This window comes from Heloderma suspectum, chromosome 7 (assembly GCF_057233095.1).
Source record: "Heloderma suspectum isolate Gila_16-S chromosome 7, 16-S_ref, whole genome shotgun sequence".
NCBI classification, from domain to species: domain Eukaryota; kingdom Metazoa; phylum Chordata; class Lepidosauria; order Squamata; family Helodermatidae; genus Heloderma; species Heloderma suspectum.
The window spans coordinates 11,944,098-12,088,276 of record NC_139464.1 but is presented as its reverse complement, the minus strand read 5'-3'; the positions used below and the strand labels follow the sequence as shown (position 1 = coordinate 12,088,276).

General features: G+C 46.0%; 1 long non-coding RNA gene across 1 annotated transcript; it reads left to right on the top strand.

The window, feature by feature from the left end:
• Window positions 1-43,788: 43,788 nt before the first annotated feature.
• LOC146339338 (uncharacterized) lies at window positions 43,789-129,833 on the top strand. The gene is made up of 6 exons (XR_014784554.1): window positions 43,789-43,823; window positions 44,050-44,171; window positions 98,127-98,175; window positions 110,840-110,953; window positions 120,175-120,300; window positions 128,270-129,833. It is a non-coding gene; the product is annotated as an uncharacterized LOC146339338 (long non-coding RNA).
• The last annotated feature ends 14,346 nt before the right edge of the window (window positions 129,834-144,179 follow it).

Sequence of the window (144,179 nt, the reverse complement as noted above, 5' to 3'; positions counted from 1 at the left end):
AACAATCCACACTCAACCACTAAGTGTGGGTTAGTGTGTTGTGCAAACCCAGTCAATGCCTGCTCATTGTTCTCCAGGATTTTAGGGATGGTGGAGAATTTCTCCACGAATCTCGGGGAGGCTGAATGCCAATGCATTCGGCCTCCCGAAATTGGCAGTGAAACTCTCCGCCACCCCCCCGCCACCCCCCCGGGATGGGACTTACCTCCCTCGAATGTCCCTCTCAGTGGCGGGTCCTGGCGGCAGTTCAGCGGGGGCGGGGACGGCGACCAGTCTTCCGACCATCTGCCGCCGCCGCCATTACAAAGTAAATGTAAAAACACACACACACCCGTGATAGGCTACGTAACAATTTACGTAGCCTATCACAGCCAGATTTCCAAAGTCAGCTGTGATAGGCTACGTAAATCGTTACGTAGCCTATCACAGCTGACTTTGGGGAAAAAAAAGTGCGTACGCAAATGGCGGCGCCCTTATTTTTGCCGTAGTCTACGTAAATCTTTACGTAGACTACCCAGGCCCAAATAAGGAACGCAAATGGCGGCGTCCATGGGCGCTGCCGCCATTTGCATACGCGCTTTTTTTTTTCCAAAGTCACCCGTGATAGGCTACGTAACGATTTACGTAGCCTATCATAGCTGACTTTGGAAATCTAGCCATGATAGGCTACGTAAATCGTTACGTAGCCTATCACAGGTGTGTGTGTGTGTTTTTTACATTTACTTTTTTATTTCGCGGCCGGGGAGACAGGGCGCTTCTCCCCAGCCTGAATTTCGGCTGGGTGAGGCGGGACACCTCCCCCCCCGGCCTGAATTTCAGCCGGGCGAGGCGGGGTGCCTCCCCCCCAGCCTGAACTTCGGTGGGAGAACCGAAGCGCCTCCCCCCCACCACGAAGCAAGCTGCGAGACCAGGTAAGGGACTTTCGTCCATCCTTACAGGATTTCAGAATGTGATCTCCTCCAGCCCTACTTAGATATGCCTGGGATCAAACCTGGGATCTTTTGTGTGCAAGACATGAGCTCTACTACTGAGCAACAGCACTCTGACAGTAATGCAGCTAAAATTCAGTAGGGCTGACTTGAAATGAGGACCCTATCTCATGAAACAGGTTGCCCTCTACAGAAAGGTAAGACGACCCTGTGTCCTAGTATCATAGAATCATAGAATAGTAGGGTTGGAAGGGGCCTACAAGGCCAATGAGTCCAACACCCTGCTCAATGCAGGAATCCAAGTCAAAACATCCCTGACAGGTGGCTGTCCAGCCTCGTCTTGAATGCCTCCAGTGTGGGAGAGCCCACCACCTCCCTAGGTCATTGGTTCCATTGCCGTATTGTTCTAACAGTCAGGATGTTTTTCCTGATGTTCTGCCAGAATCTGGCTTCCTGTAACTTGATCCCCTTATTCCATGTCCTGCACTCTGGGATGATCGAGAAGAGATCCTCGTCTTCCTCTTTGTTGGAAGAAGGGCAACATCATCTTTGTTGCCCTCGTCTGAATCCTCTCCAATTTGGCTGCATCCTTCTTAAAGTGTGGTACCCAGAACTGGACACAATACTCCAGATGAGGCCTAACCAGTGGTGAGTAGAGGAGAACTAGTACTTCCCAGGATTTGGAAGCTATGCTTCTATTAATGCAGCCCAAAATAGCAGTAGGGTTGTCAGAGAATTCCGTCATGGATCTTGGTGAGGCTGAATACCAGTGCACTCGGTTCCCCAAAATCTGTGGTGGAACGAAGCCCCCCGCCCCCCCACCCCATGAAAGGCATGTGAAATGGAACACTTACCTGCTGCTTTCCGCGCTGACTTGCGAATGGCAGCTGCCCTGAGGCCGCCATTCACTTCTTTATCATAACCGTGATATGATTCTTCATCATAGCCGTGATAGGCTACATAAGTGTAAGCCAAAAAAACAAAAAAAACAGCATACGCAAATGGCGGTAGCTACGGCATAGCGTAGTGGGCACCATTTGCGTTCCTTTTTTTCCCCACCGTTTTAGAAAGGGATGTACGAAACCCCCCTTACCTGGCTCCGCCGGGTTCCACTGGGGGGGGAGCCGCTCCATCCCTCCCACCGGAATCCTGACCAGCCAGCTCCACTCCGTGGGGATTCCGCGGAGCCGCCGGCCGGCTCCGCCAGCAGCCGGACATCCGGCCGCTGGCTAGCAGGGACGCAAATGGAGGCAGCCGTAGCCGCCGCCATTTGCGTCCCTCTATTCAGCCGTGATAGGCTACATAAAGACTTACATAGCCTATCATGTCTGGGTTAAAAAAAACACAAAGAAAACTGCGTACGCAAATGGCGGCGGCTACGGCCGCCACCCTTTGCGTTCCCTATTTTTGGTTATCTTAGTCTACGTAAATATTTACGTAGACTAAGACGGCGAAACTAAGGGGGAACGCAAATAGCGTAGTGGATGCTATTTGTGTTCCCCTTTATTTTCACCGTCGTAGTCTACGTAAAGATTTACATAGACTAAGATGGCCAAAAATAAGGAATGCAAATGGCGGTGGCCATAGCCGCCACCATTTGCGTATGCGTGTTTTTTTTGTGCTTTTTAAGCCAGACGTGATAGGCTATGTAAGTCTTTACATAGCCTATCACTGCTGACTACAGGGACGCAGACGGTGGGGGCTACGGCCACCGCCATTTGCGTCCCTGCTAGCCGGCGGCCGGATGTCCGGCTGCTGGCGGAGCCGGCCGGCGGCTTCGCGGAATCCCCGCAGAGCGGAGCAGGTCGGCCAGGATTCTGGGGGGGAGGTGCAGAGCGCCTCCCCCCTGGTGAAGATTCTGGGTGAAGGGACAGAGCACCTACCACCCCCAGTGGAACCCGGCGGAGCTAGGTAAGGGGACTTTCGTACATCCCTAGTTCCTTTATTACTCTAGGATGCAGTTCATCTGGCCCTGGAGATTTGAACTCATTCAAAGGAGGGATGTACGAAAGTCACTTACCTTTTCGACGGGGTGATTCACGGTGGGGGGGAGGCGCTCCGTCCCTCCCCCCGAAATTCTGGCCAGCCGGCTCTGCTCTGCAGGGATTCTGCGGAGCCGCCAGCCGGCTCAGCCAGCGGCCGGACATCCGGCCGCTGGCTAGCAGGGACACAAATGGTGGTGGCCGTAGCCACCATGGTTTGCGTCCCTGCAGTCAGCCTTGATAGGTTATGCAAATGTTTACATAGCCTATCACAGCTGATGTAAAAGAAAAAAAATGTCCGTATGCAAATGGCGGCGCAAATACTTAGACTAAGACGGTGAAAATAAGGGAAATGCAAATAGCGTAGACACTACGCTATTTGAGTTCCCCTTATTTTCGCCATCTTAGTCTACATAAATGTTTACGTAGACTAAGACGTGCCAAAATAAGGAACACAAATGGCGGCGCCCATGGGCGCCGCCATTTGCGTAAGTGCGTTTTTTTTTCTTCTTTTAAATCAGCCGTGTTAGGCTACGTAAAGATTTACGTAGCCTATCATGGTGTTTTTTAAAAATCTAGCCATGATAGGCTACGTAAATCTTTACGTAGCCTATCACTTTTTTTGTTTTTTGTTTTTTTAACTGGAAATGGCGGTGGCAGCGACCGGTCGGAAGACCGGCCGCCACCGCCGAACCGCCGCCACAGCCGCCGCCGGCAGGAAGATCTGCCCAAGGTAAGTCCCATCCCAAGGGGGGACGGGGGGGTGCCAGACCGTTCCGCCACCAATTTTGGGGGGCCGAATGCACTGACATTCGGCCTCCCTGAGATTCGTGGTGGAATTCTCTGACATCCCTAATTCAAAGTAATGAGGTGTTCCTTGACCATATGCCTATCAATCTCAAGCTGCAATCCTGCCCCTTCAGCCTGTACTTCGTCTTTGCCAGGGGGTCATAGACCTTCTTTTGGGAGAAGACTGAGCCAAAGTAGGAATTGAGCACCTCTCCCTTTTCCTTGTCATCTGTTATCATTTTGCCATCCTTATTTAATAGCTGAACCACCATTTCTTTCCTCTGTCTTTTACTATGCATGTATCTGAAGAAAGCCTTTTTGTTGCTTTTCGCATCCCTCACTAACCTCAGCTTGTTCTCAGCTTTAGCTTTCCTTCACAACATCTAGCCAGGTCAAGAATGCTCTTGCAGAGGTAGGCATGTACCTACAGTCAAGAGATGGCTTTATGGATGTAAATACCGAGGCTTCACAACAAGGTGCAAACCACTGGTAATGCTCCAGAACTGAAAGGCCAGATTAGCCTTTGCCAGCAAACACCTAAAAAGGCCTGCCCAGTTCTGGAATAAGATTCTTTGGACTGATAAAGCCAAGATTAACTTGTACCAGAATGATGGGAAGAGAAAAGTATGGAGAAGGAAAGGAACAACTCATGATCCAAAGCATACCACATCATCTGTCAAACATGGTAGAGGCAGTGTTATGGCATGGGCATGTATGGCTGCCAATGGAACTGGGTCACTGGTGTTTATTGATGACCTGACTGCTGAGAAAAGCAACAGGATGAATTCTGAAGTGTATAGGGCTAGACTTTCTGCTCAGATTCAGCCGAATGCTGCCAAACTGATAGGACACCGCTTCATATTGCCGATGGATAATGACCCAAAACGTACAGCAAAAGCTACCCAAGAGTTTCTTAAGGCAAAGAAGTGGGATGTTATTCAATGGCCAAGTCAGTCACCTGATCGCAACCCAATAGAGCATGCTTTTCACTTACTGAAGGCAAGACTGAAGGCAGAATGACCCACAAACAAGCAGCAGCTGAAGGCAGCTGCAGCAAAGGCCTGGCAAAGCATCTCAAGGGAGGAAACTCAGCATTGGGTCATGTCCATGGGTTCCAGACTTCAAGCAGTCATTGACTGCAAAGGATTTTCGCCCAGGTATTAAAGGCGATCCTTAAGTGTGAAATGATGTTGGTTGGTTCCATTACTTATGAGCCAACAATGATGGGTGTGTGTGTATGCCACTGGCTGTCCTTCCGGAATGGTTAGTGCCCTACTTTTGTCAAACCCCTTGAATTACAGCTGACAGTCCAGACTTCGCTCCCAGCTGGGTGTGTTTCCTTTCAACTTCGATGTGGTGGTATACAGAGGCCAACTGCCAAAACAGTTATCCTTGTTCCAATATTTCTGGCCCTGACTGTATATGAAAATGCAAAACTTATGCAAATGTGTATCCATTTTTGTCCTCTTCTTTGGTGAGGCATAAGTGGCCACCCTACAGAAAAGGCTGCCTAGAGATAATAGGATATTCCTCATTCCATTCCTCTGTTCATCTCAGTGACTCAGCCTCACATCCCACTCCTGGTTTGACTAGGAGGATAATTTCTAAAATAAATTCCAGGATTGGAGGATACACGTTTGACTGCAGTTTGCAGTTCTTTGAGTTCTTACCAATGCATGCATGTGTACTGGCAAAACATGGCCCAAGTGACCACAACAAAACCATATCACCATCGTGTTGCGTAGGACTAAATGTAACCTCTAGGATCAGAGCCAATTTATATCTGAATGCCAGAGTTTGGATACACACCTCACAGGGACATCGTTTGTGCCCTCAGTGCAGGTTTCCCAGAAGCACTCTGAGAAATAGTATGCTGGATTGTATGGACCTTTGTTTTGATCTAGCAGGGGTCTTCTGTTCACACATAGCAGAGTTCTGACAGGAGGCCCCTTTTAAGAATCTGAGAAGCCCAGATGCTGAGGGCTAGGGTTGGCGGAGAATTTCTCCCCGAAACGTCCGGGGGCCGAGCGCCAACGTGTTCGGCCCCCCGAAGAAGTTTTGGGAAAAATTCTCCACACCCCCCCGCCCCCCACACCCTCCCCGGGACGGGACCTACCTTTCCCGAATGTCCCTCCCGGCGGCGGGTCCCGGCGGCGGTTCGTCGGGTCTTCGTCAGGGGCGGGGGCGGCAGCCGATCTTTCGACCGGCTGCCGCCACCGCCATTCCAATAAAACTAAAAAAAAAACAAAACACCCCTGATATAGGCTACGTGACGATTAACGTAGCCTATCACGGCTAGATTTGCAAAGTCAGCCGTGATAGGCTATGTAAATCGTCACGTAACCTATCACGGGTGACTTTAAAAAAAAAAAAAAGCGCGTACGGCTAATGGCAGCCCCCATAGGGAGCCGCCATTCACGTTCCTTATTTGGTCGCTGTAGTCTACGTAAAGATTTACGTAGACTACAGCCACCAAATAAGGGACGCGAATGGCGGCTCCCTATGGGGGCCGCCATTTACGCATGCGCTTTTTTTTTTTTAAGTCACCTGTGATAGGCTACGTGATGATTTACATAGCCTATCACGGCTGACTTTGCAGAGCTAGCCATGATAGGCTACGTAAATCGTCACGTAGCCTACCACAGGGGGGGGGTTGTTTTTTTTAACTTTTTTTCGCGGCCGAGCGAGGCGAGGCACCTCCCCCCCGGCCTGAATTTCGGCCAGGAGAGGTGGGAAGCCTCCCCCCCCCGGCCTGAACTTCGGGGGGAGAGCAGCGAAGCGCCTCCCCCCACCGCGAAAAGCTGCGAGACCAGGTAAGTGACTTTCGTGCACCCCTACTGAGGGCTCTATTCCATCTCATTGCACCTGTATCTAATGTTTGCCAATATTAATGTGGCCCCTTCTATGAGTAATACTTGGACAGCCTATCCCTACCCTTCTGGTTAGATTTGGTTTGTTTTTTGGTGGTGGTGGTGGTGGTGGTGTGTTTGTTTTTAAAGAGCTTTCCTAACCAGGCTGTAAACATCATTCTGAATAGGCAAATCAGGTCTAGAAGGGTTTGTGGAATGTTGATGACCCCATTTTATCGAGTTTGTCTCTTTCTTTCAGATGTTTTGAGAATTCCTCACGTTCTGAACTCGCAATCTGAAAGGTAAAACTGGAAAATCCAGACAATCTCAAATATTTGCAAATGTAAGCTAGGGATGGAAGAACCAGTGATTTTCGAGCTTGCCTAAATTCTCCAAAAATCACTTTGAAGTTTATTTTGGCTCCCTCCCATTTTTTTTCACCAGTTTTTCAGCTGGCTCAAACAGGAAGTGTGCATTTCTGTGTGTATCTTTCAAAAATGCACCCTTTCTCCGCATGGGCTCAACTGAAAATATGTATTGGGGGGGGGGACAAAGTGCATTTCAAAGTGTGCAGTTTTGAATATTATCTCAAATTTGGGAATTTGGGAACATTTCAAGAACAAAGGTGCCTCTGCTTGTGTTTGTGTTTGGTATTGCAAATGGGACATGTTCACATGACCCATAGCCTGAGCAGTCACCTTCAAAGACAAGGAGAGAGGCTTTAAGGAGGAAAGAACAGAAGTTACACTTATCTGCCACTCAAGCATACAGCCACATCCTTCTGCTCCTCAGGAAGCTGTGCAGATGTACGAACCCCTCACTGTCCTGTCTGGGGGCAGGGGGGTCTGCTACTGGGCAATTTGGGCTGCTTGGGGCACTGAGGAGTCCTCCAGAGCCCTGCCTTGCCCACCAGAGTTGGCAGAGTGGCTCTTTGGCTTTCTAAAAAATGCAATACACTAATGGCAGCTGCCATTAACCTATTGCAGGAAAATTACAGCTGTAAACAGATTTTTATGCCATTTGTAGCCATTAAGCACTTACTTTTACCTAAATTGCAGCTGTTTACAGTTGTATTTAGGTAAAAGTAAGTGCTTTATGGCCGCAAATGGCATACAATACGCCATTTACAGCTGTAACATTCCTACGATAAGCTAATGGCTAGGGATGTTGCAGGTGCCTGACTGGGTCCGGGAATCCATCGGGCCCCCTCCGCCTGCAACCCCCAGACTGTGCCCACTGAGATGCTTCCCCTACTCACCCCCCGCTCGCTCCCAGACTAACCGTGATCCCATCCGGTGAGCACCTGCCTTATATAAGGGTATAATCCCTCTAATAGTGCACTTATTAAGCTCTCCCAGGCCCAAACTGCACATCTTTAAATACACACATTTTTAAACGTCCTTTTTTATGTAGAAATCAAAGGTGGGAAATGGCGGGCACTCACCAGACGGGATCACGGTGAGCCCAGGCAACTCGCCGAGCTCATGGGCGGCCCGAGCATGGGTCCGGTGGGGGTGCGAGTGGGGGCTCTGCTTCAGCAGGAACCCAGAGAAGCCAAGCTGAGGTGAGTTCTCACATCCCCACTAATGGCAGCTTCCATTAGCATACCACATTTTTTAGGAAACGCCCCGCAGGAACTTCTCTGAACCCGGAGGTAAGTGCAGCTGGTCTGTCACGGACTCCGGAGGTCAGATTCTTCGGAATCTGACCTCATTTGAGTCGGTGGCGGATTTCTCCAGCATCCTTAGTGCAGACTGCCTTTTTATAGGTAATTTCAAGGCCCTGCCTCCTACCATGGTCAGAAGATGAGTCAGGATCCCCTGTTCTCTCATCTCCTATGGGGTAAACACAGGGCCCCAGCTTGGCAACCAGTTGCATACTTGCTCCAAAGGGAATATTCATTTTGAATCAAATAAGGGACAGCCCTACGTTTCTCATTCATTTTCTCTCAGGGATTCATACACACACACAGCAAGGTGTTATGTTGCATTAGATTGGCTGGTGTATTGCCTTGTCCTAGTTTTGCAGTTATTTTATGATGCAGAAGGCTTCACTTCTTTTGACATGCAGCCATCATATGTTTCAGGCACACACACACAAAAGTCAGAACACTTTCTCTCTCACCAGGGGGATACATTTTATAGTTGGTATTGCCCCTGATGCGCCTCTCTCCTATGTTTTAGATAGCATCAGAACAGTTAAAAAAAACAAACAAACACAACAACAATAATAAAAAAAAATGTTTTATTCACCAACAGGGAAAATTCCATCCCAGACCAAAAGACAACCGAGTGTTTTATTTGCTGTCAGTTATCAAGTCCCTAGAGCACAAGGAATGTCAAACTAGCAGCATTATCCCATAAAACAACAAATAGAACCAAACATTCTCAAAACACTATTGATGCCAGTGAGATGCCAAGCCCTATTTTAAGTGCCATGAAGTACGCTTGTTAGTTTAGAATGAATAGCGACAAGCCAAATATGTGCAGCCAGCTAAAACCCTTGCCCATAATTTTCATAGTTTGCTAAACTAAGGGCAATTTTAACTGAGATTTTTTTTCTTTCTGGTTTGTTGGTTTTGTTTTACAAAAAATGTAGGGGGAACATTCCAAAATTCAATCACCCGCTTCCCCTCTGAAATAATTATGTATTGTTCTTTTTACCCCACACTTCCCCACCCCCCCAAAGGGTCCCAGAACATTTTGCAATGATCAGAAATAAAACAGCCCCTATTCTCACGCTAACAATTTAAAGGACACAACACCGGAGGAAAAGGGATTGGGAGGGAAAAGGAAAATGCAAAGTCAGAGACCAGTTGTTAGTAGGGATGTACGAAAGTCACTTACCTTTTCGAAGGGTGACATTCATGGTGAGGGGGAGGCACTCCGTCCCTCCCCCTGAAATTCTGTCTGGGGGGGAGGCGCCCCAACCCTCTGGCCGCGAAACCTCCTCTCCCGCCAGGACGCAAATGGAGGTGGCCATAGCCGCCGCCGTTTGCGTCCCTGCAGTCAGCCATGACAGGCTACATAAATGTTTATGTAGCCTATCATGGCTGACTTTGGAAAAAAAAAAAGCGCGTACGCAAATGGCGGTGCCCATGGGCGCTGCCATTTGCGTTCCTTATTTTGGCACGTGTAGTCTACGTAAACATTTACATAGACTACGGCAAAAATAAGGGGAACGCTATTTGCTTTTTTTTTTTTCAAAGTCAGCCGTGAGTGTGATAGGCTACGTAAACATTTACATAGCCTATCATGGTGTTTTTTAAAAATCTAGCCGTGATAGGCTACATAAATCTTTACGTAGCCTATCACGTTTGTTTGTTTTTTGTGTGTTTTTTACTTGGAAATGGCGGCGGCGGCAGCCGGTAGGAAGACTGGCCGCTGCCGCCACCGCCGAACTGCCCCCAAACCGCCGCCGAACCACTGCCGAACTGCCACCGAACCGCCGCTGGAGCTGCCGCCGCCACCAGGGACACTCGAACAAGGTAAGTCCCATCCTGGGGTTGGTGGGGGGGTGGCAGACCATTTCTCCACCAATTTCAGGGGGCCGAATGCGCTGGCATTCAGCCTCCCCAAAATTTGTGGAGAAATTCTCTGACATCCCTAAATTAATCAGCTGGAATGGGAAACCCAAATGCCTTGGCCTCTCAGCTGAGCCAATGGAGTGCCCCACGTCTCTTCCTTGCTGTGCCTGATGCAATGGCTGGTGACCGCTGATGGAGGGCGGAGTCTGATGAAACTGGCTTCTCATCAGATCTGATAGTGGTGCTATCTGACATTCCCGCTTTGGGTTCCACCTTTCACCAGCCTCCTCCTCTGAAACTGAGAACCAAGCCCCTCAGGAACACTGGCTTCCACTGTGGGACAGCTGTACCCACTGTCCCACAAGCTTCAGCCCTTTTATTCTCTCTTAGGGATGTTGGAGAAATCCTCCATGGACCTCAGTGAGGCGAGATTGAATCCGGCCCCCCAAAGTCCATGGAGGATCAGATCTCCTACCTTTTCTTCCAGTGCGAAGACCTTGCCGGTGGATCCTCCCTGCCGTCAGCTCCAAAGACCCAGCGATATGGCCACCATGGCTGCATCGCCGGACTGCAGACGCAAATGGCGTCCACTATGCCATTTGCATCCCTGCTGTCTAATGTGATAGGCTAAATAAATCTTTACGTAGCCTGTCATGGTAAAGTGCAGGGACGCAAATGGCATCCCCTATGCCGGACACCATTTGCGGAAGTAGACCGGCCACAGCCGGGCTCCATGGACTCGCCATGGAACGAAGCTGGCCGGGGAGGATTCCAGGGGAGGACTGGATTGCTTCCCCCACTGCGGACCCCCCAGCAGACCCAGGTAAGTGTGGCTCATACACCACTACTCTGGGTTCCAGAGACTAGGGATGTATGAAAGTCACTTACCTTTCCGCAGATTCTGTTCATGGTGGGGGGGGATGCGTTCCGTCCCTCCCCCCGGAATCCTCGACGGGGGGGAGGGGATCCGGTCCTCCCCCCCAGAATCCTTGATGGCCAGCTGTGCTCTGCGGCGGCTCTGCAGAGCAGCCAGCCAGGCCAGGGCCATCCGCAGCCAGATTTCCGGCCACGGTGGCTGCTGGGTAAAATAACAAACAAACGGCGTACGCAAATGGCGGTGGCTACAGCCACCACCATTTGCATTCCTTATTTTTCACCGTCTTAGTCTACGTAAATATTTACGTAGATTATTATGGCAAAAATAAAGGGGAATGCAGATAGCATAGTGGGCGTTATTTGCGTCCCTTTTTGATTCGCCGTTTTAGCCTACGTAAATATTTATTTGGATTTCCAGCCATGGTGGCTTCTGGGTAAACAAAAAACAAAAAAAAGGCATACGCAAATGGCAGCGCCTACGGCCGCCGCCATTTGCATTCCTTATTTTTCGCCGTCTTAGTCTACATAAATATTTACATAGGCTAAAACGGCAAATCAAAAAGGGACGCAAATAGCGCCCACTACGCTATTTGTGTTCCCCTTTTTTTTCACTGTAATAGTCTACATAAATATTTACATAGACTAAGACGGCAAAAATAAGGAACACAAATGGCGGCGGCCATAGCCGCCACCATTTCCGTACGCCATTTTTTTTTTTTACCAGGATGTTATAGGCTACATAAGTCTTTATATAGCCTATCACATCTCTGTAAAAAAAAAAAAAAAAACACCCACAAATGCCAGACAGCAAATGGCGGCGGCGGCAGCCCCAGGTTAGTCTCGTCCTGGGGGGAATCTGCTGGGGGGCGGGGGGGCAGTCCATTCCGCCACAGATTTCAGGGGGCCAAATGCACTGGCATTCAGCCTCACTGAGATCCGTGGCGGAATTCTCTGACATCCCTAAGAGAAACTAGGGATGTACGAAAGGGAATTACCTGGTCCTGCAGCTTGCTTTGCGGTGGGGGGGAGGTGCTTCAGTTCTCCCCCCGAAGTTCAGGCTGGGGGCGGAGGTGCCCCACCTCGCCCGGCCGAAATTCAGGCCGGGGAGAAGCACCCCGTCTCCCCAGCCGCGAAATACAAAGTGAAAAAAAAAAACGTGATAGGCTACGTAATGATTTACGCAGCCTATCATGGCTAGATTTTCAAAGTCAGCCATGATAGGATACATAAATCTTTACGTAGCCTATCACGGCTGGCTTTGGGGAAAAAAATGCGTACGCAAATGGGTAAAATAACAAACGTACGCATTTGCATTCCGTATTTGGGCATGGGTAGTCTACGTAAAGATTTACGTAGACTACGGCAAAAATAAGGGCAACGCTATTTGCGTTGCCCTTATTTTCGCCGTAGTCTACATAAATCTTTACATAGACTACTGGGACTAAATAAGGAATGCAAATGGCGGTGTCCATGGGGCGCCGCCATTTGAGTACACGCTTTTTTTTTTAACGATTAACGTAGCCTATCATGGCTGACTTTGGAAATCTAGCCGTGATAGACTACGTTAATCGTTACGTAGCCTATCATGGGGTTTCGTTTTGTTTTTTACTTTATTTTGTAATGGCGGCAGCAGCAGCCGGTCGGAAGACCGGCCACCGCCCCCGCCCCCGCCGAAACGCCGCCGGGACCCGCCACCAGGAGGGACATTCGCAGGAGGTAAGTCCCATCCCGGGGGGTCGGGGGGTGGCGGAGAATTTCACCAACAATTTTGGGGGGCCGAATGCGTTGGCATTCGGCCTCCCGGAGATTCGGGGAGAAATTCTCCACCATCCCTAAGAGAAACTCAGTATGCTCAATTGGTTCTCTCAACCCACTACAGCAGAAGTAACCAGGAAAGAGATATAGTAAAGGTAGCGTAAAATCAAACAACACATGGGAATTTGGATTTTTAAAAAGAGAGGAAGATTTATTTAAAACATGAACAGTTATAAGTTATTACTACTGATCAATGCTTGTTCCTAACTTCCGTACTTGCTCTACCCCTCCCTCACACAAACCCCACTACCCAGATGTTGCTTCTTCAATCCCTTAACCCTATCTATTTCCTAACTGTCAGTTCACTCTTTATATAAGCTTAGAATCCAATTCTCACACACACACACACACACACACACACACTCAGGCCCATCCCACCTTTCACTCACTCACCCTATCTTACCTGGGTCAGATTTAACAATATAAAAATACTAGGGATGTCCCTGTATTTTGCCGTGATAGGCTACATAAATATTTATGTAGCCTATCACGGCAAAACAAACAAACAGTGAACGCAAATGGCGGCGGCTATGGTGGACGCCATTTGCATTCCCTTTTTTTTGCCATTTTAGCCTACGTAAATATTTACATAGGCTATTATGGCAACAAAACAAAAAAAAGGAACTCAAATGGCATAGTGGCTGCCATTTGCGTTCCCTTAGTTTTGCCATGATAGGCTATGTAAATACTTACGCAACCTATCACGGCTTCTGCAGGGATGCAAATGGCGTCCCTGCATTAGCCATGATAGGCTACATAAGTAGTTACATAGCCTATCACAGCTACATGGAAGAAGCGAATGACATTCACAAGTCAGCGTGGATGGCAGCAAGTAGGTGCTCCATTCCGGGCCCATTTCACGGGGTGGGGGGGCAGGGGGGTGGGGGGCTTCGTTCCGCCATGTATTTTGGGGTGCCGAATGCACTGGCATTTGGCCGCACCGAGATCTGTGGTGGAAATCTCTGACATCCCTAAAAAATACATACATAGCAAATCAGGCAGATGTTACACGCTGTTCTTTAGGGATTGTGCTGCCACAAAATATGACTATGGTCAATGGCTTATTAGGGATGGCGGAGAATTTATCCACGAATCTCAGGGAGGCTGAATGCCAACGCATTCGGCCCCCCGAAATTGGCGATGAAATTCTCTGCCCCCCCAGGATGGGACTTACCTCCCTCAAATGTCCCTCTCAGTGGCGGGTCCTGGCAGCAGTTCAGCTATTTGCGTTGCCCTTATTTTCACCGTAGTCTACATAAATCTTTAAGTAGACTACAGGGACCAAATAAGGAATGCAAATGGCAGCGCCCTATGGGGGCCGCCATTTGCGTACGTGCTTTTTTTTTTTTCAAAGTCACCCGTGATAGGCTACGTGACGATTTACGTAGCCTATCATGGCTGACTTTGGAGATCTAGCTGTGATAAGCTACGTTAATCGTTACGTAGCTTATCACGGGGGTGTTTTTTTCTATTTCACTTGTAATGGCGGCAGCAGCAGCCGGTCGAAAGACCGGCCGCTGCCCCCGCCCCTGACGAAAACCCGCCGAACCGCCGCCGGGACCCGCCGCTGGGAGGGACATTCGTCAAAGGTAAGTCCCATCCCGGGGGGGGGCAGGGGGGCGGAGAATTTCACCGCCGATTTCAAAGGAGAATTTCACCACCGTAGGGATGGGGGAGAAATTCTCCCCCATCCCTACCTCCAATTTCCTGAACATTTTCTCCTGCCATTACAGAGGCATCCATTGTTCTACCTCATTCAGGATGTTTTATAATGTATGTTTGTGGTATTTTTGAGCATACCTAATCACAGCGAGCCTCCTAGGTTGCTTCCACATCCTGATCTGAAAAAGCCCCATGGGAGGAATTACCTCATGGTGCCTTAAACTGGGCTTTAATTGAAGTGTAGGAAGGTGAGGAGGTTACAGGCTGCCAGAGAGATGACTGTACAATGAAAAACAGGACACTCGTGTTCACTACTCAACCACCTCCTAAGCCCAGCCAAGAAACCCAACCCCAACCCATAAGAATTTCTCTGAAATTTATTCACCATTGGATGTTTCAATTTTTCAAATTTTCAGCACAGCACTAATTTCAGCCTTTTAGAATGGGGGAAAACCCATGCAAAAGCCAGGAAACTACCAAATTATCAGACATCAGAGAAAGTGGTACGACCATCTGGAGAAACATGGAGGGCCACAGAGGGACTTCAGGTGGCCCAGATTTGGCCCACAGTCTTGAGGTTCCACACCCCTACTCTAGACTGTGAACCTGATCCTCGAGGAGGAGTGTGACCCCATTCAGAACACATAACACCCTTTTGCAAAACATTTGTTGTTGTGTTCAGTCGTTCAGTCGTGTCCGACTCTTCGTGACCCCATGGACCATAGCACGCCAGGCCTTCCTGTCCTGTGCTCTCTCCCGGAGTGTGCTCAAGTTCATATTCATTGCATCGGTGATGCTATCTAGCCATCTCATCCTCTGCCGTCCCCTTCTCCTTTTGCCTTCAATCTTTACCAGCATCAGGGTCTTTTCCAGAGTGTTTTCTCTTCGCATTAGGTGGCCAAAATATTTGAGCTTCAGCTTCAGTATCTGTCCTTCCAATGAGCACTCAGGGTTGATTTCCTTTAGGATGGACTGATTTGACCTCCTTGCAGTCCAGGGCCCTCGTAAGAGTCTTCTCCAGCACCACAGTTCGAAAGCATTGATTCTTCAGCGCTCAGCCTTCCTTATAGTCCAGCTCTCACAGCCATACGTTGCTACTGGGAAAACCATAGCTTTGATTATACGAACCTTTGTCGGCAAGGTGGTGTCTCTGCTTCTTATTATGCTGTCTAGGTTTGCCATAGCTTTCCTCCCAAGGAGCAAGCATCTTTTAATTTCATGGCTACAGTCACCGTCTGCGGTGATCTTGGAGCCCAAGAAAATAAAATCTGTCACTGCTTCCATTTCTTCCCCTTCTATATGCCAGGAAGTGATGGGGCCAGATGCCATGATCTTCGTTTTTTTAATGTTGAGTTTCAAACCAGCTTTTGTACTCTCCGCTTTCACCCTCAACAAGAGGCTCTTTAGATCCTCTTTGCTTTCTGCCATTAGAGTGGTATCATCTGCGTATCCGAGGTTTTTGATAATTCTCCCAGCAATCTTAATTCCGACCTGTGATTCATCCAACCCGGCATTTCTCATGATGTACTCTGCATATAAATTAAATAAGCATGGTGACAATATACAGCCTTGTCATACTCCTTTCCCAATTTTGAACCAATTGGTTGTTCCATGTACGGTTCTTACTGTTGCTTCTTGACCCTCGTGCAGGTTTCTCAGGAGACAGGTAAGGTGGTCTGGTACCCCCATCACTTTAAGGATTTGCCACAATTTGTTGTGATCCACACAATCAAAGGCTTTAGCGTAGTCAATGAAGCAGAAATAGACGTTTTTCTGGAATTCTCTTTCTTTCTCCATGATTCAGAGAATGTTGGCGATTAAATCTCTAGTTCATCTGGCTCTTCGAAACCCCGCTTGTACTTCTGGTAGTTCTCAGTTCACATACTGCTGAAGCCTAGCTCTCTAGGATGTTCGGCTCAAGTTCAGTGACCGCACTGTCATGGCTATCAGGGACATTCAGATCTTTCCTGTATCGTTCTTCTGTGTATTCTTGCCACCTCTTCTTAATCTCATCTGCTTCTGTTAGGTCCCTGCCTTCTTTGTCTGTTATCATGCCTGTCTTTGCACAAAATATTCCCTTGATATCTCTGATTTTCTTGAAGAGATCGCTAGTTTTTCCCATTCTGTTGTTTTCCTTGATTTCTTTGCATTGTTCATTTAAGAATGCCTTCTTGTCTCTCCTTGCTATTCTCTGGAACTCTGCATTCAGTTGGCTATATCTTCCCCTTTCTCCCTTGCTTTTTGCTTCCCTTCTTTCCTCAGCTACTGGTAAAGCCTCATCAGACAGCCACTTGGCTTTCTTGCATTTCTTTTTCTTTGGGATGGATTGAGTTGCTGCCTCCTGAACAATGTTACGGACCTCCGTCCATAGTTCCTCAGGCACTCTGTCTATCAGGTCTAATCCCTGAAATCTATTCCTCACCTCCACTAAGCGATATGATTTAGGTCATACCTGAATGGTTTAGTGGTTTTCGTTTCCCTACGTTCTTCAATTTACGCCGAAATTTTGCAACAAGAAGCTCATGATCTGAGCCACAGTCAGCTCCAGGTCATGTTTTGACTGACTGTATAGAGCTTCTCCATCTTTGGCTGCAAAGTACAGAATCAATCTGATTTCGATATTGACCATCTGGTGATGTCCATGTGTAGAGTCACCTCTTGTGCTGTTGGAAAAGAGTGTTTGCTATGATGAGCGTATTCTCATGGTAAAAGGGATTCTTTGTCCTGCTTCATTTTGTACACCAAGGCCATTCTTGCCTGTTATCCCGGTTATGTCTTGACTTCCTACTTTAGCATTCCAATCCCCTATGATGAAGAGGACATCTTTTTTTGGTGTTAGTTCTAGAGGGTGTTGTAGGTCTTCATAGAACCGATCAACCTCAGCTAGCTTCTTCGGCATCAGTGGTTGGGGCATAGACTTGAATTACTGTGATGTTGAATGGTTTGCCTTGGATTCGTACTGGGATCATTCTATCGTTTTTGAGATGGTACCCCAGTACTGCTTTTCCCACCCTTTTGTTGACTATGAATGCTACTCCATTTCTTCTAAGAGATTCTTGCCCACAGTAGTAGATATAATGGTCACCTGAATTAAACTCGCCCATGCTTGTCCATTTTAGTTTGCTGATTCCCAAGATGTCGATGTTCAATCTTGCCATCTCATGTTTGACCCCCTCCAGCTTACCTTGATTCATTAATCTGACATTCCAGGTTCCTAAACAATATTGTTCTTTACAGCATCGGACTTTCTTTTCACCACCAGACACATCCACAGCTGAATGTCCTTTCGGCTTTGGCCCAGCCGCTTCACTCTTTCTGGCACTACATGGAAATTCCCTTTGCTCTTCCCCAGTATATTGGACACCTTCCAACCTGAGGGGCTCATCTTCCGGCGTCATATCTTTTAGCCTTGTGATACGTTCCATGGGGTTTTCTTGGCAAGAATACTGGAGTGGGTTGCCATTTCCTTCTCCAGTGGACCACATTTTGTCAGAACTCTCCGCCATGAGATGTCCATCTTGGGTGGCCCGGCACGGCATAGCTTATGGCTTCACTGAGTTATGTAAGCCCCTTCACCACAACAAGGCAGTGATCCATGATGGGGTTGCAAAACATAGCCCAATTTAATTCATCATCACCATTATCACCATCACTGCTACCACCATAATCTTATTCTTTAATATACTCAAGTAAATTCTGTGTTGCCTCAGGGGCTAGTAGTCTGTGAATGATTGGATTAAAATATGTTTGTCTTTTTCCTTTGCAACTGGAACAACTTTATTATTTCTTGAACCTTGTGGTCAACAACACATGATATAAGATTTTTCCCTCTCTTGTCCCTCTGGTGTCCCTTCAGTTCTTTCTGCTCGGTTTCTCTTCCTCCTCCTCTGTCACCAGCTGACTTTTCTTCAGCCTCTTTCCCAAATCCTATGCCTGTCCTTTCATTGGCCCAGCACTCGAAGACTTCATAGAAGTAAGCCTTATTACACATGCATACATACACTGTGCCACATGTTACATTACATGCACAGTGTGGGGCATAGGCATTAATCTGTCCTTTGCCTCATCCCTCTCCCTTCTGAGCTGCCCAAAGCTTGAGTTTTGAACTTTTTTCAAAGTTTCCAAATTTTCTGCATGTGTACACTGCTCAAGCTTCAGTTTAAAAAGAAAATCAGCAAAATTGGTCTGGTAGATCTCTAGTAATAAGCTTTACACTATTGTATTCTTATATAAGATTTTTATCCCAACAAAAAGGCTATGCCTATGCCCGTCCTATTAGTCTTGCAACAACCTTGTCAGGTATTAAGCTGATAGATAGGAAATGGTCCAAGGTCACCCAGTTGATTTCATGTCAGAGTCAGGCTTTGAACCCCAGTCTCCTAGCCCAATGCTCTAACCACCACTACACCCCATTGGCTCATAACAATAGCCAATCAGAGCACAGAGCTTTCAGGTTAGTTATTCTGAGGAATAATGACATGCCCTCTGAAATATTGGGCAGGGAGGCAACACCCTCCTTAAATGCTACCCCATCATGCAGAAGGTTTACACAGTGCAACTTAGACTTTTAACAAGCAGGAAAAGCCGAAAGCAAAGCAAATCCTTCATACTTAAACCAGACATTTAATACCATGGGGAGCTAGAGAAAAGTGCCTAAATTGCCCAGCTATGAGGGAAATTACCAAGCTGAGGATTTAGAGGAATGGCTTCTGAAATCTAATGATGAACATGGTGCTGCAATTATGCCAGCCATCATATTTCTTTCTGCAGTTGTGGTGCACAGTTAAATTAACTACATGAATTGAGCAGGAAAAGAGAGATGTATATTTTCTGAAGGCTGTTAAAACACTCCAATTGCTAAAAAAACATTAACTTAATTATCTGCATATTATACTTGGAAGAAAATCATTAGCTTCCTGTTTACGGGAAGCAACAGTGGAGAACCTACTTGGTTTGAGAAAACAGCACATAAAGAAAAATAAATGAAATGAACTTTCATTGAGGGGGAAATAATAAGAACCCAGGCTGAATGCAGGCATGGCTGGCTTTATATGCCTTTAGAAACCTCTGCATAACACTACAAGAGAAAGGAGAGAACTGATCCTGAGGCTGTCACCAACATTTTAAATAACAAAATATTCAGGTTGAATCTTTGGCTGTTTTTTTTTTTTTTAAATAGTTATTTATTTACTAAATTATATTTCTGAGTCACTTATTTAAAAGCTTTTGCATGTGAGGCATTTATTGTGTACTCATTGTTCTCTATTCATGGTTGTTTACAGGTTCTTTAGATGATGTCATGACCCTCCAGTTTCATTTCTGTTTTTAAACAGTACTTCCAGTGAGGTTTTTTGTTTGTTTGTTTTGTTTTTTGAGAGCAGGGAAAATGTGGCATTATTCATGAAAGTGAAAGAAAATGCTTTTTCCACATGTGTAATTGTGCTATGCCACTATACCACAGTGTCACCTAGAGGTGATGCTTGAGAAAACCAGGGAAGGAAACACTCTTCATGTAATGCTCAGATCTCAATTCTGCAGTGAAACCAAAAGGAGATACAGCGGATTAACAGCCTTGTGTAGAAAAGCTCTAATGAAAGAAAAATTCTAAGCAATGTTCAGGAACAGGTCTTCATGCAGTGGACAACATTACCCTCCTGGGAATACCTGCTGGAACTTGGAAAAGGGTATGTTATCAATAGGTGTCACAAACTCAGACAGGTTGACACCTGCCTAATCTGCAGTGGTATGGAATTCCTGTTGCAGACAGTGGTAGGGTTGTTGTGAATGTTGAAAATGGGGAGGGTCTGTAGCTCAATGGTAGAGCACATGTTTTGTATGTAGAAGATCCCTGGCTTCTCCAGGTTGGGCTTGCAAAGAATCCTGCATGAAGGCTGGGGGATGTTGACCTGGTGTTGAATGGGGTACGGCTACCCTTGAAAGACCAGGTCCGCAGCCTGGGGGTCATTTTGGACTCCCAGCTGTCCATGGAGGCTCAGGTATCAGCTGTGAGCCAGACAGAGCTGTATCAACTCCATCTGATATGGCGGCTGCGCCCCTTCCTTCCCGGCCATCTGCTCCCATCGGTAGTACATGCCCTGGTCTCCTCTCATTTAGACTACTGTAATGTGCTCTACGTGGGGTTACCCTTGAAGATGGTTCAGAAGCTGCAGCTGGTACAGAACGCGGCAGCTCGCCTGATTAAAAGCAGCCGCCGGCGAGATCACATCACTCCAGTGCTGAAGGAGTTGCACTGGTTACCAGTTGTTTTCCGGGCCAAATTCAAGGTGTTGGTTTTGACCTTTAAAACCCTATATGGTTCCGGCCCAGCCTATCTTAAGGAGCGCCTCCACCAGCAGCACCAGACAGGTCGCTTAACAAGATCAGCCTCTGATGGCCTTCTCTCTGTCCCATCAGCCAGGAGAGCTAGACTGGTGGGGACGAGGGAGAGGGCCTTTTCTGTGGTGGCCCCCACTCTGTGGAACTCCCTCCCTAGGGAACTCCGCCATGCCTCCTCTTTAATGAGCTTCCATCGTGCATTAAAAACGTGGTTGTTCAGGCAGGCATTTGGGGTGGGTTAGGGTATTTTAGAACATGTTTTTATTGTAGAATTTTATTGTTTTAAACTGTTTTATTGTATGTTGTACATCACCCAGAGTGGCTGGGTGACCAGCCAGCAGATGGGCGATTAATAAATTTAATAATAATAATAACAACAACAACAACCCTGGAGAGCCTCTGCTGCCAGTCAGTGTCGACTATACTGGGCTAGACGGACCAAGCATCTGCCTAAGTATAAGGCAGCTTCCTATGTTCCTGTCCTAAGCAACCTGTTTTTCTTAGAACTATTTCACATCTAACATAAAGTAATATTGTTGTTCATTGTAGACCTACAAATGTAACTGGTGAATGAGACAAAGACAAGTTCCAGTTCTTCCAAAATACATGCATCTTAGGCAGTGTGGAAAGTAGTGGTTAGAGTGTTGAACTGGGACCTGGAAGAACCAGTTTCAAGTCCTCACTCTTCCATGAAGCTCATTGTGTGACCTTGGGCCAATCACTGACTCTCAGCCTAACCTACCTCACAGGACTGTTTTGAGGATAAAATGGAGAGGAGGAGGAGGATTATGTAAGCCACTTTGGATTCCTTGCAGGAAAAAATGGTGGGATATAAATATAATTAATAAATAAAATAAGTGGTATATTTGTCAGAGAATTCAAAACATCTGCATAGCCCTGACTTGAACCAAGTGAAAGAGCAAGATGTGCTCCCTCCAGTACCAGAGGCAGTGAGCCTATGTATACCAGTTGCTGGGGAACATGGATGGGAGGGTGCTGTTGCACCCACGTCCCACTTGTGGGTTCCTGGTTGACAGCTGGTTGGCCAACGTGTGAACAGAATGCTGGGCTAGATGGACCCTTGGTCTGATTCAGCATGGCCCTTCTTATGTTCTTATGTTCTCATATCATATCACATCAACCTGGCATATAATAATTGCCCTCACTCATCTACAGCAAATGCCAAGCTTCAAAATATTCTGTCCCCAAGTTTTCTGTAACTGAGTTAGGGGTAGACGAAAGTCACTTACCTTTTCTCGCAGCTTGTTCGCGGTGGGGGGGAGCACTTCGCTGCTCCCCCCGCGAAGTTCAGGCCGGGGGGGGAGGCTTCCCGCCTCGCCTGGCTGAAATTCAGGCCGGGGTGGAGGCTTCCCGCCTCGCCCGGCCGAAATTCAGGCCGGGGAGGAGGCTTGCCGCCTCGCCCGGCCGCGAACGCGGAAGTTAAAAAAAAAACAACAACGCCCCCTGATAGGCTACGTGACGATTCACGTAGCCTATCATGGCTAGATCTGCAAAGTCAGCCGTGATAGGCTACGTCAAATGTCACGTAGCCTATCACGGGTGACTTTTTTTAAAAAAAAGCACGTACGCGAATGGCGGCCCCCATAGGGAGCCGCCATTCGCGTTCCTTATTTAGTTGCTGTAGTCTACGTAAATGTTTATGTAGACTACGGCGAAAATAAGGGCAATGCAAATAGCGTTGCCCTTATTTTTGCCATAGTCTACGTAAACATTTACGTAGACTACAGCGACCAAATAAGGAACGCGAATGGCGGCTCCCTATGTGGGCCGCCATTATCCGTACACACATTTTTTTTTTTTAAGTCACCCGTGATAGGCTACGTGACGATTTACGTAGCCTATCACGGCTGACTTTGCAAATCTAGCCGTGATAGGCTACGTGAATCGTCACGTAGCCTATCAGGGAACGTTTTTGGTTTTTTTTTCTTTTATTGCAATGGCGGCGGCGGCAGCCGGTCGAAAGACCGGCTGCCGCTCCCGCCCCGCTTGAACACCCGACGAACCGCCAGCCGGACCCGCCGCCGGGAGGGACATTCAGGGAAGGTAAGTCCCGTCCCGGGGGGGGGTGCGGGGTGCGGGGGGTGCGGAGGATTTCTCCCCAAAACTTGTTCGGGGGGCCAAACATGTTGGTGCTCGGCCCCCCGAAGTTTCGGGGAGAAATTCTCCGTCATCCCTAATTACTGAGTGCCACATTGGCTACAATGCCCTTTGATTCATTTTCATGACATTTTTAAATTATAAGTTTTCAACAAAAGAAGGAAGAAAGGAAGGAAGGAAGGAAGGAAGGAAGGAAGGAAGGAAGGAAGGAAGGAAGGGACCTATGATTCATGTCAGAGTAGGGATGGATGAGCACCCTCCTGTCCAGGTTCTCTGGGAGCCCATGCAGCCCCTGCCCCGGCTCGCTGGGCCTCTGGGCTGCACTCAAGCCCCCCACCGTGCTTGGTAAGCAGCCCACTACTTACCTGGGCCAGTTAGTCTCTGTCCCGATTGCCATGTTTTTAAAAAACACGGTGATCAGGAGCCCGTGCCCATAGACTTATGAACAACATAGCACTGTGAAACTAGAGTATATGGGAGATTCACAGTGCTTTTTGCGTATAGGTCTATGTGCCGTATGTTTTTTTTAAAAAAACATGGCGATCAGGACAGAGACAAATGGGCCCAGGTAAGTAGCAGGCTGCTCATCGAGCGTGAGAGTGTGGTCTGGGGACTGGCAAGCGGGGGAGAGGGGTTGGTGGGCGCAGCTCGGCAGGCACCAGCGTCGGCAGTCTGGCAGATTTGCGGACTGAAACAGGCGCCCACGACATCCCTATGTCAGAGCAACTGAAGCAAGGGGAAGGCAAAACGTTTTGCTTTAAGACTTTCGTACAGGGTTAGGATAGAACCTCTTTCCGGAAGGACAGAGAAGCTCTTTGCTTTTAGGGGAGAACGGACAACCTCTTTGCTTTATGAACCTCTTTGCTTTAAGGGGAGGATGGAGAACCTCTTTGCTTTAAGACTTTAGTACAGGGTTAGGATAGAACCTCTTTCCGCATGAGGACCGATTCCATTCAGAAAAGCTCTTGGGGGCTGCATTCCAGTGGTGGACAGGACTAAAAGCGAGGAGGTCAGACCAAATGCAAAATGAGATGGGGCCAAAAATGTGCAAAATACCAGCATATTTTAGCTTAAAGCTCTTACTGCCAGGAATAATGTCTCAGGAGAGGCATGTCAACCTTTTTAGAATGGGGTTGGGCGTACGCCCAAGGAAGCCACCACATGATTGGTGGGCAAGGAAAGGGGGCAGGGCTATTGGAAGGGCTGGGGGCCCTCTGAGGAACACAGGAGTGCCAGATTTAACCCCCCCCCCAGGCCTGAGGGTAACACCTCTGCTTTAATATTTCTTTTATGTTAATCACTGTGTATGGTTTTAATGATAATCCATTGAATGATCACTGCATCGCTCTGTGAGCCAGAATATATATATATATATATATATATATATATATATATATATATATGTGTATGTATATTCTGAACTGTTGTTTGGTGCTTTAAAAATCACATAGATAGATATTTCCAACAGCTCGAACTATCATTGCTTCAAAATTCCCAGGCCTTATTAACATTTACCTCAGTGGTTATGATTCATTGCATGCGCTTGGCTCCCTTCATTGCTTTGTGTCCCAGCTTGTAAATCCTGCCCCATGAATGGGTTCTTCCCCACCCCTCGCCACGCATAAAATGGCTCCTTCTCCATGCAGAGTGTTTAGGGAGCCATTATTGGCTATTAGGGACCTCGGTACTTATGTATGTGTTCCTTGCGCATTGCACTTCCCAGACTGCCGAATGTTTATGATATTGTGGTGTGCGTTGCCATGGTGAAGATTGTTCAATGAGAAATGTGCCGCAAGTACACGCGTTCTACAGCCTAAGTGAGGCAAAGAAAACCCAACAATAAGATCTTCGCAGCTACTTAGGAACAATTTCTCCTGTATTTTTGACAATACAATACTTCTTTTTGCTTCAACATTACAATTACCATTGCTATTAGTGTCGTGAACTGAGGAGAAAGTACTTTGGTCGAGATGAGGTTTTAGTTTTCTCTCAAAACAGGAAGCACAGAACACTTTCCATTCAGCACCACACAAAACGTTTATTTGATACCCAGGAATTGATTTCTGCTCTGCCTCCATAAAATGCAGCAGGTGCCAAGACACTGAGAATATAAGATGTTAAGAACTGCCTTTCTGGATTGGACTGAACGTGACATCTAGCAGCCAGACAGATGTTTCTGGAATCTCACAAGCAGGGTGTGAAGGCCATGGACCACTCTGGTTGTTTGTCCTCTCAGCATCTGCCCTACAAAGATAAACTGCTTCTACACACAGAGGTTCAATTTATACCAGCTTTTCTGAAAGGCCTCCCTCATAAAGGCCCCTACTCACCCATTACCACCAGCAGTCATTCCAGTAGGCTGTATATGGAGTGAGAGGAGAGGGAGAGCCAGCCCTGCTGAAAGAATGAGGTCCCCCCCTTCCCTCCCCATTCCTTTTTCCTTGTGTGTCATATCTGCTTAGGTTGTAAGCCTATGGGCAGGGACTGCCATGTTTAAGTGATTATATCTAAGCCACTCAGGCAGCCTTTTTGGCTGAGGACTAGCATAAAAATACTTCCATTAATAAATGAATAATGGAGCACCTCTTCCGACATGATCTTACGCATACACTTTGTTCAACATCTTAGGCCCTCCTCCAAGTGCCTCCTCTGAGGGAGGTTTGGAAGGTGGCAACAAGGGAGAGGGCCTCTGTATTGGCCCCAGGAGTAAAGCCAAGTCATATAGAGTGTTAGAGGGGCCTAGAGATCCATAATGCTTGCTTAAGTTCATTATTGGTGCAATTCCCATGCTAGTAAGCCTCTGAGCATGTGCAGGTGAGTCAGAAGGCTGATAACAGCCTTCTTGGTGCATTCCTTGCTAATGAGGGGAGTCTTTATCTCTGATGTGCCTGAGAAGCCGAGGTTGTTTACCCTAAAGCTGCAGGTGGCTGGGCTTGAGAACCAAGTGCTGTTAGTTTATGCTGAGAATGAATGCTAGGGGCTATGCTGCTGTTATGCTGCTTATTGCTAACCTGTATTGTATAAAACCCATTGTGCCCAATGGCTCGGGGTTCAGAGAAGCTGTCTGATCCAGCCATTGGGTACGCCTATGTTCTGTAAGTTACCCAATAAAGTTTCCTTGTAAGCAAACCTTTGAGTCTGATTTATCCCCATCTTGGCACTTCTAACCTAAGATTTCAACGCCTATGCCCAGGGTGGCACAGCCTCCTCAGTGGTGGCCCCCCAATTGTTCAATGATTCCCTGATAAGGCCCACTTAGTGCCAGCTAGGGATGGATGGGCTCACCTCTTGTCTGGTTTCACCGGGCGCTCACCAGGCCACCACTTCCACCCATGGCACAGGAACACCCAACAAGTGCCCAGCAAGTGTGGTGGGGCCTCCCATCCTCTTAGAGAGCTGCCATTTTGCATAGAAATGACATCTTGGGGTTTTCCAGATATGTATGTAAGTGGCGGTCGTAAAAGGGTCATTTATGCAACATTGCAATCACTCATTGCCGTCAGACTCCACTCCCTTCTCGGACTCCCGTAACATCCCTACCACCAGCATTGTAATCCTTTTCCTTTAAGGCCTCTCTCTTCTCTAAGTCATTGGCAGCTTATGATGACTTTTTAATCAGGTCCTGGATTTACCTTATGGTTGATGTTTAAAAATTGTTTCTGGTATATGTTGCTTTTGTATGTGCCGCCTGTTTATATGTTTTCATGTCAATAGTTTTACACTTTGCATAATGTATTTTAATGGTTTTTCCATTTTTGTAAATGGAACATTTTATTTATTTATTTATTTATTTCAATTATCTGTATGCCGCCTTTCAGGATACAAATCCTACCAAGGTGGCTTACATGTAACAGAAAAATAACATGACAAACAATATAAAATACATTTTTTAAAAAAAATCATCAGGATCCTTCTCACAGGGCAGTTGGGAAAAGATGGCCAGGGGGGCAGGTAAAGTCCAGCTGGAAAAGGCGTGTGATGTTTTCCTCAGCTCCCTCCCTCTCCTGAAATTCTTCAAAGGCAGTCGATGGTAGTTGGCTGAGAGGGGAGGGGAGTCCAGCTGGAGCAGGATCTGAGGTCTTTTTTGCTTGCCTCTGTCCCTCTCACCCCTAGAACTCTTCTGACACAGCAGTTGATGGTAGATGGCCCTTGGGTGGGGCACTGGGCAGAGTCCACAGGGGTGGTCTTCACCTGCCTCTCTCCCTCTCCTTTATGATGCATGTTTCAGTGTCATCAGAGCTGGGCTTTGATGTAGCAGAGGATCCTGCAGAGAGCTTTGGCTATGTGGCCATATAGCTATGTAATAAATACATGAATGAATGAATGAATGAATGAGCATGAGATTACAAACATCCCAGAGCAGAACTCCAGACAACCTTCAACACAAACCCACATTCTATTATTTTTGTATTAAATAGAAAGAACAGAAGAAGGAGGAAGAAGAAAGAACAAAAATGATAGTAAGCCTACTTTCAAATGTACAGGACTGAGCTTGCTTGTTTGTTTGTTTGTTTGATTGATTGATTTCTATTGCACCTTTAACACAAAAAAAATAGCATCCAGAAAGACCATAGGAAAATCATGGGTCTGAGAGAAATAGAATGTACAAAGCTGCTGTTTTTATCCAGAAATGGCAGTTTGGATGGGGGACAAGAAACAACAAGTAGTGCCTAGGTGAGGACTTGGAGGCACCTTTAAGGTATGCAGAAATTCCGAGATCCATCACTGTCGCTGGAGGCCCAAGTGGCCATGGCGGCTTGGAGTGCCTTTTACCAGCTTCAGCTGGTTCTCCAGCTACAGCCTCTCCTGGACAGGGATAGCTTGGCCACAGCAGTACATGCACTAGTAACCTCAAGACTAGATTACTGCAATGGGCTCTATGTGGGGATGCCCTTGAGACTGGTCCAGAAGCTGGAGCTAGTGCAGAACACAGCAGCTCAGCTGTTGTCGGGAGCTGCCCGTTTTCAGCATGCAACTCCTTTGCCGAGGGAACTGCGTTGGCTGCCTATTTGCTACCGGGCCACGTTTAAGGTTTTAATACAAGTGTGCAAAGCCCTAAACAGCTTGGGAGCAGGATACCTGAGAGAGCACCTTCTCACTTACCAACCTGCCCAGTCACTGAGGTCATCAGAGGGCTTGCTCCTGGTGGTTCCACAAGGACTTATGGCCTGGTTGGAGTCCACCAGGAGAAGAGTCTTCAGCATGGCTGCCCCCTTTCTTTGGAATTCCCTGCCCCTGGAGGTCAGGCAGGCACCAATACTGCATTGTTTCCAGTGCCTCCTGAAAACAGCACTGTTCCAGGAGGCAATCCTTAATTGACCAGTCATGGTTTCTATTGGCATTCTGTTTGTTGTTTTTTAATGCATGATTTTAAGATGGTGTTTTAAACTTATTCTTTTACTGTTTTATCTTTTGTGTCCACTGCTCTGAAATCTGTTGTAGATATGGAGCAGTTTACAAATATTGTAAATAAATAAATAAATAAAATTCAGACAGTGGAGGCTGGTGGCTCCAGTGGAGTTGGGGCATAAATCTGCTCTGGGTTTCAGTCAGGACTCTAAAGAAGGTATCCAAAGTGCTGAATCCTACCCCCAAATGGGTTCAGAACCTTGGATAGCTCCTTTAGAGTTCTGACTGAAACCCAAAGCAGATCCAACACCCCCACTGACATAGGAGCCCCCAGCCTCCACTGATTCTAGAGATGTGCCATTTAGGGCTGTGGGACCCAGGGGGCAGAGAATGGGTCCCCTTTGGGGCCAACCTGTTTCATCTAACCATAACCATGGTGCCTGGGTGGGGTGTGGACTTTTGATTAATGAAGGCTTCCTTCAACAGATGAATAGACAGTTACATTTCAGTAAACATACTTAGGATAAGAGTGTTGTAAACCCAACCAAGCCATGTTTACTTGAGAGTAAGTCCCCAATGAGTACAGTGGAATCCACTTCCGAGTAAGTGTTCCTATGACTGAGCTTATGAGTTCCAGTGGTGTGAGTGCTGATGGGTTCTGGCAAGGCCATGAGTATTGGAGTTCCCAGAAATCCTGCCATTAGCACTTTTGGAGACAGGGTGAAGAGGGCCTTGCTGTCACATATCCCTTGCCCCCCCTCTCTCCTTAAGCACTCTCACACACACACATAGAAAGGCTTCAATCTCAGGTCTTCAATTCATTCTTCACTAGGAATGTCAGAGAATTCCGCCACGGATCTCCATGAGGCCGAATACCAGTGCATTTGGCCCCCCGAAATCCATGGTGGAATGAAGCCCCCCACCCCACCACCCCGCGAAAGGTGCACAAAACAGAGCACTTACCTGGTGCCATTCACGCTGCTTTGCGAATGGCGTCTGCATCTGCGGCCGCCATTCGCTTCCCCATTTAGGCTGTGATAGGCTACATAAATACTTACGTAGCCTATCATGGCTAATGCAGGGACACCATTTGCATCCCTGCGGAGGCTGTGATAGGCTAAGTAAATATTTACATAGCCTATCATGGCAAACAAACAGGGGCGCAAATGGCATAGCGGCCGCCATTTGCTCCCCTGTCTTTCGCCGTGATAGGCTACGTAAATATTTACGTAGCCTATCACGGCCAAAAACAGGAACGTAAATGGTGGCCGCCGTAGCCGCCATTTGCGTCTGCAGGCTTCACACGCCTGCGAATGTACCCGGCTGGGTTAGGATTTCGGGGGGAGGTGCGGAGTGCCTCCCCCCCACTGCAAATCACCCCTGAGAAAAGGTAAGTGACTTTCGTACATTCCTATTTTTCACAGGTTCATTACAGATGCAAATCCTTGAAGACTCTCTGGCTACAAAGGAGTGCCTCCAGGGGATTCAAATGGGATCACCAAAAGTTGCCCGCAGACCACAGTTTGAAAGGGAGGCTGTCTGGCTAGGCTAGCTTAGGGAGGGAGGTCCCGCCCCTCGCGTGGTACTTCTCTGCATAGCCTCTCACACATCGCTAACTGGTTCGACCATCTGAGCTCCGCCCCTGAAGTTTCCCTCTTAGCTCTGCACTGCCACCTCACATCTCTTAGGTCACAGTCCTCAATCCCCTCCTCCTCCTGCCTGCTACTTCTCACAGAGGGGGGTAGAGAGGAAGCTTCATGCCCAGCCATCTGGGAGTTGGTAACCTGAGAAGCACACCGACCCATATCTGACCTGGCTTGTGAAAGTGCCTCCCCCAGTTCTGGCTGCTCCTTTTCCGAATCTGAGCTGCTAACTATCTCCCTGTGCCTCAAAAATCAATCCTGACAAAGTCATCTTGCCCTAGAATCAAGCACATTCGAGTAGGGATGTCAGAGAATTCTGCCACGGATCTTGGTGAGGCCAAATGCCAGTGCATTCGGCCCCCTGAAATCTGTGGTGGAACAGCCTGCCACCCCACCCCGCAGATCCCCCCCGGGACGAGATTTACCTGGGGCGGATGTTCCAGGCAGCGGCGGCTCCAGCAGCTGGTCTTCCGACCGGCTGCTGCCACCGCTGCCATTTGCAGTCTGGCGTTTGTTTGTTTGTTTGTTTTTTACAGAGACGTGATAGGCTACGTGAAGACTTCCATAGTCTATCACATCCCGGTAAAAAAAAAAAAAAAAAAACGCATACGCAAATGGCAGCGGCTATGGCCACCACCATTTGCGTACACCGTTTTTTGTTTTTGTTTTTACCCAGCAGCCACCGTGGCCGGAAATCTGGCTGCAGACAGCCCTGGCCTGGCCGGCTGCTCCGCGGAGCCGCCGCAGAGCACAGCCGGCTGTCGAGGATTCGGGGGGGGGGAGGACCGGATCACCTCCCCCCCATCGAGGATTCCGGGGGGAGGAACGCCTCCCTCCCCATGAACAGAATCCGTGGAAAGGTAAGTGACTTTCATACATCCCTAAATTGGAGTCCCCTGCAAGTGTAAGCATTTCACATTTTGTTGTAGTACTCATACAATGATGGTCCTAGTTTACCCAATACTCTTGTGTCTCATCTTGGCATTCCAGTGCATGCATGCTATTAACATGGATTGTGTTGGAGGCAGCAATCCTATAGGCACTTACCTGAGGAGAAATCCCATAGATCTCAGCAGGATTTCCTGCCAACTAAACACATATAGGGTCAGGCTGTAAGGATCTGTTCAACATTAGGCCAGAACTAGAGATGTCATCTTGGGAATTTTGTGCAATACAAAATTGGATAAGGGTAAGCTACCTAATGGGTTGGACTCATTGCCCATCTCCATCAAGACTGAATACTTTGACAGTGGCTCTCAGGAAGAGATCTTGATCTCCTCTCTTTCTTTCTTTCTTTCTTTCTTTTTTTCTTTCTTTCTTTCCTTAAACTGAAGATGTACGTAAAGGATGTGTTCCATCACTGAGCTATGATCCTTCACTGGGCAACCATAGTGTTGCCAACCACAATGGACTCCTCACCCTTTCCCTATCATGTAGTTATGGAAACAACCTATCATCATTAGGGATCCTGGAGAAATTCAAGATAGACTAAAATGAGCTCGGATTTCTAAGAATCCAACCTGTAGAATCCACTGCAGGGTGACCTCCTCAGGCCATGCAGAGTCCGTGGACTTTTTGGATTTTTTTTTTTTTACTTTCCCAAAATGTATGCATATGTATTCATAGTTTCTGCTGAGGAAAAGTTGAATGGAATGGGGGGAAGGGAGGAAAGGAAAGGTTCCTCCTGTGCAAGCACCGGGTCATTACTGACCCCTAGAGGGACGCCGCTTACGCTGGCATTTTGATGGCAGACTATAGCGGGGTAGTTTGCCATTGTCTTCCCCAGTCATGACTACCTTTCCTCCCAGCAAGCTGGGTACTCATTTTACCAACCTTGGAAGGATGGAGGGCTGAGTCGACCTGAGCCGGCTACCCAAGACCCAGCTGAGATCGAACTCAGGTCGTGGGGAGAGTTTCAGTTGCAATGCTGCCGCCTACCACTCTGCACCACACGAGACTCGATGGAATGGGGGACAATACACTAAATGTTATGTGCTAAGGTAAATTGGCTGCTAGTCTTGATGGCTATGGGCGGCCTCCAGTAGCAGAGGCAGTGAGCCTACATACACCAGTTGCTGGGGAACATGGGTGGGAGGGTAATCTTGCACTCATCTCCTGCTTGTGGGTCTCCCGTCAACAGCTGGTTGGCCACTGTGTGAACAGAATGCTGGACTAGGTAGACCCTTAATCTGATCCAGCAGGGCTGTTCTTATGTTCTTAAATTATATACATTGTTATGAAACCTCTTATGTAATTATTTACGGATTTTTCCGCATGATGGAAAAAAGAAATATTTGCCTCGATCTGTGAGAGGATGACAGAACAAAAAGTGCTTGACAATCTGCAAAACACAGATGGAGCAGATTTTACGCAGTCTGTACATCCCTAGTTATAATGGTATGCATTTCTCAGATCCTCTATGGCAACCAGGAATGGGAAGCAGGGGTGGAGAAATGCACCATGGGATGATGCCACATGATGCATCTCCATAACTAAGTGTTGTGGGGAGTCCAAGGCTTGGGAGGCCAAATCCAGCCCTCCTGGGATCCCAATCTAGCCTGCCTGGATTCTTCAGTTGGGCACACCCCCTTTCTCTGGCTCCACCCCTTTCCCCCAAAACCTCTGCTCTTTTGGTGATTCACGACCTTTCATGCATTTTTCTCCCATTCTGAAAAGTTGAACTGCCTCTCCTATGGCTTAGTAAGTGGTATAGACTAGTGCCGTGTCGAAAATTTCTCCCACATGTGTTTTGACCATTCTCATTCAATTTGATAGAAGAGAAATTGCTTCTGAAAAGAAATTCAATGGTGAATAAACTTCAGAGAAATTCTCATGGGTTGGGTTTGGGGTTCTTGTGCTTACCTGACTTATGAGGTGGCCGAGGAGCGAGCACACGTGTCCCGTCTTTCATTGTACAGTCATCTCTCTGGCAGCCTGTAGCCTCCTCAGCTTCCTACATTTCAATTAAAAAAACCAGTGAAGGCAACTTGAGGTAATTACTCCCACAGGGCTTTTTTCAGCTGAGGCAGCCTGGCAGGCTAGCTGTGACTAGGAAAGGTTAAAAACACCACAAAAATAAATTATAAAACACCCTGAGAATGAGGCAGAACAATGGAAGCCCTTTTCCTGAGAGAAGAATACTTTCTGGAAGTTGGAGGATAGATTTTGGCAAAGCACAACTCCACCTCATCCCCAGAGCTTGACACAACACTCCCCCCACACATACACACACATACCCCTGCATTGCAGGGGATGCAAAATAGGGTAGGGATGTACGAAAGCCACTTACCGTTTCACAGATCTGCTTCGCGGTGGGGGGGAGGCGCTCCGTCCCTCCCCCCAGAATCCTGCCTGGCCTGCTCCGCTCCGTGGGGATTCCGGGGAGCCGCCGGCCAGCTCCGCCCGCAGCCAGACATCCGGCCGCTGGGCAGCAGGGACGCAAATGGCGGCGGCCATAGCCACCGCCGTTTTCATCCCTGTACACAACCGTGATAGGCTACATAAATATATACGCAGCCTATCACAGCAAAGTAAAAAAAAAACGCGTACGCAAATGGCAGCAGCTACGGAGGCCGCCATTTGCATTCACTATTTTCACCATTCTAGCCTATGTAAATATTTAAGTAGGCTAGAACGGCTAAAAATAGCAAACGCAAATGGTGGCCGCCGTAGCCGCCGCCATTTGCCTACGCTGCGCCCAGCTGCAGCCAGCCAGGAGACCAGCCACTGCCACCACCCCCGCCGCCCCCATCCCTGCCCTCAGCGCTGCTGCCGCACCACCGCTGCGCTGTCACCACATCCGCCGCTGCATCTGCCGCATCCGCCCCAGGTAAGTGCTGTCCAGGGGGGTTCCGTGGGGCGGGCGGGGGGGCAGGAGGCCATTCCGCCACGGATTCTGGGGGGCCAAATGCCAGTGCATTCTGTGGCAGAATTCTCCGCCATCCCTAAAATAGCGGCCAGCCTTTCCCTGGAGAAATTCAGTGAAATTTCTCCCAAATTTATCTGCACACAAATAAGGTGGAAAATGTTGAGAAGCCATCTATGCACATAGGCTGGGGTTGTTGTTGTTTTCCATATTTTTGGCCCTACCCCTTTTGCCTTTCCCTTCATCCCCACTCACCACTGGAATGCGGCCCCTGACAGCTTCTCCAAAATGGAATTCAGCCCTGGGGCTGAAAGAGGTTCAACACCCCCACTTTAATCCATGGTGGAAATCTCCCCCCCCCCCCACACACACACAGCATGGTTTTGTTCTGGGAAGGAATAGGGTGGCCAAAAAATGTAGTAACCAGGAAGCGAACTGAGGGGGACAGAATGAGAGAATAGCATCTGAGGCAAGGAAATGTATGTGGAGTGTGGAGAGCAGGTATTTGACTGACTGTAAATTATGCAGTGTAATCCTATGCATGTCTACTCAGACATCATTCCATTGAATTAAAGTGTGCGTAAGATTGCAGTTTTCAGATAGCTTGAAGGGACTGAGGAAAAGGATGGAGCTCTGGGCTAGGGCTGTGCATCAAACTAAAAAAAATGCCACATTCTGGGCCAAACACAAAACTGAATGTATGCATGTGCTTATATTTTCATTTGGTGGTTTCCCAGCCTTTGTAATATTTTTTCCCCATTCTAACATGTTGAAATGCCTCTCCCAGTGCTTAGTTACTGCCACTAAAAGGTTTAATCTAAAATATGCTGGTATATTTTGGTTTGGTTTTGTTTTTACCCTGTTCATTTTGCCTTCAGCCCTGCCCACCACTGGAACCCAGCCCCTGACAGCTTCTCCAAAATGGAATTCAGCCCTCGTGCTGAAAGAGGTTTAATTTATATATTAATTTATTTTTATTTAAATCCTTTCTTGGTCATTTTCAGGGAAGAAGCCCTCCCAGGGCAGCTTACAACATTAAAATACATAAAAACAGTTCACATATTCAAAGTGATAAAAAAACATAAAAACAATAAAAGCCAACAATAAAACCAGCAACAATGTTAACAGCAGTAACAGCAACAATAGCAGTCATATCCAGAGAAGGCCACAGTAAAATAATATGTTTTCAAAGTTTGCAATGACAGAGCATTGTGGACCTCCGATGGCCACTTGTTCCAAAGGTTCAACACCCCTGCGATACACAGAGAAGGCCATGGGTTCCATGCCTGGCATTTCCCACTAGGAAGACTTCTCTATATCCAAAGCTCTGGACAGCCTCTCCTACTGGGCAAGATGGACCAAAATAGGCCATCCATCCTCTCCATCACCAGCAGGAGGTCTTTTTGTGAACTGCCCAGAGAGCTATAGCTATTGGGCAGTATAGAAATGAAATACATACATACATACATACATTGTTCAGTCGTTAAGTTGTGTACGACTCTTCATGACCCCATGGACCACAGCATGCCAGGCCTTCCTGTCCTTCACTCTCTCCTGGAATGTGCTCAAGTTCATATTCATTGCATCGGTGATGCTATCTAGCCATCTCATCCTCTGCCGTCCCCTTCTCCTTTTGCCTTCAATCCTTCCCAGCATCAGGGTCTTTTCCAGTGAGTTTTCTCTTCACATTAGGTGGCCAAAATATTGGAGCTTCAGCTTCAGCATCTGTCCTTCCAATGAGCACTCAGGGTTGATTTCCTTTAGGACTGACTGATTTGACCTCCTTGAAGTCCAGGGGACTCGTAAGAGTCTTCTCCAGCACCACAGTTCGAAAGCATCAATTCTTCGGCGCTCAGCCTTCCTTATAGTCCAGCTCTCACAGCCATATGTTGCTACTGGGAAAACCATAGCTTTGATTATGCGGACCTTTGTCAGCAAGGTGATGTCTCTGCTTCTGACTATGCTTTCTAGGTGTGCCATAGCTTTCCTCCCAAGGAGCAAGCGTCTTTTAATTTCATGGCTACAGTCACCATCTGTGGTGATCTTGGAGCCCAAGAAAATAAAATCTGTCACTGCTTCCATTTCTTCCCCTTACATACATACATACATTTCAGATTTCACAGTGGACACGAGCTGCCATGGGGCCACAGTAATTGGGCCTCCACTGAAAGTGTTCCATGGATACAAGAGAAGGAGTGGTGTTGATATGCCAGTATTCCTTTTGCATTTTGAGCCTCAACCCCTTTTGCCTTTGGCTCCACCCACTTGCCTTTGGCCCCACCCACCACTGGAATGCAGCCCCTGAGAGCTTCTCCAAAAGTGAATTCAGCCCTTGGGCTGAATGCATTCCCCATTCCTGTGTTATGGGGAGCAACCCTGCATTCAACAACTGACCACAGTTTCCCCCTGACCACAAATCATTTGGTGGTTGGTTTCCCAATTCCCCCCCTTTTTCTTTTCCCATTCCAAAAGTTTGAAAGGCCTTTTCAAAATACCAAAAAATGCCACCATATTTTAGCTTAAAGCTCTTATTGCCAATAGCTTTACAACTAGTGCTGTGTCGAAAATTTATCCCACATTTTTTTCAACCACTCTCGTTCAATTTGATATAAAAGAAATTGCTTTGGAAAAGAAATTCAAAGGAGGAGAAATGTAGGAGAAATTCTCATGGGTTGGGTTTGGGTTTCTTGGGCTTACCTTACTTAGGAGGTGGCTGCGGAGTGAGCACAAGTGTCCTGTTTTTCAATGTACAGTCATCTCTCTGGCATAGGGGTGTATGAAACCCCGCTTACCTGGCTCCGCTGGGGTCTGCAGGTGGGGGGAGGTGATCTGTTCCTCCCCCCGGAATCCTCAATGGGGGAGGGAGGCGATCCGTTCCTCCCCCTCAGAATCCTGCCCAGCTGGCTCCGCTCCATGACCAGTCCGTGGAGCCGCCAGCCAGGCCAACCCGCAGAGGGGCCACCAGCCGCTGCCGGGCTGCTGCGGACACAAATGGTGTCCTGCGTAGGGGATGCCATTTGCGTCCCTATGTCGGCCCGTGATAGGCTACGCATATATTTTAGGGGTGTACGAAAGTCACTTACATTTAACAAAATTTGATTTGCGGTGGGGGGGAGGCGCTCCGTCCCTCCACCCCCGAATCCTGGCTGGCCGGGCCCGCAAATGCCGGCAGCTGTAGCCACCGCTGTTTGCCTCCCTGCAGTCAGCCGTGATAGGCTACATAAATGTTTACGTAGCCTATCACGGCTGAGTTAAAAAAAAAAAAGTGGATACACAAATGGCAGTGCCCATGGGCACCGCCATTTGCATTCCTTATTTTGGCACGTCTAGTCTACGTAAACATTTATGTAGACTACGGAGAAAATAAGGGGAACGCAAATAGCGTAGCGTCTACGCTATTTGCGTTCCCCTTATTTTTGCTGTAGTCTATGTAAATGTTTACGTAGACTAGACGTGCCAAAATAAGGAACGCAAATGGCGGCGCCCATGGGCGCTGCCATTTGCATACGCGCGGTTTTTGTTTTGTTTTTTTACTCAGCCGTGATAGGCTACGTAAACATTTACATAGCCTATCACGGTATTTTTTAAAAATCTAGCCATGATAGGCTACATAAATCTTTACATAGCCTATCACATTTTTTGTTGTTGTTGTCTTTTTACTGGAAATGGCGGCAGTGGCAGCCGGTCGGAAGGCCGGCCGCTGCAGCCGCCACTGCCGAAACGCTGCCGAAATGCCGCCGCAGCTGCCGCCGCTGCCAGGAGGATTCGCCGAAGGTAAGTCTCGTCCCAGGGGGGGTGGAGGGGGCAGACCATTTTGCCACCAATTTCAGGGGGCCGAATGTGCTGGCATTCAGCCTCCCCAAGATTCGTGGAGAAATTCTCTGACATCCCTAAGTAGCCTATCACGGCTAAAGCAGGGACGCAAATGGCGGGCCAGCGTAGGGACGCAAATGGCAACTGCTATGACAGCTGCTATTTGCGGCTGCAGCAGCCCGGCAGCGGCCAGAGCCGCCGCCGTCGCTTCCACCGCCACTTCATCTGCCGCCAGAGCCACTGCCAGAGCCGCCACTGCAGCCAGGTAGGCTTCATTTCGCGGGGCTTTCGTGGGGTAGTGGGAAGGGTTGCTCCGTTCTGCCACAGATTCCAGGGGGCCGAATTCACTGGAATTTGGCTCCCTGGGATCCATGGAAGAATTGTGTAACATCCCTACTCTGGCGGCCTGTAACCTTGCCAGCTTCCTACACTTCAACCAACACGCAGGGGAAGGGATCATGAAGTAATTCTTCACATAGAATCTTTTCACTCTGAAAGTGCAGGCAGCCTGGAAGGCTAGCAATGATTAGGTGAGCTCAAAAAAACCACAAAAATCAATTATAAGACACCCCCCTGAAAGAGGTAGGACAATGGCAGCCTCTTTCATGGGTGAAGAAAACTTCAAGGAGCTAGACACAACATTGCCCCCCTCATGCCTGCATTGTGATAGATGCAAAATGGGGATTGGCCTACCAACACAGTTGATGTTGTTTCAGCACCAAGAGAGAGAGAGAGAGAGAGAGAGAGAGAGAGAACCTTATGGAAAAGGACAGCAACTGTGCAACAACCCCTGCCAATGGGGAGTCCTACCTGTGGGGAATTGTGGAGAATTTCTCCTCCCCCTGGAGAAATTTAGTGAAATTCCCTCCCCCCCAAATTTCTCTGCCCACATATAGGCTGGAGAATTTTGAGAGGCCATTTGTGCACAGCTCTAATTTCAAACTTTTAAAATATCAGCCTTTTTAGAATGGTGGGGGGAGGACTGCACAAAATCCAAGAAACCACCAGTGATTGGGAAAAGGGGTGTGGCCATCTGGGGAACCACAGAGGGCAGGATTTGGCCACCAGGCCTAAAGTTATGCACCCTGTTCTATGGAGTGTGTGTGTGCATGCCTGCGTGCGTGCGTGCATGTGTGTGCACATGAGGGAGGGGTTACTGCCTTGCATGTGGAAATGGCTAGTCACCTCATGATTTGCCTTGCTTGTTTGGACTCAACATTTACAGCACATTCCTATGCACGTTTGCTTAGAAATGGGGATGGGAGAAGCAAGGATGTACGAGCTTGTTGAAATTCTCTGAACTTTACTTCAAAGCTCATCTTGGCACACCCCCAGTTCTCATTTGCAACCTGTTTTCCGGTTCCTTCAAACAGAGAAAGTGCACATGCTTAAAGGTGTGCATTTTTGAAGATGTGCATTCTTCTAAGGTTGTTGCACATTTTTAAAAGTACACATTTTATGAACGTAATTGCAAGTCTGGGAATTTGCGAATATTTTAGGACAACCTGACCTCCTGCTCATGTTCAGGGTTGCGAATGGGGCATTTTCAAGTGATTTGCAAACTGAAATGAAATTGCTCCTTGGAAAGAAGTCTCATTGAGATTCATAGAGCTTGGTCTCAAAGACATGTGGATAAGATTCCATCCATATTCTCCCAAGGGGACTAGGCAACTGGCCCCTGGGATTTATAATATCATCCTTGTTGAACTTAACAACAACAAATGCATTCCAGAACTCTTATGTTAATGGAAGGATATGGTTATTCAGCCACAAAGGGTCTTTCATGTAGCAAATAATAACATCTCCTACAAAATTATGGATTTCCAACTTGATCAAATTTTCATATGGTCCTGCCCAATGAATTCAGGAGGATATGATTCTTTCCATTTAAAGTAATAACTGAATTTTATGAAGTGTTCTGTGACATGGGGAGGGGGGATCATTGCACATTGTTTAGTAAACCTATTGCAACAGCTCCCTCTATGTACAATGAAATGGATTCTAAATACTTATTCCTTGGACAGGCACACCAAAGACAAATATTGCTGGGGTGGGTGGGAACTAACTAACTAACTAACAACTCAAAATGTAGGTGTTTACAAAATATTCATTGGATTCTATTTGTGTGTCTGAAGTAGCAAGTTGTGTGGAGATGAAATTTCCCCACCAAGCTGTTTTAGATTATGGGTATATTGACTGGGTCCTTTTTCTTTTTTTCTTTTAATAATCTGATTTCAGGATATCCTGGATATCTTGATCCTTTGTTTCACCTGGGAGCTGCTGCTATTTCCTCCTTCCTCAATGAGTCTCATGTGCAATGATGACATCCAATCAAGGACCAACCGGAAGCTGTTACAACACAAGGTCTGAGCTGGTTCTATCTTTCGATATCAGTAAATAAAACTGTGAGACCTGACACAAGCAAACCCAGATGTTTAAGAACTAAGTACTCAAAGCCCAAGGCCTGGATGGATAAATCTGGCACTTTTGGTGTCACCCACATTCAGTTTATTCTAGATCTCACATCCTTTTTGTCTCAAACATGGAGAGCTTACTTTTCATCAATTCTAATTTAAACCTGGACCATCTTGGGTAGCGCCAGGTTTCTCTCTGAAGCAACCTGTTTCCTGGGGACATCTTGCTCCAGACGTTCAAGCACATCCCCTGAGGATGATCTCTCCAGTGGAGGCATGGCACTATGGCAACCTGGGGAACTTCTGAACCTTGCGTCCGCTCCAGTGCTAAACTTCTTCTGAGTGTTGTATGACCTTCTGGAACAGAATGAGATATGGCGTGGATAGATGGAGTAGTTAGGTTGTTTTGTGTAAGTAGAAATGCTTTGTGCTAAGGCAAAGCCACCACTGGATATCACTCAATTAGTACAGTATGCATTTTATGTAAATGTATGCAAATCATTCATGCACACACTATAAGCAACACCTTTTCTGTAGAGCAAAATGTGGCTTCTTGTTCTTTATCATAGTCTGAACTGTTTCCCTGAGAGTCTTTCTTCTTCCATTCACTTTCCCGCCCAAGCAACCCCCCTTTCTCCCCCCTCCCCAACCTGGCCTTGATGCCTCTTCCTCTCCAAACCTGGCATCAAGGTCAGTCTTTTTTATTTGATAAATTAAAAAGCTTTCAGACCAGCTAGCATTGACTTGCTTTGGCGTTCAACTCTACAGACGTGCCTCATGAAGAGCTGCAATCAAGCTGACAACACAGACAATCAAGGGCTGACCTGTAAGCAGTTGCCTAGACAACGCACACCGCAGCCACACGAACAGGCTCTAATAAAACATATGAGGAATTTAGTGTGGTTTAATTTTCAAGATTTGTTTTTCTCCTGTACTTTTCTGTTTAAAAAAAGAAAACAAAAAAACAGGATGGTGAAAGAGTTACACAACACCAGTGAAATAATGCACTTCCTGGACTCAAAATGGTAGCTTTCTGTCCCCCTCTAGTGGCCAGTTAGCATCCTGACAATGTAATTGAACTTCCTATTGGTTTGGACTTTAACTCCCAAGATCTACATCTCTGACACCATTTCTCTCAATATTTTGCAGTTGTTCTAATGTTTGAAGCATATATATATATACACACACACACACACACACACACTATACATAGTGTGCGTGTGTGTTTATGTGTGTGTGTGTGTGTGTGTGTGTGCGTGTGTGTGTATGTGTGTGTATGACATACTTCCTTTGCAAATCCCCAGTTCTATATTGGTTTGTCCATAATTTCTGTTCCTCAGCACTAAACACAGCATGCTACAACCCAAATAGCCTCTGAAAAACAAGTGTGTTTAACTTTCCACCCCTCCAATTAAAATGTGCCCTCAATGACAAATCAAGTTTGCCGATTAATGTACCAATTAAACTGATGAAACCTTGCAGCACTATTAATTTTATCATCTGACTCCTTCAATTTTTTCTGCCTATTAAAGCCAGTTTATTGTCAGGGTACAAAGTACCAAACATATTTAAATCAACAACAGATATTGTGTTCATTATTGTTCAGAACTGAAACAAGTGAAAGCAGGAAATTGACAAAATTAAATGGCAGGGAAAACTCCTCATCCCCATCATCTATACACAGGCAGATAAAAAAGCTATAATACCAGGAATTGTGCACCATTACAATGAGAAATGCTTTAATTATGTTGTAAAGGTCTGATATTCCAGTGAAATGTCATTTCAAAATAAACTTCTAACAGTTAATTATCAGTGATATTTAACTTGTGAGGAAAATTAAATATCACCACATACCTCTGTGATCATTTTATTGCTTTTATAGACATTTCAATATTTTAATGGTTTCCAAGTAACAATGGGGAAAAAAAGACTTGCCATTAAAGCAGTTGGAACTGAACTACTTAACCTGTCCTTCAGCCTTTAGAGTGATTCTAAAGAACATTCTACCATTCATTCTTAGATACTTGGAAAATATATTGCCAAATAACAAAACAGAACATCTTCAGGTGTGGAAGCAGATTAAATGCAACAGTGCATGAAATGCCCAGATTACATTTAGGTTTACCACCCAAACTAGATAAAAAGCAAAGGTAGCCATATCGATCCATGGGGGGGGGGGGCAACCTTCACCATTAAGCAATGCCTGGATCAGACCGAACCAAAATGTCACAAAGTGGTGGTCAAGCTTCTGAGTTCTCCAGAACTCTTCATCAGACAGGGTGGTCCACAAAGCAAGAGGTGGGAAAAAGAGGGGAAAAGAAGGAATAAGAAAGCGCAACATCGACTGTTGATGCTATACCAGTAAGTTCTGAATTTAGACCCAATCTCAAAATGGAGACTGCAGATTGAGTGAATTAATCTCTGCTAGGTGATGTAGGTATCAGGTTGCATCTAGGATTCTGTAACAAAGAACCAATGGCTGTCCCCCATTTTTCTTTTTAATTAAAACATTGTCGCCAGATCTGTCTCAACCAAAATAGAAATTTGCAGTGGGTTTTGTGTTCTGCGAGCCATGGTGAACTGGACTCAGGGTTCACAGTGACACAGTACTAGTACTTTTTGATTAGCAAGAATGATCTCTCTATATACCACCACTCACCCCACCCCCACCCCTGCCCCAGACTTTATCTCTGAGCTCAGCTGTAATCCTCACAGTAGCTGAAGAACAATGGATTTTCTCAGCAACAATATATTTTCTCCTGTTGTAATGCAAAGTATTTTGGTGTGGGGTGGTCTTGAACAGAAGAATTCAGACCCATTTGCTGAACAAAAGACCTGCTCCAAGAGATGAAAAGTGCTAGATGTGGATAGTTGATATTTTTTTCCAATCTTAAATTCAGTTCATTCCAAATGTTGAGAAAAGATTGCATGAAAATTCATATAAATTCTTATGTATCTTTCTCCTACTACATGTATTGTGTACATGATTTTGTCCAGCATACACACTTTGCAAGTAATTTCCATAATATTACAACACGTTTTTACTTATACTTGCATGAATATAATGCTGTTTTATAAGCATGTTCCCTACTATACAAATTATTGTATACATTTCTTTGTTTGGAGAACCCCATAGCAAAATTTGGACAACTGTGGGTTTTGGAGGATAATTGAGTTTTGGTTTGAAAATGTGAAACTGGGTAGGGATATATGAAGTCATCCCTGTCTGGGTTCTCCAGACACCAGCCCAGGTCCTGCCCCTGCTCACCAGTCCCCGGACCATGCTCGAGCCCTGCCATGCTCAGCGAGCAGCCCACACTCACCCCAGCAGCCTCGTCGAGTTTGAAAAATAAAATGGCGATTGCAAAAATGTGCATTTTGCAAATGTGCATATTCACATGTGCAAAAAGTGCACATTTTTGCTAACATGCATATTTGTGTGCATGCAAAATGAGCATTTTTGCTCATACGGAAATATGTGCATTGGCAAAAAAGCACATTTTGTGCATGCGCAAATATGCGCATTTTTGGCATCGCCATTTTATTTCTTAAAAAATGGTGACCGTGAAGCTCGACGAGGCTGCCGGGGTGAGTGCAGGCCATTCACTGAGCATGGGCAGGGGGTGAGCAGGGGCAGGGGCTTGGCGAGTAGGGCTCAGGAGTGAGGGAAGGGGCAGTTCCACTGGATTCCCAGACTGAATCGGGCAGCCCACGCCATCCCTAAAATTAGATAATTTCACATTGAAATACAGACCAAACTGATTCCTCCTCCAAACCTATCTCCCAGAAATGTAACAAACAATGAAACGATTTTCCTTTCACATGCACATTCCTCTTTCTCACCATAGAAGACACTGGTTAGTCTTACCCTATCTTTGTTGGTGCTTTCTGCTGCCTTCTATCCTACTGTCTTCTGCAAGGCGAATTATCTTTCTCTTAATTAATAGTTCTCCTATAAGGTTAATTGATGGTGGAAGTGCTATATTAGTGAGGTTGGCAGCTAGTCATCAAAAAGTTATTATTGGGAGAACTAAATGAAGGCCTTGAGTTATAAGGAGTGTTCGGCTTTTTGTTTGTTCGTAGTTTGTGTTAGCCGGCCAGCCAGGATTCCTGGGGCGAGGCGCAGAGCGCCTCCCCCCCTGGCAAGGATTCCGGGAGAAGGGACGGAATGCCTTCCCCCCACCATCAACATAATCTGCGAACAGGTAAGTGACTTTCGTACATCCCTACTTTTTTCCAATGGTAACTGACAGGCACTTGCATTGCAAACGTAACTTATTAAAAACGATCTAGAAAGTTAAAAAGACAGAGAGAGAGAGAGAGAGAGAGAGGCAACGAGAGAGAGAGAGACAGCGAGAGAGAGAGAGAGAGAGAGAGAGAGAGAGAGAGAGATCAATATCTTTAAAATCTATTTTCCGAAGTACACTTTGAATGATGAAAGAGAAAACAATTTCTAAATTGGCAGCCATTGCAACACAAAGGAGGGGAAAAATCAGTTGCATACACACACCTGCTCATGTGCATGTGCACACACACACACACACTGAACACATTTTGGACACAATGCGGTCTTAGAAAAGTTCCATAATATTGATGCTTACATGTAGGCTTAAACCTGAACTTTGAAATGTTATCAAAAGAGCAATCAGATGTTTGGAATTCATTCATAAAAGTATGGCATGCATGAATGTTACTTCTAAAGGCCAGAAACTTCTGGGAAGTGTAGGCTCACTGCCTTCTAGCATTCCACAGGTCCTAGGGATTACAAATAGGTAGGGATGGCAGAGAATTCCGCCACAGATTTCAGTGAGGCCGAATGCACTGGCATTCGGCCCCCCGAAATCCATGGCAGAATGGCCTGCCACCCCCCACCTGCCAACGGATTCCCCCCGGGACGAAGCTTACCTGGGGCAGATGTTCCGGATGGCGGCGGCGGCGGCGGCAGCAGCTGGTCTTTCGACCAGCTGCTGCGACCGCCATTTGCATCCTGGTCTTTGCCGTGATAGGCTACGTATGTATTTACGTAGCCTATCATGGCTGGGGGGGGGGGAAAGGCGTATGCAAATGGCGGCTACGGCGGCCGCCATTTGCATTCCCTATTTTTCGCCGTTTTATCCTACATAAATATTTACATAGTCTATTGCAGTGGGAAAAAAGGGGGAATGCAAATAGCGTAGAGGGAGCCATTTGCATTCCTTTTCTTTTCGCCGTTTTAGCCTACGTAAATATTTACATAGGCTAAAACGGCGAAAAATAGGGAATGCAAATGGCGGTCGCCGCAGCCGCCTCCATTTGCATATGCTGTTTGTTTGTTTGTTTTTTGCCCAGCCGTGATAGGCTACGTAAATACTTATGTAGCCTATCATGGCAGCCTGGCTGGATGCAAATGGTGGCCGCTATGGCAGCCGCCATTTGTGTCCGCAGCAACCCGTCCGTGGCCGGAACTCTGGCTGCGGATGGGCCTGGCCGGCTGCTCCGTGGAGCCACCACGGAGCGGAGCTGGCCAGGCAGGATTCCGGGGGGGAGGACCGAATCGCCTCCCCCCCATCGAGGATTCCAGGGGGAGGGACGGAGCGCCTCCCCCCCCACCGCAAATCAATTCCACGAAAAGGTAAGTGACTTTTGTACATCCCTACAAACAGGAAGGTCCCCTTCAAACATCCCATTCAGGGAATTGGGCCCTTCAAACATTCAATTCAAATGTTCCAAAAACAGTTGAGGGCCAACTTCCTCCACTGCCCTTATATATTTATTTATGATATTCAGGGTTGTCCATCACTGGGAAGTCCTGTTCGTTTTTGGCTCCCCGGATCCCTGCAGTGCCCTTGACCCAGTGTGCATTTGTGAGCTGACTGGAGGGCCAGTTCCCAAAACTCATGAACTTTGCTGCACTGGTTTTTCTTTATCTGAGTCGTCGTGACATGTACAAAATCGTGTGTGCAAGTATTTAAGGAAATCCCAATCACAAAAATAAGGAACGCAAAAAATAAGGAACGCAAATGGCGGCGTACGTGGGTTTTGCTTTTTTTTAAACCCACCCAGCCATGATAGGCTACATAAAGATTTACATAGCCTATCACATTGTGTGTGTTTTTTTAAAAAACCTAGTCATGATAGGCTATGTAAATCTTTACGTAGCCTATCATGTCTTTTTTTTTTTTTTTAACAAGACTGGAAATGGCAGCGGCAGCAGCCGGTCGGAAGACCAGCCACCGCAGCCGCTGCAGCCACCGCTGGAGCCGCCGCCGCCTGGAAGATCCACCCCAGGTAAGTCTCATCCCGGGGGGGATCCGCGGGGAGGCGGGGGGGTGGCAGGCCGTTCCGCCATGGAGTTTGGGGGCCGAATGCACTGGCATTTGGCCTCACCGAGATCCGTTGGGGAATTCTCTGTCATCCCTAAGCTGGCCTGCCTCATCATGCTGGAGTCTGGGAGGCCAAGCTGGCGAAAACTCATTGAACTCTCCCCCCAAAATGGATTCCTCCTAGGGAGGTGGTGGGCTCTCCCACACCGGAGGCATTCAAGATGAGGCTGGACAGCCACCTTTCAAGAATGCTTTGACTTCGATTCCTGCACTGAGAAGGGGTTTGGACTCAATGGTTGTATAGGCCCCTTCCAGCCCTACTATTCTATGATTCTATGATTCTGTGGCATCCCTAATTGTATTTTTATCAATGGTGCAGCTAAGGGTGAAGTTGGGGCTGAACTGTGCTGTGTAGAAAATTTATCCCACATTTTTTTCAATGATTCTCCTTCAATTTGATAGAAAAGGCATTCAAAGGAGAAGAAATTTCTGAGAAATTATTGTGGGCTGCATTTGGAGTTCTTACTTTTCTTATGAGGTAGCCATGGAGTGTGTGTGAAGTCAGGACCTTGCAGTTTTGAGAGTGTGCAAATGACCACCCAGGGAGTGAAAGCTGATGTGTGTAGCAGCTAATAGGCCCTGCATCACCACCTGGGCAAACAAGCATGACACTGGTCACCGCAGCATCCTTTGGTCCTCGTTTTTACAGCATTTCATAGCCAAAGGGCTGCTGGTGGGGCATGAACATGGCTACAGATGTTCATTTTTATTATTTTTATATTATCCTTTTTATGACAAAATGTGCTTACTCCAGTCCCAAGCCAATGCGTTTATCATCAGGGCAGTAGAATCAGAGTCCCTTTTATTCCTGTAGTCACGATGGTGGTATGATTCAAGTGAGTTTAAAAGGTGGAAATGCACATGCTCAGAGTATTATTCTTTTTTAAATCAGGGCTTGAAAAATGGTTTCCCCTCCTCCTCCTCCTCCTCCTCATCACATGCTAGAAATGTAGACGTAATTGTAAAGCATGGGATGGTGCTGGTGTGGGGGTGAGGGGAAGAAGAGAAACAGTGTGCAGAATTCAATATATGCATGGCAGTCTAAAGATTACATGTTTCAGCAGGGCTGGTGCTCCACCTCTCATCTTCTGCTCTGCCTCTCATCTCTTTCAGCACAGCCTGCAGGAGGGGCCGCTGGTGCTGACAGTAGATGGAGGAGAAGCCTTCCTTGGGGAGCTCTTTCAGCAAGGCATGTGGAATGGCCCCCAAAATGCTTCCCCCTCTCACCTCCTTCTTGATTCTGACCCCGTCCCTAAGGAAAATACCTTGGTGACAAGAATGGGGTAGCAAGCAGCGAAGGCTGCTCCCTTGATGATAGGAGAGACTCCTGCTTCTCCTGCTTCCCTGGTGGCCATTTGCATTTTCTCCTGGGGATCATTTTTCACACCCTGAGGGGGAAAAAATGCAGGATTTTGCCTTGAAAATGGCAGAATATAGAGGATTCTGGATGTTGCAGAATTTTGTTTGAATGTTCTCCGCCATCACCACTGTTGTTGTTGTTGTTAGTATGGCTGTGCAGGGACTCCCTGATCTGACTTGGAAGCTGCTTTCTGGCTTCAGAGGTGGGCCCAATTAGGCTCAGGCGGAATATGGGAGGAACCTGACCCAACTTGGCCCTGAAGCTGAAGCAGGATTCGGATGGCTGGATCCTGCTTTGAGCCCCCCGATACCCCTGCGCAAACCCCCAGCTCCTTACTTTGCTTTGCCGCCACCACCACCTTCTCTGCCTCCCCCTCCCCCTCTGCCTCCACCTCCTCTGACTTCTTCTCCTCCTCCGCCACCACCTCCCCCTCCCTCTGCAGCTGCCTTCTCCTCCTCTGTTATAGCCACCACCTCCTCCACTGCTGTAATCACCAGGACCAGCTCCTGAGGCCTGGACACACACCAGCTCTTATCACAGGGAGTCCCAATTTCAAAAATGCCATTTTTGAAATGGCGAGTCTCTGCAATAAGATACCAGCATGCATCCAGGCCTCAGGAGCTGGCAGCAGCGATGACAGCAGCAGCGATAGTGGCAGTGTGGCGGCGGCAGCAATGGAGGTAGAGCCAGGAGTGGTGACAGTGGAGGTGGAAGTGGCAGTGGCGGTGATAGGCGGCTCAGGTAAGGACCTGGAGGCACCGACGCAGCTGGGCCAGGGGTGCTGAATCTCCAAAGCACACTGAGGTGCCTCGCCTTGGAAGGGGCTCGAAGTGACCTGAAGCAGCCCACTTCGACTCCGGCTTCGGGCCTCAGGCCAAAGAGGTGCACAGCCATTATTACAATTGTCATTGTTGTCTCTGGTGGCCTCCATTTCCCCCCACAATGTCATGGAATGATTCTAGGTCCAGGGTATTGCGGAGGGTACAAAATGGTGGCGAGTCCATCAACATGATGGCTACAGTACAAACAAAATGAAAATGAACACAATTGTAGGGAAAGAAAAAGCAAGAAGCTGGACTGCTGCTTCTGCAAAGGGTGGGCTCCACCTCAAGAAACAGCCAGAGACATTCTCATCCCCCTGGAGAAAAGTCCCTGTTTATGAGGATAACTTTGAGAGGCCATTTTTGCACAGCTGTAGCTAGAACAGAGAAATCACATGGGGGAGCCCAATGATGTGCTTATTGCCTCCTATGCCTGCATTGCTTCCTCAAGGGGATACTCCCCTGCTATTTTCAAGTGATGATGTGGATTGGGAAAGGTCCAATTTTGGCCCTATTATGGAGGCTTCATGACAGCCATGGAGTACACAATGGGTTCAAAATGTCCAAAAAGCCTCTAGGCTGTTTGACTCATCAGACGCATGCTGAAGCCCAAAGCTGGGTTATCCAGCATGGTCACCGTGGTCACCACTATCCCTGCAGATACTTCTGTTGGTGCCCACCAGGCTCCCTGTGCTTCCTGACTGTATAAATTTATGAAATTCCTGGGTTTTTTTTATATAAATGTATAGTATTCATTAAAAAACAAACAAACTTGGAGGCTGCCATACTACAGCCTCCCTTGCTATCTCCATGTCCACAGGCATGCACTCCAGAAGCATCCTTAGAAAATCAAAATGGAAGGTGGCTGCTCAAAAAACAGAGAAGCAAACAAAGAGAAACAGGTTGGAGGACCACAGAATCTTCCTAAAATGCTGCAACTTTAGATATGCCTAGTACAACCCCTCCTGGAATGATCTGTCTGAAATTCAGCAGGATTCATTCCCTCAGGAGGGCAGGGTGACCATCTCCCAAAAGAGTTACAGGTGTGCTGTGCTCTTCCTGTTTCATGCAATGGGAAACACCAATGAAGCTTCATTGACAAAAATGGGGTGGTCCTATGGAAAGGGAATGAAATGAAGCAACTGATGCTCACAAAGCAATCAAATGAAGCACCTTCCCAAACAAAGCAGCAAACATGAACCAATCTGCAGACTGCCCTCAGTTTAACATTTTTTGGAAAGGTTGTTTTGTTTTTTTATCGGTGCACCTTGCCCATTTGTGTTCTGTTTTCCCATCATTAATTTGACAGGACACATTGTTTTCTGATGCTGGTTCAGTATGCAAATAAGAGGTAATGAGCATATCACAGTTTAAAGGCAAGTGGGGGGACGAGAAAGGGAGGGCATGAGGCTAGTGTCTTTGAAAGGTAACATGGACTCCCTTCCTAACCCTGCCATCACTGCCTTTTATGCTGAAAGTATTTCTGTTTTCTGCGGACTGAGGCTGGCTGAATTCTCTAATGATGAAGTTTTACGTCCATGATTAATGAACAAATTGCTATTTTCACAAGGGCTCGTAAGGCAGGATGCGTGGGCCCTCCCTAGTTATATAGGAGGCCCTGATGGCTTTCTTTGGGGACCTCATTATTTTCTATATGGTTTCAAAAAGAAATAAAAAAGAACCCTAAAGGACATTTATGTATACATAAAGCAGAATAAGTTATCCCCCCTCAAGGACTGCAGAGGCTCCAGAGTAATAACCAGCAAAAATTCATGTGAAATCCTTAATATTCCAGAACTGTAAAACAGTGAAGGCACCTTCCTTGAATATTAATGATGTACCAATATTAATTACACGTGGGTAATTCTATTCCTGCTTTAAAATGTCAGGGTTAGAAGTATGCTGCTGGCCAACATATTTATTTTTAATCACTAGACTTATTTTAAAAGGGGGGGGAGAATGATAAAGATTAGATCCTCAGCTGGTGAAAATGAGGGATTTGTTTAAAAGATCTTGCTGTGGTGTAATATCTGAGAGTGAGAGAGAGAGAGAGAGAGAGAGAGAGGCCTTCCATATATTGTTGGACTGCAACCTCCAACAGCCCTAGCTAGCATAGCCAATGATGAAGGATGATAGGAGTTGTAGTCCAACAACATCCAGACAACCGCACATCCCCCTTTCGTGCTTTAAACCTACTGCTGAACATTAGTTTAATGCAATAATTTCAGGTAGTGCTGTGTAGAAAATTTATCCCACATTTTTTTCAACGATTCTCCTTCAATTTGATAGAAAAGGCATTCAAAGGAGAAGAAATTTCTGAGAAATTATCATGGGCTGCATTTGGAGTTCTTACTTTTCTTATGAGGTAGCCATGGAGTGTGTGTGATTGTCCTGTCTTTCATTGTACAATAGTCTCTATGGCAGCCTGTAGCCTCCTCAGCTTCCCACACTTCATTTAAAGCTATCATGAGGAGGACATCATGAGGCAATTCCTCCTATGATAGCCTTTTCAGTTCAGGAAGCGCAGGCGGCTTGGGAGGCTGCAGAGCAATGGAAAGATGGGTAATAGAGACAGAAAGCACACACAGTACCCTTGGCCACCTCACAGTGATTAGGTAAACTCAAAACCCAAAAGAAATTCAAAATTCTGCCTCAGAAAAGAGGAAGCCTCAATGTAGCTGATGCTGTTGCCACTTGCAGGAGCAGTGCAATAAACCCAAAAACCTTAGGAAAAAAGAAGGAACCTGTGCTACAACCCCTGCCAGTAGTAGTGAGCCCAATCTGTGAGAAACTGTTGGAGAATTTCTCCTCCCCTAGGAGAATTTAGCTGAAATTGTCCCCCCAAATTCTCTGCCCACAAATAGGCTGGAGAATTTTGAGAGGCCATTTGCACACAGCTCTAATGTGAAGTATCAATGTACCAGACTAGAAGCGCAGGTTAGAGGACTTGATTGAGAAGTGCTATTCTACATACAGTTGCCATACACTTGCCACCTTTCCCCCTTCTCCTGCCAGTTTGGCAAGAATTAGGGTCGATCTGCAAGTTTGTTGTTGGTGGTGGTGGTGGTATCATCATTCCCTCTGCCATTATCCCTCCTCTCCATCATATAATCAACCTTCCTCTCTCCTCTGGCTCCTTTAGGAATTGAAGAATCTGTCAAGTTTCATTTTGGTCATATTCTCATTTTTTTTCTGAAGTGAAGAGTATTCTTTCCCGTTTCCACATCAGTTTGCACAACCTCAGTCCCTGCTTTGGCAGTGTTAGAGCCCTTCTCCTTCTCCTCCTTTGCATCCAATACATTTCATGAACTGAAGTGATTAGGGGTGACAGGGAGGGATCCAGGGAATGCCACAAAAGGCCCTAACTTCCTGATTCACTCTGGACCCAATCTCCAGGCCGGATCAATTTTTGTAGTGTCTGGGAAATTAATCTGGTTACTCAGGATTAATTCTGGAGAAGAATTGGGCAGGCCTGTCTATTACTATTCAAATGTCTTCTATTACACCAAATTGCTACAGGACGAGATAGCCACAAATCAGTCTTGATTACATCTCCTGATTACAGTGTTGCTATGCCTTGCTTTGTTTCCTTCCATCTGTTCTCAGTTACCCTGAATGTGAATGAAGTTCAGGAGAATGGATTGTAGGCATTTGCCACAGGCAGTGTCTGAATGGCAATTGGCTTGCTGGATTTGGAGCATTTCCTGGAAATAGGGAATGGGTCATCTTCTGAAGGATCCTGCTGCTGAAAGGGAAGAGCAGGTGTGTTGGCCACTGTCCTCCCAAATGAAGACTAGTTGGGCTTATTGGCAAGGGCTAGCATAGAACATGTTGTAAATCAAATGTCTTTTGATTCCCATGGAGAAAACAGGAAAGAGGGCTCTCTGGTTGAATCTATACATTGCACAAGGCTTGATTTGAAACCATGAAATGCTTCCACGCACAAGAAGTTCAATTATAATAATTTTAGTTGCTGTGCAGCTGGAAGCTTGTGGGCTTTTCTCTGGCACCTTTGGTGGAAAGTAGAGAATATCAATGGCCAAATTACTAAGAGGAAATTGGTCCCTCAATCTCCCTCCTTTGCAATTTGAGAAAACAGTGAACATGAGGTTCATTTCTAGCCTGGACTTCAGCTGTAGCAGAGCAAGGTCCATCTAGTCCAGCCATCAGTTTCCAACAGTGACCAACTTGATGCCCTCACAAGGAAGACATGAAAGTATTAATGGCTTATCCCATCTTTAGTATACATGTTCTCTTTCTGATGGTCAGTGATGGTTAGTGATGGTTAGTGATGTTCCACTGATGTTCCTCAAATAGTTGAAGTGCTTACTGAATAGCTACCTTGGACCTCAATCTGATCCAGCAAGTCAGTTCTCAAGTTCTTAGGAATTGAAGACAATGGCACAACTTTTGGCCATTGTCCCTTGTAGCACAGCACTTATTTAGTTGCTTGGGAAAACAAAATATCTCTGCTCCACTCAACCAGAACTGGATGTCTCTTTAGCTACTACAGGACGATTTTCTACTGCTTCTCCCATGACAGTGAAAGCTGATCCCTAGGACTGAGCTGCCCACACTTCCCTGAGAAGATGTTTATGATCGCTACCTGCATAGTGTTGTTGAGCAATTATATAAATTCTAAAAGCCATAATGATGTTAGGCTGAAGGAAGACATGGGTAGAAAATACCAGCTTATTATGCCAATCAATTTTATTCACCCAACTTGAATGCTGCATTCAGATTTGATAATTTCATCTTCAAAAATATAAGCATCCGGCATAGAAAAGGTCCTGTGAAGGGCACTGAGAAATGATTGCCAGCATGAGGTGGCTTCCATCAACGGGAGATTAAATACACTATGATTGATTATTTAACTTGAACAGAAGACTAACAAGAGAGATGATAGCCAAAGGTATATCCAGTAATTAATAGTGCAGGGAACATTATCTTCATACTTGGTTGTTCACTGTCCCTTGTTCCTATTCTTGTTCATAAGATTTTTCAATAGAAGAGGGTGTGGGAACTGAAGCTAGGGTTATATAAGTTACTCTGTGGCTTTCATATAACTTAGTTGAGTGCACAAATTAGTATGTGGTGCAACTGTAGCCCATTTTATGCAATGCTACCCAAACACTCATCATTATAGTGGCTGGGGGGTATGGAGAAAATGTTTGATTAAGAACATTAGAAGAGCCCTGCTGGATCAGACCAAGGGTCCATCTAGCCCAGCATTCTGTTCACACAGTGGCCAACCAGCTGTCAACCAGGTGGGGATGTACGGTGTGTGTAAAATCTGCTCCGTGTGTGTTTCACGGATTGTCAGGTGCATTTTGTTCTGTCGGCTGCCCACAGATGGATGTGAATATATATACATATATATCCGTCGTGTGAAAAAATATGTGAATAATTACGTAAGTATTTACATAATTATTTACATAATTTTCCCTTGTACATAACATTTAGTGTATTGTCCTCCCAGTCCATTCAGTGTTTCCTCAGTAGAAACTTATATATTTTCCTATGAATTTATATGGGTAAATTTCAGGAAAGTAAAAAAAAAAAAATCATCCGAAAGTCCATGGAGTTTTTGCATGGCTTGAGGGGATCACCCTGAAGCAGATTCTGCAGGTCAGATTCTCAGAAATCTGAGCTCATTTTAGTCCATCCTGAATTCTCCAGCATCCCTATGACCAAGAACCCACAAGCAGGGTATGAGCGCAACAGCACCCTCCCACCCATATTCCCCAGCAACTGGTGTGCATAGGCACATTGCCTCTGGTCCTGGAGGTAGCATTTACCATCAGGACTAGTAGCCATTGATAGCCTTCTCCTCTAGGAATTTGTCCAACCCTCTTTTAAAGTCATCCAAATTGGTGGCCATCAGTACATCCTGTGGTAGCGAATTCCAGAGTTTAACTATGGTTAAACAGGGTATTGTCTTGATAACATCTTAGCCCCAGTGGTATGATCCCCAAACCCCACAAAAACAAGGAAAAGAACAAAGCACAGAGTTGGGAACACAAGGAAGGGAAAGAAGAGCATTGTCTGGGTACAATGGAAGTTCCCCAAGGATGCAAAGCTGCCTGCAGGCACCACATTGAGTAAGGGTGCCACAGAACATGTCAGATGAAATTTGGGGTGTCACTATACTTCACAGGCCTGCAATTCCAGAAATCAGTGGGCGTGCAAGGGAAGGCCTCCTCTGCTTTCAGCAGAGAGCAATCACCATTCTCTTGTACTCTGGAGGCTTTGAAATTGGGCTGTCCAACATGGTGCCTGTGGATACCAACGTACCCATACACACCTTTCTTGGCACCCACCAGGATCCCTGCCGATCCTGATTCTTTTCTTTCCAAAAAATTTCGAATTGATTATTTTTAATGGGAAGGTTGGCATTGTGCAAAGTGAGGTTCTGCCTTCCGACACCGTCTTTATTTGGGTTCCAAAGGGTGGTACTGTGTTTTGAAGCTCAAACCTCACCTCTGCCTAGGTTCTTGGGCAAGTTAGTTTCCTTTTAGTCTCACCGGTTTGCCTTCTGGAAAATGAGTGTTTTGTGACCAGTCAGGCCCACCATAGTAACCATTTTATGATTGGGCAAGCCCCCCCTGCAGCCATTTTGTGAAAGCACCCACAACACACAATCAACATTCCAAATGTACCCACTGGCCCAAAAAGTTTGGGGACCCCTACTTAAGAGGAGACCAGGGAATCTCTGGCATCATCTTGTTTCCTCCAAGGTCTATTAGGGTGGGCACTTGCACATCACCCCCCAAAAGAGGAAATGCAACACCTAACAAAGAGGAGCAAAGGAGGATGCAAGCCGCGTAAAACTGGCATAGGCCAATTTACATCTATAGCTACGACTTTAGAAATAATTGCTAGAAATGCTAGTACATCTCAGCTAAGTTGGGATTGGGAAGACCTGTGTACCTGCTCATTCTGCTTCTGTCCAGATGCTAACCGCTGAAGAGCAACATCAAGGCCCTTGTAGGGATGGCGGAGAATTTCTCCCCGAAACTTCGGGGGGCCGAGTGCCAACGTGTTCAGCCCCCCGAACAAGTTTCGGGGAGAAATTCTCCGCACCCCCCCTGCCCCCCGCACCCCCCGCACCCCGCACCCCCCCCCCGGGACGGGACTTACCTTTGCCGAATGTCCCTCCCGGCGGCGGGTCCAGCCGGCGGTTCGGCGGGTGTTCGTCCGGGGCGGGAGTGGCAGCCGGTCTTTCGACCGGCTGCCGCCGCCGCCATTCCAATCAAAGAAAAAAAATATATGCCCCCGTGATAGGCTACGTGACGATTAACGTAGCCTATCACGGCTGACTTTGCAGATCTAGCCATGATAGGCTACGTTAATCGTCACGTAGCCTATCACGGGGGCGTTTATTTTTTTAAAAAAAAACTTTTGAGTTTGCGGCCGGGCGAGGCGAGGCGCCTCCTCCCCGGCCTGAATTTCGGCCGGGCGAGGCGGGAAGCCTCCCCCCCCGGCCTGAATTTCGGCTGGGCGAGGCGGGAAGCCTCCCCCCCCGCCTGAACTTCGCAGGGGGAGCAGCGAAGCGCCTCCCCCCCACCGCGAAAAACTTCGAGGACAGGTAAGTGAGTTTCGTCCACCCCTAGGCCCTTGCCTACTCTCCCTTCTTATGGCTTTTAAAAAAAATCTTTAAACCAGACTTGGACTAGACAGCCCTTCAAATACCATCCTCTGAGACCTCTTCAAATAGTGGCCTGCCCTCTGTTAAGTAGGACACATGGCCATTTTAAGGCCTCTAGCATGGCGAAATAAGTGTGATGACACCATCCCCATGCTGTGAGACAAGAAGCCTGGAAGTACATGCCCATTTATGATACACTTTCAGCTCATCCCTGGAGCAGATTTTGACATCTATTATGGACGTCACAACCCACTCCAGAACCTGAGCAGAGCAGAATGTAATAATTCAGCTCTCAGCTAAAACACTGGGGGTTTTACTTATCCCTAGGAGCAAAAAGAGGAAGCCACATTAAATACGATCTCCATGCAAAAGGATGAAGCCATACTAAGTATGATCTTTGTGCAAAGGAAAACAACCAGTTTTTCCCTCCTTTATTTTCTTTTTTTTCTTTCCTGCCTGTCCTGCACAGGACTCATTCCAGAACAAAAGTCATATTGGTGCTCTAAAAGTGGATTAGGGTGCATATATATACACACACACACACACACTATATATATATATATATATATATCCATCCCATAGCTGCTAAACTGGGTCATATGTATCTATTATATTGAATGGCACTGGAGAACCTGCAATACGCAACAATTTTTTGAAAGCCACAACGTTCAGCGTTGTGCAGTATTCAGCTGAACCACTCTCTGTAACCCCCTCTGCATAACGGATGGCTGGCTTAGAAAGAAGCCGGAGCCAGTCTGAGTGAGTGAGACACAGCCACTAGCTTGTGGGCCATCGCTCTTTTGGCGGCTGCCATGTTAGAGTCAAGGAGCGATTGCTTCTGCTTTTATTAAATAAAGCTTGTCGTTGATTTGGCTAGGACCGAGTTATCAGTCTTTCCGTGAGTAACAGATGTTTCCCCTTTGCCCGGATTCTATTACTCCATTCAACTACATGTGCTTAATGTTGCAGAAGGGAGCGACAGTTTATGTGGCATTTGGCAGACATAACCGTAAAAGATCCACGTTGTCCTAGGAGGAAAAAATGGTGGAATAGGACATGGATGTGAACTACGGACACTTCTGAAATTCTCACGATCCTAGTTTCTCCCCAGTTGTTTTTGAAGTTCCAAATTAACTAGTCTCACTTCCTAATTAGAACCATTTCATTAGATTCTTTTTTTCCCATTGCCAAAGTTTGGACAGAGCATTTGGCATATGAAGTTTTTTTCCCCACAGGGTTTAGTTCATCTGTGGCTTTCTGCAGCCACATTACGAATGTGTATTGATAAAAAACACTGCAAAAACAAACAAACAAAATCACTTTGTCAATAGTCATCCACACACATCTAAAGAGTGAAATGTGAGCTGGGCTGTGTGTGATGAGATGTTCTCTCAAATACACACACACACACACACACACAGCAGTTTGCAAATGTTCACATAGATATTTTCTCCCTGGTACTGCTGCTTTAATACCACCCGGGGGCTCTTCTTCTTCCAGGAGAGATTCAGCCAATCAGGGATCACATACTAAGCAGAATATCACAATGCTGTGTAGCCAATCAGATTTGCCTGTGTGACAATGTGACTGGGAACAGAGGAAGCCAATTCAGTCTGAGGGTGGTGTGATTCAGGAAGCATTGTCCTCAGTCTTGGATTGTGACATTGTCAAGCAGCCCAACTTAATCCGCTAAGTAACATTGTGGTTCCAAAGAGTTTTGCCCACTTTCATCCACCCCCCCAACTGGCAAATGTTGGGGTGCTCTTTATCGCTGTTCATAAGAAGTGAGCCACAATTGGGCTCTAGGGATGGATGGACTTGCTTGCACCCGCTGAGTGTGGGTGCTCGTGAGTGGGGGTGTACGAAACCCTGCTTACCTGGCTCCGCTGGGTTCTGTGGGGGGGGGAGGTGATCCGTTCCTCCCCCTGGAATCCTTGACGGGGGGGATGCGATCCATTCCTCTCCCCCAGAATCCTGCCTGGCTGGCTCTGCTCCGCAGCCAGGCCACGGAGCCGCCGGCCAGGCCAACCTGCAGCAGGGCTTCCAGCCGCTGCCGGGCTGCTGCAGACACAAATGGCATCCTGTGTGGGGGGCGCCATTTGCGTCCCTACTCCAGCCCGTGATAGGCGACGTAAATATTTATGTAGTGTATCACGGCAAAAAAAAAAGGGAACGCAAATGGCAGCGGCTATGGCGGCCGCCATTTGCGTTCCCTTTTTCACCGTGATAGTAGGGATGTACGAAAGTCACTTACCTTTTCGCAGGGGTGCTTCGCGGTGGGGGGGAGGCGCTTCACTTCTCCCCCCGAAGTTCAGGCGAGGGGGGGAGGCTTCCCGCCTCTCCAGGCCGAAATTCAGGCCGGGGAGAAGCGCCCTATCTCCCCAGCCGTGAAACAAAGTGTAAAAAAAACACACACACAACAACCCCGTGATAGGCTACGTAACGATTAACGTAGCCTATCACGGCTAGATTTCCAAAGTCAGCCATGATAGGCTACATTAATCGTTACATAGCCTATCACGGGTGACTTTGAAAAAAAAAATGCGCGTACGCAAATGGCGGCGGCCTATGGGCGCCGCCATTTGCGTTCCTTATTTGGTCCCGGTAGACTACGTAAAGAGTTACATAGACTACAGACTATGTAAATATTTACGTAGCCTATCACAGCCTCCACAGGGATGCAAATGGCATCCCTGCGTTAGCCGGGATAGGCTACGTAAGTATTTACGTAGCCTATCACAGCCATTCGAAAGACACGAATGGTGGCTGCAGACGTGGCCGCCATTCGAGGAGCACTGGAATGGCCGACAAAGGTAGGCTCTGTTTTGGGCCCATTTCATGGGGGGGGGGCTTCGTTCCGCCATGGATTTCGGGGGGCGAATGCACTGGCATTCGGCCTCACTGAGATCCATGATGGAATTCTCTGCCATGCCTACTCGTGAGTCGCTGCTGCCGCCTGTCCCCGCAAGCTGGGCTACGTGAGCCTGGGAGGGTTGGCGAGCAGGATGTAGGGATGTATGAAAGTCACTTACCTTTTCGCGGATGTGATTTGCTGTGGGGGGGGGAGGTGCCCCATCCCTCCCCCGCAATCCTCAATGTGGGGGGAGGTGATCCGGTCCTCCCCCCCAGAATCCTGCCTAGCCAGCTCTGCTCCGTGGCAGCTCCGTGGAGCAGCTGGCCAGGGCCATCCACAGCCAGAGTTCTGGCCAGGCTGGCGTGATAGGCTACGTAAGTATTTACATAGCCTATCATGGCAGGCCAAAAAAAAACAGTGTACGCAAATGGCGGTGGCTACGGTGGCCACCATTTGTGTTCCCTATTTTTTGCCTTTTTATCCTACGTAAATATTTACATAGGCTATTGCGGCGAAAAAAAAAGGAACGCAAATAGCGTAGTGTGCACCATGTGCGTTCCTTTTCCCCCCCCCCGCCACCATTTTAGCCTACGTAAATATTTATGTAAGCTATTACGGTGAAAGAAGGGACGCAAATAGCGCCCACTACGCTATTTGTTTCCCCCCCTTTTTTTCGCTGTAATAGCTTACGTAAATATTTACATAGGCTAAAACAGCAAAAAAAAAGGGAACGCAAATGGCAGCCTCCGTAGCCGCCGCCATTTGCGTATGCTGTTTTTTTTTTTTTTTTTGCTTGCCGTGATAGGCTATGTAAATACTTACGTAGCCTATCACGGCAAACAGCAGACACAAATGGCAGCTGCAGCAGCCGGCTGAAAGACCAGCCGCTGCTGCCAGAGCCGCTGCCGCAGCTGCCGCTGCCGGAACATCCGCCCCAGTTAAGCTTTGTTCCGAGGGAGAATCCGTGGGGGGGCGGGGGGTGGGAGGCCATTCCGCCATGGGTTTCAGGGGGCTGAATGCCAGTGCATTCGGCCTCACTGAAATCCGTGGCAGAATTCTCCGCCATCCCTAGCAGGATGCTTCCCCTCTCATCCCTGCTACAGCAGAGGCAACAGGGACAGGCCGGTCATTTTACATAGGTCACTTACACTGACGTAAAATGACCAGCCTGTCCCCACCACCACCATGTAGCAGGGGTGGGGGGAGGATGAGGTGAGAAGAGCTCCTGTCTTCACCTCACATCCCTGCTGCAGCTGAGTTGGGCAAGTACTGGGGTCCATAGACTGGCATCCAGGGGGCCGAGCTGGTGATTTCTCACTGGGCTTTGAGCCCCAACCAAATGCTGACACCATCCATATTTGGCTCAGCCCTATTTAAAGTGTTGGGGGGATGGAAAGCTCTTTTGCGGTTGGCCGATCCTCCATCAGTAGCTTCTGCATGTTGCTTTGAAAAACAGATTTGTATGTGGTAGGTGACATACCCATAGTAGCCTCAATGGAACAAACCTCAACTGAAGGTCAGGGGAACTGAGAGGTCATTCTGTTCCCCATCCACATTAGTATTTTCATCCATAAGTCCATTCTGTCTCCTTTCTGCATCAATCTGGCCTTTAAAAAGAAATGGATAAAAATGTGCTGCATTTTTGAACCTATGTTTTCACAAAGCATACAATTTTGTATGCATTTTCTCCTAAAAATATACGTGTTTGCACAGATTTTCTCTTAAAATATGTTTTGTACCCATTTGTACATATTTTTCCTACAGTATTATTTTCTGTAAATACTGTAGATAATATTTATTTCAATCTAAAATGCACATTTTATATGGAAAAGTGTGAAAAACAAAGGATAACTGTGTTCCAGACCATATATTAGTCCAGGAAATGTGATTTGGATTGTTTTGTTTAAAAATGTGGACCAAACAAACTCCTTTAGCATTGCTACTGAAGAAAAGTAATCATCCATTTTGGCTGGACACCAAACAGGCAGAAAATTAATTTAAGATCAGATAAAATCCTATAATATCTAGCCCTTTTCAATAAAAATAAATAAAGCAATAAGTTGTCGTTTTAAAAAAACTTTATTCCTTGAGCATGCATTTCTTATTATTGATAAACAAGAAAGATAGGCAGAGTCAAACTGGAGGTTAAACAAAAGGTGGCTACAAAGACTCAGACTCAAACTACCTTTGTTTAAAAATCAAATTAAAATGATAGCAACCTGGGGGAATTGACACGAAGCAGATTATAGCGAAACTGAGAAAGCTCTTTTATTACACTTACAAGCGATGAAATGGGGGGGGGCATTTCATGCCTTACAAGATTCTAGCTTTTCCTTCAGCAAAGCAGAAAAGCTAGTAGTATTAAACCAATTAAGATTAAAAGAAAACTGGAAGGCATATGGCAATAGTTTATTCCATGATCTATCTATCTCTCTCTCTCTCTCTCTCTCTCTCCCCACACACCCTCTCTGCATTGTGCAAGATGTGGGTGCAAAAAAACTTAATGCAATGTATTCCTTCCTGGCAAGACAATTAAAACGGTAATATGTATTCAAAAAAATTAGAATTAAATCAGAAACTAAATAGCATTTTCATTATCATTCACATTAAGGATTTGATTATTATTCAAATTAGCCTGAATGCCATTTTCATCTACTTTCTCTACCCTCACCTCATACTTCAAACCACTTTTGATTGAATTCTGACATCTGAGAGAATACATTTCAAGACACTGAACAAAGAGGGATAGTGTAATGATGAACAATGCCAGGAAACTGGCATGAATATGCCAATGAACAAGGAAGGGGTGGAGGTAGAGAAACAGGGGTAGGGGGGGATACTTCAGTTGTCTAAATAAACACACATTTGGTTGAGTGTCTGGAATATGTTATGTGCCTTTGCAATCTACAGATCATCGTCTCTCAGACTCATAGATCTTAGATCTAAGCATTACAACGAATGCTGAAGCTACCATTAACAACGGCAACAAATCATGTTGACTTAGCTCCTTCCTCTCTATAAAGTCTAGTCAGCAGCAGAAAGTGAAGTGGTTTGCTAGTAACAAGCTGACCACCATGATAGCAGAAGCATCTGAATACAGAGACTGAATCCAGAAGTAAAATACAGCACAGCAGATCAGGCCAAGCTTCTAAGAGAATGAAACAACAACTACTACTACTACAAAACTTCGTGAACAGGGTAGTCTTTTTATTAAAAAAGAAATTCATTTGGCTCCACCTGGCTGCTAAGCAACATCCCCTCTCCCCCATAACCCCTGTTTGCACCTAATATCCCCAGATGCATCCAGAGCTATTTATTAGTTCTCTGCAGCCCAGGCTGCCCCTGCCTCTGTGCCTACTAACTGCTCTAAGTTAGAAGGCACAAATTAACCCTTAGCTTGCATCCTTTGTTGGTGTGATCCGCGACACTCTCTATTCCAAGACACAATTGCAGGGTAAATCAAAGGGGCAGAAGAATTACCAGCCACACCCTTAAGTACTATGAAGTGCTGGTGGAGGGAAAGGATGTCCCACTCACCACTGTGCAAGTACACAGCTGGGGATTGAATAGGCAACCTATATCTATCCAATCAGTGATCAAGCATGTAGTTATGTGGTGCTGAATGAGTCACCCCCCCACACACACACACATACACACACACTTGATTGCCTCACGGTGGTGGCCAGAGGTTCCTACCAGTGAACCTCTTCACTGGCATCACGGTAACTAGTATTACCCCACGTCCCAATATTGTTATGACGTACATCTCCCCAGTCAAAGTTGTTGGAGAGTGGTAGTAAACTGTAAAATGCCCCTTGTAATATCATCTGTACCCAGAGTACATTGTGCAGGGGAAATGAGAAGTGTGACATGGGGCTTCTATTTGTTGTGTCAGCTCCGTGTTTCTTCTTGTGACATTTTTGTTCTGTCCTTAGAACCGCTGCACTTGAATTTCACATATTCCATTGCTACTGCTATGGATAAGCAGTCATCACAGCTATTGTTTTGTAGTCAAATGTCTTCCTTCCTTTAATTACAAAGAAAGTCTAGTTAATAACACTTCATGTAAGAAAACATTGTTTAGCATGCAATAATTTGTGTGTGTGCAATTTTACACATCATTGAGCAGCATTTTCCAATGTATCCCAAGTCGTTTGTAATGGAAAATTACCTCTCAATTAATATTGGCTAGGGTTTCCCCACCACCACTCATTTCTAATTATGCTAATATGGTCAACATAATTTCAGGATTCCTGATCCCCCAAGCGCATGTGCTCAGGCAATCTGACACCTGGCACCCAAATTTGTGAGGTGTCTTTATTGTTGGAAATCCTGTGGCCAAAGCTTAATGGTTATACTGTTTGAAATCATATATCTGATAGGGATGTATGAAAGTCACTTACCTTTTAGCCGATTCTGTTCATGGGGGGGGGCACTCCGTCCCTCCCCCCAGAATCCTCGACGGGGGGGAGGCTATCTGGTCCTCCCCCCCAGAATCCTTGATGACCGGCTCTGCTCCAGACGGATTTCCGGCTGCAGACTGGCTGGTGCGAAGCAAATGGCGGCCGCCATAGCATCCAGCCAGGGAGCTGTGATAGGCTACGTAAGTCTTTACATAGCCTATCATGTCTGGGTAAAAAAAAAAAATGGCGTAGGCAAATGGCGGCGGCTACGGCTGCCCCCATTTGCGTTCCTTATTTTTCGCCGTTTTAGTCTACGTAAATATTTATGTAGACTATTACGGCGAAAAAAAGGGGGAACGCAAATAGCGTAGCAGGCGCTATTTGCATTCCTTTTTTATTCGCTGTTTTAGCCTACGTAAATATTTACGTAGACTAAAACGGCGAAAAATAAGGAACACAGATGGCGGCTGCTGTAGCCGCCACCATTTGCATATGCTGTTGTTGTTTTTTACCCATACGTGATAGGCTACGTAAGTCTTTATGTAGCCTATCACATCTGGGGGAAAAAAAAAAAGACCAGACTGCAAATGGCGGCCGTGGCAGCCGGTTGAAAGACCAGCCGCCACCGCCGCAGCTGCTGCCAAAGCAGCCACTGTCCGGAACATCCGCCCCAGGTAAGTCACGTACCAGGGGGGATCTGCGGGGGGGGGCAGGCCGTTCTGCTATGGATTTCAGGGGGCCTAATGCCAGTGCATTCGGCTTCACTGAAATCTGTGGCGGAATTCTCTGCCATCCCTAATATCTGATGGTCACTAGCTATAGGAAAGGCAAGGAAAGTTTCCTCCTGTGCAAGCACCGGGTCATTACTGACCCCTAGAGGGATGCCGCTTGCGCTGGCATTTTCATGGCAGACGATAGCGGGGTGGTTTGCCATTGCCTTCCCCAGTTGTGACTACCTTTCCCTCAGCAAGCTGGGTACTCATTTTACCGACCTCGGAAGGACGGAAGGCTGAGTCGACCTGAGCCGGCTACCTGGGACACAGCTTCTGCTGGGATTGAACTCAGGTCGTGGGGAGAGTTTCGGTTGCAATACTGCCGCCTACCACTCTGCGCCACACCCACACGAGGCTCTGAGTAATTCCGGAACCATCAAAAGCTAAACACTACCACCATGACTGAGATCCTCATCAACATGGTTTCTTCATTGCCACCTCCATGGCTCTGAACACAAGGGAAGGGACTCAGGATTCCTGGAATATCCAACCTAGCCAATCCATATGTGGGGTTCCAAACCCTGGACAAGGAATGGGAATGATTCCTGGAATGATCCCACCCAGGCAATCAAAGGAGTAGATTCTAGAAAGGCCTAAACAAAACCACACCCATAGAGGGTTAGTCTTTCATTGGAAACTCCAGGCTACATGGTCGAGCCCTATCAAATTCAAGGGTAAACCCACACAAACAAAGAGTTCCGCACCATAGCTTGAGCCTTCTTAACTTTCTTGGACAGAGAAAAGTCCAAAAGTCATGATCAAAACACAGCCTCAAGGTGCTCTGGGCTGACAACAAGGAAGACAGACAATCCACAGCAAGGAAGAGTTCAAAGTCTATGAAAAACATCATGGTACTTTTCATGGCAAGTCCTTAGCAATTCAAAGTTCCAATTTGAAAGAGAGCCCATGTGCAGAGTACCTCAAGAGGCAGATGATGCTGAATCTAAACAGAGGTGGGTCTCAGGCAATAAAGACGAGATGTTCCTAGCAAAGCCACCTCACTTTTGCATCAGCTTAAAAGGGGAAAGCGTGACTGTAAGACACCTCCTCCTGACCCCTCAACAGACAAGGGCTTTTGGCCTTTCAGCAAGGCCTCTGTCTAAACAGGACATCACTGTTCAGCCCTCCAGCATTGGCATTTCAACCTGGGCAACACTTCTGCAAACCCCTCCCCACCCCTGTCTGGTTCTTACAGACAGCTTCCAGCCTCCCTGCCTGCCAAGGCCAGACCAGCAGGTGGACAGGGAGTTGGGTGACTCCCTGTGGCTCTGCTCTGAGAACACTGACAGAGAGAAGCTCACACAGACTCTGACATTCTAGGGTCTGAATAGGCCCAGGCCCTTCCGGGCTACCTCTAATCACCTCTTAGCTATACACGCCGAGGCCCACTGCAGTGCTGCAGCTGGGTCCTGACAATAATATTAAAAAGAGGAGATAGCTCTTAATGATAGCAAGTAAGCCATAGGGGCTTACATAAGCCTGATCAGAAAACAAGCAAGCAAGCAAGCAAACAAAAACCCCTCCAAGGTCTTAGATGGAGCTCCAACCTTGGAGGGGTTTTCCCACAGTGGCCCCTTCCACCTACCACTGAGGTTTCTGCAGATGTTCCCTCTACAAGGTCAGAACTCCAGCCTCATGGGGGTGGTGGCAAAGATGTGCTGGGGGGTGTGGTGGTGTCTGTAGATGGACCAGCCATGGATCCAAAGCCTTCTCAGTCCCCAAAGCTTTGTCACAGAGGGGACTTTAGGCCAGCTCCGAAGCAGGTATAAATTGATTCCAGGCCGTATTTTTTTTTTTTTTGTAAAGTAGGAAAAAATCCCTATGGAGGGAGAAAACAGAAAAACAAACAAACCCAACTCCATCATTACTTCCACCCTGCGGGCAAGAGCCCACTGGAGCATAGGAAAGATCTCCAGTGCCGGTATTGGAGTGCCCCATCCTCCAGACACCCTCCTTTCAACTAGGAATGGTGTGGATGCCCAACGAGGTCCAGGAGTCTGTTGGGCTCCCCCCTGCCCTCACCCCAGACCACACTCACAGAGCCCCTGGCCTCGCTCGCCCCCACTTGCACCTTCCGGGACGCTCCCCTCACTCACCTGGATCCGTCCACGATCGCCTGCCATTATGCCTCTAATATTGGGTAGATCAAGCTTTCCCAGCCCAAATGTGCACATATTTAAATATGCACATTTTTAATTAGCTCCCTTTTTCATTAAAAAACAAAACAAAAAACCTCTCAGCAAAATGGTGGGTGCTCACAGACAGGACCCAGAGTGAGTGCAGGTGGTGGGAGCTCTTAGCTGGTGGGGGCTCGAGCACGGGTCGGGGGTGCACATTCCTCCTCTCAACCATGTTTGTGCTAGTGAATGAAGGTTGCCACCTCTTTGTCATCTCTTCTTTAATAGTCATGTGGGAGGCAGATACCACAGGGCCCCTCTCCATGCTGTAAGCTACTGAATTACGTTGATTTCGGTTTCTCTCATCTTCTCATTTTCTCAAAAATTCCCAAACATTCATCCCAAACATTGAGATTAAAGAGAGAGAGAGAAAACCCTGAAAATCCATAAGCAGTTTTGTGCACATATCTCCTAATACATGCATTTTTGGATGCATTTTTGAGTAATATACACATTTTTGCAAGCATTTTCCCCAAGATTATGCTTTTTGAAGATTATTTTCCCTACAGTGTCATAGAACTGGCCCTTTCTGGCCACTGTTGTGCACAACAATACGTCTATGAAATATAGAGCCCCATCTTGCATAAAAGGGGCTCTATATTTGTACTGGGGGGATTGTTCCTTTCTCCCCCTCCCATCCCAGGCCAGCTATGAGGGGGCAGCGGCTTGACAGGAGGAGGAAGTCAAGAGGGGCTTCCCTCTCGCTTTCTTCCTCTTGTCAAGCCACTGCTGTTGCGTAGCTGGGATGAGGGCAGGAGGAAAGATCATTCCTGTCTCCCCCTCCCCTCCTGGGCCAGCTACACAAGGACAGGGGCTTGATGAGAGGATGACAGTGAGAGGGGCTTCCCTCTCATGTCCCTCATCCTGCCAAGCCGTTTCCTTGATGGGAGCTCAGCTGGTGGGGGAATGATCATTCCTGTCTTCCCATCCCATCCTGGGCCAGCTATATGGGGGCAGTGGCCTGATGAGAGAAGGGCAGTGAGAGGGGCTTCCCTCTTGCCTCCCTCCTCCTGTCAAGCCACTGCCTTCACATAGCTGGGATGGGGGGGAGGATCCCCCCCACTGAGCCCTGTGCCAGCAGCAACTGTTTTTTAAAATTATTATTATTTTTAAATCTTGCGCACAATGGCTGACTAGCGACTACAAAGTGCTGGCCATTGTGTGCAAGGTTTGATTTATGAAAAATAACAAGTTTCCATTTGTGACTTGGCTGCGGGCACGCGTGGGCGGGATTGATAAATCCCGGCAGCTTGTACAGATTAGCCGGTGGTGGTAGAGGCTTGGTGTGCCAAATCCAGGGGGCTGAGCGGGGGGGGGTCCCTTGGACTCCATCCTCTGCACAGATGCTCGTGACATCCCTACCTTCAATGCCCCTCCCCCAAACCCTGGAATCAGTCCATCCTGATAAAACTATTCACTGTGATTCCAATCCAAAGCCTCCAGTCCCAAAATCACATCCCTGCCTTTCCCCCCACCCTTTCCTCATCCTCACCTTGATTGTTTGTTTGTTTGTTTGTCTGTTGCATTTCTATACCAGCCAATAGACAACATTTTCCTTATATGGAGGGCCTGGGGAGAAATGCGTCAATTTTTCAAGACACACTTGCTCGGATTCATAATTTCCCAATCCCAAGTCTGTTTGAATCAGCCTGATTCGGTTCTGCATTTGGGTTTCAGCCAAATTGAATGCACACCCCTATTTAGGGATGTCACGGGAGTCCAAGAGGGGTGGAGTCCTGTGGACTTCTCCCCACACACACACTTGGCCTCCCAGAGTCTAGTCCATGGACCACCACACTTGCCCAACTCGGTGCACGCTGAGTTGGGCAGGCACGGTGGTTCTCACTGGTCAGCTGAGCTGCCATTTTGTGTAAAAGGCAGTTTGTTCTTTCATGGGAGGGGGGCTTTTATGCAAATGTTGACCATAAAGCAGCAATTTACACAAGATTACAGGTATAAATGGACCATTTACACCCATAATCTTGAGTGAATGGCTGCTTTGCAGCTGCCAGTTACATAAAAGGCCCTTTACATAAAAGAACTAGCTGCCATTTTTACACAAAGTGGCAGCTTGCTGAAGGATCGGGTGGCCGCATGCCACTCACCATATGCCTGCGGACTGCCTGGCAGCTCGCTGTGATGGCAAGCAAGAGTGGGTGGCTGGCCGGTAAGGGTCCAGCGAGCCACACGTAAGGCAGACTTGGGTGAGTCTATCCATCCCTACCCCTCATAGATTATTTAATTTATTGCATTTATATCCCACCTTTTTTCCTCTTGCAAGGAACCCAAGGAGGCATACATAATCCTCCACCTCTCCATTTTATCCTCACAACAGCAATCCTGTGAAGTAGGTTGGGCTGAGAGTATGTGACTGGCCCAAAGCCACACCGTGAGCTCCCATGGCCGAGTGGGGACTAGAACCCAGATTTCCCAGCTCCTAGTCCAACACTCTAGCCACTACACCACACTGGCCCTCATAGATATCTATGTATCTCCTGATCGCTTGGCTATGGATGTTCCTTGGCAGTGTGGCTATGGGGCCTGTCATGTCAAGCTCCTGCACTTCAAAATTTACCACTACCCTAAAATCAATAGCCATCAATCACTTCATTGACGACAGCAGCAATGCCATCTCCCATGCATTGCTTCCTTGTTTTTCAAGATAGATGCTTCCAGAACGCCACTTCATTTTGATATTTTGTTACTAGTGGAATGGCAACCCTCATTCTCTAAAGGAAGATGTAATGTTCTGCCAGTCTGGTGTGTGGTGGTGAGAGAAGACAAAGGGTGAATAGAATGTATGTGTGCGGTGGGGGTGGGGAAGAGAATTGTTTAATACATTATTCAAACATTGCTAAACAAGACAAACAAAGCACAGAGCATCTGAGCCCCATTTGCTCTTCCTACTCTGGGAAAAAAAATGTACCAAAATTGGCTAAAATTGAGCAGCTTGTAGCTACGTTGCTATGGTTACGGGACTCCCAGAGGCCTGGAGAAGACAGCTAGGGAAAGGGGGCATATACAAGCAGTTTTGTGCTGAGCGTGAGTGTCTACCTTGTCATTACCGGGGTTGTGGACATTTCGAGTTCTAAGAAGTGTTCGGCCTACCTCGTGAAGCTGAAATATGAAAACAAAATGGCAAGCAAAATGAGTTAGGAATAAATATACCACACAGCTGTCACCTGGAGGTCTCAAACTATCGTCACAGAAATGCTGATAGTGTGTGTCAGATTCAGAGTTAACCACTTCTGGGTTCGTTTGGGGTTGTTTTTGGTTTGTTTGTTGATGTTTAATAGCTAAATAATACCTTTCTTCCCCCTCCTTTTTTTTTAATGGACACTGGTGGGTGCAAGATGAACCAGATGGCTTCTGATGTCTGGTGGCTGCTAACGACTGAGACTCTGTGACATATCCCACAACTTCTTAGATGGGAGCTAAGCCACAGTCTGACAGATTTTAATGTATCTAGCAAAGGAGCAGGGAGTTAGAGTTTTTACAACTAGGGGAGTGGGGTCTGAAACAAGGCTGTCCCTAAAACTTCTTACAGCTTGCGGAAGTAAGAGTGTTCTTTCTCAGAGCCAGAACTGAGCATGTCATTCATTTTCTCTTTCTCTTTCTGCCACCTCCTTTTCTTTCTTTTTTTCTTTCTTTCTTTCTTTCTTTCTTTCTTTCTTTCTTTCTTTCTTTCTCTCTCTCTCTCTCTCTCTCTCTCTCCCCCTTCCCATTGAGTGGGCTTCCATGGAAGGGGAGGGACAGAGATCTCAATGGATTGCATGCAGACAGCTTTTGAAACTAGGGTGAGGGCTGCAGATTGCTTACCCTTTCCTTACAGCTGAGTCTAAACAAAAGAAAATATCATGGGGAGAGAGAAGAGAATTGGTGAAAGGAGGCAGGGGAGGGGGGGAAAAAACACCTAGCTACATTTTGGACATGCCTGGCTGGACATCCCAGAAAAGCCTACCAAAACTCCCTTGGCTATTTGTTTGACTATAGGATGGGTAAAATATTGAGCTTAAAGCCAGCAATCCTTCATAGACACACCACTTATTCCTACTGTGTGGCATGGACCTCTGAGTGACATCCAAAACTCCGTAGCCCCAATATTGTAGCTTCGCACTAGGGATGTCTTGAGACGTCCGGTTGGCAGCTTGAACTCGACGGGTCCCCACCAGCTTGGCCCCGCAAATGCTAGTCCACAGACCCCCACTCTTGCTTGAGTCAGACTCAGCACGCCTTGAATTGAGCAAGCACAGCAGTCCCCACTCCTACTCTGAGCTGCCATTTTGCAGAATTAGACCATTTCGACCATTTATGCCTGTGAAGTTGTGTAAATGGGCCTCTTTGCAGCTAGCATTTAGGTGAAATTGGCCTTTATGGCAAAGGCCGAGCAGCCATTTTGTGCAGAATGGTGGCTCAGCAGAGGAGCGGGATGCTGTGCGCTGCTCACAGGGCACCCTCAGACCATCCAGTAGCTTGCCATGCATGGTCAGCAGGGGCGGTGCGGCTGGCAGGGGTCTGGCAAGCATTACGTGGCACTGGCAGGGGTGAGTTCAGCCATCCCTAGCATGCACAGTGTGGAAGTCCATTCAGTATTTCAGCCAGGCAGTTGAGTTCACAGTGTGCTGGGGCAGCACCATAGAAATGGATGTTCCCTCCTCCATCGAATAAAAGCTGCTTTGGGTACAAGGCAGCCAGGTAATGCAAGCAAAGAGGAAGACATGTGGGAGCCAAACATGTGGGTTTGGCCCAAGAGTGAGGAATTGTGCTAGAAGACTCTTAGGTCAACACAACAGAGTGTATGTTGGTTCCCATGTAGAACTTTTAATGGGACTTTGGACTAGGGATGCTGGAGAAATTCGAGATAGAGTAAAATGAGCTTGGATTTCTAAGAATCTGACCTGCAGAATCTACTGCGGAGTGACTCCATCAGGTCGTGTGGAGTCCATGGACTTTGGGGGGTTTTTATAATTATTTTCCAGAGATTTACGCATTTTTATTCATAGGAAAATACATGTTTACTCAGTTTCCTCAGTTTATGCTGAGGAAAACTTGAATGGAATGAGGGACAATATGCTAAATGTTACATACTAAGGTAAATTATGTACCTTGTTCCAAAGTAATTATTTGTGTATTTTTCTGCATGATTGGGGGGGGGGGATAGCATCTGTCTATGAGTGGATGATGGAACAAAAGGTGCCTGACATAGAATCATAGAATAGCAGGGTTGGAAGGGGCCTATAAGACCACTGAGTCCAACCCCCTGCTCAATGCAGGAGTCTAAGTCAAAGCATCCCTGACAGATGGCTGTCCAGGTTCATCTTGAATGCCTCCAGTGTGGGAGAGCCCACCACCTCCCTATGTCATTGGTTCTATGGTTGTCTTGCTCTAACAGTCAGAATTTTTTTCCTGATGTTCAGCCGGAATCTGGCTTCCTGTAACTTGAGCCCATTATAATTTATTCCATATCCTGCACTCCGGGATGATGGAGAAGAGATCCTGGCCTTCCTCTCTGTGACAACCTTTCAAGTACACGAAGACCACTAACATATCTCCCCTCAGTCTTCTCTTCTCAAGGCTAAACATGCCCAGTTCTTTCAGTCTCTCTTCACAGGGCTTTGTTTCCAGTCCCCTGGTCATCTTTGTTGCCCGCCTCTGAACCCTCTCCAGCTTGTCTGCATCCTTCTTAAATTGTGGTGCCCAGAACTGGACACAGGACTCCAGATGAGGCCTAACCAGTGCTGAGTAGAGGGGAACTAGTACTTCCTGGGATTTGGAAGCTATGCTTCTATTAATGCAGCCCAAAATGGCATTGGCCTTTTTTGCAGCCACATCACATTGTTGGCTCATATTCAGCTTGTGATCTCCAACAATTCCAAGGTCCTTCTCGCTTGTAGTGTTGTTGAGCCATGTATCCCCCATCTTGTAACTGTGCATTTGATTTCTTTTTCCTAGGTGCAGAACTTGGCATTTATATCCCTATTAAATGTCATTCTGTTGTTTTCTGCCCAGTGCTCCAGTCTATCAAGATCACTTTGAATTTTGTTTCTGTTTTCCAGGGTATTAGCTATCCCGCCCAATTTTGCGTCATCTGCAAATTTGATCAGCATTCCCTGCATCTCCTCCTCCAAGTCATTAATAACACTGTTGAAGAGCACTGGGCCCAGGACTGAGCCCTGCGGTACCCCACTCGTTACCTCTCCCCAGTTTGAGAAGGTCCCATTGATAAGCACTTTTTGAGTCTGATTCTATAGCCAACCATAGATCCACTGGATCATTGTTTCATCTAGCCCACTTTGAGCTAGTTTGCTCCTCAGGAGATCATGGGGCACTTTGTCGAAAGCTTTGCTGAAGTTGAGGTATATTATGTCTACAGCATTCCCATGATCCACAAGGGAGGTTACTTGATCAAAAAATGAGATCAGATTCGTCTTCGTTTGTTCTTGACAAATCCATGTTGGATTTGAGTTATCAACATGAAAGCCTTGGTCATCGAACTCTTGGCATGTGTAGGTTTACCCTTGGATTTGATGGGTGTCGACCATGTAGCACAGAGAATCCAGTGAAGAATTTAAGGTTGGACTAAATCTCTCAGTGTGTGGATTTGTTCAGGCCATTTCTAAAATCCTCATTTTTGGATTGCCTGGGAAGGTTTATACCAGGAATACTGAATCAGTGCAACTGATATGGTAGTGATATGTTAATATAGCATAATTCATTGGAGAATTCATTAGCAATTCATTAGCAATTAGAATTCATTGGAGAATTCATTCCCTGCACCTCCTCCTCCAAGTCATTAATAACACTGTTGAAGAGCACTGGGCCCAGGACTGAGCCCTGCGGTACCCCATTTGTTACCTCTCCCCCAGTTTGAGAAGGTCCCACTGATAAGCACTCTTTGAGTCTGATTTTGTAGCCAACTGTGCATCTACCTGAATGTTGTTTCATCTAACCCCCTTTTAGGTAGTTTGCTCATGAGGATATCATGGGGCACTTTGTCAAAAGCTTTGCTGAAGTCAAGGTATATTATGTGCACAGCATTCCCACGGTCCACAAGGGAGGTTGCCTGATGGAGTGAATTTTACAGTTCATACATCCCTAGTTTGGACTCGAATCTGGCTATAGGGTACAGCCAAGAAGCATAAACGAGGCAACAACCTTCGTTCCACTCAGGATGAGGTTAAACAAAAGATTCAGTAGATTACATCCTGGGTTGATTAGAAACTGCCCTTTGTGGTCCTAGCTTCATGACTGAATTTGGGGTGTCTGATTAAGCATGATAAAAACTATCAGTCTAAGGGACAAAGAGATGGTGGCTCGCAGCACAAAAAGGACTATGAAGGATAATTTGATTTTGTTTCTGCTGACATTATGGTGAGGACACTTCAGGATTTGACCATATTTCACATCAAGGATTCAGACTGGCTAATGCAGGGTTCCTCGACTAGGATGGTGACTTGGAAGTCAGGAAAGTGTTCCGTTGAAAAGTCCCTCGAGGCTCACATGGCAAGCCGGTAATAAGTTCAAGGAAGAAATGCATATCAAGGAAGGAAGGAAGTTGGACCTTGGAGGGCTCCAAGTGGGTGCTGCTGGCTGGACCTTTCTCCCATTAGTACATAGGAGGATGTTGCCTCAGCAGGTAGTTAGAGCCAATTGAAACATTATGTAAGTTGGGAAGACCTGTAGTGTGGTCAGCTCTGCCCCTCCTAGAGGAGCTGTCTAGATTGTTAAAGGTTCCTCACCTGATTTTTGAAGCCTTAGGCTTCTGTGAGGCTGGGAAAAGGGAAGATCTGGTGGTAACTCATCCTCTGGCCTCTAGGACTCCCAATAAGTCCTCCCAATAAGTCATCTTATCCCCGAGGAAGTAGTGTGTGCCTCATCCCCATCAGAATCTTTTGCAGCACACTGGAAGACTTGAAGGCCAGGGGTTGTGTCAGAAGGCATTTGCATTTACCCAGAGTTCCCATAGTTTGCATACTCACATTTGGGCAAGTACTATTCATTTCATTACAGTGGGAGAAAGACAGGTCATGGATTTTGAAGGCATCAGTTGCTAGTAGCTTGCACATTGCTATCAGGATCCCTTTGCCCCAGGCTGCCGTGACTAGCTGCCCTTGCCCATAAAACCTTTCCAGAACAATAAAGCACATTAGACAAGGTGCTAGTGTGACTCCAATAAAATGCATGATAGCCTGTAAATGACATCACAGCTGAGCTTCTCAGTAACAAGGTCCTAGTGCCCAATGTTCGAAGCAGCAGCAACAGGAATCTATTTCCAAGCTGTGGTTGTGTGAGAGACAGATACAATCTCTGGGATGAAACCCAGCACTGAAGGTGCATATTTCAGGTAGGGTGGACAGGCTTAAGGATGTACAGATTGTGTATAATACATTCTGTCTGTGTTTGGATTGCCAGGCACCTTTTGCTCTGTTGTCCACCCATCAACGGAATCGGGGTTTTTTTTAGTTTCTGAATTTGCACAAATTCCTCCCTGAAATGTGCATTTTCACACTTTAGCCTATGAGGGAATTGCACATTTTTGGCCAGGTGTGTGTGCATGTGTGCGTGTGTGTGTATTTCTGCAACAAAATTTGCACAGAATTCAGGGAAGTTAGAAAATTGGTCTGCAAGTCCATGGAATCCACCCAACAGGGGAAAAGTAGGTCTGCTGTGAAATCATCTGTCTCCATTGCAGATTTCTCCAACTTTACAGAAGACAGCCAGGTGTCCTACTTTACAGAAGACAGCCCTCTATTTTGGAGAGCTGTCAGTGGACAATTCCCCATTTGAAACTGCTCTCTATTTAATGGACTGCCCAGGCCAAGTCTGGTTTGAAGTCAAAGAACCATAAGGCATGAAAGCAGGGGCCCATCAACTGTTAACACCTGAACAACCAACTGACCAGGCACAGAGGTCACCTCACCTGGATGGTCTTCACCACTATGGTGAGAAGCATTGTATTTTTATTTCACTTATAGCAATTATTTCTACATTTGCATCTATAGACAAACATAAATGAGCACAAACACACACAAATGTTCTGCAAATTGGCATCCTCTTTTCTCCTGTTTTTTGGTGATTCATTTTCTCTTTTTTGGTGATGTGTAAGTGGTCATCCTAACTCCAGGTAGACATCCTACTTGGGATGTGGCCACTCTAAAAAACTGTGTGTGTATATATATATATATATATATATAGAGAGAGAGAGAGAGAGAGAGAGGGAGAGAGTAGAGCAACTGGCCAGCAGCTAGTATGGGCGAGGGACTTTGGGAAAGGGATGCAAGGTGTATTCCATCCCCCTAGCTTGCATTTCAGCAAGTTTATTTCTTTATTTTTATTATGGATCTTCCTTAGGGATGGATGGACTCACCCACACCCATAGCAAAAAAAACACACCACACAGAACAGATTTTATTTGTGATTATTACAGTTCTACTCCACTCTTCCTTTAACTAATGGAGGGAGCAATCCTACGGCTGCTAGTCACTGGCTGGATGGCCATAGGATAGGTCGGTTCCTGGGAGACAAGCTCCACCCCCTCCCCCACTGCCTCGTAGGCAGCGCAGAACAGCCCTGTGCTCTGTGCTTGGAAGAGGAGTGTGGGGCAGCAAAAATGGGGCATTCCTGGGGGCGTGCTAGGGCCTGGAGGGCAGAAACGCTGGTATGACACATCCAATGTGTCGTCCGGCTGCTGCTTCTCCTGCTCTGAAGTCCCGCGGCTAGACAGCCAAAATGGGCTGTCTAAGCGCAAATGCAGGGTGGCTGAAACACGGAGGGGGTGATCCCACGTTTGGAGGTGGCCGCCTACCCCGATAAAATTGCACCTTTAAGGTGGTGTCATAGAGTTTTTTGATTCATTAAAAATGTATTTCTGTGTCCTTTTCACATCAGGCAAATATGTTTTTATTGAAGCAGGCCTTTGGCATGTAATCTAGTCTGTTGGGTTGGGATTTTATTTATTTGTTCTGTTTATTGTTGCTGTTTTTATTCTGTTATTGTTGTATTTTAACTGTGTTTTTAATGTATTTGTTTTATTATTGTTTTAATCCAATTTCTGTTTTAAAATGTGGGTGCCTACGGTTGTTAGCCACCTTAATTACCATTTTATTTGTGGAAAGGCAGGGTACAGATCCAATAAATAACACCAGTACATTATAAATGAATAAAATCCTGTGGGATAAGCCTGGATGGGTATAGCAATGTCAGAGAATTTCGCCACTGACCCCAATGAGGTCCGTGAACATTGGAGTCCATGGCAGAATGCAGCACTCACCTCCGTGCTGCTCCAGAATCTGTCCAGGCTGGCTTCTCCACATGGTGATCCTGCGGAGCCGGCCACCAGCTCTGCAGTGCTGGCGATAAGGATGGCTGCCATTACCGTGCCATATCGCTGTGCTAAGGCCAGACGCAAATGGCATCCCCTACACCATTTGCGTCCCTATTTTCATGCGATAGGCTATGCAAATTATATTTACGTAGATATTTGCATAGTCTATCACGTGAAAAAACAGGGACGCAAATGGCGTAGTGGATGCCATTTGCGTCCAGACTTAGCACAGCAATACAGCACAGCAATAGCGGCTGGCCATATTGCCAGTGCTGCAGAGCTGGAGGCCGGCTCCACAGGATCACTGCAGAGTGGATCCAGCCTGTACGGATTCCGGGGGGAGGGACAGATTGCCTCCCCCACCTGCGGACCCTCCCACCTGGAATGGGGTAAGTGATCTGTAAGTGTCCCATGATCATGCAACAAGCTGCATAGCCAATGGGGATTTGAACATATATCTCTTTGGCCCATGTCCAAAGTCAGTTGCAACAAATCCAAATGGAAGCTCTAGGGAGTGGTAAGTTCCTGCTTGGTACCCCTTAAAATAGTTCAGTTGTTCACTGTTTTTCATGTAATTAGATCTCTTTGGACTAGTGCAAAATAAGGCATGTACAAATCTGTCACTTTTGGTTTCTCTTAGTTTCTCATCTTTCCATTCTTAACTTCAGTTCATGCTAAACTTTGATAATTCATTTGTGTGTGTTTTTAAAAAAAGTTTGCATGAAAATGTGTACAATTTTTGTGAACATTTCTCCTAACACATGCATTCTTGTATGCGATTTTACATTTTTGAATGCTCTTTGAACATATATCCATTTTTGTGTGAACTTTCCCCTAATATACACATGTTTATTTGCAGTTCTTTAGTAGAGAACTCCATTGCCAAATTTGGGGAAATGAGAATTTCAAAGGACAGCTGAGTTTTGGTCTGTAAATTGGTTACAAGGTGTAAAATTAGGGAAGTTCACATTCAATTGTGAACTAAACAAATTTCTCCTCCATCCCTATGCAGAATGGAGCAATGCCCCAACATCAATCAGTAGGTGTTCCTTCTCAAGGGCTGCCGTCCTGTGAACAGTTGAATGGCTTAAACCCTATTGACATGAAAGTGTGTTTCAGCACCGTACCCATGAGCAGAACTGCAGCCAAAAGCTGTCAAATTTCAGCTTCCAGCTGGTGTTGAAAAGCAACTCCTCAGCACAATATCTGAAGGATAAATAAATAAGGAATGTAATGAGCACAATAATAATTTTAAAATAAAAAATGTTCATGTGTCATCTACAAAACCGGCCCAATTGCTTCGATGGGCTATAATTTCTTAGCAGCAGTTCACCCGTTGTACAAAACCTGTTATTTCTAAGTGAATTAAACGACATTGTCAGATGACTTAACTGACTCTGAAATTGTAACACGGGGAGGAAAAAATTGGAAATGAAGTGCTAGGCTACCAATTTAAAGACTTCTGCAACAATAGCACAGGCAATCAGAGAACAAAAAAAGTCTGCATGTCTATTCTAAACCATCAATTATGGGGGAGGGGGGAACACTTGTTCATTAACATGAACAAATAAGGCCAGAAGATTTCAACAGAACTCTGCTAGGTTCTTTTTTGAATGCGTGAAAAAAAGTTAAGGCAATAATTGCTCTAGAAAGTCCTCCAGTTCATTTGGGGTGAAGTTTTCAGCCAGTTCTCTTCTCCCCCAACTTCCCTGCAGACATTTTTCATAGAGAAGGGCCTTCAAAATTTCCCTTGGTTTTTCCTTTAGGCAAAAAGTTGTGCTGTTTTTTTTGGGGGGGGGGGGTTCCGTTGCCTGTCATGCATTCAGGTCAGGTCAGCATGAAAGTGTATGAGGCAGCAAAGATACAGGCCAGAACCTGGAATATTGGAATACTGTGTACAGCCCTGGTCACCACACCTAAAAAAAAGATATTGTAGAGCTGGAGAAAGTGCAGAAAAGGGTAGCTAAAAGGATCAAGGGGCTGGAGCATCTTCCCTATCAGGGAAGGTTACAATAGGTGGGATTGTTTAGCTTGGATAAAAGGAGGGTAAGGCGAGACATGATAGAGGTCTACAAAAGTATGCATGGTATGAAGAATGTGGATAGGGAGACATTCTTCTTCTCTCAAAATACTAGAACTCAGGGTCATCCCATGAACCTGGTGGGAGATTCAGGACAGATAAAAGAACGGGCTTCTTCACACAGTGCATAGTTAAACTATGAAATTCGCTACCACAGAGTGTAGTGATGGCCACCCATTTGGATGGCTTTAAAAGGGGTTCAACAAATTCCTGGAGAAGGCTCTCAATGGCTACTAGTCTTGAGGGCTATGTGTGCTACCTCCAGTACCAGAGGCAGTGAGCCTATGTACACCAGTTGCTGGGGAACATGGGTGGGAGGATGCTGTTGCACTCATGTCCTGCTTGTGGATTCCCAGTTGAAAGCTGGTTGGCCACTGTGTGAACAGAATGCTGGACTAGATGGACACCTGGTCTGATCCAGCAGGGCTCTTCTGATGTTCTTATGTTCTTATCCTACTGGGATTAAAAATTGGAGTTTCTAGCCCTCTGCCAGTCTGGTACCCTTGACAATGAGCCACTCAAGGTAGTCCAGTGGAAAAAAGAATGAGGCCATTTTGCTCCAAGATTCTAGGATGACTACACTACCCCTGCCTGTCAGTTCCTCCTGACTGTGCATGTGTGTACAAGCAAAACACAAGCTCGCGAATGTTCTCCGAATTCCACCTCGAAGCTTGTTCCATTTCGAGTCCATACCAGATTGTTGTTATTTTTTTTGTTTCTCATGAACATGTACAGGTATTTTCAAGTGTATTATTTCAAATGTATGCATCCATTATGCACATCTTTGAAATTTATGCATTCTTCTCCCATTGCTTAAAGCACGTTTATTTCAAATGTGTGCATGCTTTTGAATTTATTTTATTTTATTTTTGTCTGCAGTTCACATTGCAAGCTTGGAATTGGACAAACTCTGACCACAGATTTTGTTCGAGTATGTGTTGGGTTTGGGAGTTGTGAAGCGAGTAACTCCTGTTCAAAAGCAATCTGAAACCATTTTTTTCACGCATTCCTTCTCCTGACTTGGCGGGGTGGCCATGAATATTCCCACTTCATTCCATGAGCAACAATCCAACAGGCCTTGAGCTCAAGGAGCTCATGTGCTCCTCATCATCTTCCACACTGGATGGGCTTTGTTTTCTCCATGTCCTTTTTATAGCAGCCCTATTCAGGCATTTGATAAAGTGTTAGGGATGTATAACAATTTCATTTTAGTTCATTTTTTTATCAGGATTTACCCAGTTTGCACCTTCTGGACTGAACACGGACTCGGATACTATTTGTAGTTGAAGTCTGTACATTTCCAACCTTGATAGGTGATTCACAGACTAAAAATAATGCATTAGACACCATGTGTACATTTGAAAAATGTGCACAAACACGTTTTAATTAATGGGAGAAGAATGTGTAATTTTCAGGGATGTGCACGTTTGGAAAAATACGTATGGAAATGTGCACAGATTTTCATGTGGAAAGGGGAAAAATGCTCACATTCTGATAGGGACTCAAGTCGGAGTGAGCTTTGACATGGAATTTAGAGTACTTTGATGAGCTTGAGTTTTACTGATTTGCACAAGACCCTGATGCTGGGAAAGACTGAAGGCAAAAGGAGAAGGGGACGGCAGAGGATGAGATGGCTAGATAGCATCACGGATGCAATGAATATGAACTTGAGCACACTCTGGGAGAGAGCGCAGGACAGGAAGGCCTGGCGTGCTATGGTCCATGGGGTCACGAAGAGTCGGACACGACTGAACGACTGAACAACAACAACAAATAAAGTGTGTTGTTTAAACACATGGGGAGAGGGAACACTCCAGCCCCACCTTTTTGTTTCATTGCTCTCATCATGCTGAATGTGTGAAGGGTGACTGTCTGAAGCAGAGAGCCTTCTCTATCCATGGGGGCTCTCCACACAATCCGTAATGCTGGATAATCAGATCTGGACACAGTACTCCAGATGCAATCTGTGTCTCATTCTGTGGCGTCTTGTGGCTTGAGGTGGGAGCTGGAAGCAAGATCTAGGAAGCTGGAAGGCAAACCTTGAGCTCCCAGTGAATCCTGCTGGCTGGAACTTTCTCCTACTACAACAATAGGAGGATGTTGTCTCAGCAGGTAGCTAAAGCCAATGGAAGCCTTATGTAGGGAGAGAAGACCTGCAGTGTGGTCAGCTCCACCCTTCCTGGGGGAGATGTCTGAACTGTTAAAGTGTCCTTACTAGGGATGTACGAATCCCTTACCTTGCCATCCGCAGGGGTCCACCGGGGGGGGGGAGGCAATCCATTCCTCCCCCCTTGAATCCTCGCCGGCTGGCTCCACTCGGCATTGACTCCACGGAGCCACCGGCCGGCTCCGTTCCGCCAGCAATATGGCCACCATTGCTGTCCGTACTGCTGCTGGGCAGAAACAGGAAGTGATCCAGATGCAAATGGCATCCACAATGCCATTTGCATCCCTGTATTTTCTCGTGATAGGCTATGTGTTGGAATTTGCATAGATAGTTGCATAGCCTATTGCGTGAAAAAGCAGGGATGCAAATGGCGTAGTGGATGCCATTTGCGTCCCTACTTTTTCACTCAATAGGCTACGCAACTATCTAAGCAAATTCAAACACATAGCCTATCACGAGAAAATACCTGGACACAGAGTTGCAGATGCCATTTGAGTCTGGATCACTTCCCAAACAGAGCCACTGGGAGGGAGGATTTGGTCCGCATGGGTCCAGGAGGTGGAGTACATCCATTCCACCATGGGCTCTGGGGGGCCAAATTCCATTCATTTGAGTCTGTGGCGGATTCCGTGGACATCCGTAGTCTCTACCTGATTTGTAGTCTGAGATGTCAGTGAGTCTGGGGAGACAGAGATTCTGCAGAGGACTCATTCTCTGAGCCAGAGGATGATGGCAGGTAGACATGTATGAGAATTTCATGTCAGTTCACAAATCACTTGAAAATGCCCCGTCCACAATCCCAAATGCAAACAGGAGCACTTTTTTTTTTTTTTTTTAACAAAAACATTAGCCAATTCCTGAACTTGCATTCACATTTGGAAATTGTGGACTTGAAAAATGCACAACTTTCTCAAAATGCACAACTTTTGAATTGCCCATGCATGCTTTAGTCTATTGGGGAAATCTGTGCAAATTGGGGAGGGGTGTGTGTGCAACTTTTGCATTCAATAGCTGTTGGTTATGCACATTTTTCCTGTTCAAGTAAAACAAACAGCCTTGGTGAGCTCCAATATTGCTCGTTCACCCATCCCTAATGGCAGGGCTGTGTCCTCTGTCCAGAGGGACCCTAGATAAAGCACTCACTGGCCTACTCCCGAGGAAGTAGCCTGTGCCTCATCATCATCAGGATCCTCTCTGCACACTGGAAGGCCCAAAGGCTGGGATCATGATAGTCTGACCAGCACATTATCGAATGGGACTATTACTTTGAATGGTTTGGACACTGTTCTTCTGCTAATGCGCACTATGATTGTGTTAGCTTTCTCTGTAGCTCCATCACTTTGCTGGTTCATGCTCAGCTTGTGATCCACTAAACTCTGGATCCTTTTCACATGGGCTACTGCCAAGCGAGATCTCCCTATCCTATCCCTGAGCTGAAGGCTAACTGCACATTCCTTCCCAGAAGGATCCAAATGTCCAGGAAAGCTGGGTGTTTGAGAGAGAACAGTAGCATATGGCATCATCAGCTGTTTGAAAGAAAAGGGTTGTTAATTTAGAAACTGCAACTGTTGAAAAGCGTGACTGAAGGAACTTGCCGACAGACAGTCCAAACTCCTGTTCACAGTTTGGGAGAATGCAGATGCTTTTTGGCTCCTACTTTGGGTATCTCATGTTGCCATCTGCGATCCCTAAAGCTGCCAAACGGGAATAATGTAGAGCTTATATTTGAATAATTGTTAAAGCATTCCCATCTCCTGTCCTTGAGAGACAATGATCCAAGGAGTGTGATTCAGACTATGGATGGGGGAGGTCCCAGCTTTGAATTACAGACAAGGTAAATCACAGGTAGGGATGTTGAGGTTTAGACTGACAGTGACTTTTCCCCTCTGCAAGGGCGGGGAACCTATTAAGATGGTCCACCCCAGAGGCAAATGGATCCAGATGGTTTCCAGAGGGCCACAAAAAAATTACAGTGAGGAAGATTTGGAGAAAATTCTGCAAAGTGCCTTTTTATTTCTAGGGGGTCGTCATCATTGTCGTCATCCCAGGACTTTACTGAGAAAAAATGTCTTCTGAGAAATTTTGGCTCATTTCTAGTTGCCATTCTTCATGGTTCAGCACCTTCCCCAGGGCCTTCCAAATGTTAGGTTTCTGAGAGGTGATTATAGATACATCTTGTTTCTAATGCAGGGGCTGATAATGCCAGTACTTCCCTGAAAGTCCTGTAGCACGTCTGTGTGTATGTGGGGGGGAGTGTTGTGTCCAGATCCAAGGAAGAGGTGGAACTAGTGCTGTGACAAAATCTGTCCTCCAATTTCCTGAAAGTTTTCTTCTCCCGTGAAAGAGGCCTCCATTTTTCTGCCTCATTCTCAGCACATTTTATAGTTCATTTTGAATTTCTTTTGGTGGTGTTTTTGACTTTACATAATCACTGCAAGGTGGCCAAGGATGCTGTGTGTCCTTCCTTCCTTCCTTCCTTCCTTCCTTCCTTCCTATTAGACATCTTTCCATTGCTCTGCAGTCTCCCAGGCTCCCTGTACTTTCTGATCTGAAAAAAAAAAGCCCTATGGGAGGAATTGCCTCATGTTTTCTTCCGCTGGAAGGAAGCGTGGGAAGCCAAGGTAGCTGCAGGCTGCCAGGGAGATGGTTGTACAATGAAAGTCAGGACACTTGTGCAGACTCCTCAGCCACCTCATAAGTAAAGTAAGCACAAGAAGTCTGAACCCTGAAATGTCTTCTCTTTTGAATTTCCTTTTGAAAGCACTTTATTTTCTATCAAATTGAATAAGAAAGGCTGGGAAATATGTGGGAGAAATTTTTAGTGCAGCACTAGTAAAGATCCCTCTTTAATTGACCATTTTGCACCACAAACACAAGAAGGGTATGCTGCCATTGCAAATTTGCCTGTAGCTTTGTGGGCAATGTGAACATAACTTAGAAAAGGCAACTCATCTTGTCTCTGTCTCATCCTCAGGGCATGTTATAATTTATTTTGAATTTATTTTGGTGGTGTTTTTGAGCGTACCTAATCACCGCAAGGTGGTCAATGGTGCTGGGTGTGTTCTGTCCTTCTATTACCCTTCTCTCCACTGCTCTGCAGCCTCCCCAGCTGCCTGCACTTCCTGATCTGGAAAAGCTCTATGTGAGGAATTATTTCATGATGTCTTCGCCTGGGCAGGATGTGCAAGAAGCTGAGAAGGCTACAGGCTGCCAGAGAGATAACTGTACAGTGGAAAGCAGGACACCTGTACCCTCTCCTGAGCCACCATATAAGTAAGGTAAGCACAAGAACCCTGAACTTGAAGTATTTGAAGGGTTGTCACAGAGAGGAAGGCCAGGATCTCTTCTCCATCATCCCAGAATGCAGGACACGGAATCATGGGCTCAAGTTACAGGAAGCCAGATTCCGGCTGAACATCAGGAGAAACGTCCTGACTGTTAGAGCAATATGACAATGGAACCAATTACCTAGGGAGGTGGTGGGCTCTCCCACACTGGAAGCATTCAAGATGAGGCTGGACAGTCATCTGTCAGGGATGCTGTGACTTGGATTCCTGCACTGAGCAGGGGGTTGGACTCGATGGCCCCTTCCAACCCTACTATTCTATGATTCTATGAACCCAGCCCATGAAAATTTCTCCAACATTTCTTCTTTAAATGTCTTTTCAAAACCAATTTCTTTTCTATCAATTTGAATGAGAATGGTTAAAGGGAGGGGGAGACTTTTTGGCACAGCACTATTTATTTTATTTGGAAAATGCATCACAAATACAGAATGCCCAGTGGAGGCAAGGTGATGACATGAGTAGCCTTGGCTACACCCAGTGACATCCTCTGTCCTCTGGAGGAACTGTTGGGGGGGCAATTTGGCCCCCACCCAAATATAATTCTGCATCCCTGTTGTAGATGGTTGGTTGCAGTGGAATGGGATCACAGGAATCCTCTTTTCATTTCCACCATGCATTAGGGATGGACAGGCTAATCTCTGTCCAGGGTATGGGGGAGCTGAACAAACTGGGCCTCACCAGCTCAAATGGCCCAGACCCACTCATTGAGACTCCCTGCTCACCCCACCCACCAAGATGTGTGAGTCGCCCCTCATCCCTGCACCAAGGACTCTGGTGGTCAAGCCCTTGTGCTTTATCTGCACAAGGGCTTGACTGTTGGAGTCCTTGGCATGGCATACCTCCCACGTGCTCTAGCCTTCTCCTCCTCCTGAGGAGGACAGAACTAGAGTGCTTAGGAGTCTGCCCCCACTGGTTGTCAAAGGCTTCCTTGACATCCAGCAGAATCAGGATGAGTCCTTGGCGCCTCTCCCAGCCACTTGCCAGGCTCCGGGGTGCTCGGCGGCCAGGTCCATCAGCCCTGCACAGCTTGGTGATCTGGGTCCAGGAGGCCAGATGGGGGACTCCCACACTTCTGAATTCAAGGAAAAGAGGAAGGCAAATATAAGGGGTGTACACACACACACACATGAGTCAAAGACTTCTTTGTTAATAACAATACTGCACACGTTAAAACAGCAACATATTCCAGCATAAAATATTATTTCTGAATATGCAACATCATGTCAGGACAGTTCTTTCTCTGCTTCGAAAGCACATGGCAGGAGTCTGTATCATCTCATATAGTTGTACCCAAGCCATGAGATCACCAACACAGGACCTGCTCCTCTGATAAACTGCTGATGTATGGGGAGTAGCTACTCATGAGCAGGGGTTTTCAATATTACACACACACCCCGTTGTGGAATACTCTCCTCAGAGAGATCTGCCTGGCACTTACTTAGTTATCTTTTGGGGTGCAGGGCAAACAACTGTTTATCCTCTCATGCCTTTTACTTCTTGGCATCTGCTGTTGGTGCTGTGTTCGAAGTGGTGTAATCTTTATACATTTAGTTCATCTTCTGATGCCTGTTTTTAGCCTCTGCTGCTTTCAATTGATTGTTGTTGTGCTATTTGTGTGTGGGGATTTTAACATGGATTTTGGGTTTTATCTTCATTTTTTATTATATGTTGCCCTAAGAGCTTTTAGCTAGAGGGTGACTAATTCATTTTACCAATAAATAAACAAGAAATGTAAAACAATAAAAAAGGAAATGGCTACAAAGCCCTCAGACCGCCTCATATAATATTACTGTGCATTTACTAAGAAGCACACATCTCCCAAACCATACAGACTTTACAGAGCAGGCACAGAAAATATAAATGAACTTGGTTTGAATTAAAGAGGTGTGTGTGTGTGTGTGTGTGTGTGTGTGTATGCAGGATCAGGACTCAATACGTTGGAGAAGTACAAATAGGCCGGAGTCAACTTACAAATTTTGAGTTTTGGAGGCCAGGTGTGGTAGACCAGGACTGATCTGACAAGCAGTTTGTGAACATGGTTCCCTGGGAAGTGCCGGTTAACACCTTTGCTTGGTACCCTTTTCCCAATTAAAATTGCCCATGCTGTGATTTGGTCCATGGGGAGAAAGATGTCTGTGACAGGCTAATACCTGTATGTCAGCATTCCTAACCTCCAGATGTTGTCCACTTCAATTCCCATAAGCCCAAGCCAGCATAGCCCATGATCAAGAATCCTTGGAATTGATATTCAAAATATCTAGAGAGTTCCAGGCTGGGGAAGCCCATTGAATGCCCCCCCCCCCGCATGGGACAAAGAGCATTTTGTGGAGGAATTTTAATTGAGTCAACAGAATGGGGGAAGACAAATAATAAGACTCCTTGGGAAGGATCCAATGGTGTCAGGTCGTTAGTGCTACTTATGTTACACTAGTGGAAACCAGCACTTGCACAACATAAACAGTGATTGCTAGTGTTATGTTTTGGGGTTGTTGGTTTTTTTCCCCAGGAAACCCATCACACTAGCAAGTGCTATTGATGTTGCACAAGCATTGGTTTCTGCTAGTGCAACATAAATAGTGCTGGGAAGGACACCGTGGGATCCTTCCCCTCTTTCCTAGCATCATTGCCCTGTTATACACGCACACGCACACACACGTGAGATCCTAGGCACATTTAGTTTAGCTCTCATGTGGTGCATCCTCTTGAAACCTGGGTGAAAATGGAACCAAACCAAAGACGTGATGGAATTTACTTCAGGGACAGCAATGAGACTTTACAGAAACCATGCTGTCTACTAGCCCGGGCAATTTAGTTTGAGCTGTGGATGCAGGGGTGAGGTTAGCGATCAGTCTGGTAGATGGACTCCGCCATTCTCGGCAATCCATCAGAGCGAGGTAATAAAAGATGCTCTTCATTTTATGTCTGATTGCCGGATAAGATGTCTATGTCCGATTGCAGAATGGATTGGGCTCATTAGTAAACGTCCCCACATTTCTTTCCTTCTTCCCAGAGAGTTCAGATCCTTCATTCTGTTGCTACATATTGTTGGCATTCGCAAGATAATCTGTCAGTTCCATGCATTCCCTGTTTAAATTATCAAGACACACTGAGACTTCCTTAAAGTCTCATTTTTCTTTCTTCGACTCCAATAGTCTTGTAGGAGGTTTTTGTCTTTTCTCTCTCTTTTTTTTAAAAAAAAACTTCTTAAAAAAAAAATCCCTTATCACTCTAGCACCAGTAAGTGTTGGGCGACATTATCAGTCATGTCTGCAAGAAAAGGCAATAATAACTGTCAGAAGAGCCTCATGTTTTTGGAGAGCTTTCCGACATGCCTGGAAACAATGGTGGGCGCCCACTGGCAGTTTGACAAGCCCTGTCCTTTAAGTTATGAGAAAATAATCAGAAGATCAATAGAGGAGCAGAGGCAGCTTGAATTGGGCTGCATCGGAATGACATTTTCATGTCAAGTCAGCCTGTGGCTTGAAGTATAGGTTTGCAGGAGAATTTTTCCCAGCCACCCGTTGCTTGATTCATTCATTTGTGCAGGTAAACAAAGCCAAGGATTCAGGGTAGGGTGGGGGGGAATGGAGAAGAGTTCAGCCCACATGCAATATTCCTCGTGAAATGGAGAGGAATAGGTGGGAGTTCACCTAAGCAAAATTGGAAGAGAATAATTTAGGGGGCTCTCTTCTGTGGTGAAACTTCTGTGGGGTTTTGAGAGAAGCAAAAAAAAATGTTATATAAGACTACAAAAATTATCTGTGTGTGTGAGGGGGGGGGAATATATTCCTAGATATTAATATCTCTCTCAGAAAGAGTGTGCCTTATAAAGTCCTATTTTCCAGTAGTAAATACACAGGCAATAGAACAGATGTGAACTATCCCTGCTTAGTGGTTTCTCTTCCACTTTTTTTGCCATTCCCTCCACATAGGGATGTCCAGCACTGGGGCACCCATTTCCTTTTTTTGGCTCGACAGAGTTCCATGGTGTGTATGACTCACTTTACATCTCCAAGATGAGCTGCAGGGTGGTCCCCAAACTCCAGGGTCCATTTTGCTCGGCTTTTGGAAAGTTCTGCAATTAGCAGAATCTAATTTCTGAGCAATTTGTGGAAATTGTGGATGAGTTTGTGTAATTTATGCCAACCTGACCATAATTTGTCCGAAGTTAATGGCAGCTGCCATTAGCATATCACATCGTATAGGGAGGCAGAGAGTTGCTCTACCAACTCCGCTGGATGTGGCTGGGCTCCAGAGGATTCAATGGGGCCCTGAGCAGCCCAGATTGTCCCTCTATGGACCACCCTGCCCAGACCGGACAGTGGGGGCTTCACATGTCCCTAGTTTCTGTAGGATCATGGGCAGGAGAGTGCCGCTGCACATGTCCTGCTTGTGGTTTCCCACAGTCAGCTAGTTGGCCACTGTGTGAACAGAATGTTGGACTAAATGGACCGTGGTCTGATCCAGCATGGCTCTTCTTATTCTCTTAGTAACAATGGAATTGTGTTTGTGGGGAGGTGGATTTTCAAGCCCCACCCACTTTTTCCTTTGGCCTGTCCATTTTTGGAATGTGGCCCCCGAGAGCTTCTCCAAAGTGAATCTGTCCCACGTTTCCCCACCCCTCTCCTAGGAGTGAGCTCATGGTGTGCTTGTTCACATCTACTGTGGTTCTACAGCTGGCCAACTGCTACTTTTGATTTCTCTCTGGGCCTATTTCTTGCAGCTCTGCTTTCTTTAGGAATGTGAAAAATCCTCCTGGGAAATTTTGCTGGTCTTATCACAATGCTTTTGCTTTCCTTGAAATTCTTCAGCTGTTTCATCTGAGAAGGAACTTACGAATTCGTTTCAGATTTCAGTTTAGGCGAAATGTGGCAGCAACAAAATGATGTGCAGGACCTTACAAAGGCATTTGGCTTTTCTTATTGAAATGTGTTGACTTCCCATTATATCTCTACTGTTTAGTCCGAGGAGAAGTTCTTAATGTGCTTCATATCTTAGTTACGAGTAAAAAAAATCTTATAGCAACTCTACTTATCACGTCTTGAACTGCTTGGCTAGATTTGCCTTTTTTTTTTACAGGAAAAAAGGCAGGATATAAATTTAATAAATATATACATACATGGATACATACATGGACTTGGATCATCCACTGTCATGGATCCATCTGCTTGGATGTTTGGAAATAAGCTTGTTCTTCTGTTAGACTTGATTCTTGAGTCTGTCAAGCCCCATGTACTGAAATATAGACATCTGAATGTTGATGCAATGATTGATTTCAGTCCTAGAATGGACCCATTTTCTCATGGGCAGAACCTGGTGTTCTGGGATGCTAATGAATTCTCCAATGAATTATGCTATATTAACATATCACTACAATATCAGTTGCACTGACTCAGTATTCCTGGTATAAACCTTCCCAGGCAATCCAAAAATGAGGATTTTAGAAATGGCCTGAACAAATCCACACACCGAGAGATTTAATCCAACCTTAAATTCTTCACTGGATTCTCTGTGCTACATTGTCAAGACCCATCAAATCCAAGGGTAATACCACACATGCCAAGAGTTCGATGACCGAGGCTTTCATGTTGATAACTCAAATCCAACATGGATTTGTCAAGAACAAACGAAGTCGAATCTGATCTCATTTTTTGATCAAGTAACCTCCCTTGTGGACCATGGGAATTCTGTAGACATAATATACCTCGACTTCAGCAAAGCTTTCAACAAAGTGCCCCATGATCTCCTGATGAGCAAACTAGCTCAAAGTGGGCCAGATGAAACAACTATCAAGTGGATCCACAGTTGGCCACAGAATAGGACTCAAGGAGTGCTTATCAGTGGGATCTTCTCAAACTGGGGAGAGGTAAGGAGCGAGGTACCGCAGGGCTCAGTCCTGGGCCCAGTGCTCTTCAACAGTGTTATTAATGACTTGGAGGAGGAGGTGCAGGGAATGCTGATCAAATTTGCAGATGACACCAAATTGGGTGGGATAGCTAATACCCTGGAAGACAGAAACAAAATTCAAAGTGATCTTGATAGACAGGAGCACTGGGCAGAAAACAACAGAATGACATTTAATAGGGATATAAATGCCAAGTTCTGCACCTAGGAAAAAGAAAACAAATGCACAATTACAAGATGGGGGATATGTGGCTCAACAACAGTACAATCGAGAAGGATCTTGGAATTGTTGTAGATCACAAGCTGAATATGAGCCAACAATGTGATGTGGCTGCAAAAAAGGCCAATGTTCTTTTGGGCTGCATTAATAGAAGCATAGCTTCCAAATCCTGGGAAGTACTAGTTCCCCTCTACTCAGCACTGGTTAGGCCTCATCTGGAGTCCTGTGTCCAGTTCTGGGCACCACAATTTAAGAAGGATGCAGACAAGCTGGAGAGGGTTCAGAGGAGGGCAACAAAGATGATCAGGGGACTGGAAACAAATCCCTATGAAGAGAGACTGAAAGTACTGAGCATGTTTAGCCTTGAGAAGAGAAGACTGAGGGGAGATATGATAGCGCTCTTCAAGTACTTGAAAGGTTGTCACAGAGAGGAAGGCCAGGATCTCTTCTTGATCATCCCAGAGTGCAGGACACGGAAGAATGGGCTCAACTGACAGGAAGCCAGATTCCGGCTGAACATCAGGAAAAACCTCCTGACTGTTAGAGCAATATGACAATGGAACCAATGACCTAGGGAGGTGGTGGGCTCTCCCACACTGGAGGCATTCAAGACGAGGCTGGCCAGCCATCTTTCAGGGATGCTCTGACTTGGATTGCTGCAGTGAGCAGGGGGTTGGGCTCAGTGGCCTAAAACAAGCATTTGTGGTCATTTGGGGGCCTGTCCCTGGAAGCACTACATCACCGTCATCAGCAGTAGGGGCTGCACACAGAACACTGCCAGCAGGGCCAGCCACGCATGCACTGAGACCAACGGTACTGGACACCAGTGGTAGGGCACCACTGGATCCTACCCCAAGGGTCAGGATCAGACCCATCCTGCCAGCACTCTGGGCTGATGATGAGGAAAATGCACAATCTACAGCAGATAAGAATCCAAAGTCTATGAAAAGCCTAGCTGTACTTTTCATGGCAAGTCCTTAACAATCCAAAGTTCAAATACACAAGAGCCCAAATTAGGAGAGTCCATATGAAGAGGCTCAGGCAGTAATAAGTTCAAACAGAATGGAATTCAGTCACTGTAGGTGAGAATGTTCCTAGCCATAAACCCAGCCTGTGCGCTGACATAAAAGGGGTGAGTGCAGCTGTGAAACAGCTCTTCTTAACCACTTACCTGACCAGGGCCTTTGGCCTATCAACAAGGCCCTAACTCAAACAGAGCATCTCTGTTAAGCCCTCCACAGCTGATGCTTCAACCTGTGCCCCCATAAGGTTCTCATGAAGAAGCTTCTAGCCTCCTTTTTGCCAAAGCCAAACCAGCAGCTAGACAGTAGGTTAACTCCCCCCTGCTTTCTTTCTGAGAATGCTGACAGAGATACTCCCACAGATTCTGACATGAACAGGCTGAGGCCTCCCCAGACCACTTCTGATCAAATTCTGCCTATAAACTAGGGATGTCAGAGGATTCCGCCACAGATCTTGGTGAGGCCGAATGCCAGTGCATTCGGCCCCCTCAAATCTGTGGCAGAACAGCCTGCCCCCCTGCCCCCCCGCGGATCCCCCCCGGGATGAGACTTACCTGGGGCGGATGTTCCAGGTGGCAGCGGCTCCGGCGGCTGGTCTTCCGACCGGCTGCCACTGCCGCCATTTGCAGTCTTGTCATTTTGTTGTTTTTGTTTTTTTCCAGACGTGATAGGCTATGTAAAGATTTATGTAGCCAAGCATGGCTGGGTAAAAAAAAAAAAGCGTATGCAAATGGCGGCGGCTACAGCCACCACCATTTGTGTTCCTTATTTTTGGCCATCTTAGTCTACGTAAAAATTTACATAGACTAAGACGGCGAAAATAAGGGGAATGCAAATAGCGTAACGGGCGCTATTTGCATCCCTTTTTGATTCGCTGTTTTAGCCTACGTAAATATTTGGATGCTGATCGGCTGAAGGCACAAGCTGAACATTGGTCTCAGCATAAGATGTTCTAAGATGGTTCTGTAGATCTCACAGGTGGAACTTGGAGCAGGGACATGGATCATGAACCATTGTCCTGGGAACAACCTGGTTCTGGCCCATGACATGCCTCTAGGTATATATGGACTGTGTAAAATCTAGGGATGGTGGAAAATTTATTTATTTATTAATTATTTAATTGATTAATCACCCATCTGGCTGGTCACCCACGAATTTCTCCATGAATCTTCGGGAGGCCGAGTGCCGACGCATTCGGCTCCCCGAAAGTGTTGGGGAAATTCTCCGCCAGCCCCCCACCCCCCCGGGATGGGACTTACCTTTGGCGAATGTCCCTCTCGGCAGCGGGTCCTGGCAGCGGTTCGGCGGCGGTTCGGTGGGGGTGGGGGCGGTGGCCGGTCTCCCGACCGGCTGCCACCACCGCCATTACAAAATAAAAAAGTACAGTAAAAAAAAAACACAAACACCCGTGATAGGCTACGTGACGATTAACGTAGCCTATCATGGCTAGATTTCCAAAGTCAGCTGTGATAGGCTACGTAAATCGTCACGTAGCCTATCACGGGTGACTTTGGGGGGAAAAAAAAGTGCGTACGCAAATGGCGGTGCCCCATGGGCGCCACCATTTGCGTTCCTTATTTGGACAGGGGTAGTCTACGTAAAGATTTACATAGACTACGGCAAAAATAAGGGAACGCTATTTGCGTTGCCCTTATTTTCGCTGTAGTCTACGTAAATCTTTACGTAGACTAGACGTGCCAAAATAAGGAACGCAAATGGCGGTGCCCATGGGGCGCCGCCATTTGCGTACACTTTTTTTTTTCCCAAAGTCACCCGTGATAGGCTATGTAACGATTTACGTAGCCTATCATGGCTGACTTTGGAAATCTAGCCATGATAGGCTATGCAAATCGTTACGTAGCCTATCCCGGGTGTGTGTTTTTTTGTTTTTTTTTACTTTTTCTTTTTGTGGCTGGGGAGATGGGGCGCTCCTCCCCAGCCTGAATTTTGGCCGGGCGAGGCGGGGCACCTCCCCCCCTCGCCTGAACTTTGGGGGGAGAACCGAAGCACCTCCCCCCCACCGCGAAGCAAGCTGCGGGACAAGGTAAGTCCCTTTCGTCCATCCCTAGTAAAATCCGCTCCGTCTGTGTTTTGTGGTTTGTCAGACACCTTTTGTTCCATCGTCCACTCACAGATGGATGCAAAAAAATGTCCCGCCATGCAAAAAAATATGCAAATAATAGGGTTGGCGGAGAATTCCGCCACGGATTCCAGTGAGGCTGGATTCTTTAGAATCCGGCCCCCCGGAATCTGTGGTGAAATGGCCTCCTGCCCCCCCCCGTCCCCCTGCGGAATCCCCCCAGGACTGTACTTACCTGAGGCAGATGCAGCGGCAGCGGATGTGGCAGTGACAGCTCCGGCAGTGGCTCCGGCAGCGGCGGCGGCTGGTCTCCTGGCCAGCAGCAGCCGGGCTGCTGCCGCTGCCACTTCCATCCTGGCTTGCAGCCATGATAGGGTATGTAAGAATTTATGTAGCCTATCACGGCTGGGTAAAAAAAAAAAACATGCAGCGTACGCAAATGGCGGCGGCTATGGCAGCCGCCATTTGCATTCCCTATTTTTTGCCGATTTATCTTACGTAAATATTTACATAGGCTAGAACGGCGAAAAAAAGGTGAACACAAATAGCATAGTGGGTGATGATTCCTCCCCTCCAGAACCCTCCTTGGCCAGCTCCACTCCATGGCGATTCTGTGGAGCTGCCAGCCGGCTCCGAAGCCCCAGCGATACGGCTGCCATGGCCGTATTGCTGGGTTAGGCAGGGTGAGTCTCTGGATGCAAATGGCATCCGGGATGCCATTTGTGGCCGCAAAGGCCTTAGTTTAAGGTAAATGCAGCCGTAAATGGCTGCATTTGCCTTAAACTAAGGCCTTTACGGCCACAAATGGCATCCTAGACACCATTTGCACCGGGGTTTTCATTAACATGATAGGCTATGCAAATATTTGCATAGCCTATCACGTTAATGAAAACCACAGCTGCAAATGGCGTGCGGGATGCCATTTGCGGCTGTAAAGGCCTTAGTTTAAGGCAAATGCAGCCATTTGCATCCTCAGTCAATCCGCGCAGCCAGCGATACAGCCATGGTGGCTGTATCGCTGGGGCTTCGGAGCTGGCGGCAGGGAAGATCCACCGGCGAGGACTTCGTCCTTCAGGACAAGGCAGGAGATCCAATCCCCCACGGACTTCGGGGGGCCGGATTCAATAGAATCCAGCCTCATTGGGGTCCATGGAGGATTTCTCCAACATCCCTATGAATTTCTCCAGCATCCTGACATGCCACCACTTAGTACCTTTGTTTCTGTTACCGACAATATTCTCACACAGGGAATGACATTCGGTCAAAGCCAACAGCCTGGCATGTTCAATATTGATCCCTCAGCTGCTTCGGAGACTTTGTGACAGAAAAGTTTAGATGAAAATATCAGATCTCTTGTCATGCTGTGTAGTTCAAAAGGTGAAGCTACTGATTGCTCATCAAAGGTTTCAGGTAAGCTTCAATTATATGCCCAGGAACTCAAAAGAGATGTTTTCCACAGGGCTTAGTTTTCCATCAATCTTATCAGGCATCTAACCAGATGAGATTCCATCAGGAGTACAACAAGTAAACTATACAAATAGATATCTGTGGCCTGAAGGATATCCATCTATTTTAACCACTCTTCCCAGGCAGAAGAACCATCCTTCAGTCATAGAGAACATGCATTGCATATAGAAGGTTGAAGGTTCAATCCCTGACATCTCCCATTAGCAGACTGTCGGTGGTGAGGCTGTGAAAAGTTTTCCTCCGAAGACTCTAGTAAGCTGATGCTAAGAGCAGGCAGGAAGGACTTAATACCGGGTAACACTTCATCTATTCTGTTTGAACGGATCAGCAGAAGGCCGGCCTCTGTGGTTTGGCATCTCTACAGTTAGCCAGCCCATCTGCATGTTCTTTCTGCCCCTTCCCTAAGGAGGGAACAGCCTGAAATCCAGATTATGAGGACATCAGCTGCCAGGGACCAGAAGATGGACAAATCTTTTTTTGTTTGTTCCTTTCTTGTTTCTCTCCAGTTCTCAGAGATTTCTCTTTTTCCTATCTGAAATTTGGTTCATCTCAAACTTTGAGAATTTTTCCAAACATAAATGTGATTCATCCCAAACATTTCAAGAATATATTTTTTTTTTAAGTTCACATGAAAATGTGTTAAGTATTTTAATTGCATTTATTTACTTCATTTATTCCCCTTCTATACTGCCCAATCACCAAAGCTCTCTGGGCAGTTCACAACAACTAACATCATAAAATACAACACGATAAAATACAATATGAAAGTTTAAAACTACAGTATAAAATAAAAATGATAACCACATGAAACCTAGCAGCAGTGCAAAGATTTAAACTAGAGTAACAGGTTTCAAAGAACATAAACGGAACGACTAAAATGCCTGGGAAAATAAGAAAGTCTTCATCTGGCACCAAAAAGAGCACAGTGTAGGTGCCAGACAAGCCTCTCTGGGAAGCTCATTCCACAGCCAGGGTGCTGTCAGGGTGGAGTCTGAGCCCATAGAGCCCCAGAGCAGTGCTGATTCTGAGGAGGAACAGCAATCGGTGGGAGAGGAGCTCGCTCATCTCTCACAAGCACAGCAGCTGGCAGAGATTCCTCCTGCCGGCATTCCTGGGATAGATAGTGACCCTGGCAGTGAGAGAGCACTGGAGGGGGGCTTGCTGGATGCTCGGCGCCGACGCAGGGAGCAATGACAGATGGAGGGTGCGGAAAGGAGGCGCTCTGCTCATTTGGCGCGCAAACAACAGTCGCGTCCCAAGGACCCAAGGGAAAGAGGGAGGATCTCTCCCTAGCCCATAAGTTCAGGGTCTTCCCGTGGTTCTCCTTCAAACGGGGACCAGCTGCCTTACCTGGAGCTTAGGCTATTCTGCTATCTTTCCCCAGGGCTGTTCCTTGCTTAGTCGCTAGTGATTAGTATCTGAAAGAGTCATAAAGGAATAAAGTCTCAGAAAGGATCCTCGTCGTCTGTGTCCTGAGTTGGCTATTGGTGGGGACCGCAAGTGGCAGCTAGGGCGCTCCTGACAGGTGCTACAACAGAAAAGGCACTCTTCTTAGTTGCCACCAAGCTCACTTCCTTTGGCACCCAGGAATCCATCAGGCTCCCCACCACCACCACTTGTGTCCCTGGACCACACCCGCCAAGCCTCTGGCCTCACTCGCCCCTGCTCGCACCTTCCCAGACATTCTCCGTACTCACTCGGACCCGGCCATGAGCGCCTGCCATTTTGCCAAGCTTAGTTTTATGGGGGAAAAGGAGGTCATAAAAAATGTGCATATTTAAATACGCACAAATTCAGGCTTGGAAAGGCTGATCTACACAATATTAGAGTCATAAATGAGGCAATAGTAGAGGCAATAGTAGAGGCATAAAATCCCTGTAAAAATAAGCTTGGTAAAATGGCACGTGCTTGCAGATGGGATCCAGGGTGAGTGCGGGTGGCTGGGCAAGGTCATGGGGGCTTGAGTGCAGGCCCAAGGGGGATTGAGCAGGAGAAGAGCTTCAGTGGGAGCCTGTTGATACCAGATTGGGGTGGGGTTGTCCATCCCTAGTGGGGGCTTCTGGAGAAGGACTGCTGAAGATGATCTTAGGGTCCAGGCAGGTATATACAGAAGGAGATGAACCTTCAGGTAACCTAGCCCTAAGCCATGGTATTAACATTAATATCAGCACTTTCAATCAGTCCCAGAAATGGACTATCAGCCAGTGCAGATAGAAAAGTACTGGCGTAATATGATCATGGTGGCCAATCCCCATTAACCATCTCATTGCCCTGTTTTGGTCAGCTGAAGTGTCCATATCATTTTTTTTGTTTGCATTTCTCATAATACATGCATTGTTGTGTGCATTCATGCCTATTATACACATTTTTGCAACTGATGTTCCTAAAATAATGCATTTAACATTATTCCCCCTAATATATGCATATTATGCATTTTTTTTTAAAAAGAAATACCTTTTATTCTGTTTTTTAACTTTATAAATGAAATAAACAATACCAACAACCTAATCAATAACTACAATTTCCCAACAATACAATATTCTTAAGAGGACACAGGAATAACGGAAAAGAAAGAGAAAACAGAAGGAGAAGGAAAAAAAACATGAAAAAATATAAAGGATTATTTAAAGAAATTAAATTTAAACTCCATTACACAGAAACTTCAGATCCCATTCTGCTTAAAAATTATACCTATAACATTGGCAATATTACAATTCAGTAAAGCCTAAATAATCAACCTAACATTTCAATGTCATATCATCAGTCTTATAGCAAGGAAGCAGGCCTACAATTGATTTCCAGTAACCATATATTGCCCTTCAGCTAACAAAGCTTAACAATTTAACCAGCCAAAGATCTTACTAACCAGTAATAGTGGTAATAATAATTTAAAAAGTGCATTTTATACTAAGCAAAAGTGCATATTATGCATTTTTGATTAGAAAGCACCATTGCAAAACACTTGGAGAACACCATTGCACAACACTTCCCCTAATATATACATATTATGCATTTTGATTGGAGAACACCATTGCAAAATTTGGAGCATTGCAAATTTTGAGGGGTTGCTGAGTTTCAGTTTGCACGGTGGTTTGAAAGTGTGAAATTAGGCAAAATGGGAACTGAAAGAATTTCTCCCCTCTCCCTACAGAAAAGACATCCATAAACAATGTGGGAGCCAACTGCAGCTGAAAAGTCAGGTACCAATCATGGATAAATGAATATGTCAGTTTTGTTTTCTCTCAGTTTCTGAATTTTTCAGGCTTATGTTTGGTTTATCCCAAACGTTGAGATTTTTTAAATGAACATTTGCATGAGTCTGTATGAACATGTGTATGCATTTTTGTGTATGTTTCTCCTAATACACACATTCTTGAATGCTGTTTTACCCAATATAACTTTTTTGCAAGCAATTTTCCTAATATGTATTAGACAAAATAAGTGTTTGTTTGTTTTCTGGTGGAACTCACCAGAACGGAGTCCCAGCACCTTTTCTTCTATTAGCGAGAGAGAGTTTGTCTACTATTTTAATGCTCTTCATTATGATTTAATCATTATCTACTCCTAAGGAAGCATAATCCAAGAGTTCCAGTACCTTTCTCTCCAGAAAAAAAAGCACTGGATAAAATTACATCACAAAATGCTGGATTAGTTTGTACTGGCATATATATGAAATCATCTTTTGCTGCACTTTTTTCTTAGGCCTCTTAATATGAAGTGCTGAACTGAAACGGATTGCTTATTGGTAGTGGATGTTCCATATCATTTTAAACTCATTTGAAAATTTGATATGTCTTAAATCAAGTGTTAATCATTGAACTGTCAATGTTATTTATTATTTATCTATTTATGTATTTAAAACATTCGTATCCCATGCTATATCATTAAGATCTCAGGGTGGCATACAGCTAAATTCAGTTCAAACAGTATAAAACAATAACTAATTTAAGTAGGTAAAAACATGAAATCATTATCGGCATAATCCTATAGGGATAGGTGGCCACCTCCGAACTCGGAGGCAACTGCCTATCCAATGCAGGGCAGGAGAAGCATGGAGGGGATCGTTCCCTCCATGCTCCTCCTGCCCTGCATTTTCAGATAGACAGCTGATTTCAGCTGTCTAGCTATGGGAAGCTGGAGTGGGGGAGAAGGTTGCCGGATGACTCATAGGATGTGTCGTACTGGCATTTCCACCATCCCTGCCCTGAAACGCCCCCTGGAATGCCCCATTTTGGCCTCTCTGCACTCTTCTTCAGAGCGCAGAGTGCAGGGATGTTCTGTGCTGCCTGTGAGGCAGCTTGGAAGGGGGGGAAGGGGGGGTTCTCCGGGAAGCAACCTCGGCGCACAGGCTCCGAGGTCGGTTCCTGGAAAACCAGATATCCTATGGCTGCTGACTAGCAGCCATAGGATTGATCCCTCATCTAGCTAATACAAATTAAAAATATAAGAAACAGTTAAAACACAGTGCAAACTCAGGGAATCCAATTAGCCCTCAAAGACTTTGGTTAAAGGCCATGGTTTAACTTGGTGCCAAAATGAAACCAGCGTCTGTGCCCATCGGGCCTCCAAGGGGAGAGCATTCCACAACCAGGTGGCCCCAGCAGAAAAAGCCCATGGAGCTGTGCTGTGCATGGAGAAAAGCAAAATGGCCAGGGCTGGGGTGATGATGTCAGTGGGTGCAGCCATGCAGATGACATCAGTGGCTATTGGCATGCTCAATGACTTCCTTGTCCCACCCCTTTTCCCTTTCTGTCACACAATTCCCTGCCTGTCTCAGCACAGAGAAGAGAACTTGGACAGTCCTGGAGAGAGCATTTTCTCCTTCCAGGGCCTGTTGAGTGCCAGGCATCACGGGGGGGGGGGGGTGTCATCTCCATGCAGGAGACCTGTGCCACATAAATGAACCTGGATAAATTAGGGATGTCGCAGGCGGCCGACTGGATCCGGGAATTCATCGGGATCCCCCTGCCTGTGACCCCTGGACTGTACCTACCGAGACACTGTCCTTGCTTCCCCCGCTGCTCACACCCGCTTGTTCCCACTCACGTTCTCCAGGACTCACCTCTAATATTGCACTTATTTAGCTTTCCCAACTCCAAACTGTGCATATTTAAATACGTGCATTTTTTAAACTTCCTGTTTTACATAGCAATCAAAGGCATGAAAATGGTGGGTGCTCACCGAATGGGATCGCAGTGAGCTCAGGGAACTTGCCGAGTTCATGGGTGACCCAAGTGCAGGTCCATCCGGGGGGGGGGGGCGAGCAGGGGCACTGCTTTGGCGAGCGCCTGGAGAAACTGAGCTAGGGTGAGTTCTTGCATCCCTAAAATAAAGATAAGAGCCATAATGAAACCAATGGCTGCACCAGTCGGGCCTCCAAGAGGAGGGCATTCCACAACTGGGATGCCACAACAGAGAAGGCCCTCTCCCATGTCTCACCATAGTGTATGTCTGGCACTGGTGGGACTCAGAGAAGGGGCTCTCCAACAGATCTCAGTCCTTGGGCAGGCATATGTAGGGATGCTGTATTATTATTATTATTATTATTATTATTATTATTATTATGGCTGTTGTGCTATTAATGTATTTAAATTGTCTATTTTCTGTCAACCATTTTGTACAAGATGTATTTGAGGAAAACTCAGTGTATAAATACACCGACTATGTCTATGACTGTATGCTTGGTCAAATATTGAGTATTGAAATGAAATATAAATATTTGATATTCAGTATTTGAATATCAATTTGGTTCCTCTTTAAAATCCAATAAAACAGTTAAAACAGGGTGCAAACTCAGGGAATCCAATTAGCCCTCAAAGGCTCTGATTAAAAGCCATGGTTTAATTTGGTGCTGAAATGAAACCAGCGTCTGCACCAATCGGGCCTTCAAGGAGAGAGCATTCTACAACTGGGGGCCCCAGCAGAAAAAGCCCATGGAGCTGTGCTGTGCATGGAGAAAAGCAAAATGGCCGGAACTGGGGTGATGACATCAGTGGGTGTGGCCATGCAGATGACTTCAGTGGCCATGGGCATGCTCAATTACTTCCTTGTCCCCCCCCTTTTTTTTTCACTACACGGGTGCATGTATAAATCAAAAGAAGATAGAGGACCTGCTCCCGTACTTCCAAGCCAAAAGACAAGACACACAAAGGAAACAGACAGAGTGCAGACAAAAGATGAAGGAGGGAGATCGGTTTTCAATGCCAGAATGGAAGAGGAAGTACTTGACAGCAGGGCTGCAAGCCTGCAACTCAATTAAAAAATCTTTAGGGCACCTCTGGCCATTCTAAGCCCTGCCAGCAATAGCCCACCATGGTGGGAACAACAGCAGAGGCTTTTTAAGCCTGTCCAACTTCTGATTATGCCTTTTACATTAGATGGGTCTCTGAGCCTGTCTAACTCATTCACCTTGCTGGGGAACATGGGCAGAAGGATGCTGTTGCACTCATGTCCTGCTTGTGGGTTTCACCTGGACAGCTGGTTGGCCACTGTGTGAATAGAATGCTGGGCTAGATGGACATGGACACTTGGTCTGATCCAAGGCTGTTCTGATGTTCTTATGAGCTGAGAGGCCTTTGCATCTGGCAGAGCCATGGCATCTCCGCTTGCTACCGATGACCACCCCCACCCCAACACAACCATTTCCTCCTTTCCTGAGGTTCTGACACTTTCTGGACTACAACTACCATAAACTCCAGCCAGCATAGCCAATGTTCAGGGATTATGGGATTTGTAGTTCAAAATATCTGGATGGCACAAAATTCCGTACCCCTGGCTTAGGACAATGGCTGGTGCCAGGCTGGTCTTTCCCACCTGTGATGTTCTCCCTGCAAGGGAAACGGTGCAGCCTCCCAATGTACCATGGTCCTCTGGTCAATAATCTGGAGCAGAGGTTCTCAAACTGTGGTCTGTGGAGCCCTGACAGTCCACAAGGTCCATTCAGGTGTTCATGGAAAGGCTGTGAAACAGTCAGAAATATCTGTAGTTTGCCCTGTATTGACTTATTATTATCATTATCATTATCATTATCATTTCTGATGATGGAGATCAAGGCTGTTTTGACCAGGACATGTAACTGTGAGAGATGAGATTTTCATCACTTGCCAACCTCACATTCAAATACAGTAAGCAAGACGAATGCTGATGAATGTGACCCAGGACTAAAGCTGACAAACATTGCATCCAACTTCACAGAACTTTGCTCACAAAAATAGGCACATCCATTGTGTTAGAAAGGCAGGACTATGATTGTTACGATACAAGTTATATATATGCTTTCATTTGTCGAGCACGCACACATAATTTTATTAAGTGGTCCACCAGAACCCAAGCAATATTCAAGTGATCTCTGAGAAGAAGGAAAAAAAGAAAGAAAAAAAACAGAAGAAGAGAGAATCACTGATATAGAAGAATATTCATCTGTGGGGGAGTATTTTGAGTGTTTTAAAGTTTGGGAGCAAAAAAGGAAAGGAAAGGAAAACTCAATTCAGCTATAGCTCAATTCATTTCAATGAGTCTAAATTGGTTTGAGTGGAATTGCAATAGCTTAAATTAACTGCAGATTGTACTGTTCTTACTCTATTAGGTCTCCTGAATTCTGGATACCACTGTCTCTGCAACCTTGGAATTTGAGCAGTCCAAAATTGGCCTATTCCATACTTTACCATATTTTTCCAGAGTAGAATCCAGCAGCTCTATCGATTTCTAGCTGTAAGTGATAGTTCATTATAGTACATTCTTTCCTAAACACTGCAGTGTGTGTTGAAATAGCCAATCTCTTTTAGTGCAATTGGGCAAGATTGTCCCACTGCTGTATTTCTGGGGGAAGCAGAAGTGATGGTAGCTGCAGTAGCAGCCGTAATGCAAAAGTGGCTATGGTATCACAAGATCCAGTAGTCATGGTTTGCCAGAGGAGAGTCTTAGAATCATAGAATCATAGAATAGTAGGGCTGGAAGGGACCTACAAGGCCATCGAGTCCAGCCCCCTGCTCAATGCAGGAATCCAAGTCAGAGCATCCCTGACAGGTGGCTGTCCAGCCTTCTCTTGAATGCTTCCAGTGTGGGAGAGCCCACCACCTCCCTAGGTCATTGGTTCCATTGTCATATTGCTCTAACAGTCAGTACATTTTTCCTGATGTTCAGCCAGAATCTGGTTTCCTGTAACTGGAGCCCATTATTCCATGTCCTGCACCCTGGGATGATCAAGAAGAGATCCTGGCCTTCTTCTCTGTGACAACCTTTCAAGTACTTGAAGAGCGCGATCATATTTCCCCTCAGTCTTCTCTTCTCAAGGCTAAACATGCCCAGTTCTTTCAGTCTCTCTTCATAGGGCTTTGTTTCCAGTCCCCTGATCATCTTTGTTGCCCTCCTCTGAACCATCTCCAGTTTGTCTGCATCCTTCTTAAAATGTGGTGCCCAGAACACAGTACTCCAGATGAGGCCTAACCAGTACTGAGTAGAGGGGAACTAGTACTTCCCGTGATTTGGAAACTATGCTTATTTTAATGCAGCCCAAAATAGCATTGGCCTTTTTTGCAGCCACATCACATTGTTGGCTCATATTCAGCTTGTGAAACATGCTTACTCATCCCTTCCGGCATAGCAATCAGGCAATCATTTGCATGTTTGCCGTCCTTGTAGGGAGCAGACTTCTTCAATTTAACCAAGGAGGAAGCAAGTGTATTCTATAGCTCCCGTGCCTCTATGGTGTTTCCAGAGCCTTAACAGCATTCCTGGAAGTTTTCAAGCTATCCCTCCCAGAACGAACTGGATTCTTGAGCCAAGGTGTCAGGGTAATGCCAATTAAGTCCATAGTGCACAGTAACAGTACACGTGTCAGAAAGCCGGCACACCCGGAGCTCCACTGTAACACTGTTTAGTCGCAGAATGCCACATTTCCCTTTAAGAAAGACTTGAATAACTTCATTAATATGGGTCCTAAAAACCTGTTGAAGAACTTGTCTCTTGGAATGTTGGTTGCATAATGATCGGCTGTCATACAGCCTAGATTGGAAAATATCACGTATGTTCTGTTGTCCTCAAGGATTTCATGTGTGGGTTGCTGTGGTAGAAGAAGATGAAAGGGGAAAAATGCTTCTCATCTTTGATCAATAGAACACCAGGGAATGGGGTATGCCTTAAACATAGGTGTTGTTAGGGTATTTTGCATATTAACAGTAAAATGGCTTCATTGTCATGGGAGTAGTCCTATGTTTCCTAAACTATGCATAGATTTCTCAGGGTTGTACAGAAGACTAATTAAACAACAACAAAAAGATGAAACATCTTCAGTGGGCTCATAAAATCATCTTTACTAGAGGTGCTGCAAGCTTTTGAGTGTGGGAATGTGGGATGCACAACACCACACAGTTCTAGGGTACAGATGGCCAAACTTTTGTCATGCCTTAGTAGGGGCCTCGCCACTACGTGGTCAGATTTTGCAGTGCATGGCATTATTGGTTTCAGTCTGAGGAGTCAAGAGTGATTAGTGCAGACTGGGTATGGGTCAAGTCCTAAAGGTAGTAAGCCAAAGGTCAGAAGTGGGTAATATTGTCCAAAATGGGTAAGAGGTAAAGTTCCAAAGGTCCAAACCAAAGGGCCAGAAGCAGACGGCATAATTCAAGACAGGCCAGCAGGGGTCAGGTTTCCAAAGACAGCATTATAGGGCAAGGGAGCAGGAGCTTAACCAGGCAAGGTCTTCTCTAGTGAGACAAGTTGCTCAGGGTAAGGGGCAAGTTCTGATGCCAGGGATTGGACCATGTTGGTCAACTGACAGAGTAGTCAACTAGGTGAGAGAGCTGGTATTGCAGGTGAAGGGGCACCCTTGAAGCACAATGCTCAGCCTGCCAGACTTGTGGTTGACACAGGTTGCATAAGGTAAGGTGCTGGTATCTGGATTATTGGAGTCAAAGAGACTCTTCCTCAAGGTAGCTTAAACCTTCTTGGCAACTGTGCCACAAGTCATCATATAAGGGGTTCTGACTGTGGAACACCCTGATATGCTTTCATATCAGAACAAAGTTTGAAAAGCAATGCATTAAGGAAATATACTCATCCTGGACCCTAAAGCCAGAAATATACTCATCCTGGACCCTAAGCCCAGAAATATACTCATCCTGGACCCTAAGGCCAGAAATATACTCATCCTGGACCCTAAAGGCCAGAAAGAGACTCATCCTGGACCCTAAGGCCAGAAAGAGACTCATCCTGGACCCTAAGGCCAGAAAGAGACTCATCCTGGACCCTAAGGCCAGAAAGAGACTCATCCTGGACCCTAAGGCCAGATTATCATTTCCTCCCTCTCAAAGCTAACTTGCATTTCTTGTCTGATTTTTTTTTTCCTCCCACGAAGTCCTTCAGGGACATTTTGTATTACACCTCCATCTTCATTGCTGATGGCAACACCTCCCAACTTACTATTAGTGGTGAATCCTATTAACATGTGGTATAACTCCAATGGTTACTGAACCTGTTAAATAATAAGACTGCTAAATAAGACTGTTAAATAAGACTGCTTGGAACATGATTCCCTGGAGAAACCTTCTAGAAGTTCCTACATGCTGATACTCTACTGTTTATTTCAAAGGTGGAGATAGTTTTGCCAGAGCCATGAATAAGATGTCTTTCATTGCTATGGCTGGAATTTAAAAAAGAAAAAGAAACACAGGTGGTAGGGGTTGAGAACACATCCCAGCTCAGGTTCTCCGGGTGCCCTCTGAGCTCTCCCCACATTGTATGGGCGATTCACAGTGCTTTTTGCATGTAAGTCTATGTGGGCACATAGACTTATATGCAAAAAGCACTGCGGATCACCCATATACCCTAGTTTCACAGCATTATTTTGTGTATAATCTATGGGCGAGCACTGCCAATTGCCATGTTTTTAAAAAACATGGCAATTGGGATGACGAACAGGCCTGGGTAAATTGCAGGCTGCTTGCCACGCACGGGAGGGGGGGTCAACTGCAGACCAGAGGGCCAGGGAGCGGGGGAGATCTCGGCAGGTGCAGCTCAGGGGGCGCGGGTGCCAGCAGTCTGAAAGATTTGCAGACCAAAACGGGTGCCCGCACCATCCCTAACAGGTGGCTGGGTGGATGTAGGGATAATAAAGAGCTGAGTAATTCTCCTGACAAGATGGAGAACAGACAACACAAATTCTTCCTATATAAGGAGCCATATCTGTAGCAGCTAGGGATATATGGATTGTGTAAAATCCGTTCAGTCTGAGTTTCATGGACTGTCAGCTGCCTTTCTGTCATCTGTGCATTAACAGAATCAGGTTTTTTTTTTTGTTTCTGAATTTGCACAAATTTGCATGTGCACAAATACGCAAATTCCCCCCAAATGAACATTTTCACGCTTTAGCCTATGGGGGAAAATCCACATTTTTGGCTGGTTTTTTGTTTTTTGTTTTTTGCAGAGGGGGGCAAAATTTAGCACAAAATTCAGGAAAGTTAGGAAAAAAGTCCACACATCTGTGGAATCTACCCAACAGGAGAAAAGCTGGTCCACTGTGGAATCAGTGGGTTGGATCTATGAAAATTCAAACTCATTTGGTTCTGTTGCAAATTTCTCCAACATCCCTAGTAGCAGCTCACCAGGTCTTTTTGCAGCTCAATTCAAGGTGGTGGTGAGGATGACTTACACATCTCTATAAACCCTCTACCCCATATACCAGGGATGGACAATTTGGGGGAAGGGGCAATTTTCGCTCCAGACCCACAATTGCCTGGCTGTTCGATGGCAAGAGCAGCAGCAAAAAAAAAAAAAAAAAAGGGGTGGGAAGCCACAGTTCTACTCTGAAGCAAGGAACACACTGGGTGTGCTTATTCTTAAGACAAAATGGAATGCTCAGAAGACCCAGAAGAGTGTGTTTTGCCATGAAAATAAGGTCTCCATTCATCCACTGGGTAATTTGCTTTACAGGGGAAATGCGTCTAGGTGGCAGCACTTTGTGGACACTTTGGGAGGCAGTGGAGGTCACAGAACAGGCTGTGGGGGACATGCAACTCACGGACCGTATGTTGCGAACCCCCCGCAATATGCCTAAGACTCCTGTGTTCCACCATGGCCTTTAAGATTGGCCAGAAGTAATGGTGTCCTTACATTCTGTGCACCAAGTCAGGTCTGCAAGAGGTATTCTCAGAGTCTGATTCTCGTTGCTGGAACTCTCTTCCTCTAGAGACTTACGAAAGCCCTCGCCTGTGCATCTACAGGAAGTGATAGAATATATATATATATATATATATATATATATATATGCACGTGCGCGCACACACACACACATATATACATGCATAAGAACATACTGTACATATATGTGTGTGTGTGTACATAAGCCTGGCTTTTGGTGGCCAGAAAGATGATAGTCACTAGCGTAGATGTCTTTGAAAGGAAATTGTACATATGCATGGACAGAGAAGTGCAGCAAAGGGCTTAAATACAGGAACTCTTAACCCAGTGGTGGAGTAATAATGACACAGAGGGTAGCAAAGGATGAGGTAAATGGCAAACATTCCTAGCATCAACACCTGAGCCAATATGTGAATGCCAAGGTCAACCAGGGCTGATGCAGACCACAGCAACATCCCTTCTTCTTCTTCTTCTTCTTCTTCTTCTTCTTATTATTATTATTATTATTATTATTATTATTATTATTATTATTATTTATTTATTTATTACATTTATTAATCGCCCATCTGACTGGTCACCCAGCCACTCTGGGCGATGTACAACCCACCATAAACAATTTAAAACAATAAAATTTTACCATAATTTTTTTTTTAAAAAAATACCCTAACCCACCCCAAATGCCTGCCTGAACAACCACGTTTTTAATGCACAACGGAAGCTCATTAAAGAGGGGGCATGACAGAGTTCCCTAGGGAGGGAGTTCCACAGAGTGGGGGCCTCCACAGAGAAGGCCCTCTCCCTCTTCTTCTTCTTCTTCTTCTTCTTCTTCTTCTTCTTCTTCTTCTTCTTCTTCTTCTTCTTCTCCTCCTCCTCCTCCTCCTTCTCCTTCTCCTTCTTCCTCCTCCTCTTCCTCCTCCTCTTCCTCTCTCTCTCTCTACACACACACACAGGGAATGGCCAGCCAGGCATGTAAGAAAATTTGATGTGCATTGTATGCTTTTTAGTTTACAAATATATTAGTCTTTTCTACAACAAAATGGGGCTTTTTCCTAAGTAAATGTGTTTAGCAGCAGGATAGCAGAAGCAAACTCCATTTTATCCCTATAATGATGGTGATATGATTACAATGAGGTTAAGAGTGGAATCCTAAGCATGTTTAAACATAAAAAAGTCCTACAACTCCAAGCATCCCCCACTAGCCAGCATGGCAGGCTGGGGGATGCTGGGAGTTGTAGGATGTCTTTTTCTGTCTAAACATGCATAGGATGCACCCTAAAAATTCAATGCTGCTCATACATGCTCAGAGTAAGGGATGTACAGTATGAGACTTTTGTTTCAGTTCATAAATCATCAGAACTTGCCCCATTTGCAACCCCAAATAGCGATGGTGCAGGAGTCCGAGGAGGGGGTGGAGTCTGATGGACTCACTCCCATCCGGCCTCCCAGACCCCACTCACCAGGCTGCAGTGGGCTTGTTTCCCCACTCGGTGACTGGTGGGAAGCAGTGGGTCCGTCTGTCCTCTTATCAAGCCGTCATTGTGTGCACAATCACAGCTCGATTAATTCTGCATATTAAATGTTGTGTCTATGGCTGCCTCAAAGGGGCAATGACTCAAGATTACAGTGTAAAAGGCCCTTTATGCCTCTAATCTTGAGTTATTGTCCCTTTAGGGCAGCCATAGACTCAACTTTATATATGTGGAACAAACTGAAGCCGTGATTTCTGTTCACAATTGCAGCTCGTTAAGGGGAGGGATGGCTCCACAATGCTTTTGGGGCAATAGCCAAGCTGTCCTGCAGCTCCTACCATACAGCTCACAATTTTATTTTATCTATCTATCTATCTATCTATCTATCTCATTTCTATACCACCCACTATCCAAAGCTCTCACATAACGAATGTCTATTGATTGACTGATTGATTTGATTTGATTTGTACCCCACCTTTCTATCAAGAAAAATGACACTCAAGGCAACCCAATGAAAAGTGTCACTGGTGGGGGGGTTTAGAGAAGACCCAATTGACATTTTTTTAAAAAAAATCTGGCTCAAAGATTTTTATGTCACCTGGAACTCATCCTCTGACTGTGCTTTTGATGCTTGTGTTATAGTGCCTGTTCCAAAAACTAGCCAAAGTCAATCTGTCCCTTGGCAGGTTTCTGTCCACTGGTCTGTATCATTACATGCATTTAGAGCTGAATTATGCCAACCACTCAGCTATATGCATGGTCCATTGAGCAAAAATTGGGAGGAAATGGATGTAGTCCATATTCCAATAATATGCTTCGCTTGATTTATGCCTTGTGGCCACTGCGCCACATTTGATGGGAGGGCTGTCATTTGTTGTAACACTGCTTTTTAATAGCTCTCCTGTAACCATCGTTCATCCTGATGTTTCCATGTATAAAGCTAAAACAGCTCAATAAGGACCAGGCTCACGTTTATCCTAAAGACTTGAACAGGAGTTTTAGTTGTGTATAAGATTAAGAAAGCCAGCCAGACAAAAGTGGGACAAAAGCACTGCAACAAATGCAGAGGGAAACAAACATGGTTTTACAGCGATACGAATGAATGGTTTCTAGAAATGGTAGCATCATCAGGGATGTTTGGGGAATTTGATCTTTGTGAATAAGTGCAGAAAAGGGCAACGAACAAGATCAAGGCACATTTACACAGCACAGAGTTAAACTATGGAATTTGATCTATGGTCAAATTTGAAAATATGGAATTTGCACAGGGTGTAATGATGGCCACCAATTTGGATGGCTTTAAAAGGGGGTTGGGCAAATTCCTGGAAGAGAAGGCTATGAATGGCTACTAGTACTGATGGCTATGTGCTACGTCCAGTACCAAGGGTAGTAAGCCTATGTACACCAGTTTCTGGGGAACATGGGTGGGGGGTGCTCTTGCACTCATGCCCTGCTTGTGGGTTCCTGGTCAACAGCTGTTGACCACTGTGTGAACAGAATGCTGGATTAGATGGACCCTTGGACTGATCCAGTGGGATCTTCTTATGTTTTTAATTCCTATACTGAAGCTTTCCCCAAGTTGATGCTTTATAGATGTACTGGATTGGCATGGATGCATGGCCATGCTGGCTGAGAATGATGGGAGTTGCAGTCCAACACATCTGGAGGGCACCAGGTTGGGGAAGGCTACATTAGAGAATGGCCTGATCTACACCTCTGGGACTAATACGCGGATCAGAACTTAGCTAACCACAGGATTTCACACTCCTCCTGATGTTGGGACACAGTTCTCCTTACTCTGAACATATAAGCATTTAGATGTATATTATGAGAGGAAAATGGCTTAAATAAATATGCATTAAAACCATATTTTGAGACTTTTAAATAATAATTAAAAAATCAGATTAATGTGGAAATAGAATGAAATGGATTTATATGGCTAATCACATGCGGAAGTGAAACAGGCCAGAAATAATTTGTCCCTCCTTAAGCAACATGTGAAGATGGATGGCAAGACAATGAAGAGACTGGAGCTACATAGGAGCACAGAGTAGACTGAGAAAGAGCCCTAAGCAAGTGCGAAGCCAGATATGAGAGTTCTCGATCTATCCCCTAACATTAGCCATCAACACAAAACTCGGGATGTGCAAATCAGCAAAACTCGAGCTCGCCAACGTTTTCCAAATTTCATCTCAAAGCTCGTTCTGACTTGAGTCTGTATTAGGCTGTGAGCTTTGTTCGTTTTGTTTTTCTTTTCACACAGAATTCAGGGTGCAGGTTTTTTTAGTCTGTGAATCACATTGCAAGCTTGGAAAAGTACAGACTTCGACTGCAGGTGGTATCTGAGCCCATCTCTGGTCCAGAAGGTGCAAACTGGGTAAGTCCTGATAAAAAAATGAACTGAAACAAATTTCTCATACATCCTACACGCAATCCCTTCCACTGTGCATTTAGCATGTGTTTCTTTATTCTTTATTCCTGCCTTGCTTCTCGATCCTGTTTTCTACTTCCACAGCTCTGGCTTATTCTTTGGCCATCCCAGTTGCCTGGCTTCCTAACCCTGTATCCTGGGTTGTCCTCTGGTTCTGACTTACACTTCAGTCCTGAGTGCTGGTGGTGCCCAGGGCCAGGGCTCCTGGTTCCCTGTTCCTAGCTCAGCCCTGACAGCTTCCCACAGCTTAGCCCTTACATTCCCACACCACAAGGCCTCAGGTCATGATGTGTGAGATGTATTCCACAGTATGAGGTGGTGGAATGTTCATGTAGAATACTAGCACACCAGGGAAATATGTAGTGGTGGCTCTCTCACTGATGTGCTAGTTTACTCCAGGCAAAGAGTTTGTTTTTTGTTTTGTTTTTTGTAATGAGGGAGGCATTAAAAAATAAAACAAAAACCTCTCTCTGGCAGAATTTGGAAGAGGTAGTCTAGAATTCAACCACCTCAGGGCCAAACTAAATGCTCGAGTAATCATACATAGTGGAGCTATGCGTGATACTTTCCATGTAAGCATGCACATCCCTGATTTGCATCAGGACCAATATGCTCCCAGAAAGGGAGGAGGTTAAACCATACCCCTGCCCATTTTTCCCCACCACCAATGGGGGATGAAAAGAAGAAAAAACAAATTTCCATTGTCTCCCCCACTCCACGGGGGACTTCCAGGGGAAAAAAAATGTGGTGTAGGAAAAGCTTACCACCACCACCCCAAATGTTATGGTCCCAGTCTGAATCTAGGCCATGTGTGCTAACACAAAGGGAAAGAAAACTATCATGCATAGAAATTCAAATGTTTAGTCTGGGCCTCAGTTTGTTCTGAAGAGAGCTGGAGATTCATTCTAAACTGATCTCATTGCATGGGATGTGAGAGAAGAATAACATGGCAGAGGAATGTATTATGGTTTTCTGAGGGTAATATGTCCCAAGAGGAGTTCTAATTCCAAGCTCTGGAATATGAGATAGCCCAGAATGATTTATGCAACGCTGACCACATTTGAGCTGCCTATATATATATATATATATGTGTGTGTGTGTGTGTGTGTGTGTGAGAGAGAGAGAGAGAGAGATTTATCAACTTAATATGTTGTTGAAATATAAAACCGCCATGGGCCTGGAGGAGGCAGGAGGCAGATGGATAATATTTTGAAATTGTAGTCCTCAGTCCATGCCATGACCAGCTTTGTTTGGAGAAGAAAGATTAGAGGGGGAAATGCATGGATGGAAATTCTCAAAGGGTGCACCTGGGCCTGGGAGTGAAGGGGAAGGGGCCAGGACAGAAATCTAGAAGGGAAAAATCCAGAGGAGTCAAACCACAAAAACTTTTGACAAGTGAGGTAGATTATTTCTATGCAGGCAGCATTCAGGGCCACCTGCTTAACCTCCCTAGTAGAAATGCATCATGGATCTACAGCCTTGCTTACAGTGAGTGAAGGCAATGCTCTGTTTAGGACAGTATGTTCAACTAGTGGCAGCAGGGAATTTTATGTTCAGGCCAGCCCTACCATAAGACAGAGGGAGGCTGCTGCCTCAGGTGGCAGATACTGGGCGGGGGAGTAGGAAGTAGTGGGAAAGTGCTGAAGGACAGAGCTGTGGCTGCCATGCATGGCCTGTGTCATTCTGGGGCCTGATCCAGCCAGGATGCACATTAAACAGATTCGAAGGTACCAATATAACTCGTGTTATATTGGTACCTTCGGCTATTGGGCAAACTTTGGCTATTGCAGTACAGAAATGAAATATATAAATAAACAAATAACTAAACAAATACATAAATATGTCCACTTGTGTGAAAGAATGATGTAGTTCATTGATGGAAAATGGATGCAGATAAGAAAAGAAAAGCTTACACACGCCACACAACTCGAAGCTGCAGGTTCCCCGGTTCCCATGAAGCAGCAGGCATCGTCCCAGGGCTGTTTTTCTGAGCAGGTGGTCCACTTCCCCGCCCCCTCAGATGATAACAGGTAGCGGGCCAATCTGCCCAGGGTTTTATAGGGCTTGTCTCACTGAGTAAAGACTGTCACAAGACACACACACACCTCCCTCACTTCACCAAGGAGGAGAAAGGGGGAGAAATCAGCAGAGAAGAAACATTCTTATCAGCTGTCCAAGCATGAAATGTACAGGACAGCTATGGTGCATTGTCTAACTTTGGTGTTAGTAGCAAAAAGGCTGACCTTCACTATAGCTGCATTTTGAAGAAGAAATTTAGTAAACCACCCAATATACAGAGCTATACAGGTCTGTATACACTACAAACAGCATATAGGAAGCTGTGCAAGTTCGCACCTGATTCCTTGGCATTCTTCCGAAACCGAATCTAATACAGCCTGCCAGTAGGGATGTCTGAGAAACTAGTTTCAATTCAGTTTTGATCAGGATATACTCAGCTGGCACCTCCTTCAACACAATCTGTTGTTGAAGTTTGTACATCTCCGAGTTTGGAATGCGATTTGCAGACCAATTTGACAGAATGTGTGCAGTTAAGAAATGCATATGAAAAAAATGTGCACTTTTGAAAAACTGCACACAAACACACTTTAATCAAAGGGAGAAGTATGTGCATATTTGCATGCCACTGATGTGTACATTTTGAAAAATGTGCATTAAAATATGCACACATTTGCATGCAACCCCCAACAAAGATCTCAATCTGATACATACACAAGATGGAATCATCTTCAATGTGGAATCTGGAGAACTTCAACAAGCTCGAGTTTTGCTTGCATGCACACCCCTACCTGCTTCAGGGCTCAGTCTTTAGCCTTGCCTCTTCAGCATTTTTATTAATGACTTGGAGGAAGAAGTTGGGTGAATGTTTATCCAATTTGCTGATGACACAAAATTGGGTGGAACAGCTTATACCTTAGAAGACAGAAACATCATTCAGAATGATCTTGATAGGCTGGAAGACTGGGCAGAAAATAACAGAATGAAGTTTATCGAAGACAAGGGCAAAGTCCTTCATTTAGGGAAAAAAAGAAATCAAAAGCATAGTTATAAGATGGGGGATACCTGGTTTGGTAATCATAGAATAGTAGGGTTGGAAGGGGCCAACCCCCTGCTCAATGCAGGAATCCAAGTCAGAGCATCCCTGACAGATGGCTGTCCAGCCTTGTCTTGAATGCCTCCAGTGTGGGAGAGCCCACCCACTCCCTAGGTCATTGGTTCCATTGTCATACTGCTCTAACTGTCAGGACGTTGTTCCTGACATTCAGCCAGAATCTGGCTTCCTGTAACTTGAGCCCATTATTCCATGTCCTGCACTCTGGGATGATCAAGAAGAGATCCTGGCCTTCCTCTCTGTGACAACCTTTCAAGTACATGAAGACCACTAACATATCTCCCCTCAGTCTTCTCTTCTCAAGGCTAAACATGCCCAGTTCTTTCAGTCTCTTTTCATAGGGCTTTGTTTCCAGTCCCCTGATCATCTTTGTTGCCATCCTCTGAACCCTCTCCAGCTTGTCTGCATCCTTCTTAAAGTGTGGTGCCCAGAACCAGAACTGGACACAGTACTCCAGATGAGGCCTAACCAGTGCTGAGTAGAGGGGAATGAGTACTTCCTGGGATTTGGAAGCTATGCTTCTATTAATGCAGCCCAAAAGAGCATTTGCCTTTTTTGCAGCCACATCACATTGTTGGCTCATATTCAGCTTGCGATTGACAACAATTCCAAGTTCCTTCTCGCTTGTAGTGTTGTTGAGCCACGTATCCCACATCTTGTAACTGTGCATTTGATTTCTTTTTCCTAGGTGCAGAACGTGGCATTTATCCCTATTAAATGTCATTCTGTTGTTTTCTGCCCAGCGCTCCAGTCTATCAAGATCACTTCGAATTTTGTTTCTGTCCCCCAAAGCATTAGCTATCCCGCCCAATTTTGTGTCATCTGCAGATTTGATCAGTATAGTATATGTGAAAAGGATCTTGGATTTATAGTTGATCACAAGCTGAATATGAGTCAGCAGTGTGATGTGGCTGCAAAAAAGGCAAATGCAATTTTAGGTTGCATGAGTAGAAGTATAATTTCAAAATCACGGGAAGCAATTGTTCCACTCTACACTGAGCTGGTCAGAACTCACCTCAAATATTGTGTCCAGTTCTGGGCACCACACTTTAAGAAGGATTCAGATAAATAAGAATGAGTTCAGAGAAGGGAATCTCTCTCTCTCTCTCTCTCTCTCTCTCTCTCTCTCAGGGGAATAGAAACTAAGTCCTGTGAGCAAAGACTGAAGGAACTGGGTATGTTTAGTCTTGAGAAGACTAAGGGAGGATATGATAGCATTTTTCAAGTTCCTAAAAGGTTGTCAGACAGAAGAGAGTCACAACCTATTGTCTATCATCCAAGACACAAAATAATGGGAGAAAGGCAGATTTCAGTTGAACATTAGGAAACAATTTCTAACAGTCACAGCAGTCAGACAATGGAAACAACTGCCTAGGGAGAAGGTGGTCTCTCTGTCGCTGGAGGTATTCAAACAGAGACTGGGCAGCTATCTGTCAGGGATGCTTTAAACTGGATTCCTGCACTGAGCAGGGGTTGGAATTGATGGCCTAAATGGCCCCTTCCAAGTCTATGATTCGCAAGATAATGTGCTGCCCTGAGATATGATAAAAGACTTTCCCCCACCAGCAGTGTTGAAATACAGTTCAACCACCACTCCAGTCAGCTTCTGTATGTGGAATTGTGGGTGTGTAGGGGCGGGGGGGGGGAGCTTGTATTTTGCCTCAGGCAGCAAAATCTCACAGGGGAAGTCTTGTTTTTTTTCCTAGGGATGGGGGAGAAATTCATGTGGTTCACATTTTGATGTGAACTTACCTTATTTTGCATTTACGAATGAATACGCAAACTGAAACTCAGTTATCCTTCGACATCCACTCTTCTCCGAATTTTGCAATGGCATTCTGCACTCAAAAAATGTGTACAAAAATGGTGTATATTAAGGGGAAATGCATACAAAAATGTATATATGTGAAAATTACAGTCAAAAATACATTATCTTAGGGAAATTGCTTGCAAAAAAATGTATAGGCAAGACTGCACACAAAAATGCAGCATTAGGAGACATATATGGAAAGAAGTTTATGAATGTTCATGCAACGTTTTCCCTCAAAGACTGGTACAAACACAAACTGAATTTGAGATTGGAAATGTTCTCAAAGTTTGGGATGCGCTGAACCTAAGATGGGAAAAAATGAGAAAATGAGATAACCTGAAATTGACAGATTCACCCATTCCTACTCCTTACCAGGGGGATCCTTCAAAACTGGCATCCCCTATTTGCAGTCTAAAGTGGTGCAATCCACTCTCTGAGTGCAACGATTCCACCCACTCAATCTGTTGTGTGTGTGTAGACCAGGCCTCAGCTAAGGATCAGAGACTCCTCAGTTCAAACTTTGCCTCTGCGAGGAGCTCCCTGGGTACCCTTGAGCCAGTCTCAGGCCCCATTTATAATGACAGGATAATGCCTCCCTGGAAGATTTTATTTGTTAGTTAGTTCGTTTATTCATTTGATTTGCACCCCACCTTTCCTCCAAGAAAATGGCACTCCAGGTGGCTTGCAATTATAGGAATGAAAACATTTTAAAAATAAAACTTGATTTGCACAATAATAAAACCAATTCATTACAAACACAACAACAACAGAATAAAATCAGCCCCCAACCCAACAGACTAGTTTAGATGCCAAAGGCCTGCTTGAATAAGCATGTGTTTGCCTGCTGGTGGAAAGACAGCAGAGAGGGAGCAAACCTAGCCTCCCTTGGCAGGGAGTTCCACAGCCTTGGTGGAGCAGCCACTGAGAAGGCCCTCTCTTGCATAGCCACCAAACACACCTCTGAAGGAAGCAGTACTAGGTTTGTTTTAAAGATCACTGGGTTAACATGTGTGAATTGCTTTTAAGACTACTCTCAAGTGCTATATACATTAAGTCCTTTTATTGCATTCACCGGGGATTGAATATGAAACTTGAGAGCTTGACCAAATGGAGATGTGGACTTTTTATGAATAGTAATCCTATCCTGAGCCATGGATGTTCTCCTCATGCTCAAAACAGCTCTGCTTTTAATTTTCTTACAGACAATGCTTTAAAAACTACTACCTTCAATTATTTCTCTGGATATCTGTCAAGTCTGAAGGGAATCTTGAAAACAATCTGATACTATTTTTTGCTAGATCGTGTTGGCTTCGCTTTGCATTCTCCTCACACCATCTGCTTTGGAAGCCTTCCATGCTCCCCATGTAGTTAGAATGTTCTAGCCAAGTGTTCTCACAGTTCTGAAGTTGTTTTATTTCATGAGACCTCCCCCCTCCCCAAATCACAGGTTGGACCATACCATTTCTTCTCTGGCAAAACTCCTCCTGCCTTTGGATGGATCAAAGCAGGATGACAAGGGCTCTGATCTATAGGCATATTGCTTGACAATTAATAAATGTGAGCTTTAAAATCTACTTTACTATGGCTTGAAATCTATCTGGTCTTTATGAAAACTTGAAAAGGGAATTCAGGATGCCTATCATTTTCCACAATTGGGATGTATGTGTCATTTGAGAAGAGACAAGATACCGCTACCACTTCCCGCTACTAGGAATCTCACTGAGAAATTCACCAGGTTTTTTTTCCCCATTTTTTTCCTGGCTTCCTTTGGCATTTCATTACTGTTGAAACATGGTTGAATCAAGACTTAGGCATAATTCGAGTAGACCCACTGAAATAAATTAGACTTAGGTAAGTCATGACCAGTCCTTAGTATCTTAGCTCCCACTGATTTCAATCGGTCTACTCTCTAACTATGACTAAGTCTGGATCCAACCTATAGTAGTAGTTGTTATCTATAGCACAGAGCTGTTGCGAAATTCCTTCCTGGAATCTGCTACCCCATTCTAGGGTTGGCGGAGAATTTCTCCCCGAAACTTCGGGGGACCGAGCGCCAACGTGTTCGGCCCCCCGAACAAGTTTCGGGGAGAAATCCTCCGGAGCCCCCAGCCCCCCGCACCCCCCCGGGACGGGACTTACCTTCGCCGAATGTCCCTCCCGGTGGCGGGTCCGGCTGGCGGTTCGGCGGGTGTTCGAGCGGGGCGGGAGCGGCAGCCGGTCTTTCGACCGGCTGCCGCCGCCGCCATTGCAATCAAAGAAAAAGAAAAAAAGTCCCCTGATAGGCTACGTGACGATTCACGTAGCCTATCACGGCTAGATTTGCAAAGTCAGCCGTGATAGGCTACGTCAATCATCACGTAGCCTATCAGGGGGCGTTTTTTGTTTTGTTTTTTAACTTTCGCATTCGCGGCCGGGCGAGGCGGGAAGCCTCCTCCCCAGCCTGATTTTCGGCCGGGCGAGGCAGGAAGCCTCCCCCCCGGCCTGAATTTCAGCCGGGCAAGGCGGGAAGCCTCCCCCCCCGGCCTGAACTTCATGGGGGGAGCAGCGAAGCGCCTCCCCCCCACCGCGAACAAGCTTCGAGAAAAGGTAAGTGACTTTCGTCCACCCCTACCCCATTCACAGGAGGTGAAGAGCAGGAGGCCATTTTGACAATTTTCAGGGTTGGGGTGAAAATATTTGAAGTAATTGGGGTGCAGGGGGGGGCATGAAAGCTGTGTGTTAGAAATGTCCATCTCTGGGAAATCCATTTCTTTTTTGGCTTGACGGAGTTCTGTGGCATGTACAACTGACTTTGTGTCTGGAAGCCAAACTGCGGGCTGTTCCCCGAACTCCAGTAACTTTTTTGTGCATTGGGGGGAGGAGGTTCTGCAATTTGCGCAAAATTACTGGGTGATTTCTGCAAATTACAGCAAATTTCAGCTGGATTTTAGGGGTGCACGAAAGTCCCTTACCTGTCCTCGAAGCTTTTCGCAGTGGGGGGGAGGCGCTTCACTGCTCTCCCCATGAAGTTCAGGCCGGGGGGGAGGCTTCCCGCCTCGCCCGGCTGAAATTCAGGCCGGGGGGGGAGGCTTCCCGCCTCGCCCGGCCGAAATTCAGGCCAGGGAGGAGGCGCCTCGACTCGCCCGGCCGCGAACTAAAAAGTAAAAAAAAAAAAACACCCCCTGATAGGCTACGTGATGACTAACGTAGCCTATCATGGCTAGATCTGCAAAGTCAGCCGTGATAGGCTACGTTAATCGTCACGTAGCCTATCACGGGTGACTTAAAAAAAAAAAAAAGCGCTATTTGCGTTGCCCTTATTTTCGCTGTAGTCTATGTAAAGATTTACGTAGACTACAGTGACCAAATAAGGAACGGGAATGGCGGCTCCCTATGGGGGCCGCCATTATCCGTACGTGCTTTTTTTTTTTTAAGTCACCCGTGATTGGCTACGTGACGATTTACGTAGCCTATCACGGCTGACTTTGGAAATCTAGCCTTGATAGGCTACGTGAATCGTCACGCAGCCTATCACAGGGGCGTTTTTTTTTTTTCTTTTTTTGGAATGGCGGCAGCGGCAGCCAGTCAAAAGACCGGCTGCCGCTCCCGCCCCAGATGAAGACCCGCCGAATCGCCAGCCGGACCCGCCACCGGGAGGGACATTCGCCAAAGGTAAGTCCTGTCCTGGGGGGGGGGTGCGGGGGGGTGCAGAGGATTTCTCCCCGAAACTTGTTCGGGGGTCCGAACATGTTGGCGCTCGGCCCCCCGAAGTTTCGGGGAGAAATTCTCCACCAACCCTACTGGATTTTCATAATTTGCACAAATTCAGCCATATTATGCATAATCTGTACAAATTGGACTGTAATTTGCACAAATTTCAGAACCTTCCCCCTCCCCAAATGCACAAACTTCCCAGAAAATCCATGAATTGGCCTGACCCACTGATCAAGTCAGGCACTGCTGTGTGAACCGAAGCAAAGTCCGGGGGGCTGAGCCTAAGAAAACGTGTCAAACTCCACCCCCTCAAATGGATTTCTCCAGCATCCCTAGTTTACCATAGCTGTGTGTAGTGTAGCAAGAGGCGACAGTAACAGCTTCCTATTCCCTCATCCCTTGTTTGTGGAGCATGAGTGATGCAGCTTAGCAAGCCAGCAAGATCAAGACAATTCTGGCAGTCAGGCAGTGGTCACCTCCCCCCGCCAAAAAAAGATGCTCTATGTTGTTGGCTTATTATGTTGTTTCCTGTAGAACATCTTCCAGGGGTGAGAAACATCTAACATCTGGCAGCTGCCTGAAAAACAGCTTAGTCATGTTGGCTCCTGCAAAGCATGCCAGACAAGGAAGGATAACCACGCCAGGCCACACACGACTTAGGTAAGTGTGGACAGCCATCCCCCCTGAACCATTTTGAATATTTTCAGTCTTTGAAAATGATCCCCTCCCCATTTCAGGAGAACTGGGTTCACACACACACACACACACTGCATTATTGAAATGAAGTTATACTGTCAAACTTAGATTTTAGCCCTAATGCAACACCATCAGTATACTTGGTGCCTTAGGGTGCAATCCCATGCATGTTTAGACAGAAATAAGTCCTACCATTCCCAACATGCCCCAGACAGAGTGGCTGACTGGAGGGATGCTGGGAATTGAAGGACTTTTTTTTTTTTTACCTAAACGTGCATAGGATTGCACCCTTAGAGAATTACACAGGCAAATTACACAAGGTCTAGTCCCAAAGGAGCTTCCAATCTAAGAGAGAAAACGGAGGAAATAACATATGAGGCGGGAGAGAAACACAAGTTGTGGGAAGATGGATGAGGTACAGTGGGAGCATAGGCTTCTTGATTCTCCTTGCTCTCTTTGAGGCTTTCTCGGAAACATTTAAAAACAGAGAGCCAACAATCAACAATTGTCAGGGAGGGCCTAGTGAAAAGTTAGGCCCTTAACTGGCACCTAAAACATGCCACAGTTGGCGGCTCACACATACCAAGAGGGAAGATATTCCATAGAAAGGTGCACCTGACACCTAGATTAATGTCTTTTTGGCTCCAGGCAAAAAGCAAAACAAGACACCTTTTTAGGGTGCAATCCTACGCATGTTTGCTGGGAGTTATAGGACTTTTTTCCTCCTGTCTAAACATGCATGTATAGGATTACAACCTAAATGGGTTTTTTAACAGCACAATCCCATACATGTCTACACAGATGTAAGTCCCATTGTGTTCAATGGAGTTACTGCAAGATAACAGGATAGCAGCCAAAATCACATTGTAACTTTCAAGTTTGTTTTAGCTGTTTCTTCTTCTTCTTCTTCTTCTTCTTCTTCTTCTTCTTCTTCTTCTTCTTCTTCTTCTTCTTCTTCTTTTCTCTCTCTCTCTCTCCCCCTCTGCTCTTCATTTTCTTTGATCCATTTTTATTTGCTGCAGTTTTAACACTGTGTTTTATCTTATTCTGCTTTAATGTTTTGTCTGGCATTTGTTGTTTTTATTCTGTAAGCTGTCCAGATAACATTTTGTTAGGTACATAAGGGTGCAATGTTTAGACAGAAAGAAGTCCTACAACTCCCAGCATTCCTGAGCCAGCATGGGTGTTGTAGGACTATTTTTGTGTCTAAACATGCATAGGATTGCACCCTAAGAAAGTAAAATATAGAGCTTTATTCAGTGGCAACTTCAAACAATACATGATACCTTTCTCCTGCCCCCCAATTGGAAACATCTGGGGCACTCTTTGAGGTTTTCATTGGAGACATTCCTGCCTGCAATCTCTGGTATGAATCCACTATGTACCTGTCCCTCTATGGGAGCAAAGGGGATGCTGAGTGTGTGAAACCCTATTGTGCACACTAAGCACTGTACAGAAAGCTTGGCATACCCATGAGAGACCCGTGGAATGGGATTGTGGCTTATGCATCCCCGAGGCTCGATTGTATAACATTTTAGTAGTAGCTAGTGGGATGTCATAGGCTGTGGCTTCCCGGGCAGGACGATAGCAAAACAAAACACAGTGTTTGATGATAAGGCCACAGAGGGAAATCCTTTTCAAAGACAGGTAGCACCGTTGTGCAGTCAGCCGCTGTCGGATGGCCTGGTAGCTCCGCCGTTCAAGATGCACGCAGGACTCTCCCTGTGACAGGTTTGAAATGGAGCTGGTTTTCTTCTCTCCTCCTTCAGCCGCAGGGGAGAGAATGAAATGCACACTGGGATCTGAAATTTATTTTTAAAAGCTGCTGATTTTGACTCAGAGAACACTTGGCTCACAAACTGAGCCTTATTAGCTACAGGGAGTATTAAAAAAGAAAAGAAAAGAAATCTTTCTCCCAAAGCAAAGAAAAACCCTGGTCGTCCTAACCCTTTCACAATTCTATCTTTCTTCCCACCCACCCATCACATTCAAATACCCTGGGGGAAAGCCAATTACTGGGGCCCAAAATAATGCAACTGTCAAAGTTTATGGCATAGAAGGAAAGCATCAGGATTCTGTTTTGTTTTGTTTTTTGGTTGTGTATATTATTTACAAGTACAATTTGTTTTTCTTTCCAGCTAATAACTAATCCAGAGAAAACCAACTGAACATATTGGATAACTTTAACTAGTTCAATGGCTACTTCACAACATGGATTCCTAATTATAGCCCACTGAGTAGCTCCTTTTGTGCAAGTGTTTTAAAGCAGGATCAGAATAGTTTTAATTTGTGTGAAAATTGATGGAAAGCTCTCATGAAAAGCAATCCGAAAGTCAACAATCACTCTGATGTAGAGTGCATTCACAGCCTGGTATACAAGCTCCATTTGTTTGGGAGAGTATTCACTCATGTAAGCCCCCCCATCCTACAATCTGAAACACTAAGCCAAAAAAAGGGTGGGGGTATTCATGAAATATTCACCTCCTGCAAAATGCACCTTCCATGTTGGCATAATTCCGGGGGCTGTGAAATAGGGTGAAAATATTTTCCCATTCAAAGCGAAGACAAGAACCATGCCTGCATTCTGATTTGACTTCAAAATATCGTCATGTAGCTAAATCTGATGGACTGTTGTGCTGTGATGTCATCACACTGGATGTTGTTGTTGTTCAGTCGTTAAGTCGTGTCTGACTCTTCGTGACCCCATGGACCATAGCACGCCAGGCCTTTCTGTCCTGCGCTCTCTCCCGGAGCATGCTCAAGTCCATATTTATTGCATCAGTGATGCTATCTAGCCATCTCATCCTCTGCTGTCCCCTTCTCCTTTTGCCTTCAATCTTTACCAGCAGCAGGGTCTTTTCCAGGGAGTTTTCTCTTCGCATTAGGTGGCCAAAATATTTCAGCTTCAGCTTCAGTATCTGTCCTTCCAATGAGCACTCAGGGTTGATTTCCTTTAGGACTGACTGATTTGACCTCCTTGCAGTCCAGGGGACTCGTAAGAGTCTTCTCCAGCACCACAGTTCGAAAGCATTGATTCTTCGGCGCTCAGCCTTCCTTATAGTCCAGCTCTCACAGCCATACGTTGCTACTGGGAAAACCATAGCTTTGATTATACGAATTTTTGTCAGCAAGGTGATGTCTCTGCTTCTTACTATGCTGTCTAGGTTTGCCATAGCTTTCCTCCCAAGGAGCAAGCGTCTTTTAATTTCATGGCTACAGTCACCGTCTGCAGTGATCTTGGAGCCCAAGAAAATAAAATCTGTCGCTGCTTCCATTTCCTCCCCTTTTTATATGCCAGGAAGTGATGGGGCTAGATGCCATGATCTTCGTTTTTTTAATGTTGAGTTTCAAAATAGCTTTTGCACTCTCCACTTTCGCCCTCAACAAGAGTCTCTTTAGATCCTCTTTGCTTTGTGCCATTAGGGTGGTATCGTCTGCGTATCTGAGGTTGTTGATAATTCTCCCGGCAATCGTAATTCCGACCTGTGATTCATCCAACCTGGCGTATCTCATGATGTACTCTGCATATAAATTAAATAAGCAGGGCGACAAAATACAGCCTTGTCATACTCCTTTCCCAATTTTGAACCAATCAGTTATTCCATGTCCGGTTCTTACTGTTGCTTCTTGACCCTCGTACAGGTTTCCCAGGAGACAGGTAAGGTGGTCTGGTACTCCCATCTCTTTAAGAATTTGCCACAGTTTGTTGTGATCCACACAATCAAAGGCTTTAGTGTAGTCAATGAGGCAGAAATAGATGTTTTCCTGGAATTCTCTTGCTTTCTCCATGATCCAGTGAATGTTGGCGATTTGATCTCTAGTTCCTCTGCCTCTTCGAAACCCAGCTTGCACTTCCTGTAGTTCTCAGTTCACATACTGCTGAAACCTAGCTTGTAGGATGTTGAGCATAAACCTTGCTGGAATGAGAAATGAGTGCAACTGTACAGTTGTTTGAACACTCTTTGGCATTGCCCTTCTTTGGAATTGGAATGTAAACTGAGTAACCGACCTTTTCCAGTCTTGTTGCCACTGTTGAGTAGGAATGGACGAAAGTCCCTTACCTGGTCCCACAGCTGTTTTCGGTGTGGGGAAGAGGCGCTCTGTTTCTCCCCAAAAAATTATTGGAAGGTGGGGAGGTGCCCCGTCCCTCCCTGGCGAAATTCTGGCCGGGGGGGAGTCACCCCATCCCTCCCCGCCGAAATTCTGGCCGGAGGGGAGCGCCCCACCTCTCCGGCCACAAAAGAAAAAAGTAAAGTAAAAAAAAAATGTGATAGGCTACGTAAAGATTTACGTAGCCTATCACGGCTAGATTTTCAAAGTCAGCCATGATAGGCTACGTAAATCTTTACGTAGCCTATCAGAGCTAACTTTGAAAAAAGAAAAGTGCATACACAAATAGGGGTGCACGAAAGTCACTTACCTGGTCTCGCAGCTTTTCGCGGTGGGGGGGAGGCGCTTCGCTGCTCCCCCCGAAGTTCAGGCCGGGGGGGAGGCTTCCCGCCTCGCCCGGCCGAAATTCACGTTCCTTATTTGGTCGCTGTAGTCTACGTAAAGATTTACGTAGACTACGGCGAAAATAAGGGCGCCGCCATTTGCGTATGTGCTTTTTTTTTTTTGAAATTCTCCAACATCCATACAGTGTTCCAAATGTGTTGGCATATTGAGTGCAGCTAGGGGTGGACGAAAGTCACTTACCTTTTCTCGCAGCTTGTTCGCGGTGGGGGGGAGCGCTTCGCTGCTCCCCCCGCGAATTTCAGGCCGAGGGGGGAGGCTTCCCGCCTCGCCCGGCCGAAATTCAGGCCGGAGGGGAGGCTTCCCGCCTCGCCCGGCCGAAATTCAGGCCGGGGAGGAGGCTTCCCGCCTCGCCTGGCCGCGAACACGAAAGTAAAAAAAAAAAAAAAAAAAGTCCCCTGATAGGCTACGTGACGATTCACGTAGCCTATCATGGCTAGATCTGGAAAGTCAGCCGTGATAGGCTACGTGAATCATCATGTAGCCTATCATGGGTGACTTAAAAAAAAAAAGCGCATACGCGAATGGCGGCCCCCATAGGGAGCCACCATTCGCGTTCCTTATTTAGTTGCTGTAGTCTACGTAAATGTTTACGTAGACTACGGTGAAAATAAGGGCAACGCAAATAGCGTTGCCCTTATTTTCGCCGTACTCTACGTAAACATTTACGTAGACTACAGCGACCAAATAAGGAACGGGAATGGCGGCTCCCTATAGGGGCCGCCATTATCCGTACACACTTTTTTTTTTTTTTAAAGTCACCCGTGATAGGCTACGTGACGATTCACGTAGCCTATCATGGCTGACTTTGCAAATCTAGCCGTGATAGGCTACGTGAATCGTCACGTAGCCTATCAGGGGACGTGTTTTTTTTTTCTTTGATTGCAATGGCGGGGGCGGCAGCCAGTCGAAAGACCGGCTGCCGCTCCCACCCCACTTGAACACCGGACGAACCGCCAGCCGGACCCGCCGCCGGGAGGGACATTCAGGGAAGGTACGTCCCGTCCTGGGGGGGGGGCGGGGGGCGGGGGGGTGGAGGATTTCTCCCCGAAACTTGTTCGGGGGGCCGAACACGTTGGCGCTCGGCCCCCCGAAGTTTCGGGGAGAAATTCTCCGCCATCCCTAAGTGCAGCACTTTAACAGCATCATCTTTTAGGATATTAAATAGCTCAGCTGGAAAACTGTCATCTCCACTAACTTTGTTGTTAGTAATGCTTCCTAAGGCCCACTTGACTTCACTCTCGAGGATGTCCGGCTCAAGTTCAGGGACCACACTATCATGGCTATCAGGGACATTAAGATCTTTCCTGTATAGTTCTTCTGTGTATTCTTTCCACCTCTTCTTAATCTCATCTGCTTCTGATAGGTCCCTGCCTTCTTTGTCCTTTATCATGCCCATCTTTGCACAAAACGTTCCCTTGAGATCTCCGATTTTCTTGAAAAGATCTCTAGTATTTCCCATTCTATTGATTTCCTCGATTCCTTTGTATTGTTCATTTAAGAAGGCCTTCTTGTCTCTCCTTGCTATTCTCTGGAACTCTGCATTCAGTTGGATATATCTTCCCCTTTCTCACTTGCTTTCCGCTTCCCTTCTTTCCTCAGCGACTTGTAAAGCCTCATCAGACAGCCACTTGGCTTTCTTGCATTTCTTTTTCTTTGGGATGAATTTAGTTGCTGCCTCCTGAACAATGTTACAGACCTCCGTCCATAGTTCCTCAAGCACTCTGTCTATCAGGTCTAATCCCTGAAATCTATTCCTCACCTCCACTGTATATTCGTAAGGGATATGATTTAGGTCCTACCTGAATGGTTTAGTGGTTTTCCCTACACTCTACAATTTAAGCTGAAATGTTGCAAGAAGCAGCTCATGATCTGAGCCACAGTCAGCTCCAGGTCTTGTTTTTACTGACTGTATGGAGCTTTTCCATCTTTGGCTGCAAAGTACATAATCAATCTGATTTCGATATTGACCATCTGGTGATGACCATGTGTAGAGTCACCTCTTGTGCTATTGGAAAAGAATGTTTGCTATGATCAGCGTGTTCTCTTGACAAAATTCCATTAGCCTTTGTCCTGCTTCATTTTGTACACCAAGGCCATGCTTGCCTGTTATCCCGGTGATTTCTTGACTTCCTACTTTAGCATTCCAATCCCCTATGTTGAAGAGGACATCTTTTTTTTGGTGTTAGTTCTAGAAGGTGTTGGAGGTCTTCATAGAACCAATCAACCTCAGCTTCTTCAGCAGCAGTGGTTGGGGCATAGACTTGAATTACTGTGATGTTGAATGGTTTGCCTTGGATTCGTACTGAGATCATTCTATCATTTTTGAGATTGTACCCCAGTACTGCTTTTCCCACCCTTTTGTTGACTATGAGTGCTACTCCATTTCTTCTAAGGGACTCTTGCCCACAGTAGTAGATACAATGGTCACCTGAATTAAATTTGCCCATGCTTGTCCATTTTAGTTCGCTGATTCCCAAGATGTCAATGTTCAGTCTTGCCATCTCATGTTTGACCACCTCCAGCTTACCTTGATTCATTGATCTGACATTCCAGGTTCCTAAACAATATGAATATTGTAGGGATGTCAGAGAATTTCACCACGAATCTTGGGGAGGCCGAATGCCAGCGCATTCGGCCCCCCGAAATTGGTGGCGAAACGGTCTGTCACCCCCCGCCCCCCCGGGACGGGACCTTGGGCGAATCCTCCACGCGGCGGTGGCTCCGGTGGCGGTGCGGTGGCGGTGAGGCGGCGGTGGTGGCTGCGGCGGCCGGTCTTCCGACCGGCTGCCACTGCCACCATTTCCAATTAAAAAAAACCTGATAGGCTATGTAAAGATTTACGTAGCCTATCATGGCTAGATTTTTAAAAAATACCGTGATAGGCTACGTAAATGTTTACATAGCCTATCACGGCTGATTTAAAGGGGGAAAAAATGCACGTACGCAAATGGCGGCACCCATGGGTGCCGCCATTTTCGTTCCTTATTTTGACACATCTTAGTCTACGTAAACATTTAGACGCTACACTATTTGCGTTCCCCTTATTTTCGCCGTAGTCTATGTAAATGTTTACGTAGACTAAGACGTGTCAAAATAAGGAACGCAAATGGCGGCGCCCATTGGTGCCGCCATTTGCGTACGCGTGTTTTTTTTTCTTTTAAATTAGCTGTGATAGGCTACGTAAACATTTACGTAGCCTATTACGGCTGACTGCAGGGACGCAAACAGCCATTTGCACACCCGCCCAGCCAGGATTCGGGGGGGGAGGGACAGAGCCCCTCCCCCCCAGCCAGAATTTCAGGGGGAGGGATGGAGCGCCTCCCCCCCACCTCTAATCAAATTTTGTTAAAGGTAAGTAACTTTCGTACATCCCTACAATATTGTTCTTTACAGCATCGGACTTTCTTTTCACCACCAGACACATCCGCAGCGGAGTGTCCTTTCAGCCTTGGCCCAGCCACTTCACTCTTTCTGGCGCTACTTGGAAATTCCCTCTGCTCTTCCCCAGTAGGATATTGGACACCTTCCGACCTGAGGGGCTCATCTTCCGGCGTCATCTCTTATAGCCTTGTGATACGTTCCATGGGGTTTTCTTGGCAGGAATACTGGAGTGGGTTGCCATTTCCTTCTCCAGTGGACCACATTTTGTCAGAACTCTCCGCCATGACCTGTCCGTCTTGGGTGGCCCTGCATGGCATAGCTTATGGCTTCACTGAGTTACGCAAGCCCCTTCGCCACAACAAGGCAGTGATCCATGAAGGGGATCACACTGGATACATGACCCCTGATTGGCCAGATCATCTAGTTAGCAATAAGAGGATCCCCCTCCCCCAAGGACCAAAGCAGCTGCCAAGAGGGGCAGGAAACTGGAGAAAAAGAGAGAGAAAAAACATCTCTTTGGGTGAACACTTTCAGGGCCCCCAAATTCCGTTTTTTCATTCCCTGAGAAAATAATGTATGCCCATCAGGTTGAATGTTTTCAAGTTAAACACATCTTTCCTCTCTAGGGTGACCACTTATGAATTGCCAAGAAAGAGGACACTGATGTGAATATGTAAAATGTAGGAAGTCTCATTATAATTTACATAGAAATGCAGTACATCTCACCATAGTTTGGAAGACTGTGAGCAGATGACCTGTGTGCTTGCTGCTCACTCTGCCATCCAGGTGCTGCCGATGGACAACTTCAAGTCTAAGCTCTCCCTTCTGATGGTTCTTTATCTCTAAACTGGACTTGTGTTGGAGAGCCCTTTAAATAGAGGATTCCTTCAGAATAGAGGACTGTCCTCTGGCAGCCCTTCAAATAGAGGACTATCCTCTATCAAAGAGGTCACTCTACTTTAATGGAGAAACTTGAGATGAACACAAGGGCAACCAGATAATTGGGTAGAAAGGATGGCTGCATTTGGTGCATACTTTGAAAGAGATGTTGCTCAGCCAGGATTTCTTGTGACTATCCTACTTCCCCTAGCCTTCAGCTCAATCAGCTGCCTCCTTCACCCCTAGCTCATAGGAACACAAGAAGAGCCCTGCTGGACCAGACCAAAGACCCATCTAATCCAGCATCCTGTATCCCACAGTTTCCAATCAGATGACGATGGGAAGCCCACAAGCAGGCATGAGTACAACAGCATTCTCCCACTCCTGTTCACCAGCAACTGGTATTCAGAGGAATAGTGCCCCTGATAATGGAGGTAATAGCGTTCATGGCTAGTAGCAGCCACTGACAGACCTACCATTCATGAATTTGTCTAGTCCTGTTTTAAAGCTGTCCAAGTTGGTGGCCATCCCTCCATTTTGTGGTAGTGAGCCCCATTGTTTAACTATGTGCTGTGTGGGGAAGTACTTCCTTTTGTCTATCCTGAATCACCACCGATCAGCTTCGTGGGATGCCCGTGAGTTCTGTCTGTGCTCTGTCCCTATCTACTTCCTCCACACCATGCTTTACAAAGAATATTTTTGACTTGTTTTTGTTTCTCAGGAAAAAATAAAATAAAAATCACAATTTGATGAATGGTCTCCTGGCCTGATCCATACTTTCTTTTGGCAGCTACAGCCTTTCCTTTTGGTCATGTTCTGACTCTGCTCGTTTTGGCTGTTCCAGCCATCTTGAATAATCCTCCTTCTCTCCCTCCTCCATGTCCTGTTTGTTCACAAAGACTGTGTACACAGACGATCTGATCTCATCTGGTTTGTATTTAAGCTCTTATGCAACATCACCAGTCAAGCCTATGAAGCCGTCTTAGGTCAATAACCAGCAGAATAATCACGCTGAAGCTGGAAGGGCCATGTATGGTCTAGCACAGCACTTCATCTGGTGGTTTGGAGGCAAATTGGGACAGCCAAGCTGAGTCTAACTCAGTAACTGCCTTAGTGATCGGCCATCCAGCGTTACAGAACCAGCTAGAAACCCATTTGCCTTTTGTGTGACCTGATCCCTACTGAGTTGAGCAGTTGCAATGCCCTATCCTGGATATCTGGTGGTACGGCACAGCAGATAGCAAGTCAGCAGCTAATGGAAAGCTGTCCTGGTAGTGCAGAGAGCAAGAAACCATGATCCCACTGCTAGTGGCCCAGGTTTGAGACCTCTGGCACCTTACACACAGTGATGTTATTAGCAGTGGAGGCTGGTGACTCCAATGTTTGTGGGGCTGTGAAGCTGCTCTGGGTTTCAGTCAGAACTCTAAGGCAGCTATCCAAAGTGCTGGACCTATTTGGGTATTGGATTCAGCACCTTGAATAGCTTCTTTGGAGGACTGACTGGTTCTGACTGAAACCCAGTGCATATTCACAGCTCCACTGACATCTTTTCTGTGCCTCCAGAAGTCTCTGTGAAATGTTCCAACATATTTTTAAGCTTGTTCAACTTCATTTTCATGTGTTGTCCTACAGACATTTAAATCCCAAACACCAGTTGATCAAATCTAGAAATTAAGAACTCAAGTTGGCAAAAAAGCTATTTTTCCTCCAGGATCAGAGCAGAGATCTCTCCGTTTGGGTTTCTCTCATTTTCTCAGATGGATAGATAGATGATAGATGGATGGATGGATGGATGGATAGATAGATAGATGATAGATAGATAGATAGATAGATAGAGTTATTGATATCGATTTTAAGTTCAGTTAATCCCAAACTCTGAGATTTTTCTTTAAGTTTACATGAAAATCCATAAGCATTTTTTGTGCACATTTCTCCTAACACATATACTTTTGTATGCACTTTTGCCTAATATGCACATTTTTTTGCAAGCCGATTTCCCAATATAATACATTTTTAATGTCATTTCACCAAAATTTGTGTTTTTGTACAATTTTTTAAATATTATTATTGGATAACTCAATTCTCCAATATTGCAAGTTGCACAATTCAGAGAAGAGTAAACTTTGAAGGATAACTTTGTGGTTTGGATAACTTTGAAGGATAACTTTGTCAGTCCTCATTGTCGTTTGAATGTGTAAAATTACAGGTGTTTGCATTAAAATGAAAACTGAATGACTTTGTCCCACAGAGGAGAAATGCCAGTGAATATCAGTTTCTGGAGAGCAACACCAGAAGAGAGCTATTACCATTATGCCATTGTTTGGTTTTCCCAAAGGCATCTGGTGGACCACAGAGCGAAACACGATTATGGTCTAGATCAGCCTTTCTCAACTTGAAGTCCTTCAGATGTTTGGGCTACCAACTCCCGTTAGCCCCAGACTGCAGTGCCTATGATTTGGAGTGCTGGGAATTGTAGTCCAGACAAGGGATTTCTCCAACTTCCCTGCACTAGACTTGATGGATCTTTGATATTATTATCCCACAAGTCAGTTCTTATATTCTTCTTGATTTTCAACGATCTTGATGGCTACTAGCTGGATGTGTAATAAAAATAAAAGAGCTGCTGTATTAGCCTAGCTGATTATTGCTTATTTTGCCTTCCGGTTCTATTGACATTTAAACAGAAATAGGAAATGTTCAGCAGTCTTTAGAACTATCTGCAGTCACAATGGGCTCCATGAATACAAAGCGCTTCTGCCAGCAAAAAAACAATTGGAGTTTATTTGCTGCTGACAGAGAATTTAAATAAACAGAGCACATCTCTAGGGGATATATGACTTTGTACTGTGCTTGCTATTTGGGTTTTCCTGCTGTAGCTCTTTGAATCATGCAACTCTGACACTCACCCCCTCACAAAAAAGAGCCACGCATGTTAGGGTGCAAACCGTACTACCACTCACGCTCCTTCCAATGACTGCTATGACTTCCAGTTACAGTTGAATGAGTCGCAACTCATGTGCAAAGAGAAAGCAGCCAGCTTTGGGGGTAGGGGAGTGGGTTCTCTCCCCCTCCAAAGGATGAGAAACACAAACTTGCTCTTGCTTTGGTTGCTACTATGTGGGCATGGAGCTCACAGTAAAGGCCTTTGAGGCACTGGGGAGGTAAGTCCAAAGGAAAAAGAAAGGATCCTGGTGTCAGGAGAGGGTGGGGCTATTAAAGAGGAAAGGAAGGAGGAAGTCAGCATGACTCATGTCAGTGGGAAGAAAGCAGCTAAGGACTGGCCCTACCATTAGGCAGAGTGAGGCAGCCACCTTAGATGGCAGGTACTGGGGTCAGCAGCAGCACCTCTCTGACCACTCGTCCTGAACTCCCCCATCCCCAGCCATTTCCTTCTGTTGGAGAACAGAGTGGTGTGTACCACACAGCCTGTCCTGCACCCCCTGAACTACCCTGCTGCCCTCAGGTATGGTGGAGGTCAGTGTCCCATTGCCAATATTGAAGTAAAATTCAACTGGCAATCCAGTTCGCTTCTGTATGTGGAATGTGTGTGGGGGAAGTGCCATCTTTCCCCTTTGCCTCAGGCAGCAAAATGTCTTGGCCCAGTTCTGCAGAGCCATCATCATTCCCTGGCATACTGAAAGAGAGAGAGAGAGAGAGAGAGAGATGGTTACATCTGTGTTGAGATACCACGCGCTCAGAAGGAAGCCAGCATTACCTTCACACAAGGCACCCATACATACCTATCTTTGAACTTTCTTACATCCTGATCTGATGGGTCATCTTCATCTGTAATGGTGCAAGAAAATACTCTGTTTGCAGATAACTGAAACACAACCCCCACCCCGCAAAGTCTGAGAAGAACCGCAGTGTTGTGCACATCAGATAAACTCCTGAGAAACATCATTAGGGCATATTGAGGCCCTTATGGCTTGCCTCAAAAGTCATCACATGTTCAGGCCCATAAGAGGACCCTCCCAATTCACAGGGAAGTTAATGTTTAGCAAAATCCATGAGATCCTAGGGATCAACCAAAGGGGAGTGCAGAACCCTCCCCCCCCCCCTGTTGCTAACCTTCTTAAAATACAAGGGCTTAACGTTCCTCAGATATTTTGCATAAGAACCCCTCAAATCTACTTCCAGTTTGGTTATAGCTGAAATGCCCTTTCTGACTCCTAAGCACAGATAGATAGCTCTGGTTCTTTCTTCAAACACCCCATTCCCTTCCTTCCTTCCTTTCTTCCTTCCTTCCTTCCTTCCTTCCTTCCTTCCATTGTCATGTTTCTTGAGTTTTAAGAGGGTGGCAAAGTCTTTTTAAATTCCACCATGCCTTTAATCTGTTCTAACCTCCTGTTGTGCTGATGCATTTTTAAACTGACCCAGCTGTTTTATGCTCCTCTCACACTGCCAGTTAACAATTATTTATTGTATTCATTTGCATCTTGCCATTTTTATTGTATTTTTCTGCTTCAAACCTGGAAGCGACATCAGGGGCCCTTTGGGGGCCAAAAAGGTGAGATGGAACATTTCTAAAGTAAATAAAAGTGAATGCATTCTGCACTAAAGACAGCTTCAGAATTCTGTAGCATCCTTGGCATCATTGTCCAACCATTCCTAGGAGACATGGGTCTCCTTCCAATATGCAGTCCATCAATGATAGGAGGTCAAAGTCAGCATGGTTTCAGTCACTGGCTAGAGGAACTGACTGCTGTTGGCCAAAAAATATGCCAAAAAAGAGGAAATGCAATGCGTCACCAAAAAAAGGGCACACTGATTTGCATTAAAAAAAAAAAAATCATATGGTAATGTCTGTGCATTGTATTAAAGTGAATTTGGAAATAATTACTTTCATTTCAATAAAAATACAGATCATGGTAGTGAGGAAGGTTGTGACCAGGTGATCTATGTACTTGCTTAGTCTGCTGTCCATGTGCTAACTTTTGGTGGGCAACTTCAGAACCCCTCCCTGCTCTCCTTTGTTATGTTTCTTTATTTTGAAACCAGACTTGGATTAGATAGCCCTTCAAATAGAGGACGGCTTCAAATAGAGGACTGTCCTTTGTAGAGTAGGGCACATGGCCGCCCTACTGGAAGCTTCTCTCCTTCCCTGACATCACAAAAGGGGAAACACAAAAAGGGGCAAAGTATACGGCAACCGGGCCCCATCCTGGCTCATCCATCAGCCAGTGGGCGGTGGACTCAACGATGTTGGGAGCCTGTGTCTCCTCCCAAGCAAGAAGTCCAAAGACAATGAATTACTCAAAGAATCAAGCTGTGAAGCCTGGAAGAAAACAACCCAGTAACAACAACATCAGCAGAAGAACCAGCAGCCACAGCAAATATATGCATACATTGTTGTTGTTCAGTCGTTCAGTCGTGTCCGACTCTTCGTGACCCCATGGACCATAGCACGCCAGGCCTTCCTGTCCTGCGCAATCTCCCGGAGTGTGCTCAGGTTCATATTCATTGCATCGGTGATGCTATCTAGCCATCTCATCCTCTGTCGTCCCCTTCTCCTTTTGCCTTCAGTCTTTCCCAGCATCAGGGTCTTTTCCAGAGAGTTTTCTCTTCGCATTAGGTGGCCAAAATATTGGAGCTTCAGCTTCAGTATCTGTCCTTCCAATGAGCACTCAGGGTTGATTTCCTTTAGGATTGACTGATTGGACTTCCTTGCAGTCCAGGGGACTCGTAAGAGTCTTCTCCAGCACCACAGTTCGAAAGCATCAATTCTTCAGCGCACAGCCTTCCTTCTAGTCCAGCTCTCACAGCCATACATTACTACTGGGAAAACCATAGCTTTGATTAGACGGACCTTTGTTGGCAAGGTGATGTCTCTGCTTCTTACTATGCTATCTAGGTTTGCCATAGCTTTCCTCCCAAGGAGCAAGCATCTTTTAATTTCATGGCTACAGTCACTGTCTGCGATGATCTTGGAGCCCAAGAAAGTAAAATCTGTCACTGCTTCCATTTCTTCCCCTTCTATATGCCAGGAAGTGATAGGGCCAGATGCCATGATCTTAGTTTTTGTATGCTGAGTTTCAAACCAGCTTTTGCACTCTCCTCTTTCACCCTCAACAAGAGGCTCTTTAGATCCTCTTCGCTTTCTGCCATTAGGGTGGTATCATCTGCATATCGGAGGTTGTTGATAATTCTCCCAGCAATCTTAATTCTGACCTCTGATTCATCCAACCCGGCATTTCTCATGATGTACTCTGCATATAAGTTAAATAAGCAGGGTGACAATATGCAGCCTTGTCATACTCCTTTCCCAATTTTGAACCACTCGGTTGTTCCATGTCTGGTTCTTACTGTTGCTTCTTGACCCTCGTACAGGTTTCTCAGGAGACAGGTAAGGTGGTCTGGTACTCCCATCACTTTAGGAATTTGCCACAGTTTGTTGTGATCCACACAATCAAAGGCTTTTGCGTAGTCAATGAAGCAGAAATAGACGTTTTTCTGGAATTCTCTTGCTTTCTAAATGATGCAGTGAATGTTGGCGATTTGATCTCTAGTTCCTCTGCCTCTTCGAAACCCAGCTTGTACTTCCGGTAGTTCTCGGTTCGCATACTGCTGAAGCCTAGCTTGTAGGATTTTGAGCATCACCTTGCTGGCATGTGAAATGAGCGCAATGGTGCGGTAGTTTGAACACTCTTTGGCGTTGCCCTTCTTTGGAATTGGAATGTAAACTTACCTTTTCCAGTCTTGCAGCCATTGCTGAGTGTTCCAAATTTGTTGGCATATTGAGTGCAGCACTTTAACAGCATCATCTTTTAGGATTTTAAATAGCTCAGCTGGAATACTGTCATCTCCGCTAGCTTTGTTGTTACTAATGCTTCCTAAGGCCCACTTGACTTCACTCTCGATGATGTCCGGCTCAAGTTCAGTGACCGCACTATCATGGCTATCAAGGACATTACTATCATGGCTATCAAGGACATTAAGACCTTTCCTGTATAGTTCTTCTGTGTATTCTTTCCACCTCTTCTTAATCTCATCTGCTTCTGTGAAGTCCCTGCCTTCTTTGTCCTTTATCATGCCCGTCTTTGCACAAAATGTTCCCTTGAGATCTCCAATTTTCTTGAAAAGATCTCTAGTCTTTCCCATTCTGTTGTTTTCCTCGATTTCCTTGCATTGTTCATTTAAGAAGGCCTTCTTGTCTCTCCTTGCTATTCTCTGGAACTCTGCATTCAGTTGGATATATCTTCCCCTTTCTCCCTTGCTTTTTGCTTCCCTTCTTTCCTCAGCTACTTGTAAAGCCTCATCAGACAGCCACTTGGCTTTCTTGCATTTCTTTTTCTTTGGGATGGATTTCGTTGCTGCCTCCTGAACAATGTTACGGACCTCCGTCCATAGTTCCTCAGGCACTCTGTCTATCAGGTCTAATCCCTGAAATCTATTCCTCACCTCCACTGTATATTCATCAGGGATATGATTTAGGTCATACCTGAATGGTTTAGTGGTTTTCCCGACGTTCTTCAATTTCAGCCAAAATTTTGCAAGAAGCAGCTCAGGATCTGAGCCACAGTCAGCTCCAGGTCTTGTTTTTACTGACTGTATAGAGCTTCTCCATCTTTGGTTGCAAAGGACATAATCAATCTGATTTTGATATTGACCATCTGGTGATGTCCATGTGTAGAGTCGTCTCTTGTGCTGTTGGAAAAGAGTGTTTGCTATGATCAGTGTGTTCTCTTGGCAAAACTCTATTAGCTTTTGTCCTGCTTCATTTTATACAACAAGGCCATGCCTGCCTGTTATCCCGGTGATTTCTTGACTTCCTACTTTAGCATTCCAATCCCCTACGATGAAGAGGACATCTTTTGTTGGTGTTAGTTCTAGAAGGTGTTGGAGGTCTTCATAGAACTGATCAACCTCAGCTTCTTCGGCATCAGTGGTTGGGGCATAGACTTGAATTACTGTGATGTTGAATGGTTTGCCTTGGATTCGTACTGAGATCATTCTATCATTTTTAAGATTGTACCCCAGTACTGCTTTTCCCACCCTTTTGTTGACTATGAGTGCTACTCCATTTCTTCGAAGGGATTCTTGCCCACAATAGTAGATATGATGGTCACCTGAATTAAATTCGCCCATTCCTGTCCATTTTAGTTCGCTGATTCCCAAGATGTCGATGTTCAATCTTGCCATCTCATGTTTGACCACCTCCAGCTTACCTTGATTTATTGATCTGACATTCCAGGTTCCTAAACAATATTGTTCTTTACAGCATCGGATTTTCTTTTCACCACCAGACACATCCACAGCTGAGTGTCCTTTCGTCTTTGGCCCAGCCGCTTCACTCTTTCTGGCGCTACTTGGAAATACCCTCTGCTCTTCCCCAGTAGTATATTGGACACCTTCCAACCTGAGGGGCTCATCTTCTGGCGTCATATCTTTTAGCCTTGTGATACGTTCCATGCGGTTTTCTTGGCAAGAATCCTGGAGTGGGTTGCCATTTCCTTCTCCAGTGGACCACATTTTGTCAGAACTCTCTGCCATGACCTGTCCATCTTGGGTGGCCCTGCACGGCATAGCTTATGGCTTCACTGAGTCACGCAAGCCCCTTCGCCACAACAAGGCAGTGATCCATGAAGGGGCATGCATACATACATACATGCAGTAATTTAATAGTAGTAGCAGTAGTAGTAGTAGTAATAGTAGTAGTAGTAGTAATACATCAGCTAGGACAAGCTTTATTTAAGCTGATATGGCTTTGCAGGCCTGAACCCCTTCATGATTTTGGATGGAAACCTGTTCGCATTGTCAACAAGTTCCACAATGCCTAAATTCTGTTCTGATGACTGCATGATAAATGCTGGAGATGAACCAATCTGAAAGGGTTTCATAACTGATTGTCTGATGGGACAGTAATGGAAAGCAGATACCCGCCCCCCCCACACACACACACAGAACAAAACAAAACAATGAAAATATAAGCTTGTGTGAAGTCCAATTATTAAAAGTGGAATTGTGAGAAAGATTTTCCAGGCTGCAAACATTGCATTTGGCTTTAAAGCAACAGTATTTTGTTTTTTTCATGAATAGACAGTAACACACTATATGCTGTACCAAGGCTGGTCTTCAAATTTTGCAGATCCAGCTATGGAGTAGAAAGCAAGCCCCCACCCAGCTATACACAGATCTAAACCCTGTTTCTGAACTTTTGCCCCTTTCTAGCTTCTATGATCTGGTTGGTTCCCTCCAGATGTGTTAGACTACAACTCTTAACATCACAGCCAAGGGTTAGGGCTAATGGGAGAAGTAGCCCAACAGAACTGGAGGGCACCAGGTTGGGCAAGGCTACGTTAGGTTGGCCAAGATATTGAACCCATGGTGGGGCTGTTCAGATAGGCCTTTCTCCAGTGACCTCTGTTGCATTGTATGGTTTTGCTCCTCCTCCAATAGGAGGAGGACCTGCACCCTTAGGCAATTGAAGGGGATAGGGGACAGTTGAGTTCCCAGGAACACTCCTTCACATTGTCCCATATTAGTCTGGCTCCAAGTTTGAGGGGGTCCTAGGTAAAGTGCCCCTCTTCACCATGGCCAGCCACAACACCCTTCCACAAGTTTTCCAGATAGTGGGGTGGCAGCAGTGCTGCTGACATGTCCAGCCCTCACAATCTTTTTTTTTCTTTTAAGGGTGCCTCTGGCACTGAGTGAAGAAGCGTTGGGCTGGACAGCTGCTGCCTCCTTTCCTCTCAAAGGCTTCCCCAGGGTAGCACCCCCCCCCCCGAAGCATTTGAGAGAAAGGAGAGGGTGGTCACAGTAGAGGCCTAGCCTGACACTTCTCCACTCAGCCCCAGGCCTTTAAAATAGCTTAATTGTTTTGATACAGGGGTGTTCACAGCAGTGGGCCCTCTGGGGCCTTGACACTTGCCCCACTATCCCGCCTATTGACACCATGCCTGTCCCATAGGAATGAAGGGATGTCATTAACTGCTGTGAGGATGTGAGCAACGTTTGCCTCTCCCCCATGATGTTGGGTGTTCCCATACCAATGCAAGACCCTCAACAGATAGGCACAAGAGATTCCATGGACCCCGTTGAGGTTCCTGGAATACACAGACCATCTCACTTCCCCCCACCACACTGCAATGATGGGGTTTTTGCTAGTCGTATTCTAGCCATTTTGGTGAAAAACTGAGCATGACTATGGGAGCTTCTTAGGGTGAGAGTCATGATTGTTGTTGTTGTTGTTGTTCAGTTGTTCAGTCATGTCCGACTCTTCGTGACCCCATGGGCCATAGCACGCCAGGCCTTCCTATCCTGCGCTCTCTCCCGGAGCGTGCTCAAGTCCATATTCATTGCATCGGTGATGCTATCTAGCCATCTCATCCTCTGCCGTCCCCTTCTCCTTTTGCCTTCAGTCTTTCCCAGCATCAGGGTCTTTTCCAGAGAGTTTTCTCTTTGCATTAGGTGGCCAAAATATTTCAGCCATGATTCTACTACTAGTCATGATTCTACTACTAGCTAATCAACAGCTGATAACTATGTTGTGTACCTGATCTATGAACATAAGAAGAGCCATGCTGAAGCTGACCAGACATCCATCTAGTATTCCATCATCCAGGTACCCACAGGGGCCAAACAGATGTCTCTAGGAAACTCACAAGCAGTAAAAGGCAACTACTCATCCTGTATTCCTGCACACAAGTGTCCCGATACTTCAGGTTTCTCAAAGTTCAAGCGGGTGAGGTGCCGGGATCTGATTGGTGCATGAATGGGAGAGAATCCCTAGGCTCCTTTTTAAACCACTCTGAGGTTTCCAAAGAACAGCTGGATAGAAGTATAACAAAATACATGGATAAAATAATCTGGTATGGCCATTCATTTACTAGGACCCTGCACCTACGTCTGGACAATAAATATATCCCCCCCCCCACCACCACCTGTGCTTCTCTGTGGTTTTGGCACTTACCAAGAGAAAACAGACTCCAGGTCCCTATAATTTGATGATTCTGGGGCTGTGTTAAGAGTAGGGCAGTGGAAACGCTGTAAATGGCTTACGGTGCTATAAAGCCTGCCAGCACTTACGTTTACAGAGTTTTTAAAGGTTTTATAAGCTATTTAAAGCTCTCAGCAGGGGGTTGAGAGAGAAGCATTCTGAGGGCTCTGCAAACCCAGCATGGGCATCTGTACAGCTTTTAAATGGGTCCTTCCATGGACAGAACTGCCCAGAGTGCTGCGGGGCCTGGCCTAATGTCCACAGAGGTCCCACGTCGACCATTTGTACAGGAATCCCTTTGGCTTCATGAGTGCAAATGGAAGTAAAAGCCAAGTTGTTCAAACAGGTTTGAACCAGAGATGTGTTCATCTCTGTATCCCCCCCGCTTCCATTTATTTGATCTTAATTCAATGCTTTTTATGTTCCCTCAAAATGGCTACAGGTGTTTTGTCTGCTCACTCAGACCCAAAGTCTGTCTAATCCACCATCTTGCCTCTGGCAGTGGCCAACGGGATTCCTCCAGGAAATCCACAGCCTTCCCGGGGCCCTACAAAATAAGTACACTGTAAGGTGCAACCCTATGCATGTTTAAACAGAAGAAAGTCCTACAACTCCCAGCATGCCACAGCCAGCAAACATGCATAGGATTGTGCCCTTAACCAACCTTCTGCTGAAAGAAGGTGAGTTAAGGCTTTTGTATTTTGAAGTCTTCTCTTCTCAAGGCTGAACATGCCCGAGACTGAAAGAACTGGGCATGTTTAGCCTTGAGAAGAGAAGACTGAGGGGAGATAGGATAGTGCTCTTCAAGTACTTGAAAGGTTGTCACAGAGAGGAAGGCCAGGATCTCTTCTCAATCATCTCAGAGTGCAGGACATGGAATAATGGGCTCAAGTTACAGGAAGCTAGATTCTGGCTGAACATCAGGAAAAACCTCCTGACTGTTAGAGCAATACGACAGTGGAACCAATTACCTAGGGAGGTAGTGGGCTCTCCCACACTGGAGGCATTCAAGACGAGGCTGGACAGCCATCTGTCAGGGATGCTCTGACTTGGATTCCTGCATTGAGCAGGGGGTTGGACTTGATGGCCTTGTAGGCCCCTTCCACCCCTACTATTCTATGTTTCTATGAGGCTGGACAGCCATCTGTCAGGGATGCTCTGACTTGGATTCCTGCATTGAGTAGGGGGTTGGACTCGATGGTCTTGTAGGCCCCTTCCAACCCTACTGTTCTATGAAGGCCTCTGGGGAAATAGGGTTTTTCCCCTCAATTTTTGTTTTTATTTCTCTTTTTTAAATAATAATAATAATAATAATAACTGCTGCTTATAGTATATTCCAAAGTTATTAAAAACATGTGCAAGCTAACTGGCCTGCAATTTCCTGGGTCCCCCTCACCCCCCACCCCAAATACCCTTTTAAAAAATTGGTGTTACATTGGCCATTCTCCATTCCTCTGGTACAGTGGCTGACATCTTGACAAAAGGGTGAAGAACTTTGTCTTTTGTCACCACCATTTGCCTCAGTTCCTCAGACTTCCATCCTGAGCATGGGCATGAAGAACTTTGGAAATTCCATGTCCCAGGTATTCTTGCACCTAAGACACCACTGAGCATATACAACAACATTTAAGGTGAAAGGAGCCCTGGCCATGTAGATTCCAGAGCACCCACCAACTAGGTGCCCTTGGGAAATCGTATTTCCTGGAGTCTCTGGGATATTGTCACTAGAGTATTCAAGACATCGGAAGTGAAGGGAGGAAGCAAAACAGGAATGGTTGTTCCTAAGGGATGTCTTTGATGACATTAACCTGTTGCAGTTGTCATCACCACTGCTAAGCCAGGCAAGTGGGAAGGGAAGAGGGCAATCAGTCAGGCTAGAGGGGTTCATGGGGGGGGGGATTTGCTCCTAGGGGGTCGGCAAAAGTATTTAGAAATGGCTATTTCTTCCTGGCTGGATGAACACTGTGGATCCGTGCCAGGGAGCAGTAGCTGTATGCTGAGTCAGGGATGATTTCTTCCACACCATATTATTCTAACGTGGCCCCTCCAGACACTCTGTATGAAGCAAATTGCAATGGATGCGCTGGCCCTCAGACAGCTTCAATGCGCAGAGAGCATGTGTAGCATTTTGTCCAATTTCCTGGACAGATTCCGGCTAAGCACTGTGTGGCAGCTCTGTCTTACTGCATTTGAGATCACGGCTGAATGACAGCTTCTTCGTTTGCTGAAGGGCTGACGGATCTTAAATTGCTGAGAGAAAGGCATGATGGTATTTCTTCCTAAGAGGCATCCCATAAATATCAGGACTGCAGAAGCAAAGCTATGCTTGTGAGCTGTGGAGGCTGGTGGCTCCAATTTTGGTGGGGGTGTGAACCCATTCTGGGTTTCAGTGAGAACCAGTCAGAACCCTACAGGAGCTATCTAAGGCACTGGGACTATTTTGTGGATAGGGTTTGGCACCTTGGATAGTTCCTTGAGGGTTCTGGCTGGTTCCAACTGAAACCCAGAATGGATTCACAGCCCCACTGAAATCAGAGCCACCAGACTTCACTGCTTGTGAGAACATGGCCTCTTCGATTCAGGGAAGAAAGCTTGTCGTGCCCTCACTGAGAATTAATAAGTCGTCATTGTCATCATCATCACCACCATCTGTATTATGTTTTCAGGTTTTGCAGTCCTTACAACAACTCTATAAGGTAGGTCAGTATTATTATCTGCCCATTTTGCAGTTGGGGAGGGAGATTAAGCCTGAGTGAGTGGCTTGCCTAAGGCCACCTAGTGAAATATATGGAAGAGGCGAGATTCAAACCAGGGACATCCTGATCCACAGCTTTGGCTCTAAACTACCACACTCCACCAGCTCTTAGTCATTACTAGATTACTAGGTGTCTCGGGGCCAATTCCCACCATCTTTGTGAATGTGAAGGCATTATGAGATCACTTATTTGAATGGATTTTGATGTGTTGTCTTGGTCTTGAGAATAGTTCAGCATCTTCTCAGCACTAACAACGTTTTGGAAGCATTTCCAGTAAAGCTTACATTCTGGGTGGAGTGGGGAGGGGTTGGGGATTAAATTATGGAATGGTGGGGTGACATTATGGGGGAGGCACTGAAATTCATCTGATTTTCAAAGTTTGCTAATCATCAAAATTGTCCTGCTGAACCAGACCAAAACTCCATCTACCCCACCATTCTGATGCCTACAGAAACCAGGCAGAATTATATTGCCTCTGAACTAGGGTTGAGTCCCCCCAATTCCATTCCTTTATTGAAGGGGCAACCCGCCAGATGTTGCTAGAATACAACTCCCATCAGCCCCCTCCAGTATGACCAATGGATGGGGAATTTGTTAATTAAAGTTCTGCAACGTCTGGAGGGCCAGAGGGTGGCCAGTCTTGCTTTATGGCCTGTCTTGTTTGCCTTTTGCTCCTTTTGAATTTCAGTTTAACTAGGATATTAATAATTTCTGAAAATAATTCCAGCCATGGAGCACATGCAGTTTGCAGCAACATTCCGTTGCTTTGGTTGCTTTGGTTCCTTTGTATCTCCCCTGCATTCTTTCCTCTGTGTTGCTGTCCTGAATGTGAAATGCATATTGATAAAACACTGCCAACAAAAAAAATCCAACAACTGTGGTGGTCATACAACACACCGGCCATGTCTTCTTCAGTGTTTCACTGATGTCCTTCTGTGCTCCGCCTCCTGCACATTGGTAAAGTGACATTAGGAATGGGGATGAGCATCACTCCACACAAATGGTCCCGGTTTCAAACTCTAGCATCTCCAGGTAGGGCTGGGGAAAAACTCTGTCTGAAACCCGGAGGAGCCACTCCCAGTCAGTGTGGACCAGGGGTGGGGAACCTCAGGCCAAATCTGGCCATTCTGGGGTTGCAAACCAGCCCTCCAGGGTTCCCCAGAAGGCCACACCCCCTTCCTCTAGTCCCAGCCCCTTTTCCCAACCACCAATCATGTGGTGATTTCCTGGCGTTTGTGCAGTTTTTTCCCCATTCTAACTGGATGAAATGCCTCTCCTAAGGCTTGTTTACAGTACAAGCATATAAGAGTTTTAAGCTACAATATGCTGGTATTTTTGATGTATTGTAGTCCCACCCCTTTTGCCTTTAGCCC